Source organism: Brachypodium distachyon, chromosome 3, assembly GCF_000005505.3.
Source record: "Brachypodium distachyon strain Bd21 chromosome 3, Brachypodium_distachyon_v3.0, whole genome shotgun sequence".
Taxonomy (NCBI): Eukaryota; Viridiplantae; Streptophyta; class Magnoliopsida; order Poales; family Poaceae; genus Brachypodium; species Brachypodium distachyon.
Window position 1 is genome coordinate 34,421,580 of NC_016133.3, and position 136,019 is coordinate 34,557,598.

General features: G+C 48.9%; 19 protein-coding genes, 1 long non-coding RNA gene and 2 pseudogenes across 23 annotated transcripts; 12 read left to right on the forward strand and 10 right to left on the reverse strand.

The window, feature by feature from the left end:
• The first annotated feature begins 1,202 nt into the window (after positions 1-1,202).
• LOC100836970 (expansin-like A2) lies at positions 1,203-3,042 on the forward strand. The gene is made up of 2 exons (XM_003571976.4): positions 1,203-2,070; positions 2,189-3,042. The coding sequence occupies exons 1-2, from the start codon at positions 1,452-1,454 to the stop codon at positions 2,902-2,904; spliced, it is 1,335 nt and encodes a 444-aa protein (XP_003572024.2). The 5' UTR covers positions 1,203-1,451; the 3' UTR covers positions 2,905-3,042.
• Positions 3,043-11,017: 7,975 nt separating this feature from the next.
• Positions 11,018-12,685, forward strand: LOC100827696. The gene has a single exon (XM_003574222.4). It carries the CDS (start codon positions 11,502-11,504, stop codon positions 12,462-12,464), a length of 963 nt encoding a protein of 320 aa, XP_003574270.1. The 5' UTR covers positions 11,018-11,501; the 3' UTR covers positions 12,465-12,685.
• A 2,541-nt stretch (positions 12,686-15,226) lies between these two features.
• LOC100828005 (DNA-directed RNA polymerases I, II, and III subunit RPABC5) lies at positions 15,227-17,620 on the reverse strand. The gene is made up of 4 exons (XM_003574223.4): positions 17,461-17,620; positions 17,119-17,177; positions 15,621-15,715; positions 15,227-15,535 (listed from the first exon to the last, which is right to left on the reverse strand). The coding sequence occupies exons 1-4, from the start codon at positions 17,494-17,496 to the stop codon at positions 15,510-15,512; spliced, it is 216 nt and encodes a 71-aa protein (XP_003574271.1). The 5' UTR covers positions 17,497-17,620; the 3' UTR covers positions 15,227-15,509.
• A 4,236-nt stretch (positions 17,621-21,856) lies between these two features.
• LOC100828308 (serine/threonine-protein kinase BSK1-2) lies at positions 21,857-26,491 on the forward strand. Its single transcript, XM_003574224.4, has 9 exons — positions 21,857-22,343; positions 22,433-22,568; positions 23,072-23,205; positions 23,725-23,830; positions 24,082-24,167; positions 24,553-24,741; positions 25,406-25,585; positions 25,660-25,773; positions 25,867-26,491. The coding sequence occupies exons 1-9, from the start codon at positions 21,975-21,977 to the stop codon at positions 26,119-26,121; spliced, it is 1,569 nt and encodes a 522-aa protein (XP_003574272.1). The 5' UTR covers positions 21,857-21,974; the 3' UTR covers positions 26,122-26,491.
• Positions 26,492-29,096: 2,605 nt separating this feature from the next.
• On the forward strand, positions 29,097-30,548 carry LOC100829018 (chitinase 8). Its single transcript, XM_003574226.4, has 3 exons — positions 29,097-29,480; positions 29,576-29,687; positions 29,992-30,548. Exons 1-3 carry the CDS (start codon positions 29,207-29,209, stop codon positions 30,362-30,364), a joined length of 759 nt encoding a protein of 252 aa, XP_003574274.1. The 5' UTR covers positions 29,097-29,206; the 3' UTR covers positions 30,365-30,548.
• A 14,252-nt stretch (positions 30,549-44,800) lies between these two features.
• Positions 44,801-46,995, forward strand: LOC100829317 (protein STRICTOSIDINE SYNTHASE-LIKE 6). Its single transcript, XM_003574227.4, has 4 exons — positions 44,801-45,366; positions 45,944-46,251; positions 46,330-46,462; positions 46,556-46,995. Exons 1-4 carry the CDS (start codon positions 44,971-44,973, stop codon positions 46,829-46,831), a joined length of 1,113 nt encoding a protein of 370 aa, XP_003574275.1. The 5' UTR covers positions 44,801-44,970; the 3' UTR covers positions 46,832-46,995.
• Positions 46,996-48,979: 1,984 nt separating this feature from the next.
• Positions 48,980-58,129, forward strand: LOC100829619 (protein STRICTOSIDINE SYNTHASE-LIKE 5). The gene is made up of 4 exons (XM_003574228.4): positions 48,980-49,527; positions 57,075-57,382; positions 57,459-57,591; positions 57,687-58,129. The coding sequence occupies exons 1-4, from the start codon at positions 49,126-49,128 to the stop codon at positions 57,960-57,962; spliced, it is 1,119 nt and encodes a 372-aa protein (XP_003574276.2). The 5' UTR covers positions 48,980-49,125; the 3' UTR covers positions 57,963-58,129.
• A 3,840-nt stretch (positions 58,130-61,969) lies between these two features.
• Positions 61,970-63,102, reverse strand: LOC100837579 (glutathione S-transferase F10). Its single transcript, XM_003571978.4, has 2 exons — positions 62,786-63,102; positions 61,970-62,677 (listed from the first exon to the last, which is right to left on the reverse strand). The coding sequence occupies exons 1-2, from the start codon at positions 62,985-62,987 to the stop codon at positions 62,106-62,108; spliced, it is 774 nt and encodes a 257-aa protein (XP_003572026.1). The 5' UTR covers positions 62,988-63,102; the 3' UTR covers positions 61,970-62,105.
• Positions 63,103-64,347: 1,245 nt separating this feature from the next.
• LOC100837891 (glutathione S-transferase F8, chloroplastic) lies at positions 64,348-65,369 on the reverse strand. The gene is made up of 3 exons (XM_003571979.1): positions 65,202-65,369; positions 65,001-65,058; positions 64,348-64,889 (listed from the first exon to the last, which is right to left on the reverse strand). Exons 1-3 carry the CDS (start codon positions 65,367-65,369, stop codon positions 64,348-64,350), a joined length of 768 nt encoding a protein of 255 aa, XP_003572027.1.
• A 3,945-nt stretch (positions 65,370-69,314) lies between these two features.
• Positions 69,315-72,467, forward strand: LOC100829926 (DDB1- and CUL4-associated factor 8). The gene is made up of 5 exons (XM_014900017.2): positions 69,315-69,523; positions 70,094-70,345; positions 70,433-70,576; positions 70,691-71,422; positions 72,057-72,467. Exons 1-5 carry the CDS (start codon positions 69,383-69,385, stop codon positions 72,285-72,287), a joined length of 1,500 nt encoding a protein of 499 aa, XP_014755503.1. The 5' UTR covers positions 69,315-69,382; the 3' UTR covers positions 72,288-72,467.
• Positions 72,468-83,693: 11,226 nt separating this feature from the next.
• On the reverse strand, positions 83,694-88,834 carry LOC100830230 (hippocampus abundant transcript 1 protein). 2 transcript variants are annotated; one of them, XM_014901390.2, is made up of 14 exons: positions 88,628-88,834; positions 86,743-86,854; positions 86,533-86,645; positions 86,319-86,441; positions 86,015-86,223; positions 85,863-85,938; positions 85,441-85,527; positions 85,169-85,249; positions 85,035-85,067; positions 84,886-84,939; positions 84,738-84,779; positions 84,565-84,643; positions 84,387-84,457; positions 83,694-84,228 (listed from the first exon to the last, which is right to left on the reverse strand). In XM_014901390.2, exons 1-14 carry the CDS (start codon positions 88,796-88,798, stop codon positions 84,166-84,168), a joined length of 1,314 nt encoding a protein of 437 aa, XP_014756876.1. In that variant the 5' UTR covers positions 88,799-88,834; the 3' UTR covers positions 83,694-84,165. The 2 variants fall into 2 exon arrangements, with proteins under 2 accessions (XP_014756876.1, XP_014756877.1); XM_014901391.2 differs by lacking the exon at positions 84,387-84,457.
• LOC100838489 lies at positions 88,793-91,706 on the reverse strand. Of its 2 annotated transcripts, none has more exons than XM_010236655.3 (2): positions 90,453-91,706; positions 88,793-88,924 (listed from the first exon to the last, which is right to left on the reverse strand). In XM_010236655.3, the coding sequence occupies exons 1-2, from the start codon at positions 91,647-91,649 to the stop codon at positions 88,922-88,924; spliced, it is 1,200 nt and encodes a 399-aa protein (XP_010234957.1). In that variant the 5' UTR covers positions 91,650-91,706; the 3' UTR covers positions 88,793-88,921. The 2 variants fall into 2 exon arrangements, with proteins under 2 accessions (XP_010234957.1, XP_003572028.2); XM_003571980.3 differs by lacking the exon at positions 88,793-88,924 and adding an exon at positions 89,170-89,629.
• A 1,173-nt stretch (positions 91,707-92,879) lies between these two features.
• LOC112271827 lies at positions 92,880-100,353 on the reverse strand. Of its 2 annotated transcripts, none has more exons than XM_024462009.1 (3): positions 99,366-100,353; positions 98,798-98,878; positions 92,880-93,199 (listed from the first exon to the last, which is right to left on the reverse strand). In XM_024462009.1, the coding sequence occupies exons 1-3, from the start codon at positions 99,511-99,513 to the stop codon at positions 93,090-93,092; spliced, it is 339 nt and encodes a 112-aa protein (XP_024317777.1). In that variant the 5' UTR covers positions 99,514-100,353; the 3' UTR covers positions 92,880-93,089. The 2 variants fall into 2 exon arrangements, with proteins under 2 accessions (XP_024317777.1, XP_024317776.1); XM_024462008.1 differs by lacking the exon at positions 92,880-93,199 and adding an exon at positions 93,741-94,138.
• Positions 95,307-96,770, forward strand: LOC100830536. Its single transcript, XR_731606.2, has 2 exons — positions 95,307-95,927; positions 96,366-96,770. It is a non-coding gene; the product is annotated as an uncharacterized LOC100830536 (long non-coding RNA).
• Positions 100,354-102,998: 2,645 nt separating the features above from the next.
• On the reverse strand, positions 102,999-106,843 carry LOC100839105. Its single transcript, XM_003571981.4, has 2 exons — positions 105,596-106,843; positions 102,999-103,553 (listed from the first exon to the last, which is right to left on the reverse strand). Exons 1-2 carry the CDS (start codon positions 106,787-106,789, stop codon positions 103,536-103,538), a joined length of 1,212 nt encoding a protein of 403 aa, XP_003572029.2. The 5' UTR covers positions 106,790-106,843; the 3' UTR covers positions 102,999-103,535.
• Positions 106,844-107,410: 567 nt separating this feature from the next.
• On the reverse strand, positions 107,411-108,968 carry LOC100830846 (24-methylenesterol C-methyltransferase 2). Its single transcript, XM_003574232.4, has one exon. The coding sequence runs from the start codon at positions 108,753-108,755 to the stop codon at positions 107,640-107,642; it is 1,116 nt and encodes a 371-aa protein (XP_003574280.1). The 5' UTR covers positions 108,756-108,968; the 3' UTR covers positions 107,411-107,639.
• A 3,013-nt stretch (positions 108,969-111,981) lies between these two features.
• On the forward strand, positions 111,982-113,537 carry LOC100839413 (the record flags this gene model as incomplete). Its single annotated transcript, XM_010236656.2, has 1 exon — positions 111,982-113,537. A coding segment is annotated over one exon (1,272 nt), but the record flags the coding sequence as incomplete, so codon positions are not given.
• A 2,104-nt stretch (positions 113,538-115,641) lies between these two features.
• Positions 115,642-118,485, forward strand: LOC100839714. The gene has a single exon (XM_003571983.2). The coding sequence runs from the start codon at positions 116,868-116,870 to the stop codon at positions 118,215-118,217; it is 1,350 nt and encodes a 449-aa protein (XP_003572031.1). The 5' UTR covers positions 115,642-116,867; the 3' UTR covers positions 118,218-118,485.
• Positions 118,486-120,708: 2,223 nt separating this feature from the next.
• Positions 120,709-124,633, forward strand: LOC100840019 (annotated as a pseudogene).
• A 251-nt stretch (positions 124,634-124,884) lies between these two features.
• On the reverse strand, positions 124,885-126,693 carry LOC100840325 (F-box/LRR-repeat protein At2g43260-like). The gene has a single exon (XM_003571984.4). It carries the CDS (start codon positions 126,529-126,531, stop codon positions 125,353-125,355), a length of 1,179 nt encoding a protein of 392 aa, XP_003572032.1. The 5' UTR covers positions 126,532-126,693; the 3' UTR covers positions 124,885-125,352.
• A 2,038-nt stretch (positions 126,694-128,731) lies between these two features.
• LOC100840635 lies at positions 128,732-130,288 on the reverse strand (annotated as a pseudogene).
• A 164-nt stretch (positions 130,289-130,452) lies between these two features.
• Positions 130,453-132,016, forward strand: LOC112271679. The gene is made up of 3 exons (XM_024461428.1): positions 130,453-131,172; positions 131,289-131,487; positions 131,601-132,016. The coding sequence occupies exons 1-3, from the start codon at positions 130,453-130,455 to the stop codon at positions 131,882-131,884; spliced, it is 1,203 nt and encodes a 400-aa protein (XP_024317196.1). The 3' UTR covers positions 131,885-132,016.
• The last annotated feature ends 4,003 nt before the right edge of the window (positions 132,017-136,019 follow it).

Consider the following 136,019-nt stretch of genomic DNA (forward strand, 5'->3'; position numbering starts at 1 on the left):
CAGGATACCAGCGTCGCCACGCTGCAGTGCATGCAGCGGGCCAACGCGGCAGTCGAATTGGTACGTGTCCTGACTCTGCCTGCGTCTGGCCAGTCCACGGGAACGAACCCGGCCGGCCGAAACTACTTGGACAAGCAACTGCGGGAGAATGCTCGTGGTGCTGGCCTGCTGGGCGCCGGTGCCCGGTGGGCGCTGGCATGACACCAAGTAAATAAAGTTCCGCGGGCTAATCAAAGCGTTGGCGGGCGGCGGGAAACATCGGCTTTGCGAAGTCAGACTCGAGAGCATCTTGAATGCACGGGAGATTCAGGCAGGAGGCAGTGGTTTTGGCCTTGGTCTGTGTCCAGTGTCAACTGGGATTGTTTAAGGCTTGACTGACCGAGTCCGAGCACACAGTTGGTGACTCCTGTCATGATGGGACCATCTGCAGTGCAGGATTGTATGCGAGTCCAGAACCGAGCAGTGAGCACCGGTGCTGCTGATCTACTTGGAAAGGAACCGTTGGGATGCAGTAGTTGTTGGTTGGTTGGCTGGTTGACGCCGGCGGGATTTCATTCTCCGCCGTAATCAAACGTACAGTACGAGATCAAAACTCGGCAGTCATTCGGCTCCATATTCTTTTTGCGAGGGATTTAGCATCCGTTCATGCGTACTCCGTACATTATTTTGCACGGGAATAAAACACAAGGTGCTGCAAAATGCTTAATTAAGCCCCGTGACGTCTCAACGAGAGACGGGCGACAAATTAGTTTTCTCGGCTAGGATATACTCGTAGTAAGGACTGTTGGAGTTGGGTCGTTTTCACATCAACGAGGGGTCGTTTTCAGATCGTGATAAGTATATAATTCGGTCCCTGCACCAATCATGATGGGGATCAGTATGATTGGAAGAACACTAATCATGTCATCCACAAATGCATGAGAACCCAATGCAAGTGTAAACCACGGACCGTTAATTTGCACTGAAACGACTGCAGATGAAAGTTGACACTAATTTGGTACGCATATGCCTTTCGCAACGTGGCCTACCAAGAACTATTGAGATTGAGCTCAAGGCGATGCATCCGGGACACCGGTGGTTATCCAAAAGCGGATAGACCCGAGGTGCCTGCCGACGTGTCCGGATCAGGACCAACGTGAACCAAATAAAGAAATGAACTCCTACGGTGCACCTGGTTTAGCCAAACGAATTCGAGTTTCCTTTACGAGCAGTAGTACTATGTGATTCCAATTCAGCCGTGATCTCATCTCCGTCCACACACCACCCATAGATCTCATCGTTCTTATCCCCTCGTAATCGAATCCCAATCGTTTCCTCGTCACCTCCTTCAACGCCGCCGCCTCCTCCGGTCCTCCCGTCCTACACGAGGATTCTGTTCTGTGCTGTCTTTAGCCAGCAATTACTGGAGTAAACGGCAACCGCGTACGGTACAGCTTGTCAGCTGCCTCCGGATGGGGGCGTGGTTACCCGAGTTTATCCTAGTACTGGCTCGCGCGCCCACGTCGCCGGACGCGTGTCCAGCCAGGACGAGCCTTTGGTCGGTGGCCACCCAACCTCCATCGCTATATCCGCCCCAAGCCTGCGGCCACGTCTGGGTACGTCGCGCGCCATCCTCCCAATCTCAAGTCGGGCCCGAGTTACTAACTCCCAGCCGCGTCATCGCGCCCAAAACATTCTGCTCCGTCCCACGAGACCACGGCCGTCAGCCGGCAGCAAATACGATATCTAGCGCCGCAGCAGCAGCAACTGGCCAACGTGCCGCGTCGCGTATAAAGCTCAGCTCTAGCCTTTCTTCCTCGCAAGAATCCCCTGTTCTGTTCTGTTCGATCTCGCCCAAGAGAACTACTTCGTGTAACACGCGTCTTCAAGCTCGATCGATCGGTCGATTCGATCCATTCATGGCGGCCTCCTTGTCCCCCTGCCCCATGGAGAGCGCTGGCTCGCGCTTGCTCCTCCTCCTCGTCTTCCTCTTCATCGCCGTCGTCGGCTCGTCTCCGGCTTCGCGGTGCGGCAGCTGCGTGCGCCGGTCCAAGGCCGCGTACCGCGCCTCCTCCCCCGCCCTGGACAACGGTACGTGTCTACGGAGAATGATCAGCTTCCGCAGGCTTCAATTTGTTCGTGCCTTGCGCAATTGCCAATTGGTTGGTTGCTTAATTGATTTCGTTTGCTGAATTGTGCGTCCGTGCAGCCGGTTCGTGCGGATACGGCGCCCTGGCGACGACCCTGGACGCCGGCGGGCTCCTGGCCGCCGTGAGCCCCGCACTCTACAGGGACGGCGCCGGCTGCGGCGCGTGCTACCAGGTCCGATGCACGGACGCCGGCCTCTGCAGCACGTCCGGCGCCAGGGTAGTCGTCACGGACCAGGCGCGCGTCACGGACCGCGCCGACCTCGTGCTCACGGGCGCGGCGTACGCGGCCATGGCCAGCGGCGGCGCTGGAACGCCCGCCGCACGGAAGCTCAGGGAGCGGCGCGCCGTGAATGTAGAGTACAGGCGCGTGCCGTGCGAGCCCCACGGGCACCGCAACCTGTCGGTGCGCGTGGAGGAGGGCGCGCCGGAAGCAGAGCAGCTGGCGATCAGGTTCCTGTACCAGGGCGGGCAGACGGACATCGTGGCCGTGGACGTGGCGGCTGCCGGGTCGTCGTCGGGGTGGAGGCCCATGGCGCGAGAGCGCGGCGGGCCGGCGTGGAGGACGACGGGCCGGGGGGCGCCCGAGGGCCCGCTAAGGATGAGGATGGTGGTGACCGGAGGGTACGACGGGAAATGGGTGTGGGCCGACGGGGAGGTCATCCCGCGGCGGTGGAAGGCCGGACGGGTGTATGACACCGGGGTCCAGATCGCCGACGTGGCGCTGGACTGGTGCCATGGCCACCCCTGCCACGACGACAGCCGAGAGTGGAGGTGACACGGAGGAGCCGAGAGGAGCCCACTCACTGTGCAGTAGTCTTTCCGTTTCTTCTTGTTAATTTCTTCTCTTCTCGGGTGAACGAAACGAAAGGAATGGTTGGATCAATCGAGGAGTCAAACATGCCGTTGCAATTGAGGCCTAGGTCCGTGTGTGCGCGCGTGCGTGCACTCCACGATGTGTGGCGGGCGCGTCGTCGCTCATTGGTGCTTTAATTTGCCGACTTGGGTTGGTGCGTGCACGACGATCGCTGGCTTTGGTCGTCGTCGTCACGACGGCTGCCGTGCGTGTTCGCTTCTGCTGCGGTCGTGCTCCCTCGTAGCTGCATTTCGCGCTCGGCGATATATGGATTGGGGTCCGGTAGGAGAGGAACCCATAGCGCTGTACTCGGTGGTGGTGTACAAAAACATTCAAACGAGCACTTTGAATTTTCACTCTTAACTTTCCGGCAATCAGGCTGGTGATCTTTGAGCTAGAATTACAAACCAAATTACACAACATAATTTATAATGGGTGAACTTTCAGGCAATCAGGTCGGTGATCTTCAACTGGTACTGTCTTATGGGGTGACATAGTTTTGTAGGTTGGCGACTTCAGTTATCCAAACGAAGTGACAAATGTTTAGTCTATGGGTAACAACTTTAGTTTTGTAAAATAAAATCTGTAAAGATGGCAACTTCAGTGATGTGCTGATGAGTTACGGAACGGACGTTCCATTGCAATAAATAAATAAATAAACATTCCAAAGTTCAAAGTGCATGAAAAGTATACGGTACAATCAACATGGTGCTGCTAAGAATACGGTCGAGTAAAATTGTTCAGTATCAGTGTTTTCTTGGTTTTTAGTGACAGTACCAGTGTTTTTGTTTAAAGAAGATCCAGCAATTGTTTGCTTTCATATACTGGCAGAAGAGGTGTTTCTTTTTCGAGAGAGTAACCTGTAATTTTATTCAAATTCGAAAACCATTACAATTACAATGCATTGGATCATAGATCCTAGAAATTACAATGTAATCCCTGTAATTAAGAACTACAATGAAATCTCTTAAAAATATTTTTTCCGTGAAATACTGCCAAGGCTTTAACATGGAGACTGCAATCAGACTGAAGCGGCAACATAGCCACTTGTATCTCTGCACGAACTTGACCACCTTCAAAGGTTTCAGAAAGCCCCTTGAATTGCTCATCCAAAAAAATGAGAAGCCGTAAGCGTTGAACGTACTTGGGCTGGAGATGATCCCCTAAAGGTACATGTCGTCGAATTGCAAGATCTTCACCAGAACGCCAGAGAATGATTCCAAAATTACAAAAGATAAAACCAAGAAAAACATTATGACACACCGACAAAAACTCAACAGATACATATAAACGGATCTGCGAGTACACAACCCGAAATCTGTAAGATCGGGTACACTTAACCTTTGGTGACTAAAACTCACTGGCTCCTCGGCAAAGCCCGTTGAGGCACCCCCACGGCAGAAAAAGAACCAGACTACCTTTATTCCAGACGGCATCGCAACTTCCGCTCGCGTTGCCGATCAAAACCAAACAATTAATATGAACAAACAATTCAGGATACTCTTAGAAGGAATCAGGGTTCCCCCCACCTCGCAGCGCCAAGGTGGCGGCGGGAGGCGAGGGGAACAAATAATCTTCAGAGACGGCGGCTGGCGGCTGCTAGGTGTTCTTCACGTCAGAAGAGGTGTTTTCTTTCTCACCAGTGTTCATGCTCATGGCAGTGTCAGGCCGCAGGCGGGCCAAGAGCCTGCACAACGAAAATGGTTGAGGCCCATTGTGATTTGTGAACCCCTCGAAATCAGCATGTAGTTTAGGCATCAGATGCATTTGCAGGCCGATTTGCCACGACAGAGATGAGGGTGCTTGCACTTGGGCTTCGAAAGCCCATGCGACATTGATGTGGCCTGAGCTGGTGTTCTGTATCATTCTCTCCGTTTTCCTTTTAGTTCGAGACTGCTAGTAAAAGCCTCAACAGTGTGTCCGGCAAAATCATAAATCTCGTGAAGTCAACCCGTTTTCATTTTCGATTCAAACCAAACAAACATGACCATCTAGCTATTCACTGCTACCCCCTCCTCCGTTGCTTGAAAGATGACATATTAGCTTTCATTAAAACAATGTTTTGACTATAAATTATCATGTTAGGATGTGATTTATATATATGGCATGAAATCAGTACCGTTAGATTCGGTATCAAAAGAATTTTATAATACTTGGGTTTCATATATTACAAGCCACATATTAATAGAGTAATTTTTAATCAAAAATTTGAGCTAATATGCCCTCTTTCAAGGAACCGAGGGAGTACCATGCACAAGCCGGAAAACCGAGGTTGACCGTACTGGGTGCCTTTTTTTAGGCTGGAACTTGTGCTTATTTGGTTTCTAGGGACAACAAGCAAATAAGCCAAAACAAACAGTACACTTCCAGCTAGCTGCAACCAACAAGCTCCAGCCCCATTTGCACTACGAAGGACAAGCACCGATTGGGGTGCTTCTCGTTGTGGCTGGAGCTGGAACAAATTCCCACACCCCTTTACCCTTACCACTTAATCGTTATTTACCCCAAAACTGCCACTTGCTTCGAACCGTTTTTCTCTCTTCCCCTCCCTCCCCTCACCCTGAGCGCTGGACACAGAGGGATGAGCGTGTCGATCCAGATCCAGCCCTGGCCGGCGCGCCCCCGGCCTGCCCCTCACCGGATCCGCCTCGTCCCCCGTTCCCCTCCTTCTCCTCCGCAGGTCCGCCCCCACGAGCGACCCCATCCGCCGCCGCCGCGCCCTGCCTGAGCGCCGCCCGACCCCGACCTCCTCCCGTCTCCGCCCGACGCCTCCGCTGGTCCGCCCCCACCACCGACCCCCTCCGTCGCCGCCGCGACAGGCCTGACCGCCGCCCGACCCCGACCTCCTCCCGTCTCCGCCTGACGCCTCCGCCGGTCCCTCCTTCTTCTCCTCCTCCGCCGGTCTCTTCTCCTCTGTTCCACGTCCCAGCCAAATACCTCCTCCCCTCCCGCCCTCCCTGAGGCCTAATACCCCACATTGTGCTTCCAGATCTCGCCGATCAGGCTGGAGCCGGTGCCTGCCTCCACGTCCTCCACATCAGGACTAAATTTGTTTGTGGATGTCTTTGTATTGGTGAAATGATGAATTAGTTTAGGATTAGTTTATGTTGATACGAAGATCCGGTGATGTTTTATGCCTCCTGTGCATGGGGATGGGATTTGACGATTTGTTCAATTTGTGCAAAGTAGGTGCTTTATGTTTAGTGTACAACAGTTTTGACCTGTGAGCTATGATGATTTTTTGAGTGATGATATATGTAGGCATATACTCCTTGATCCTAAATTCTTGACTCAAAAGTTCTTAAATATGGATATATTTATTCTTAAAAAGCGTCTATATACATGTAATATTTCGACAACAATTTAGGATCGGAAGTAGTAGTAAATTTCATTGTTCCGTGTAGTATATGCCATTTCTCTATTATGGACGCCGACAATGACTTCATTAGAAGCTAATTGCATGCTAAATCTAGCTAAAACATACAGTTTCATGTGATAACATTATTATATTATGCTCAAAACAACTCTTAAACTTGTCAGTTTCGGGTTACATCGGCAAACTCAGCACTTAATCCAAATTTGCAGCAACCAGGGGCATTACAAACATTTCACTTCCATCCAGGTGCAGCCCCAGCTTCACTGCCAACCTAAACGAACAACAAGTCAGGTTCAGCTCCAGCTTTCCAACTCCAGCAGAAAATTAGCTTTTTTCAGTTCCAACTAGCTTGAGTTCTGCTCCAGCCTAAAAAAGGCAGCCTTAGTACCTTGTATTGTAGCGATACATAAACATCTCCCCCCGGCCGGATCCCGGAACTTTAATACGGTAATACTCCATAGTAATCTAATATCTAATTAAAGTAACAGAAATTCTACGGTCTAGATTTTACAAAAGTTATCGTACGGTCTAGATTTAATCATAGGGTCTATCAGCCAATCACAGTAGCTGCTACAGAATCAAATCAATCTCGCTCTAATCACGGTATTTGCTATGGAAACAAAATCAAACTCGCTATAGAATTCCAATCCGACTGCTGTCAAAACAAATCACGGGATCTGAACAAGGGCACTCAAGGCCAATCCAATAGGAAATCAATTTGGTAAGCGCAATAGTAAACTAAAACATGCAGTCGGTAAGGGCAGGACCAATCCAATTGAAAATCAATTCGGCAAGGACAATACGTACAACCAAATACAAGCAGATCCAATCAATAAGATCAGTATGAAATTTAATCCGAGCCAGACTAGGAAAGAGCAGCACGACCGAAAATAAAAAAAGTCAGACTAACAAATACTCCACCGCACGACCCAAAACTTGAAGAGCAACTCGCCGGATTCAATCCACGCTAAATTCCGGACACCTCGCTGGAATTCTCAACGGAATTCAATCCACAGCGTCGGGATTCTTAGCGGCTCGTAAGCGGCAGCAAGGGGACACGGGAGCCTGGAGGGTGCTGCTGGTCGGTGGCGAGGGGAGAACCGAGGAGACGCGCTGTGGCGGGCAGAGAGGCGGGAGAGGCCCAGTGGCACACGGTGGCGTCCGAATCGTGACGCCTGTCAGCCAGCAGCGAAGGGAATTGGGAGGCGGCAACAAAGCGTAGGAAGGCAGACGGCGAGCGGCGGAGAAAGCGCTGGCACGAGGCCGGCGCACGATGCTGCTCGAATCGCAATGGCAGACGTGGAGGCTGGCCCTGCAACGTCAGTGATTAGGAGGAGAATCACCAGGAGATTAACAGGTGATTGAATCCGTGAAAAATAAATAAATTTAAATACATCAAAGTGAGCAAATTTATGCCTAACTGGCATATTTAAATCTCTATACCAATTAAAAATCAATTATGTACATCAAAATTGCAAGTGATGCAAACTATAAGTTTGAAACCAGCAGAAAAGTCAGGCCATCAACAACGAGTACGTTTGATTTAAGCCCCAACTTGCCATGTCAAAATTTGTTTGACGTTTTATTTGACTATGTGTTAGCCAATGTTGAAAAAAAAATTATAGAAGGAGGTAGCGTGCCGAAATATTGGTAGCCGTCCAAGCAAATACCAAAAACTCGGACCTAACCCAAAAAATTGGTAAGATGCACTTTAGACACCATTCAAGGCTGATGTGGAGGTGTTCGTTGCATGGTTTCATGCTGCCAGCAAATAGGAATTCAATAACTCAAAGGAGAGGGCAGTTTTTTTAAAGTAAACTACATGGCTTACGGTATAGTAGGTGCTATGGCCGCGTTCTTTTCGGCTTCTAGCTAGGACCGGCTTCTCCTATGCCCTCCTAGCTTCCTGAAGAAACCGCATCTCAGATTTAGCTAGGTTTTCAAAGTAGTTTAGGCTAAACTAATTTGGTAGTCCATCTAATCAAATTTAGGTGACGGTTTCTCTAAAAAGCTGGGGGAAGACAGCTTCTCGGAGAAGCCGGTCCAAGAAGACAAAAAGAACTGGCCCTATGTGTCAGATAGAAAGACATGACTACCAACAACAATCAGCCTCCTTAGATGCGTAGTCACCGAACACATTCCTGCACCAACAATCGTCGGTTGGAAGCACCACACTCGCATTAAAATTTTAAAAACAAAAAGTTCATCTAAATAAAAAAGTACCCAATCAAATTTAAATGTGACAAAAGCATGCATATATTACCCGTAGAATCTCAACACTTCTTTTTATTGTACACGATGTTAATAAAATAAAACTCTCTTGCAAAACGTGTAATGACTACGTAATCTACAATGTATCGTGTTATGAATTTAAACTCATCTAGTCATTCATAACTATATATTTTGATAGGTAAAACATTAACAAATAAAATATTCTAAAAATTATTGAAGAATTCCAAATACAGTATATCTAAATGAAAAAACCATCTCACTGTGTTACAGAAAAAACACACACATCATTATACAAATCTAGCCGCGCAAGGCCAACCCGCTAGTTAATACAGTATAGTGCTGACTGTTGCCACACCTCTCAGTACGTGCGTTGACTACTCTTCGGTCAATTAGCTATCAGAATCCAGGAAGGCGAACGCAGCCTGCTTCTCGTTCTCGTAAAGCAGACCAGGACGTACAGGTTGACTTTTGGAGCTAGCACGCACAAGACCCTTTTTGCTCTCTCGGATATCGATCGATATGGTTGGGAGTTGGCACGGTACGAGCACGCCGTGCTTTCGCCTTTCGCCCGTGGGTTCGTGACACGTACGTACTGGGGGATGCACGGGGCCGTTTGCTCATGACGTGCTTGCTGATCTAATTAACTGGCTGCTGGCTGCGGGGTAAAAATTTGCCTGGGGTCACGCACGCACGTACATACGTCTGCTTTTAGTCCTTCTTTAACGATTTTTTTCGTGTCTGGATCTGATTGGAATATCATTAGACACCAACGAGCAGTTGATTAGAAAATTATAACAATTCGTGTATATATTAAGGACCGGGAGCTCGATGGAACCAGCCAGCCGTCGCACCGCACGTCATTGCAGACGATCGAGATCCCAAGACGCTGCTTCCGGCCACATACGCTGCTTGATTCGTACGGAGTACTAAACTGTCGGGGTCCATTGTCAAATGCTTAAACAAAGCTAGTTGTACAGTAGTACTCAGTAGCAGCAGGCAGTACTAATCAAAAGAGCAGCATGGTTGCGCATGCCAGCGTTCGAGCTGAATGCCAGTCAGTTTGGCACCAGAAGACCACTCACGTCTCGGCCGGTCAGTTTTTAGAACTGGGCCATCCCCCCATAACACTTTGCAGGAGGGGAAATAGAAGACAAGTTAATTGACACGCTAGCATTAAAGACGAAACGCATCTGCTTAATTCGAGTTTTAACATATTCAGTGACTCTAGCTCAACACACATTCACACACATGTTACATTCATGCACTCATGAATTGCACATTCATGCACCATGCATATGCATGCATGCACGGAGCCACAGTGCGGTTTCATGGATCCGTACAGTACGTGCGAGGCCCCGGGCGCGCGGCGGCATGTCCCAGGTCCCAGCAAGCACCCACCCACCCAGATCGATAGATACCCTCTGCCGCTGCCCGCAACAGAACAGATGGTTTACTCACCCAAAAAACGCATTAAAAACACGTGAACAGATGGCCGTACGTGGCCTGAGCGATCCATCCAAGCACTGGCGTCGCGATCGCAGATTCGCTCAGGAGTAAAGTGCCGATGGATGGATTTATTTATCCACCGGAGTAATATAAAGCGCAGGTTAAAGCAAGCTAAGTGCCCGTCGAGATGGATCGGGAAAGAGAGATCCATTCGGATGGATCGAGCAATCAATCATTCGTTGGGTGCACGTACTGCATCCGTCGCCCCCACCACGCACCGGAAAAGATCAGAGAACGACGGTCGGACGGGACGGGGCCGCCTCGCGCGCCGGACGACGTCGCGCCGCTCATGATCAATTCGCCTCGCGCGCCGGGGGTGCCATACCAATCAGGGCGGTGGGCGGGGACGGCATCGGCATTACAGCATCGGCATGCATGGGGTAGGCGGGTGCGCTGGGCGGGCGGGACCGGAGGAGCTAAGCCAAGCGCGTCTCCGAGGGCACGTGTCCGTCCCCGGATCTGGCCAGGTATTATTAGCGCCAGTGGCTAGATCTTGGCGTCTTGCATTGGGCATTAGTTTGTTGACAAATATATCCTCGTGAGGTATTACTGGAAAATGAATTATCCCTATGCCCACCAAGAAAACCTACCACCGCCAGATATTAAGAAAGACAATGCAAAAATTAGTTAATTGTTTGCCCGATCTAATCCCTTTCTATTGGTTAAAATAAATAAGGATGGAGCATAATCACTCCAAACCGACCAAGAGCTTTCCCTGCTTTGGGTATAGTACTACTATTACACGTACCCCTGTTAGTATAAACATTACTGTACTGCTAAAAAATAATTAGTGTTCATAACATGACTTTGCTTGGACCATCTGTTCATGTATAACTAGCTAGCTCCATTATTCTCTGCTCACGAGCGGATACGCAGCTGGAGTTCCCTGGAGCAACGGTCGCCCTAAACTAGTTAACTTGTCGTCGTGCTCCACAAGAAGTCACACGCTGTCCAGCCAAACAAAACACCTTCTCTGACGATGTCACAAGTCCGGAAACAACACTCGCGCCGCGCCAATCACAGTAACTTTAGATTGCTTAGTCTCAATAGTTTGCGTCTCCCTAGGCAAGGTGTGTTAGCTTCTCCCACAAGTTGGCTGGCTTTGCAAGCATCTTTCTTCGGCCTCAAGCCAACCACCTCCGTCCCGAGTCAAACGAGCTCCACATCAGTAGCTCTGGCCACCCGTGCGCGGGCTCCACTAGAATACTCCCTCCACGTCACATCACATCGCCATGCCATACCCTGGTTATAAAAGAGCACCTTACCCATCACCAGCAGCACCAAGACCAAGTCACCGCACCCACCGTATCAATCGACAGAGGCTCCGGCGAGCAGCCTAACAGGGGGGACGCACGAGTGCACACAACGCCTTCTCGATCGAGCTAGCCGAGAAAGCAAGGCAGCAATGGCGGTGGGGTTGCGTCGGACGATGAACGCGCTGGCGTCGTCGTCGCCAAAGGCAGTGACGCCGTCGTTCCTGCTGGACTGCGCGCGGCCGGCCAAGAAGAAGCTCTCCTACGCGCGCGTGCGCTCCATCAGCCTCCCCGTCCGCCTCCACCCGCTGGTGTCGTCGCTCCACGACGCGGCGCGGGCCCTGATGTCCTGGGCCGACGCGCCGGCCCAGACGGGGCCCGCGTGGGTCGCCGACGGGGCCGGCCGCGCCGGGCGCGTCCTCGCGGGCCTGGCCGGCCTGCTCCACTACCCGCAGGCCCGCGACGCGCTCCGCAGGCCCTGGACGGAGCAGCTCCTCGACGACCTCCTCCTCCTCGCCGACCTCCACGGCTGCTTCCGGGAGTCCCTCGTCGCGCTCCGCCAGCTCCTCGCCGAGACCCACGCCGCGCTGCGCCGCCGCGACGGGGTCCGCCTCGCCGCCGCGCTCCGTGCCCAGCGCAGGGCCGCGCGGGAGGTCTCCCGCCTCGCGTCCTCCGCGAGGGACCTCTCTCACCGCGCCGCCCCCGACGACGACCTCGACGAGGTCACCCTGGCCGACGCCTTCGCGCTCGCGACGGCGTCCGTGGCCGCCGCCTCCGCCGCGGTCTTCTCCGGGGTGTCCTCGGCCTCCGCGGAGTCCGCCGCGAGCGCCGCCCCGTCGCCGAGGACCCCGACGCCCTACTCCCCTGCTGGCCCGTCCCGCGCCCCGGCCAGCCCGATGTGGCTCGTGGCCGACCTGCTCCGGCGGAGGCGGACCGCGTCCTTCTCCTTCGAGGACTATTGCAACGAGGAAGAAGAGGAGCGGAAGGCCGCCATGGGCCGGGTGCGCGGGCTCGAGGAGTGCGTGGCCGCCGCCGAGACCAGCGGCGACGTCGTGTTCCGCGCACTCGTCAACGCCAGGGTGTCGCTGCTCAACCTGCTGACGCCCACGTTCTGATGAATCATTTTCGTGTCCTCTGCTTCGGAAGTTCAGAGAGAAAGACTGATGGTTTTTCTTTTTTTATTGTTCTCGAGCAAGGCTGCGTGTGATCGATCAGCCTGTGAGATTAATTAGTGCCAGCGATTCCATTTTGATTCGTTTGTTGACTGATGTGTGTACATGATGTAGATAATCTGGGTTGGTTTGCAATGAAAAAAAGTGTTCCGATTATAGCAGAAAACCTTCTGAATTTCGCACTTAATTTGTCAATTTCTCTCTCTGACGGTTCACAGTTCTCTGCATTTGAGTGCCCCCAATGGCCTTGGCTTTTCTTTCCTGATTCCTTCTGCTGTTGAGCAAGCGAACATTTTGCATGCGCCCTAATTGCATCCCATCAATTGGCGGCAATCAACGATGCCGGGGAGCTGCTCCTCGTCACATGCAAGCATGGAACATTGGCACGTTGCCATGCATGGATCCATGGAACATTCGCACGTTGCCGTCAGCTGCATGCATTGATTGCCCGCCAAGAAATCTTCAGTTGCTTGGGCGCTTTCGTTCGGCCTGGCAATGTACCTCGTGGTACGTACGTGTATCCCTGCAGTTAATGTGCCAAGCTGGAGTGGCCGATCAGTGACCAAACCCTTTTGCCCCAAAAGCTAGGACGCCGTCGATCGATTGCCAGCTTCTCCCTGCATGCTGAGGCTGACGTTTATCCAGACGCTTCCCTGCTCCCATTTAAAGCCTAACTAACTATCCTAGCTTAAACAAAGTTCGTCCCAGCGTGTCAATCACCGGAACCAAAATGCTCATGATGGAGCAATATACACTAGCAACTCTACCAGTTATATATATGGCAAAACATCTGCACGTTTTTGCAAAGACCGATCGACGAAAGCTGAAATTAACGATCGATCTTCAGTTAGCTCGAGCTTTGAGTACGTCAATCGTACGTACGTACGACCTAGCTAAAAGGCGATAGCAACCAGGCACCAGGCCTGATGGATCAATCGTCTGATGGAACGCCAACTTTGCAGGAAAAAAGCGGCGCTTCGCTTTTGGTGTAGCAGGGGCGTGTCCAGCCAACCCTAAACTAATCTGGTACAGTTAATTATTATTGATTCAGTGGCTCCTTCGATCGCGTCGGCGTACTGGCTTGGCTAGCTCGGTCACATGAGCGGCACCAATGTAAGCTCCGAATGATTGGAAGGTCGGTACTGCACCTAATTTGGACGCATCCATATCCATCCATGAACCTCCGGAGCTGTGGGCTAAGCAAGCTAGCTTCGTATGGCTCTCTGAATAAATAATCTGAACCCAAACGGAGCGCGTGTTGCTAACTGAATATATCTTCTAATCCGTTTCTACTCCTCTTACCTAATGTGTGTCATAATTTGGTGGTTGGATGGATCGATGATCATGCATGAATGGCTTGCCGTTTCGGCCGGCCATGTGGATGGATGCATGTGCCTCATCACGTGATTAGAGAAGAGGCCGGACTCGCATATGCCTCGCGCTCGTGCGGTAGTTGTATTTGCAGAAGAACTGAAAAGTGGAGGGAACACGCACGCGCATGAAGAAGGCACGCTTACAGACTGCTAGTAGTCTCGTAGGTCTGGGAAGGAAAGCAAATGCTGCGTCACCTGATTATTTGTATGCAGAACAGGATCAACGCGTGATTTGGTTTTGTCAGAACTCAGAATTGCCCTTGTCTCTTGCTGCAAAGTGAGTTTTCTGTTCCGATGTTTGAAGCCGGCCTCATTGAGGCGATTCAGACTTGTGCGGGTTTCTGGCCAAAGATTAAGACAGAAGACCTTGTTCTTTTCTGTCTGTTTTCTCCTTGCATAAGAAATTCACAATTGCATGAGTTTTTTTAGATTCCAGTCGACTATCGCAGACTTCAAGTTTCCTTTGAGTTTAGACAGAAGAGTCGTAACGTAGGGATTCTGAAAAGTGGTGAAAACTGACGACAATAGATATCTTTGGTAATAATGTCAGAACAGGAGCATGATAGAAATTAACAACACACGCTTCTAGTTAATCACTTGTCACAGGAACCATATATTGATAGGTGAGGAAAAAGGAAGCAGTACAGAAATTGAAGGGAAAAAAGAGACAGAAAAGAGTGTGGATTGAGAACCACTTATGCGTTGCGTAAAATTATTTGCAAACCAAAAGAACAACTTGTTTGTTTTTTCTGAGAGCCAAATGCCATGGGCAAAAGGCAGAAAAGAACCACTTGTGTGTACGAACCAATAATTCTCGCTTTCCCGGTTGCTTCGGGCCCTCGCCACCCCAACTGGCCTAGAAAGGGCGAAGTCTCTCTCTCGAGCTTTTCCGTGGTGACTTTTCATTCTCCATTCTCCAGCCCCTGCTTCGTGCGATCCACCACCAAGATTCGTCCAAGCCATCCATCCCACACGTGACAAACGGAACCACGTTGGCTTTACGCTCTCCGCTCTTCGTCAGGTGTCACTTGTCAGTTGTCAAACTCGACATCCATTGGCTAAAATAAACTTGATATGAAATGCCGGCGACCGGGACGGCCTCACGACTCAAGTTGCCCGCCGGCGTTCATTAACATCTGCAGGCTGCAGCATGACTTTGGTACTCGCTCTGACCAATATTATTTGTCCCGGATTTAGTATAAAGTGATACTAAGTCCGGCCGGAGGAGTTAGAAAAGCACGTGCAATTAATGAGCCATCACCAATGCACCCAGCACAAGTCACGAGGAAAAGGAATGACACTCTTCCACAATGATCACTCCTCACAAGCAGATGAATGGGTAAGAGTCCAGTTATTAATCTTCATTTAGACAAAGCAACGTCGTCGCAGGAGCAGAAAAAAGTTCAATGCATTTCTACTGCTACCAAGTAGTTTGAAACTGCAAACTGCATATATATCTGTTTGCATGATAGAAACACACCGCCACAGTAAACACTCCTTGGGCATTCTTCAACAAACCAACATCAGGACCTCGCACTTAGTCCCTCCCTAACTAGTGGTACATAAAAGCAGCATACCACTCATTTCAAAAAGTAACAAAGCAGGATGGCTTCAATTAACTCGACTCGGTCTTCTCCAGCGCTGGAAATGAACAACTGTCACTACCAGAAGAAATAGCAAAGACAGGAAACTGTAGCTTACAAAGTTACTAACACAATCAACTTACTGTTGTAGTTGAGCAACTTCTCGATGAGGTCAACATGGGTCATGAGCATACGCCGGCAGCAGTAGCGGACCAAGCCCAAGGTGTCTAGAGCAGCCCTAACAACATAAAGACGTCAGAAATAATATATACAAAACCAGATTTCAACATAAAAGTTTTAAACAGGATAAGCAACACTAACAATTATAGACGAAGCCATAAAGGGTGACATTTTCTTCTGCCATTACTCCTCTCCAGATAAGTAAAAATAGGAAGAGTAAAGACACTCTTCAAAGATTCTAAGAGCTCTCCAGATAAAGGTTTTTGCTTGGCTTGCTGCTAAGAATAAAATCTTGACCAGAGACAACCTAGTTAAAAGAGTCTGGGTAGGATCCGCTGGGTGTGAGTTCTGTGGATCGATGGAGACAGTAGATCATCTACTTTTTCAGTGTACTGTTGCTCATTTCTATTGGTCGGTGATTGGTTGTACCTTAGGCATCAACAAAGTTCCACAGAACAGGGAAGAGCTATGTAATGACTTTTTAGATCAATTTAAAGGTAGGAATAGAGGCTTGAGTGCTTGTGGTGCAGCTGCTCAGTGTTGGAGCATCTAAAAGTGTAGCAATGCATCTTATTTTCAAAAGATTCAACTTAAGAATCCTATTAACACTCTATTTGTCACCGGCTCACCTATTGGAATGGATTTAAAAAAGTGCCGACAAAGGCAAACTGAAGTTGGCGGCTCTCAAAATTTCCCTTGTTGCCCATGAAATCTTTAACGCTAGAAATGGGTGGAAGCCAATGACGAAATGATTGGAATCGGTTAAAGCTCTGAAGCATCTGCTGAAGATGGCTGCTTTAGTGGTTACTTGCTATAGATAGTTGAATTTTAAGATCATGTACATGTTTTGTATGATCAGATGTTGTTTACTTTTCAGCAGAACAGACTTTGTCCTTTAATTTTTTTTAACAGACTTATTTAATATTGGTTTCATTAATGAAATCAGGAGCATGCTCCTTTCATCTAACAAAACAATTCTAAGAGCTAGGTACATAAATAAGAACAAACTGGAATTGACATCTTAAAGCTTCAGTAGTCAGTTTCTAGGTCTTTGGCTTAGGGGAAAACATAGATACAGGTGTCTTAGTGTCAGCACCACATGGCAAGGACTCAAATATTCAGATTTCTGATTTCAAGTATCCCAATCATATTCAAGGGTGGCCATCAATATTTATGTAGTCTGGCTTATATCAAGACTGTTTTTTTATCCTTATAGCATCCATTTACTAGAAACACAAAAATACTACACAATACCCATTACCATCTTTAACAAATGCTGCAGACTACAAAGTACATATACATAATCTGATGAAAAACATTATCAAATGATGCATAAGGAAATAAAACAGCAACCAAACATTGTTAAGCTCCCTCAAACCCCACAACATGATTGAAGGCAGAACCACAACCATATGAACTACCAAACCGCGACACACGAAAGCAGGGTTCATAAATTTTTACCCCTCTGTGTAATCAGCCTGTAGAAGATCAAGGTAGTGGTCCCACTTGTTGCCAATCACCTGAAAAAACAAGCAAAGATAAAGTTCACCTTGCCCTAGAACAATTTAGGGTCCCAACAAGGCAACAATTTATTTGCCACAATACTACAAGTTTGATGTGTCCTAAGCCACAGGGTACGTCCATAGGGGGAGGGAGGTTGAGCAAGACCCGGTGAGCGGCGAATCAACGATCCCAAATGAAACGGAGCCGAATCGGCGATGCGAGACCTAGACGATGCCCGGAAAGGAGGCGGAGGAACGGTATATGAGGGCCAGGGCAGGGGCTGGATGATGGAGTGTTTACCTTGCCGCAGGTGAAGTAGTGGACCGGGATGATCATCTTCGATGTTGCGCGTCTACCGCCGCTGCCGGACAATAAGGGGGAAGAAAAGTTTTCGGGGGAAGGCAGAGTGAGAAGAAAAACAACGTTGCAAAACGATTTTGCTAGCGCACAAACTTAAATAACAGCCGATTTCTGAACCGTTCGATTACGTGCAAACGGCCCGCAGCCACCGGCAACAAGGAGCCTACACGGCGACACCTACCTCAGTACTGTACCTCACGCACTAAAAAACAGATTTGGGCACGAAGGGTAACCTAAAAACGGATTTTGGCACGAAGGTTCTGTTTCAGTGGATGCAGGTTCATGTTGCTTGCACTGGTTGCAAAATTGCCAGCATTTCGTTCTTGAATTATCATAAATGTATCCCCACGAAAAAAAGGAATCATCATAAATATAAACACGATCTTGCTTTCTATGAAACTAGCGGGGGGTGACCCGCACAGAATGTGCGGCTAGACTTATATAAAGAAAAATATGAATGTATTTTTGTCTTTCTAATAGATTTTTGTATACAATTGGAATATATTCTATCTCTATGCGTTTTAGACTTATGTGATGTTTTAAAATACTAGTAAGGTGTCCGTGCGAACCACATAAATAGTAGTCAAGTATTGTTTAAAAAACCTTTTTTTTTCCTTGTGTGTCGCTATGGAATCACAACATTCGCTCGATTGTCCTTTAGACTGTTGACATGTTCTGAGATGTGATTTTTTGACCACCAATATGTTTAAAAATACATTGATTGAAACAAACTATAAGGCATCAGGTTGATGTTGTCAGTGTTCATAATTGATAACAAGACTTTTTTAATTGATAGTAGAACATAAAATGTTTGAGGCAACACAGATTTTGAAATGACAAGTATTTCGGGATGGTGATTGTAATAAAATAAGTCGGTGACTTGAAACATGTTGGATATTTCTGGTAATCATTGAATTGTTATCACAAAAGTATGAAGCCTTGAAATATCTTAAAGAAAACTGGTAACTTTAAATTTGGGAGTGTTGAAAGACTCCAGGTTTACTGTTTATACAAATCTTTCACTTGCACATAAAACGAAATCCGAGTGAAGGAAAATCTTCATTCCTTAAAGAACAATGATCTAACATTAGAGCTGCACTATCATGAAAATAGGTGGCATCAATTTTAAAAGGGAAAATTGGCTACAGGACATCGTTAATTTATGGCATTTGCCAAAACACACTGCCCGATTGAGTCTTTGTCTAGTACCATTACAATTCCGTGGTCATTTGCCACAACACACTGCTGGCTCCGAAACGAAATTTTGACTTTCTCTATACTCCATCTGAGAAAGGTTGTGTATACAACTTAAAAAAAATTCAAAAGAAGTATGTACTACGTACTATATAGTAATTTTCAGACTTGCAACTTCTTGACATATTATATTGGGACCTTATATCTTTTAATTACGGGCAACAAATGCTTCTATCGGAAGCAGTATATACTACTTTGGTTGGTTGGTTGGTGATACACACTTCTCCGTTGATATACTTCTTTGATTGACTGAAAAGTATATACAGTTTGTGTCCCAAAACAATATGTCAAGTTGCGCGGCTGAAAAGTAGTACTATATGGTACTTGGTATATACTGGTTACATATTTCTCTTCTTGAATAGTTTTTTCTGGAGTTGTATACACCACTTTTCTCAGATAGAGTATATAATACACCAAAAAATAGTATAATTCATTCCAATGAGGAGTACAGACTTTCCTGTGTATGAATGTCATGTCGTGTTAGTAGAGTAACATGGTAATTTCATCTGAAAAAAATCAAATTTTCCGTTCAATGTGTTGTGACAAATGACCACAGAATTATAATAATACCGGGAAAGACGCAATCGGACAAATGCCGACGGTATCCTGTAGCCAATTTCCCCATTTTAAAACTACTGCAATGTAATACCTTAATACCTCGCCATGAAGCACCATGGCAACCAATACACAGGACCTCAGTCACCTAACTTCAATATGCACAATCGAAGTATATGTGCAGAGTAAAATCTGACAGCAGGGAGCCCGGGCTTAATCCGTCAGCGCCCACCTCCCAGCAACTCGTTGGTGCAGTCCGGGTCTGACCCATCCAAGTCCACCGCCCAGCAACTCGCCGCCGCCGTCGGGACCTGACCCGTCCACCGCCCGGCAACTCGCCGCTGCCACCGACCTCTCTTGCCCCTTTCTCCCTTCCCCCGCTCGCTACTCTTTGCTCGCGATTCCGGCTGCTGGAGCGCCTACACGATCCGCGACGGCCGCGTCCTCCTCGACGGCAACGCCCAGACTTCCTCCCGGGTGAGAGTAGCAAAGGGCAGGGGGCCTGCCCTGTGGCGGTGTCGCTTTCTACGAATGAGATAGGGGCCAGAGTGTTGAGAGGAACAGCGAGCGATGGCCGACGAATCCGCAGAGGCAAGAGCGAAAAGAACTGGATCGATTTCTCTTTCTGACTCTGATTTGGTTGCCATCGGGCGTGGGAAGTGGAAGAGGAAGGGATTGGAAAGTTGGCCCCACATGTAAGAGAGGGAATGTGGTGACCCATCACCACCATTAGGTTTTTTTATACTCTCTCCTCCCAAGATAAGGGAGTAGAGTTAAGATCCGATTTTTTATACTCCATCCATTGTAGTGACTCAAATTTGTCTAAATATGAATGTATCTATATCCACAAAGCGTTTAGATACATGTAATATGGGACGGGGAGTATATTTTTACCTAACCAAAATACATAGTTGTTTTGTTCCGAGTGATAATAGCGAATGTTTTGAATGATTAGATTAGTTTAAATTTATATCACATATTTTTTTACTGATATAGCACTTTTGTTGATATAGACTTTTTTTTGTTGCGTTTGAATTTATGTGGCAATTTATTTTAGATAATTTAAAAAGCTCTTTAACATAGATCATGATCGTTTTAATCTCAATTATTATTTCTGCACGAATGATGCAATAAGAATTTCTTTTTATCCATCCAAATTTCCTGTACAACTTTTCGAAGTTTTTAGCCGACATTTTTCACGAAATCTCCGTTGTTTTGTCATGTTGGTTATGTGTTATTACTGCTTCTGGTGGCCGCCTGTCAGAGCTGTTCGACTTTAACTGTCCGGTTGCGGTTGCGGTCATGGATTTGGATGCCTTGGGTGCGCCTATGGTAGATTGGATTCCGCCTCATATTTTTATGTGAGGGTTTCTACTACCGGCCGGCCTGGTTGTTGGCATGGGCATGGTTTCGGCAACGATTGTCTCTTCATCCCATACACATGGCATATATCTTGCAAGCCACATTGCTTCTTTTTTCTCTGTCTTTTCTAAGAAATGGATCTCCTTTTGGCTTGATATGCCATTTGCCCTACCTCCATTGATCAGCATTAGATCATTTAATGAACATCTCATATCAATTGTGGATGTGGCATGGGATGACGTCAGCGGCTATTGGAGTAGCCGGTTCCGGTATATATGCCTAAAGGTTTCAAACATACAATTCGCATCATCTAAAAAAAAATCCTATTTTTCTTCGTAGTTGATGTATGCAATTTTTCCTAATTAGTTCATAGATTCAAAATATGTCAAAAAATTAAAAGAACCAATTTATAGTGTCAAACCAATATGATATGAAAAATATATTTCACAATAAATCTAATGGTCTTTGTTATACGCCCTACACTATGGCGGATTCAATTTTCATACTTCTCGTACCGATCAGTACATCAGAAACAGCTTTTTTGTGTTGTTGTTTGCGGGTAGATCAGAAACATCTAACTTGGGCGAATCGAAAAACTGCTATCTTCTGTTTAGCAAATCCGGTGTTTAATTAGCATCTCCGAATACCGCTCCACACGCATGTACTCAATCGAGTGCTTCATTAGCATGTCTAGAGCAACAAACTTTTGAAAGTTTGATTCGACTTAGCAAAATATATGAACGTACTATACTGTAGCAAATGAACTCTAGAGCATCAGCTCGTTTCGTGAAAACTATAACTTGTAACTGACTACACACGCATGGGATCAACCTCTTGGTAGGCTGTAGAGTCGTAAGACAAGATTTAAAATCATGGTGCCCACGTCTGCACGCCCAAGAGAGCGTTCTAACAAAGATTCAGCGAAATTCAGATGCATATTTCGTCAATTATGGCGTGTGTCATAAAGAGTAAGAGACACGCTTGGGTGGACGTGTGTACGCATGAGCAAACATCTTGTGGGGGAAGAAAAAATAGCACAGCTTATCCTAGTCTCGAAAAAGTCTGCGTGTTCCAAAACCATGGTAGTTGCATCACAAAGAGCACGCGAGGAAATTCGAAGCGAAACGAACCCAAACAAGCCCAGAGCACGCGGAGCAAGTCATCAAAAAAACCGTCTCCTTCTCCGTCTCCGTCTCCTACCCCACACGACACGAGCGCAAAGCCGCGCACGGCGAGGCAAAGCGAGCGCAGGCAGACAAATTTTACTTTCCTCTTCACGCTCCATGGGTTGCTGCGGTTCCTCGCTGCGGGAGTGGGCCCACGCGGAGGTTAAGCCGCCCCGGCCGCGGCGGCCGCCGCCTCCCCCTCCGCCGCACCGGCCGTCCTTCTCCCTCAGCGCGCACCAGGCCGCGCAGCCGCCGCCGGGGGCGCGGGCAGGGGATGTCCCGTCGTTCGCGGAGTTCTCGCTGGCGGACCTCCGCGCGGCGACTGGCGGCTTCGCGGCGGAGAACATCGTCTCAGAGAGCGGCGAGAAGGCGCCCAACCTCGTCTACAGGGGCCGACTACAGGGCGCCTCCGGAGGCGCCGCCAGGCGTGCTATCGCCGTGAAGAAGTTCGCCAAGCTGGCCTGGCCCGACCCCAAGCAGTTCGCGGTAGGGAGGCAGGGGAAGACGCGAAGCGCTCGCGGCTTGGTTGTATGGCAGAATTGGGTGTTTTGACGAATTGTTGATTTCGTTTGCAGGAGGAGGCCAGGGGGGTGGGCAAGCTGCGGCACCGGAGGCTGGCAAACCTGATCGGCTACTGCTGCGACGGCGACGAGCGGCTGCTTGTTGCCGAGTTCATGCCCAACGATACCCTCGCCAAACACCTGTTCCACTGTGAGTTCCCCAAGTTATTTCGTTCAGTTTATCTCTGAATTGTCAAGTTACCCGTGCCACTTCATGACTCTGCAAAAAGTTACAAACCTTTTGCCTTAGTGTATGTAGCTGAATTGTGGGTGCGGTGAGCAAGTGCTTAATTTGGCCAAGTTGGTCTGCTCTGCACAAAGCTGCTACTCTCAGTGCATTTCGAGTTGAGCTTAGTCGAGCTTAAGCTGTTGGTAGTTTGAGAAATGGCATTCCCCTATGTGCCCAGCTTCCATGTTCCCCTGTAATTTTGATTATGACCTTGGATACATGGGATGATGTTTCAGTTTTGTATACCACAAATGTTGTAGTTCATATGTACTACATGTGTTACTGCTTGTGGTGTCCGGTTTTGTCAATCTGGAGTATGGTATGTATAAGTATGGTCTTGCATTTATCTGTCTGTGGCACACATAAGTCTTGGAAAGAACAACCAAATTTGTTTTGCTCATTGCCATGCTTTTGCTCTTCTGAAGGGGAAAACCAGACTATTGAATGGGCTATGCGTCTGCGAGTTGCATACTACATCGCTGAAGCATTGGGATATTGTAGCAATGAGGAACGGTCTTTATATCATGACCTAAATGCATACAGGGTCCTCTTTGACGAAGTAAGTATAAAGGATACAAAGTATGTTTTAATTTGTAAAACTAGAAATAGTGCATCAAACAAATGATTACTGACTCATGCTGGTCATGAAGAGGACGTTTACCAGGGTTTCCAGTTTATATTTTTTTTCCTGTTAATAAAGCGAAAACAAAGATGTAGGGGGTTAATCTCCACCTGTTTGGCCTTTTCCATCCTCAAATGTGGGCATTATGGACAAGAAATGGAAATGTTAGCATTTAGCTGCCGTTTTTATGTACTGTTTATGGCACATATAAACTCCAACAGAGAATTCTGTTACTAACGTTTTTTTAAGAACTACTTTTCTACTACCACTAGGCAAAGTGTTTTAACAGAACGTATATTGGCCTTTGCAAGATGCCATGCATTCAAAATATTTTGCTTTCTGAAATTTTCATCAAGTAAGCTTATAAGCTGTAGTAGCATCTAACATTTGAACATGTCATTTTATAGCAATTAGCATGCCTGCAAACAAAGCGTCTAATAGCCCTTCTGGTTGCAGAATGGTGATCCTTGTCTCTCATGCTTTGGTCTGATGAAAAACAGCAGGGATGGGAAAAGTTATAGCACGAATCTAGCATATACACCTCCAGAATATCTGAGAAATGGTACCTGACTATTTGCTATCTTATGTTCACATATTTTGTAATAACTCATTTACCTTGTCGGAGTCAAGTAACAATGGAAATGCCAGGGGCTGAAAGCTTTATCTTGCTGTTAAAGTAACACTACTTCTCAAAGTGGAAAGATAAATGTAGTGCCCATGTTATGTTTTCGCTACCAGTGTTAGTGATTCTTTTCTGTTTTAGTGATGATGCATTAGTGTTAGGGATTCTATTGAGGTATTTTGCTCTTTCAGGCAGGGTCACACAAGAAAGCGTCATATTCAGTTTTGGCACAGTACTCCTCGACCTTCTAAGTGGAAAGCGCATACCTCCTTCCCATGTAAGTTTCTTGTTAAGCATGTTTTCTTAACTTCCATTAGATTCATCTATAATGTCTGTTAAAGAAATCCAGATATGTAATGCCAAAGAGATATGTCGAACACCCACGCATCCAGATTCAATTATTATGAAAACTGTCCTTATGTTGAATTTCTAATACATCTTTAGTTGTTCAAGTGAACATTGCTAGAATTTTTTGCTTCTAATACATTTTTTGTTGTTCAAGTTGAACATTGCTAGAATTTCTTGTGGATCCAGTGCAATTCTTGCGTGTGGAAACTACATCCTGTGATTTTTTTTTATCAAAGCCTATGAGACCTGTTATTAAGACAGATATATTAGTATGCACACTGGTAATGATTGTTATATGCATTCATTACATTCAGGCACTTGATATGATAAGAAGCAGAAACATGCAAGCACTAATGGATTCACATTTGGAGGGCAACTACTCAACAGAGGAGGCTACTACTTTGGTGGATCTTGTTTCACAATGTTTACAGTATGAACCAAGAGACCGACCTGATATAAAAAAGTTGGTTTCAATTCTTGAGCCTTTGCAAACCAAGTCAGAGGTAACCTGAAAAACATCTATTCTTATATATTTTTCTCTTAGTCTTTCGTTATAAATGAAGATGTGCTAGTGGTGTATCAGTGCAGAACCCTTTTCTCCTTGTAGTTCTGCAAATGACTGAACAGTGTAACTTCCACATTTACATGCTGTTTCTTGGCATTCAAGTTGTTTACTTGAGAGTTTCTCGTATATGTTGTTTTGCAAGTTTTCCTATCTACATTCCAACTTCCTCAGTTCCATGTGGATATAAAGGAACTGGGACCCTGGGGCCCTTTCAGGTCCTTTGACCAAACGTAAAGTAGTTTTGTAGTATTGTTGTAGAATTGTATTCTTAGCCCTCCAATACAGTAACTTCCTAGTGATGAATGATTTATTGGTGATGACTGACTGATGACTTGATGAAACGAGGGTATTCTAGAACAGTACTCTACGTATGGCCACTCTGGCAGAGAGTACATAATACAGGCTCTCCTGCACTGTGCAAAATTGTATACTTGAGTTGTGTTCATTGTTCAATCTGTTACGTTTGTAAAATATTTAGGTTGACTTTTGTTACCCTTTGTTTTGTTACTTGAGTTGCTAGAATTAGCATAATTTTTTTACACATGTATCACAAAATATATTTCTGATGTTCACCACTATTTCCATTCCAAAATACAAAGCAGGTGCCATCCTATGTGATGCTTGGAATTCTGAAGCCTGAGGAGCCATCGAAGGCACCTCCTAGTCCTACTCCACAACACCCTCTTTCTCCCATGGGAGAAGCTTGTTCCAGAATGGACCTGACTGCCATCCATCAGATTCTAGTCTCGATGCATTACCGAGATGATGAAGGGAGTAATGAGGTAAACAGCAGTGCATTCTGTTTCCACCCTGCATTTTCCGTGCGGCTGTGTGTTAATTAGTCTCCATGCTGCAGCTATCGTTCCAAGAATGGACACAACAGATGAGGGATATGTTGGACGCACGGAAACAGGGTGACTTTGCTTTTCGAGACAAGGATTTTAAAGCAGCCATCGATTGTTATACTCAGGTTTTTTTTTTACTTTTTATCCAGAGCTATAGGATGTTCTCACAACTTACTGTAGTATTGCTGATCCATCCTTTGCTTGTGATTGTTTTGCAGTTTGTTGATGTCGGGACAATGGTGTCGCCGACAGTTTATGCCAGACGAAGCTTGTGCCACCTCATGTGTGACCAACCTGACGCAGCCCTCCGGGATGCGATGCAAGCACAGTGTGTCTATCCTGATTGGCCCACAGCTTTCTACATGCAGGCAGTCGCCCTGTCCAAGTTAGACATGCGGAGCGACTCCACTGACATGCTGAGTGAAGCATCGCAGCTGGAAGAGAAGAGGCAAAAGAGCATAAGAGGCCCATGAAGAACATCTTGAACTCGGAGAAGTGGGATCCGGAGCATTAGAGGACCTATCTGTTCACTCAAGAGCATTAGAGGACCTATCTGGAGAAGATGTTCACTCAAGAGTGTCGTGTGATTAAACAAAAGAAGGAACTCATTAATCATCTGGTTTGGCATTCCTGTCATAGGCGGTTCTTTTTTTTTTGTCTATGTATATAATAACATCAGCTGAGCACGCAGGAAGCATGGAGGGTTCATTTGTGATTGTTACAAGTTGAAACCGAGTGTTGCTGGGTGTTCAGAAGGGTTGTTGTAGGTAAAGCTAATAAACTTATAAACATGTATTGTATTGTATGTATCTATGTATAGAAAATTATTATTTGGAGGTATTCCATAATGCAGATTTCTGTACCTAGTACTAGTATACGACCTAATATATGGCCCAGTGGATCTAGTTTTAGTACCTTGCTGAACTGTGATATATGCACCCAACAGTATGAAAAAACAAAACAATTGTCAATCTTGACACCATCCTAATTCAGACTTCTGCGGGCAAAGCAACTTATGTTCTTTCGACTCTCGGTTGTCTCCAAGATACTCCTTGGATGCATAAAAAATGTCGCTCACTTTTTATTTTATTAATTTTGTACTAAGTGGGGGAGTAGCTTGTTTCTTCCTAGATGCCAAATTCTTACCCCTTACTATGAACAATTAGACCCTCACGCGTGTCTACCTGGCTCATCAACAGAAGCGCCACCCCAATTTTTTTTATATCAATACGAATTCACTAAAGTATAATTTTTTTCATCTCCGTTAAGTATTACAATATTATTTTATAATGCTTTTCATAAACACATCATTATTTAATTGCTATACCACTGAAATTTTCATTAACACATTATTATTTTATTATTATACCATTGATATTTCTTCACGTATTCGTTGACAAAATTGCATAATATCATGTATACGAAGAAATCCACACTTCCGCAGTAGTTGAGGAACGAAAAATACTCGAGAGATTTAATATATATTATAGTACATTCATATGTATATGAAGATTTTTAACACTTTTCAGTACGGTTTTTGAAATTTTAATATATTTTTTAGTTAACCGGAGCTCTAAAAGCAATTCGCCAATTCACGCACAAGCCAGCCACGGGACAGTCGGACACACAATTCTCTGCCCTTCCTGCCTTCCTGGCCCATCTTAAACACCAGAAATACCCAAATTTTTTTGGTAGCTACCCATATTTTGCCCCTATTTGGGTATTGAGAGCTCGAATATGGGTAGCTACCCCAAAAAACGCAAACAAAGGGGCGGGAAGCCCAACTGCCTCGTTCCAGCCACTTCAGCACCCACCCCGAGCCCAACCCTCCGTCGCCGGCTCCGATTCCGGCGGCCGGACCGCGCCGCTGTTGGCCCCCACGGTCCTCCCCGGCCCCGCTCACCTCCCCGCCCGGACGAGCAGCAGCGGGTGCTCCCCGAGCTCCGCCTGCCGCCCCGCCCCGACCTGCCCCGTCGCCGTGCTCGAAGAAGGAGACGGCTGGCACACGCTCCGCCCGAAAAGGCTTCCCGCCGGCCGCCCCCCCAGGCTCCCCCCCTCCGACCTCCACGAAGATGGCCGCCGCGGCGCCGCCCCTTCCGTTCTCCACGAAGATGGCCACCGCCGTTGCCGTACTCCGAGCGCCCCGCACCGTCGTCTTCACCGCCCGTGTCCCGCACCCCACCGCCACCGTCCGCGCCCGCGTCCTTGAGTGCCGCCTGCCCCAACATCCAGCGCCTCGCCACTGCTCCCCGCCCGACCTGCGTGGCCGCCCAGATCGAAGAAGCAGACGGCCGGCTAGGGCTCGCTGCACCGCCGGCCTCTGCTGCTCTCCCGAGTTCTCCCCGGCCGTGCAGCGGCGACGGGGCGGCGGCTCCGGCCGTGCAGCGGTGGCGGCGCTGCGAATCCGGCCTCGTTGGGTCCGATTTGGGTCCAATTTGGGTTCACGACGGGAATTGGATTTGGGGAAGACGAGCAGCTTGTGGGAAAAAGATAAAAGAAATAAAAAAAAAGATATGGGTAGTCGTTTTGGGTACGCTGCAAAAGATGGGCAAGTTTGGATAAGTTTTGAGGACCCAAATTTTCTCTCTCTTCTGTCCATAATGATTTTGGGTATCTAAATTATGGGTATGGTGTTGGAGATGTTCTAACCAAGCTAGTCAATCAGATTGGGACGGGGACTTACCAAAAAAAAAAAGATTGGGCTGGGACAGTAGTACAATACGTAGTACTCCGTATGTACTTTGGTTAATCAATCAAAAGTTGCTTCATGGCGTTAGACGGGATTACGTTGAGATTACACAAAAGTAGCTTCACGGCGTTAGACGGGATTTCGTTGAGATTATGCTGCATCAATTCATTATGGTTTTGATCGAGTTGAAATTGCCTCTGGTTTCTGAACCGGGAGGTGTCCTCTCTTCCCCGCCTAATTCTCCGGGCTGAACCAGGTCGCAGGCTGAGCTCTTCCACGCCGGCGGGCCATTGTGATATACTGATATTTGATGGCTCGAGATGTTGACCCGGATTGGGCAGAAGCTTCTCAGTCCTATCCATGCGCTGTGCAAGGCTGACCAAAATGGGACACGTACCCCATCACCATAAAAATTAAACAAAGTACGTACAATCGCAGCAAGTTTAGCACTGCTGCTAGCTAGCTGCAGCCAGCATGTGCACACCAGCTATCCCCAGAAGTCCGCGCGTATCGCCAACGCCGAAAAGAACTTGTTTCTCCGGACGCGTGGAATTCCATACATACGTACGCAGTAGGGAGTAAGATGTGTACAGGGAATCAGGGCGCCGACGCCGCCGGCGTGCATGCATCCAGACCGTCCGTCCTATCACCCTCGCGATCGGGGAAGCGAGTGACCGTGGAAAATTGAACAATTCCTCGTTGCATACTTAGCATCGTCACCAACGTACATTGCCCCTGCACTACGTACACAGGAGCGGCTATAAATACCGACGCAAGCCGAGCAGCTGAATCACACAGCTAGCCTTTCTCTCCTCCCAGAGTTGCTACACATACAGACGGGAAAAGGGGATTCGTATAAGCGGATTAGCATGGCGGCGAGGTTTGCATTGGTGGCCGTGTGCGCGGCGGCGCTGCTGCTGTCCGTGGCGCAGGGCGACGTGGGGTCGGTGATCACGCGGTCGGTGTACGACAGCATGCTGCCCAACCGCGACAACTCCCTCTGCCCGGCCAGGGGCTTCTACACGTACGATGCCTTCATCGCCGCCGCCAACACCTTCCCGGCGTTCGGCACCACCGGCAGTGCCGAAGACGTCAAGCGCGAGCTCGCCGCCTTCTTCGGCCAGACCTCCCACGAGACCACCGGTACGTCGCCACGTCAGTGCTGATACCGATTCGTGTATGCATTCTAGATTAATTCTGAAATGTTGCGTGTTTGTGTGGGTGTAAAATTCGTGCAGGAGGGACGAGAGGCGCTGCGGACCAGTTCCAGTGGGGCTACTGCTTCAAGGAGGAGATAAACAAGGCCACGTCTCCGCCATACTACGGACGTGGACCCATCCAATTGACAGGGTAAGCGAAATGACAAACCAATCAAGGCCAAGGGGTCGTAGTTTTTCTCAAGCATCATGCGAAACAAACATAATGGTCAACGCGAATATCACATCGTAGACTGGAAAAATCTGCCCCAAAAATCTCCTTGAAAAGTACAGCAGTGTTGACATTTAGCTAGCCAGCCACCAATCCCGACCTCATCCAAACAAGCTTTCGTTTTCGCGTCTAATTAGAAGTGACCAAGCGACCGGCCGGGTCATGAACAAAATTAACTCTATTCCGATGCATGAACAATTCTTAATCTGTCCAATATGATGTGCAGGCAGTCCAACTACCAGCTGGCCGGGAACGCGATTGGCAAGGACCTGGTGGGCAACCCGGACCTGGTGTCGACGGACGCGGTGGTGTCGTTCCGGACGGCCATGTGGTTCTGGATGACGGCGCAGGGCAACAAGCCTTCGTCCCACAACGTGGCCTTGGGCCGGTGGACGCCGTCGGCCGCCGACACCGCCGCGGGCCGGGTGCCCGGCTACGGCGTGATCACCAACATCATCAACGGCGGGCTCGAGTGCGGCATGGGCCGCAACGACGCCAACGTCGACCGCATCGGCTACTACACGCGCTACTGCGGCATGCTCGGCGTCTCCACGGGGGCTAACCTCGACTGCTACACCCAGCGGAACTTCGCTAGCTAAGTACATATATAGTTGACTGGTAATCTGCACGCCAGGAGACCAGTACGAACTACAGTGCGTGCAGCAGCTGTATTTGTATGATGTTTTATTATGAATAAGGGGCATACGCCCCCATCGTGGAATAAAGAAACTAAGAATATATATTTGCTCCGGCTAATTATGCAATACACCGTATATATATCGACATCAACAGGAGATGGAATAATTGGTTGAACTGTTGACTGTTGTTGGCTTTCTTGCTGCACATGAGAAGATCTAAAGACCAGAAAAGCTGAACCATTTCCTCAAAAAAAAAGAGAGGAAGAGAAGTTACAAAGAATGGCATATCTTTAGTCCTGTGAATCAACCACTTGGTGGTGATAGTCTGTTTGCCATGGTCCCATACTAACTACCCTTCGATTCCGCTATTGTTGATATTGACATGAGATTGCTCACCACATCCACATGTTATTTTTTTAATACAACAATCTTCCATGAATTTTGGGATTGTAGCAAGCAACACCTCACCAAATCGGCATGTCTTTTTTAAATACTCCAATCTCCACAAGGTTTGTCGGGGTTTGGGCCGGGATATCAGCCCGTCCGGGAATAACTGGATACACAATTTTAGGTGAGCCGGGAAAGATTTTTTGGCTAGACTGATACTCGTGGATCGGGCCTCAAAATCCCACCGGGCTGAGCACAACTGAACAAGGCCTAGAGATCTATTTTTTAGTAGCCTGAGTTGAGGACGATCGAGTTGGGCCACGTGCATTCTATAACTTCCACATGCGAGGAACGAAAGCTACCAATGGGCTCTTTATACACTCATGGGTCCAGAATAGAAAAAGAGAAGTGTCGCGAAATGCCGCGTGGTACCCCCCGTGCACGTATAGCGTGTGACTGTGTGAGTATCGCCAGAAAATCCAGTCGTCGCCAACCATACGGTTTTGCTATTTATAAGTTGCATGTTTTTAGTTAGAGATCAATTGACATGTTAGCCATCGGATATTAATCCAACGATAGTAAGTGAGAGATGAGATAACGGAGATGACTCTCAGATCTTAATTTAACGGTTCTAAAACGTCGACTGATATTTAAACTTTATTTATGAAAAAATAGGCGACTTGAAAATAACCACACGCTGTATATTATGTGTTGTTGTTCTATAAAACAACAGGAGTACGGGGTGCCAATGCACGAAGGCACAAATGCTAGAATAATGTGTCGGGGGTGTACGTCGGTCTTATAGCGAAGGTCGCCGTACACTTGGGACAAGTTGACATGTCGATATTTTTTGAACAGGTTCAGTCGACCTTGCGGGTACAACTTAGTCCTGTGTTAGGAGAGGCTTCGAGGGGGTCGTTAGCCAAATGCTTGGACCGAATTCGTCTTCCCAAGTCACCTATGGCGAGAGATCTCTAGGGTTCGCCTCGGACTTGGGCCGAACTTGTCTTCCCAAATAGCGAGGTTAGGATACCCTCGAGACTCTAACCCGATCCCTCTACTTCGAGTCGAGGTCGTACTAGACGGCCTGGAACCTCGAAACTAGACTTCCCAAGTCGCGTCCCCGAGGTCGAGTCGAGACTAGGCTCGACCCAAGCACTCGAGAGCGGGCTCCTTGGGTTGCTCTAGCCCTCTCCCCTTTGATTTTATTCCAATGGAGAGTGAATGATACATGCCCCCATGGGGAGAAGGAAAGTGAGGGTAGAGTGGTAAATTCATACCTAGAGCTTTCTTGCCCTTACTCTAGCTCCTTTGACCATGGTATGGGGGGCTTGACCCTTTGACTCCTTTGACCGGCGCTTAGTTGGCATGGTGATTTGACCGGTCTTTGAGATTTGTTGACTTGGTTGCCGTCACATAGGATTACGGCCCGGCACATGTAAGGATTTCATTATATTACAACAGTAGCCCCCTTGAGCCGGAGGTATTGGGAATGCCTTCGGGTCAACTCCAACGTTGATGGCTCGTCGAGGTTCTTCTTCCGATACCTGGAGCGTAACTCTCCTCGGGGCGAGCCACCGGCTAGGTAGGTTTCACGAGAAAACCCGGCCTAGGTGGGCTTGTTGCACAAAACTTGTGGTTTTGTGAGCTTTCGGTGTATCCAAAGGCCCCTAGGAATTTTCCCGCGGGAAATGAGGGCTTTAGAATCTTTGGTGCGGAGAACCACCGGCTAGGTTAGTTTCTCGATGAAAAACCAAGCCCAGGTGGGTTCCTTCGTGAGGTTTTGCTGGTCGTGGGGCCTATTTTCGAAGAAATAGACACTTTCGGGGTCTTCCTTGCGAGAAATCATGGCCACGAAGGTCTTTTTTGTGAAATTCTGGACTTGGAGGTTCTCCCGCGGGTTTTCGGGAAGTTTGGAGGGTCTTGACGTTAATCTTCAGAGCCGCAGGGACCCGGCCCAAAATTCCCTTGCCCTGGAGGGGCTTTTTCGCAAAAAATTTGCGTCCCGGGCCTCCTTCGTGTGCAGAGGTTTGCTCATGGGCCGCCGTGGGCTTCGGCGGCAGGCGGGCCGTGCCTATTTGGGCCAAGGTACTTCTCCGCGGCTTCCCCTCCTTTTTTTTTACTTCGCGCGTTGTTGGGCCGTGGCCTGCCTGGCCCAACTAGGCTGGCGTAACGGTTCGCGGGCCAGTAGCCAAATCGGACGGCCGCAAATCACCTGGTGCCCTAGATCGGACGGTTGCTGGCCATCTTCTTCCTTCGTACGGGAGGAAAAGGGCTTCGTCCTCCTTTCCTCTTTCGGTGGGGAGCACCGTCACCATGGGTGACGCCGGCGGTCGCAGGGCCCAGCGCGGACCGGTCCCGGGCGTTCCAACGGCTATCCTTTGTCCCCTCCCCTTGCTTCTTTTTCGCTTTTCCCCTTGGTTCTTGTCTTGGTGTTCGAACAATGGCTGCCCCACAGCCGGCGACGTGTCGACCCGCGGGTGGTTGGACCCGGATGTCGAGGGGGACGTTGGCCTATAAAAACAGAACCCAGGGGTGGAGGCGAGGCTCATGCCCACTCTTGCTTCCTTCCCTTCCAGCGCCGAAGACGAGTTCGGCGGCGCTCGAAGGACGGGGCAAGACCGGTGGCCGTTAGGGGCTCTTTTGGGGCAATTAGCCAGCTCTCGGTGTTCGTCCGTCTCCCAGGATACGTTGAAGATCATCGAGCCTTCGTGGGGGTTGAACTTCCGACGACGACGTGGCTTCAAGAGGTGCCGATGTTGCTTGCAATTCGAGCCGAGGAGGGGCAGCACTCAGAAGCTTCGTTGTCCCCGCCGAGGTGAGCATAGCACGTGCAATCGTCCCCGTCCTGGCTGGCGTGACATTGGGCACTTCGGGCTACGTAGAATGGGGCGGCAGTGGCCATGGGCGTTTCCTCGAGCGGCTTGCGGCTTGGGGACGCGCGTCCGGTACGGCGTAGGCGTGGCCGACGAGGTGTCGAGACGTTTATGCCGACGCGCGGCACCCTTGCGCGTGAGGCGTCAGCGTTTGCTTGGTGGGGAGCGCCCTTGGAGCGTGCGCGTGGCGCGGCCGCGTGCCGTCGGCGGGGGACGCCGGAGTTGGTTATGGCACGGCGCAAGCTCGCGCACCGCGCGTCGTGGCTGCGCTCGGCACCATGCGCGGGCGAGCGTTCCGTCGCAGGCGGCTTAGGCATAGCGGGGTGCGGGCGCGCACACGAGGGCTCAGCGAGGGCGCGCCAGGGACGTCGGCCATTCGACCGAGCACCCTGCGTGCTTCTGCCTTGGCCTCCTGCGTTCTTCCTTCTTTCTTTTTTTTGGGCTGGATTGTAGCCGGGCCGTGGGCCTCGAACGGGTTCCGGGGGAGCCGGACCCCCTTTCTTCTTTACGCATCTTGGGCCGGTTGGACGCGCGCGAGGCCTAGGGCCCATTCCCCTACACACTGGGGTGTTCCGAAGTTCAGCGGGCCGTGGGCTTCGTGGGAGCTGGGCTCCCTTTGTTCTCTTGCCGCCGGTCTGGATCGGGCCGGAGAGGCTGTTGGGGGGATCCGGCTATTTCCGAGGGTTTTTTCCCCGCTTTTTTTTTCATTTTTGCTGGCGGTCGTGTACGGTCTTGCGACATGGATTTTCCCTAGTTGCTTCCTTAGGATTTTCTTTTTGCAACTTGTACTAATCCCTTGGCTCCTTCTTGTAGGTGAGATGGCGGGATCCAACGTGGAGTGTCGTGACGGCGCCGGCGGGAGCGTCGAGAGGGAGGCCTCTCACGGGAACGGTGCCGAGGCACGAGCATCGGGGGGCAAGCCACGATCGAAGAAGGTCACACGCCCGAAGATAGGACCTCGGCCAGAGCCGTATCCGGCCGCGCCGGGACGGGTTCCCGACATCCTTCCGGCGTCGGTGACGACCGAGAAGGACTTGTCAGACCTTGTGGAGGCAGGCTACTTCCGCAAGGGCCTCGCCTCGCTTCCTGACGAGGGTGAGCTTCGGCTGGAGCTGCAGAGGCGTCGAGGCCACATCGTCGTGTTCACCAGCTGGTTTCATGCCGGACTGTGCCTGCCCGTACACCCGTTCCTGCTAGAGTTCCTGGATACCTATGGTATCGAGTTGGCGCAGCTGCTTCCTTCAGCGATCTTGCGTCTGAACGTGTTCAGGTGGCTTTGCGAGACCGCTTTGAGGGAGCCTCCGACCATGAGGTTATTCTTGTTGCTGTTCACCGTCCACGTGGAGGAGCGTCGCACCCCCGACGAGAGCACTTGGAGTGCTTTTTGGTCGGTCGCCGTGAGGCTCCGTCCTGGCTTCCACGACAAGTTTCCCCTGATGCCGGCGAAGAGCGCGGTGCACCTGTTCGACGGGTGGGACTCGCAGTGGTTCTTCGTCGACGTTTCGGAGACGAGCTTGCGTCACTCTGGCAGACTCCCTCGACACTCTGGGCCTGGGGTGCTTCGGGATGTCGTCCGTCCCATGGGCACGTCCTTGGTCGAGGAGTGGGAGCTTGCCGGGATCAAGTCGGCTCGTTCGGAGCGTAGCTTCCGTGACCTTCTCGAGGAGATGGTGATGGCGGGCCGCTTCATGATGAGGGCGCGACCACAGGCGGAGCTGGGGATCCTCTTGGCCTTCCGTCACCCACGACGCGCGACTAAGCGTGAGTTTTTCAATACTTGAGTCGTTACTTCAAGTATTCTTGTTTGCTTGACACTAACCCTGGCTAGTGCTTGTGCTTGTTTTTCAGCGGCTTTTTCTCGAGAGAAGGCGACCGAGTGGGCTTCCCAGATGGTCGGGCCGTACAACTCGGTGGAGCATCGGGCTTACGTCGATACCATCAGCGAGGGAGGATGCCACAACGTTGTGGCGGCGTGCTTCGACGACTCGGTACCGATATGCCCGGATTCCAAGTTCGGGAAGCTCATCAAGGCCGGCGAGCGGTACTCTTGTCTTGCGACTCCGTCGATGATCGCCGTCTGTTCTCACCTCAGAGATACTTGTGGGAAGGTGAAGCCTCAGGTCGTGCTTGGGTTGGGTGTGCTAGTGGCCCCAATGCCCAAGATCCCTCATCCTCCGAGTTCACGCAAGAGGAAGGCTCCTTCTCCTGACCTAGCCGATGTGGCTGAGTCGAGGTCTCCCTTGAGAGAGTCCATGGACATGCACCTAGCCGGGAAGATCGACATTGAGAAGATCCTTCCTCCGTCGCCTCACGAGCGTGCGGTTTTCACCCAAAGGACCGGGCTTTAGCTTGTGGTGGATACCTCCTCGGAAGCCAGCGACGCGGGTGTTCTGGTGTTCTCTTTGGCTCGTGGGCCTGTGGAGGAGGAGCTTCCCGTCACTGGTGAGTGCACGCGTGTTGAGCGTTTTAATTCCCTTTCGGGAATGTTCTCACAGGGTTTTCTTGTCTTGTTTCAGGTACGGAGCCTTCGGCGCCTGATGCTCCCGGGGCCGAGCCCCCAATTCCGGAGGAGGGAGAGGCGCTTCCGAGGACCGAGGGAGGAGTGAGAGATCCGCTCGAGGCGTTGGAGCTTGTGAGTCCGCTTCTCGTCTCCCTTCTTGCTAGGTCCATTTTGCCGGCTAGCGCTCACGATTTTTCTTCCTTTGCCAGGTGAGAGGCTTGGTCGAGGCCGTGGGCACCCTTCCCGCTCTCAAGGCTCAGGTTGGGGTGCTTTCGGTGGCCTTGGATGCCGAGACCTCGAAGGCCACCCTTGCCCGTCGAGACCGAGCTTTCTCGGGTGTCGGCGGAGCTTGCGTCCATGGAGGCGAGGGACCGCCTTGCCGAGGAGGGCCAGAAGGATGCGATCGCGAAGACCCGTCGTGCCGAGGAGGACTTGGTGGTGGCCAGCCTCAACGTGGAGCTCACTCAAGCGGAGGTCGCCTCCCTCAAGGCGGAGTCGGAGGATGCCGGGTTCGGACCGGTGTTCACCCCTCATGCTCGCGCCCCCTCGAATAGCCGTCCGGAGGTGGTCTTGCTCCTGCTTGCCCAGGTTTCGAAGATTCAAGAGATGATACTCTGTTTGAAGGGCTCCCCTCAGCCGGATCTTCCCCCGTGTCGTACGACGGATGAGGCTAGTAGGGTGCTTACTTCACAGATGGAGCTCCTTGAGCCCGTCGTGAAGAGGTGCCTCCTGAGTATGGGTGCTCGACTTGTTTCATCTGCAGTCGCGGCTGTCCTGGACGACGTTGTCGAGACGAGTGGACTTGAGGGTGAGATGACTAACGGTGCGAAAAAGTTTCTGGCGGACCAGGGAGCTTCTCTTCGCGCTCTGGCTCGACGCTTCGTGCGTTGCCTTGAGCCCGCTCTTCAGGAGAGTGACGGTGGGGCTTGAGTCTTGTTGCCTTTCGAGGCGACAAGGTACCCCAGTTGCTTACTTATGTGATGTTGCATATCCACTCATGACATGGCCTCATGACTTGCATGTTCTAGGCTTAGACATATAGGTTGTAAGGCAGCTTTGTTGATGTGTTTCATGCTTTGCTATGTAGTCAACATTGTCGGAAATGTCAACCTAGCTCGGCATGTATTTTCTTATGTTTTCACCATGTAGTCAACATTATCGGAAATGTTAACCTGGCTCAACATGTGTTCTTTGGAGTACTATATTTCCTTCTTGGCGAAGTACTATATTTCCTCAGTTTATACAGACGCGATTGTTCGCTATGATCACACTTTTGCGTAATGAATTGCTATCGCCATTGGGATACGACTTGGCTTCGGTGCCTTAAGCCATGGTTACGAGCCACGGATCCTAGTAACCTTGTGGGGGTCGCTATCGATACGCCGGTAGTGATCCGGACATTTCGACCTGCCGTTCGGGAAAATTCATGCGGAATTTCCCCTCTTCGGACTTCAGGAAGCTATGCTTTCCCGTGATTATTATGTAGCCTTAACTCGGTTACTATCATGCAGGCCCATGCGCGATGTCTCGCACGCGGGTAGCATGGTTCTCTGAGATAAGTAAGCTCAATGCATAACTCGCTTATTTACGGTTCTCCTTAAATGTGTTTTAAGGAGCTTACGACCCTCGGGGGACTTGGTTCTACTTGGCGGATGGCCTCGAGGCACGCTAGGATCCACCAAGGTACCGGTCGCTGGTGGCGACTTATGTCCGAAGACATTTTTAGGTGATGCCTGAGCCAACGTAGGCCTTTCGGTGTCCCTTGGTGAGCGGCACAAGGGCAGCGACTCGGTTTTGGGGATCGTCCCTTCCTGACATTGCTGCTCGACGGGGTTCCCTTTACGACGGTGGGTCGTATGAGTGTCTCGTGTCACTCTTTATCAATGACTCATTTTTATTGATCCCTCGCTTGCATGTTCTCTTCCATGTTCTCGAGGTGGTATGCACCATTGCCCAACACCGCGGTGATGCGGTATGGTCCTTCCCATTTAGGGTCGAGTTTGCGCTGGAGTTTTGGGTCGACGTTCTTTTTCAGCACGAGGTCTCCTTGGGAGAAAGCTCGTTTTCGCACGCTCTGCTCGTAGATGGCGTGCCTCATGAGGGCTTTGTCACGAGCTTCTTTCACAAGATCGACGGCCGTCTTGTGATGCTCTTCATTTTCGATGAAGGCGAGTGGAGTAGCTTCTTGGAGTCTTTCGACCCGAGATGAGCGGAACTCTACCTCGGCGGGAAGAACTGCTTCGGTGCCATACACCAAAAAGAATGGTGTTCGGCCCGTGGAACGGCTTACGGAGGTGCGTATGCCCCAAACCACGCTAGCGAGTTCGTCCCCCCATGCTCCTCTTGCCTTGCTGGCCGTGTGTTCTACCCTTTGGCGGAGTCCTTGGAGGATTAGTCCATGGCCTCTCTCGCACGCCGTTGCTTTTGGGGTAGGCCACGGATGCGAAGTGCAGCTTGATCTCGAGGCATTCGCAAAATTTAATGAATTCCGCACAGTCGAACTATTTGCCGTTGTCCACGGTTAGCTCTCGCGGGACACCATATCGACATATGATGTTTTCCCAGAAAAAATTCTGCATGGCCTGTGACGTGATCTTGCCGAGTGGCGCAGCTTCTATCCAGTTGGAGAAGTAATCAATCGTCACCACGAGGTATTTGCAGCCCCCGATGCATGCGGGGAAAGTCCCGAGAAGGTCCATTCCCCAGCGTGCAAATGGCCAAGTTATTGGGATATTCTTCAGGGTCGTCACCGGCGCGTGGATTGACTTAGCCATTTTTTGGCAAGTTTCGCATCTTCGCAGTATTGCGATTGCGTCTTGCACCATGGTGGGCCAATAGAATCCCTGTCGTAAAGCCTTCACCGCGGTAGCTCTTGGCGCAAGATGATGGCCGCATACTCCGGAGTGGATCTCCTGGATGAACTCAGCCCCCCTGTCGGGGGTTATGCACTTGAGTAGCGTGGCCGCACCCTTCTTGTAAAGGGTGCCGTCGAGGCGGACGTACATCTTTGCTTTTGCAAGCAAAGTTTTGGCGCTTGGGCCTTCCGCCTCCTCATCCACCTCTCCTTTCAAAGCGCGGATGATTGGAGTCATCCAAGAGGGTGGATTATCGATGACCATGCTGGTCTTTGAAGTTTCGTCGGAGTCATCGGCTTCTTCTCCTATGGATGGGACACGGATCATCTCGAAGAATGCGCTGAGTGGCAGAGGCTCCTTGGAATCGGTCGTTCGGGCCAATCTTTCGGCGAGGTGATTTTCTCCTCGTGGGATGCGTCGCGCCTCCATGCCCAGGAAGTACCGTTCCATCTTGCGAACTTCTTCAATATACTTCTTCATCCTCTCATCAAGGCATTGATATGACTTGTCCATTTGGTTTGTCACCAGCTGGGAGTCACCTTGGATGAGAAGGCGTCGAACACCCATGGCCTTAGCCAACCGGAGTCTGAGAAGGAGTGCTTCGTATTCCGCCATGTTTTTAGTTGCGTTAAAGTCGAGGTGGGCGGCGTACTCTAAGATCTTCCCTTCGGGGCTGGCGAGTACGACTCCAGCCCCGGCACCGTTGAGGCGCTTGGAGCCGTCAAACCTCATTATCCAATGTGGTTCGGGGGGCCCAGCCTTGGGCGACGTCTCTTCGGGCGGGGCTTGCGGCGCATGCCACTCGGCCACGAATTCGCTGAGGACCTGGGATTTCATAGCCGTTCTCACAATAAGCTCCAGCGAGAAGGGAGCCAGTTCCGTTGCGCATTTGGCGATTCTCCCGGTGGCTTCGTTGTTGCCAAAGACTTTTTTGAGGGGGAACGTCGTCGGCACCATGATGGTGTGGCCCATGAAGTAATGACAGAGCTTTTGAGAGGCCATGAGGAGGGCGTACGTGATCTTTTCGATCTAGATGTATCGACCCTTTGCTCCTCCCAAAGCTTCGCTCACGTAATACACCGGGCGTTGCGACCCATCTTCTTCCTTCATGAGGGCTGCACTCACGGCGACCAGAGTCGCGGCGAGGTACAGGAGCAAAGGTTCTCCCTGCTTCGGGCTTGTGAGGAGTGGAGGAGTCGACAAATAGGTCTTGAGTTCCTCGAAAGCCCTTTGAGCTTCGTCGGTCCACTCAAAGTTGTTGGGGTGGTGTTGGGGTGAAGGTTCCAACGACGTTGACTTCGCGCGCATACTCCTTGCGTTGCCTCTTCGACCCTCGGCCTGTGGCAGAGCCCCCGAGTATCACCCCGACATGGTGAGCGGGTTCTTGAAACGGGAGGTTCTCTTCCTTGGGCGCAGGGTCAGCAAGGATGACGTTGGCGGGGCGCGGGGCCTCGGGCGCCTTCTCGTCCCTGCGTCGGGCCTGCATTCATGCTTGGAACTCTTCACGAGTTGCGATGAGGGTATTGCACTCTTCGGTGCTGTGGCTCGCCGAGTTGTGGATGAGGCATCTTCCGGCGCCTCCCTCGGCGGGGCGATGAGGCTTCTTGCGCTGCCAAGTCTTTTGGGATGAGTTTTACCCTTTTACGGCGAAGATCTTTCGAGCTTGATCGCCGGGCGCCTTCTTCCCTCGCCTCCTCTTCCTCTTGGAAGATGGTGCAGATGCCTAGGGCTGATCCGATGCAGGAGTCCCTTCTGGCGTGCCGCGTGCTGCGTCCTTCTTGGCGATGTCTCCGTTTTCGCCCCGTGCGTATTCTTGCAGGATCCGGTAGAGCTCTTCAGTCATCTTTGGCGGGTTTCGACTTAGAGCGCGATTCACTTCTCCTTGGAGAAGGCCTTCCATGCAAGCGTCGATCACGGTCGTCGATGGTGGGTTTGCGATTTGGCTTCGGACCTTTGCAAAGCGATGGAAGAAGCTCCGGAGGGACTCTCCCGGCCTTTGTTTCACGGCGTAAAGCTCGTAAGCTTGCACGGGTTCTTTGAAATTTCCCTAGAAGTTGGCGATGAAGACCTCCTGGATGCGCTCCCATGAATGCACGGAATTTTTCCGCGGGTTATAAAACCAAGTTTGCGCCATCTCGGTGAGCGCGAGAGGGAAGAGGTTGCACATCTCGGTGGGGCCTCCACCCGTCGCTCGTATGGTGGTGGAGTAAACGTCCAGGAATTGAAAAGGGTTGGACTCTCCGTCGTATGGCCGTATCGTCGGCAGCTTGAACCTTGGCGGGAAAGCCGCGTCTTGGATCTCCCGCGTGAGCGGGTTACAAGATGGTAGGCCCTTCCGGTTTTTCTGGCGACGCGATCCTCCTTCGTCGGGGTCGCTCTCGTTGCTAGATGGGTCACTTGGAGAGGGATCTCGGCGTCTTCTCGGAGGGTCGGAGCGTCGGTGAGGATTTCTTTCACCGCGGGCGAGGGCTCCGGACTCCGCTACTTGCTCGTTTCCGTGTATGCTGGGATCTCGTTCTCCGCGGGGCATACCTTGAGGCGGAGCTTGGTCGCCCCCTTGTTCGGCCCCGGCGGGGGGAGCAAGGGCGCTTGCGGGGCGCTCGCAAAGCGAGGTTGGTTTGGAGCGTGTGCGACTTGGAGAGCACCATGCGGCGGAAGTCCCCAATATGGGTGGTACCAAGGAGCTCCATGGGCGATCGCGACGAGCGCTAATGGAGGTAGTCCCGGGTTGGAGGGGTCGTAAGCCGGGACTCCTTGGTTTTCCGGCGCGGATCCTCTTGACGCCACGTTGTTTCCCCTTGTAGGCTCCGAGGGCAAGGTTACTACCGGCTGCAGGGGAGGTGGCGCGAAGCCCATTGAACGAGGCATACTGAGTTCCGCGTCCCTTGCGGGAGCGGTAACCGCAGGTAGCTCGCCGATCCTTGCCACCACGTTGGTGAGGACCGAAGGACCGCCTACAACGGTTCCGAGTGCTTCGGCTTCTTCGGGGACGGCCGGGAGCGGGGGTGCGGCCACGACCTCCGTCGTAGCACCCATGCTTATGGCGACGTCCGGATTGGTGAGAATTTCTCCTTCCTCGGAAGCCCCCGAGACGCTTGCTTTCTTCGTTTGTAACCGTGTAGATTTCGCGGCAAGTTGGACACCTGATGAAGTAGGCTTCGTCGGTGCCATTAAATCTTCAATTGCGGCGAGAGTTCCTCACGGTCGGCGCCACTGTTGTTGTTCTAGAAAACAACATGAGTACGGGGTGCCAATGCACGATGGCACAAATGCGAGAATAATATGTAGGGGGTGTACGCCGGTCTTATAGCGAAGGTCGTCGTACACTTGGGAAAAGTTGACACGTCGATATTTTTTGAACAGGTTCAGTCGACCCTGCGGGTACAACTTAGTCCTGTGTTAGGAGAGGCTTCGAGGGGGTCGTTAGCCAAGTGATTGGGCCGAACTCGTCTTCCCAAGTCACCTATGGCGAGAGATCTCTAGGGGCCGCATCGGACTTGGGCCGAACTTGTCTTCCCAAGTAGCGAGGTTGAAATACCCTCGAGACTCTAACCCGATCCCTCTACTTCGAGTCGAGGTCGTACTAGACGGCCCGGAACCTCGAAACTAGACTTCCCAAGTTGCGTCCCGAGGTCAAGTCGAGACTAGCCTCGACCCAAACACTCGAGAGCGGACTCCTTGGGTTGCTCTAGCCCTCTCCCCTTTGATTTTATTCTAATGGAGAGTGAATGATACATGCTCCATGAGAGGTATTTATAACCTAGGAGTCCATGACAAAAAACCATGGCTACCCTTGAGGGAGATGAAAATTGAGGGTAGAGTGATAAATTTATCACTAGAGTTTTCTTGGCCCTTACTCTAATTCTTTTGACCATGGCATGGCAGACTTGACCCATTGAGTCCTTTGACCGGCGCTTAGTTGGCATGGCTATATCTTGTTAGCGATTTGATCGGTCTTTGGAATTTGTTGACTTGGTCGCCACCACGTAGAATTACGGCCCGGTCATGTAAGAATTTTATTATATTACAACATTACATTATGCATAATGGAATTCTCTGAGCATACGTGTCGCCAACGCCGTGAAGAAGAAAAAATGGTAGCTCATCTGTGCACACGACACATAGGCGATAACGACATTTGCCCTAGTCGCCCCGTTTCGTTGAACCGTTGATCGCCGTGAGATTTCTCCTGCCGCGCGCATGGTCGGCCTAAAAAACGCGTTGATCTCCGTCTCATATTAAGTGACTCAAATTTGTTCAAATATGAATGTATCTATGTCTGAAAAACATTTAGATGCATGTAATATAAAGTCACTTAATACGAATACGAGACAGTAGTATGCGCAACAAGATTAATCGTGTCCTCGTATATACGAACTGATAATCTGACATTATATATTACCACTACACTCTGCAGGCTGCAGCACCCGAGACTCCGATCGAGTGACTCGTAGGACGGACACTCGCTACGGAACTGAGTCAAGTGACCAATCATACCCCGCGGGATGACGTGGCAGTGTAGCACTCACTAAATGAACTTCTTGTCGTCTTGATCCATATTAATTATTTTAAATTTGAATAAATATAAATGTATCTATGTCTAAAAAACATCTGATACATGTAATTTTTCGACAGTTAATATGGATCGGAGCACGTGTACTTATTCATCTCCTCAGTAGCTACCTCGATCGCGTGCCATTAACATATACCACTTCTTTCAAAAGGAAGAAACAAACATCAATGTCGATGCCATGATGTCTTGGAGATGATCGCTTGCGAAGAGGAATATATTAATGTATTGATCCGAGGATCTATAAAATGCAGCGTGGACTTCTTAGCCGGCATCGAAGATCGGCAACAAGGTTACTTGCACTAATTAACTCAGCACCGGATCGAGATAGGTAAGGCGCTAAACAAAATAGGAGTACATTTAACAGTTCTTTAAAAAAAGTTATAGTAGTAGTACTAGCTCTTTTTTAGCTAGCCCAACAGGAGAAGGGATGGAGATCAATCGAGAAAATGTGTGTGGTGCCAAACGATTGGGAGAAAACGGACGTATCGAACTTCGTTTCTCTGCCGACGATCTGATCTGATTCTTGATCAAATGCGACCCAGTCAGAAGAGGGCAGAACATAGGCTCCGCAACCTCGCCATGAACTCTGCAAATCTTGTCGATCCTTTCCACGACTCATCCACGTCCGTCTCCGGGAAGAGCTCGATTTATGAACAAACGCAATCCTCGTTGCTACGGACGTGGTTTCGACTGTTAGAGTATGTTTGGATGGTGGTCAAACCCTGTCCTACTAAAATTTTGGTCATTGACTAAAATTTGATTTTTGTTTGGATCAAAACCAATTTTTTGGCAAGCCAATTTGCCACTACCAATTCTAGTTTATTTTTTTTTGTAAAGTTGCTCAAATCATGAGTAAGTAAAATCTCAACCAATATTTTAACAACCAAATATTTGACAAGGCAACAGCCCCTTGATGTTTTCAGTGGACTGTCTCCACAAGTAGTACCACTTTTTTTCCGAACAAGGAAATTTTTTGTTTAATCTGCATCGAAGTTGTGTGTGATTATATACGAGTACATCCGTTTTCGAATCAATTTTCACGGTCAGAAAGAAAAATAAATAAATAAACATTGGAACAAACTAATTGCAACACGCTTTTTAAAAATCATATTGCATCACACTTGAGTACTAGTTATATAATTAGGGATATAATTATCCGGAAACAGGTAACAATCAAAAGGTTATAAAAGTACACAGAGAACGTTTCGTGACAAAGACATACACCTTACACGTACGCCTGCTCACTGCTCAGCTCACACAGGAAGAAGCAGCTAGCTAGCCTGCTTCCATACGTGCAAGGGTCTCTCGATTCTCTCCCTGCTTCGATCGGCAGGGCACGTACTGCACGGCTCCCCGGGCAACAACCAGTCTTCGCCATGGCGACGGGGTTAGGAGTCCTCACGAAGTCCGTGCTGCTGGTGCTGGCGCCGGTGCTCATCTCCGTGGTGCTGTACAGCCCCAAAGACTTCTCGCCTGCGGCGATGCCGCCCGAGTACAGTTTCGGCGCCGACGACGTGTCCGTGCCCGCGTCGCGGCACGACGCGCGCGCTCTGGACACGAGCGAGCGGGTCGGCGAAGGGCTGCTCCCGGGCCCCGAGGACCTGGCGTACGACGCCGCCGGCGGGTGGCTCTACACGGGGTGCGCCGACGGGTGGGTCCGGCGGGTCAGCATGCCCGGCGGGGCCGTGGAGGACTGGGCGTACACCGGGGGCCGCCCGCTTGGCGTCGTACTCGCCGGCGACGGCGGCCTCATCGTGGCGGACGCGGACAAGGTGAGTTATAGTCAACTGCTCGTTCATTGATTTCTTCCCCACTACTGGTCTACTAGTGTTTTTATTACTGATCATTTCCTTCCAAAAAAAACTTTAGTACTAACTTGTTCGTTGAATTCTTCTTCGAGACAGATTAAACGAGTCGTCTTTCTTTTTCAATTCTCTCGGTGGTTATTTGCCTTGGATATAGCATGAACTATGTGTGTGATCATCTTGATTAAATTCTAAACGAACGCTAGATGGTTAATTGTCGGGGCTTTGCGTTGGTTAGCAATTCTTTTCTTCTTTTTGACAGTGCTTAGCAATTCTCTTTATTTAGAGATGGTCTTGTCATGATCCATTCTAGTGACCCTTGGAAAAATCTTTGTGTAAATAACATCGTCGTTCGTTATGATCGACGACACGGCCGATCGAATTGCACGAACCAACCAAATCCTGTCGATCTCAATCTCGACCAATTAAGTTGCATCGTGGAGTACATTTCGACCGCGACAATCCAAAAGATGAGCAACAAACACGAGTTGACTTCCACTATTATTGTTCAGCCGTGACAGACCGTGGAATGGTTAATTGGCAGGGGTTGTTGAAGGTGAGCCCGGATAGGGAGGTGGAGCTACTCACGGACGCAGCCGAGGGCTTCCGGTTTGCGCTGACCGACGGCGTGGACGTGGCTGCCGACGGCATCATCTACTTCACCGACGCGTCCTACAAGCACAGCCTCGCAGAGTTCATGCTGGACATCCTCGAGGCACGCCCCCACGGTCGGCTCATGAAATTCGACCCCTCCACGCGTCAGACCACCGTGTTGGCGCGCGATTTCTATTTTTCCAATGGCGTCGCCCTTGCGCCCGATCAGAGCTCCCTCATCTTCTGCGAGACTGTCATGTAAGCAAAGCGCGCGCGCACACAAGGGTTGATTGTGTTGCGGCATGCCTGGAGTTGACGTTATTGAGTGTATTGCAGGAGGAGGTGCTCGAGGTACCACATAAGGGGCGACAAGGCCGGCACGGTGGAGAGGTTCATCGATCGTTTGCCTGGGTTTCCCGACAACGTCCGCTACGACGGCGACGGCCGCTACTGGATCGCGCTCTCCGCGGTACGCAACGCAACCATAAATAATTCTTGTCCATATCGCTGCAAAGTTCAGTTCATTCTTGAAATTTCTGCACCGTAAATTCGGTTTTTACAGGGGAGAACACTGCAATGGGACGTGATGATGGGGTCGCCGCTACTGCGGAAGCTGGTGTACTTGGTGGACAAGTATGTGGTGATGGTGCCAAAGAGCCTGGAACGTGCGGGGACAATAAGCGTGACGCTAGACGGGACCCCGGTAACCATGTATTCCGACCCCGGTCTCGCGCTCTCCACCGTCTGGCTCAAGGTCGGAGATTACCTCTACTATGGATCGCTCCACAGCTCCTACATCAGCAGGATTGACCTCACAAAGTCATCCATTGAGGCCTAGGTGTGCTCGGTTGTTTCTTCCGGATATGATAGCGAACTTTGTGTGTGATTTCTTTGCAAGCAAAATAGGCGCAGTTTTTTGTACTATACAACACAACACGCATTATGAAAGTGTGGATCACTTTTCACCATTTGAGGTTATAGAAACTCTTTGACGACGCAAAAGTATTTGCCATTTTTTATTAAATAAGAAGGTTTAGAAGGAAAAGGCTCTGACATGATCAGGAGCGCAAAAAGCAACATGCCTAATCTCCAAGAACAACCTACTCAAGTGCCTTGCGCCCGCCAATCTCACGAAATGGCTTCCGATTTGATTTGAGCCGATAATAATCATTTGTAAGGTGCTAATGGAGCGGAAGACACTAGCATTTGCCAGCAGCGTTATAGCTGGCAGGTAAAACTTTGCCGGCAGTTTATTTGCCGTGTAAAGTGAATTATGCCGGCAGTTTATTTGCCCCCATTTGGTCCATCGTGTAGCACAGCTGCTGCATCCAGAGCTGGAGGGGCTGTTTGGTTCCTGACTATTTGTGTCCATCAATTTTTGCCAACTATTGGGTAAGGATTTGTTGGTCCATGATTTGCCAAAAAGTTTGCAATTTTTGTGAAGAGAGATATAAAGAAGTTGGCAAGATTCCTTTGGCAACCAAATTGTTGGCTACAAACAAAGAAATGTCTAAATAGTATAGGTTGCTAATTTTTTGGTAGGGCAAATTTTGAAAAGAACCAAACTGCCCGATGCGACTTTGACCAAAAGGGCTCAGCCCAACCAAACACCCCATGTCCCCGCTATGCACGTAATTTCTCTTCAAGCAAGGGATATTTTCTCTTCAAAGCAGGAACATGAAAACAGAAAGTAAAACTCCCAACGCATAACAGCCACACAGGGAAAAGGTGTCCAAACACTACAGCGGTGCTGCCAAGTTTCCACAAAGATAAAACCAATGACCATTTTGGCATTTTTAAGCAAAGTCTACAGAGAGCAAAGATTAGCGCAACAGGGTCATTAGGACATTATTGGTTGAAGCAAACTGCATTTTTTTTTCTTTCTAGATTGTCTAAACTACAGCTCCACCTCCAGAAGAAAAACATTGCTTTGCCGGCAAAGATGCAGTACATCCCCCAAACAGGTCATCGACATCAGTGGGGGCTCTAGAAAGATCAAAAAGATACCGAAAGATACAGACAACAGTCTGCCACACAACTTTGCTAATGAGCACCCAAAGAGAGGTGATCGACATTTTTTTTGCTACATAGGAATGACACTGATAATTCCCCGTCCACCCTATCCTAGTCAAGTTATTGTTAGTTACTACTATGCTACTCCACATATATCTTTAAGGGCAGTATTTGTTAAGTACACCACCCGAAAAATCTTTTTCTTCAACGGCAGTTTCAGCTTCAACAGATATCTTTATCCAACCATCTCAGTTGATCTGAGATTCTGAGCTGCAGCCTGCAGTTATAAAAATCTCACCGAGAAAGAATCCGATTGTCCAATCTCCTATCTAATCAATTCTGTCAGTGTCAGGGCTTCCAAGTAGTAGTACCAACCATTTCGCATGTATCTATTACTATCTATTAAATTAGAGTTGGTGGTGATGATACCGTCGCGGTCGCCGTAGGTTAATTTCGTTAAAATTACAACCAATATGCCACTACTCGTTATTTTCTTTTCCTCCAGTTAAAATTACAACCAATATGCCACTGCCCGTTATTTTCTTTTCCTCCAGTTTTTTTCACGATTTTTTCTACTCCATCTTACAACCGACGCCACCACACCCGCATGCCGACCTCGACAGCGCCATGAGTTGCCTACACAGAAAATGAAAATAAACATTTTATGATTTTATTGACCCGTAGCAACGGCACAGTAATTAATATCCCTTGGGATCTCGCCGGCGCCCGGTGCCGTTCTTGGTCGCCTCCACCAGCTCGTGCGCATCGGCGTCGTCCATGTGAGGAAGGCAGCTGCGGACCCGCGGATCCGTCGCGGGCCTTGACCGCCACCTCCACCGGCTCGTGCACGCCGGTGATTCCACACGGGACTTGGACGGCGATGGGATGAACCTGAGGCAATTAATTTGACGTTCTGATACAATTTTCTGTTGTTCCGTAGCAACGCACGGGTCTACGTAACATAGTACGCGGAGAAGCTTTCGTGCCAAAGGCCTACACGTACGCCGCCTGCTCACAGGAAGAAGCAGCTAGCCTTGTTCAGTGCTTCCATACGTGCAAAGGTCTCCCTGCTTCAATCGGCACGGACTGCGTGTCCCGACTCGAGCAACCAGCTTCGCGATGCCCATGGCGCCGGGGCTAGGATTCCTCACGAAGGCCGTGCTGCTGGTGCTAGCGCCCGTGTTCATCTCCGTGGCGCTGTACAGCCCCAAGGACTTCTCGCCGGCGGCGATGCCGCCGGAGTACAGCTTCGGCGCCGACGACGTGTCCGTGCCCGCGTCGCGGCACGACGCGCGCGCTCTGGACGCGAGCGAGCGGGTCGGCGAGGGGCGGCTCCCGGGCCCCGAGGACCTGGCGTACGACGCCGCCGGCGGGTGGCTCTACACGGGATGCGCCGACGGCTGGGTCCGGCGTGTCAGCGTGCCCAGCGGGGCCGTGAAGAACTGGGCATACACCGGGGGGCGTCCGCTCGGCGTCGCGCTCACCGGCGACGGCGGCATCATCGTGGCGGACGCGGATAAGGTGAGCGCGCGCTCCTCGTCCTTTTTCTTTCTCCCAATTCTAATCTACTCCTCTTTGTTTTTTTAGCGGATACTGCTCCTATTTGCTTATTTGATTTGCTCATTCGATTCTTGTTCAAGACTTAACTAAAAGAGTTGTCTTGTTTTCAATCTCTCTTGATTGTTTATTTGTTTGTGTTGGTTATGAGCATGAACTGTTATGTTTCTTGATAACCTTGCTCTTAACTGAAAAGTAGCTCCATGAATTGACGAATGGCAGGTCAGGAAATGCTTAATTAGCAAAATATTTTCGTCGGAGGCTATCCTTGTAAAAAAAAACATCGCATATATTACTCCCTCCGTCCCATATTAAATAACGAAATATTATATATATTTAGACGATTTTTGAATATAGATATATCCATAGTTAGACAAATTTGAATCACTTAATATGGACAGACGGAGTACTCCCTTGGATCCATAATAAGTGTCGGAGTTTTAGTATGAAGTTTGTAGAGGTTCCAAGAGTACAAATAAAGAGGCAACCGTGGTCGAATAGTACGGTATATTTTTGCTGAGTTGGAGGTGAGAGAAGAGGAGAGAAGTGGTCAGTTAAATAATTGACAGCCGGTTTCATCACGTGTTTCTTATGTAAAAAACACTAGATGGAATTTTAGGATTAATTGTCGTGCCTCTCCTGAGCACCGGCCTCATGCATTTATATGCCAAAGACAATTATAACAACCTAACCAATCACGTTTACAACAGACTACGGATTAGCATGATTTCTGTTAAGATGTGCTATCTAGTTAGAACTAGAGGTTCAAACGACAAACGTCAGACAACAGCCTGTCTAACACTCCCCCTCAATCACAATTCCGCAAGTTGAGATTGTGCTTGATAAGCTGAAGTTGTCTGGCGTTGAGTGGCTTGGTAAAACCATCAGCAAGCTGGTCATGCGAAGATACAAAGCGAATCTCCAGTGCCCTTCGTGCCACTCGTTCTCTGACAAAATGGAAGTCATTCTCGATATGTTTCGTGCGAGCATAGAAGACTGGGTTGGCCGAAAGATATGTCGCACCGAGATTGTCACACCAGAGAATTGGAGCTTGACTCTGCGAGATGCCCAGCTCGCCAAGAACTGACTGAATCCAGACCAGCTCTGCCGTGGCATTGGCCATTGCCTTGTACTCGGCTTCTATGCTAGATCGCGAGACCGTCTGCTGCTTTCGTGCACTCCATGACACAAGGTTCTTTCCCAGAAAAATGGCAAATCCACTCGTAGACCTCCTGTCATCGACTGATCTAGCCCAATCAGCATTAGAGTATGCAGTGACAGTCATGGAAGCTGAGCGAGAAATGTGCAGGCCATCTTCAGATGTATGTTTGAGGTACCGAAGTATTCTCTTTACTGCAGTCCAATGATCATTAGTAGGGGATTGCAAGAACTGACAAACCTTATTGACAGCAAAGGATATATCCAGTCTTGTGAGTGTCAGGTACTGTAGAGCTCCCACAATACTCCTGTACTTTGTTGCTTCATCACTTGTGAGAGGATTCCCGATTGCTTTGGACAATTTCTCGGTCGTGGCCATTGGAGAAGTTACTGGCTTGCATTGGAGCATACCAACGCGCTGCAGCATATCGGCCACATAATTGGACTGAGAAAGAACAACACCATCGCCTTGCTTATGCGGTTTAACCTGAATTCCCAAAAAGTAATGCAGGGCGCCAAGGTCTTTGAGGGCAAACTCTCGATGAAGATCAGTAACCAGCTCGTCAACGGCACGATCAGAAGAGCTCGTCACAATTATATCATCAACGTAGAGAGATAGATGCATACTCCCCCTTGATCGTAGACGAAGAGAGAGATATCAGCACGAGACGGGATGAAGCCAAAATCCTGAAGCTTGACACTGAGCCGTGAGTACCATGCCCGAGGGGACTGCTTGAGACCATATAGGGCCTTGTCCAATTTGCAGACGTAATGCGGAAGCTGTGAGTTAACAAAGTCAGGGGGCTGTTTCATGAACACATCCTCTTCTAAAATGTTGGGGAACGCGGTATGCTACGCTAGCACAAAATAAAATTTTCTACCGCTTCCGCCCGGATCAATGCTGTAGATAATGGATCACGAGATTACCACTAGACGCGCAGACCCGTAGCGGAAGTAGAGTCGATGTAGCGCGTCGATGCCGAGTAGTCGAACAGCCTGCTCCTCCTCGCCGATCCCACGAACAGTTCGTCCAAGCGCCGCAGGTGCAGCGCCTCCGAGGTATCCACACGTACAGGGAGGAACTCCGTGCGGCGGACTGCTAGATCCGATCGCAAGGCTTTGGGCGTGGAGGTGCGACGGCCGAGTCTAACTCGCGTCTGAACTGGGGTTCCCCCTAGACGGGTTGGTCTCCTCCACTTATATAGACGTCCCTAGTGGGCTCAACACTTGAGGCCCATTAGGAGTCCAAGCCCGATACGAGTTGGATCCGATCCAACTCGGTTCCCACCCCTTAAGCGTGTGACCCTTCAGGTTCGCGGTCAGTCGGCCACGACTACGAGCTCGGACTGCGGGCCCGAGTAACACCTTACTCGTCCACTGGCACCGACTCAAGTCGATAGTTGGTAGCGGCGCCTAGCAGCACGTGCCAACTCCCGAGTAACCACAAGGTATATTGACGAACCATACAATGTGTCATATGCAACATTCCTTTTGCCTCGCGATATGTGTGTCGAGCTCAAGGCGAGTGCGTGTCATCCTTGTGGATAGCTCGAGTCTCTTCTTGTTCCTGTGATACAGATTCCCGAACAGGTTAACACTTAACCCAAGTCGCATGGCCATGCTTTCCGAATCTGATCACTCGAGAGGGCCCAGAGATATCTCTCCGAACAGGAGGGGCAAATCCCATCTTGATCAACCATGACTCGCAGCATGCTTCTCAGCAAACCCGAAAGCTACCTTTATAACCACCCAGTTATGGAGTAGCGTTTGGCAACCCCTAAGTAGGCCGATTCACATCCCAAGCTCATACGATGACCTCAGGTCTAGGACTGGCATATACATCGTACTTGAGACTAACAAATGACAATCATCTCGTTGTGTCTCAGTGCGGGTCTGTCCGACTCAACAATCTCATTGTCGAGTCCATGCTATCAGTCGGCAACACCTTGCCCTATGACTTGTGAAACATAGTCATCATACTGATTCACATTGCTAGTCTAAATTATGTGTCCGCATAACCTCAATGACTAGGGACCATTAGAACAACATCATAGAATACATAGTCTCACAAACAAATCACGTATTTATTGATACATATCAGTGATGATGTTCAAGGACAATAACAATAACTCATGAATACATAGGAAATAACATCATCACATGATTGCCTCTAGGGCATATCTCCAACATAAAACGCCATGAAGAAACGCATTTTGAACATCCAACTGACGCAAATTCCAACCACGAGAGACTGCAATGGACAGGACAAGCCGAATCGTAGTAGACTTCACCACTGGGCTGAAAGTATCCTCGTAATCGATGCCGTAACGCTGCTTAAATCCCTTTGCAACCAAGCGCACTTTGTGGCGATCAATAGAGCCATCGGCTTTACGCTTGAGTTTGAAAACCCAGCGACAGTCGATCAGGTTCTGTCGACGATTAGGGGGAACAAGATGCCATGTATTGTTCCAAAGCAGAGCTTGATACTCAGTGTCCATGGCCTGCTTCCAGGAGGGATCACCAAGTGCCTCCAAGTGCGTCGCTAGTTCAACAGTGGCAAGATGTGCACGGCGGTGACGGACGGGATCATATGGAACAGTCCCGTCAGTGCGTTTCCGAACCAGCCGGGTGTTGTCACGATTGCGTGTGACCATGTGATGAGGCAGAGGCGCCGGTCGCCGCGATGGAGCAGGCGGTGGAACCGGCATTGGAGACGGCATGAAGACCGGAGTCGAGGGAGCCGGCAAGTCATATGGAGACGGCGGTGCAGGTGGCGTGCCAGTAGCAGCAGGCAACGACGGAGATGCTTCGTCTGCCGCAGCAGAGAGGTCATCTGGTTCGGCATCGGACGCGGCAGAAACGCTGGCTGCCGCGACAGGATTTGCAGTCGTGGACGAAGGCGCAGCAGGAGAGGCTACCGTGGCAGGAGCAGATGGCGCGGCAAGAGAGGCTGCCGCGGCAGGAGCCGAATATGTCGCCATGGCTGGGGGAACCTGCACATCAGAAACAACATCAGGCTTGGCCGGAGGATCAGTATGTCCATCAGATAGAAGACTCGGATGACTCATACACACATTGTCAGTTCGATGATCCACACAATCGGGGCCATAAAAGATATGTGGGGTGGTGGGAACAGGAAGAAGAAGATCCTCCTCACTTGGGGGGCGATCGGATGAGGGCTTGGTTTCAGAAAACGGAAAGGTATGTTCGTCAAACACGACATCACGAGATACATATATCCGGCCAGAGGAGACATGAAGACACTTGTATCCCTTGTGAAAGCTACTGTACCCCAAGGAAACACAACGTTTAGAACGAAACTGAAGCTTGCGATCATTGTAAGGACGAAGGCATGGCCAGCACGCACAGCCGAAAGTGCGGAGGAAGGTGTAGTCAGGCTTGACATTCAGTAGGCGTTCTAAAGGAGTGGAATTGAGAATTGTCTTACTTGGGAGGCGATTGATAAGGAAGCAGGCAGTCTGGAAAGCCTCATCCCAAAAACGCAAAGGCATGGAGGCTTGAGCAAGAAGTGTGAGTCCGACTTCAACTAGATGCCGGTGTTTACGTTCCGCAGAGCCGTTTTGCTGGTGTGCGTGTGGACAGGAGACATGGTGGACAATGCCAATCTTGTTAAAAAAGGTATGGAGCTTGTGATACTTGCCTCCCCAATCGGTTTGCATACAGAGGATTTTCCTATTAAGAAGACGTTCAACTCTAGCTTGGAACCGGAGAAAAACTTGCTCAACGTCAGATTTGTGTTTAAGGCAATAGATCCATGTGAATTTACTGAAATCATCTATAAAACTCACATAAAATTTTGATCCACCACTAGATGGGCACGCAGGCCCCCACACATCGGAAAAAAATAAGCTTTAAAGGAGCTGAAGACACACGATTAGACCTAGGATAGGGAAGCTGATGGCTTTTACCCTGATGACACGCATCACACACACTAGTTTTATCGGGTTTGCTATCACACCGAAGACCTGACTTGGTGACCACTTGATCGACGACAGGAGACGAGGGATGACCGAGCCGGCAATGCCACCGTTCTCGACTAAGCCTAGTGGAAGATAGAGCCTGTCGAGAGGAAGAGCCGCCGGAGATCGGATAGAGACCACCCTCACTGGGTCCTTGGAACAGAACCCTCCTCGTAGCCAGATCCTTGATAACAAAAGAGTTAGGAAAATATTCCACAGAAACATTATTATTTGTAGTAAGCCGACCAACAACACAGAGATTTTTGGTTGTGTGTGGAACATGTAGGACTTCCTTGAGTTGAAAAGATCCAGAAGGTGTGCGAATTACCGAATTGCCAACGTGTGTAATTTTCATACCTGAGCCGCTGGCTGTGTGGACTTGATCCTTGCCGGAGTACTGCTCACGGACGTTCAGCTTGTCGAGCTCCCCGGTGATATGATCGGTCGCACCAGAGTCAGTGTACCATGCAGGGTCGAAGTTGCTTGCACCGGAGGAGACATTGCTGATCGTCGGGCTGGAAGTTGTGGTTGAACCGGTTGTGGCACTTGAAATCCTCATGCCCAAACTTTTTGCAAAGTTGGCACTGGACTCTGGGCTTCTTGTTGTTGCCACCAGAGGTGCCGACATTGGTGCCGGACTGCTGATCGCGGTTGGCATTGCCGCGGCTCTGGCCGCGTCCACCACGACCACCTCCTGCGTTGTTCCGGCCACCGTTGCCTCATCCTGCCGTGTTGGCGGAGATCTGATGGTACGAGGAGATCTCCTGGCGCACCTCGTGATCCAGCATGAGGGAGTAGAAGTGGTCCAGCGAGATCGGTTCCGTCTTCACCATGACCGACAACGAAGTCACCAGCGCGTCGTACGTGTTGTCGAGGCCAGTGAGAAAGTAGGTCATGATGTCGTCGTCGGAGATTGGATTCTCGGTGGAGGCGAGCTGGTCAGCCATCCCCTTGACACGAGCAAAGTAGTCGGTCATGGAGGAATCCTTCTTCTGGACCATGGAGAGCTGCTTGCGAAATTGAACAACACGTGCCCTAGAGTTGGAGGAAAACATCATCTCCAGTGCTGACCACACTGCTTTGGATGAAGTGTGTAGCATGACGCGGGCAAGAACTTCCGACGAAAGGGTTGACAATAGGCCGGAGAGGAGCAGCTGGTCCCGAGTATGCCTGTTGGTGAAGCTGGGGTTTACAACCTGAGGAGCATCGTCGGCATTGGACGCCGGAACGAGACGGGGTGGTGCGACGATGGATCCGTCGACAAAGCCGAGCAGCTGGTACGCACGGAGGATGGGAACCACCTGTGCCTTCCAGAGGAGATATGTGTCACGGGCGAGCTTGACGGTGACGAGCTGCCCAATGTTGGGCATGGAGATCCCACCCGAGAGCATGGAACCAGCCGACAACGATGCGCTCGCCATGGCGAGCGTGCTAGGATTGCTGATGATGGACGGCGAAGTGGCAGCAATCGTGCAGGCGTGTTGACGGCGCGAGGGCAGCAGTGGTGCTGGCAGAGGTTGAAGGAGAGGTTGACATGGTCGATTTGCACAGATTGGATCTTAGAAGAGAGCCTCTGATACCATGTAAAAAACACTAGATGGAAGTTTAGGATTAATTGCCATGCCTCTCCTGAGCACCGGCCTCATGTATTTATATGCCAAAGACAATTACAACAACCTAACCAATCACGTTTACAACAGACCACGGATTGGCATGATTTCTGTTAAGATGTGCTATCTAGTTAGAACTAGAGGTTCAAACGACAAACGTCAGACAACAGCCTGTCTAACATCTTGTTCTACGTAAAGGAATGTAGTACAAATACTACTCCCTCCGTCCAACAAAGGATGTCTCAACTTTGACTAAATTTGAATGCATCTATACACTAAGTCATGTCTAGATATTTAAATTTTGACAAACATGAGACATCTTTTGTTGGACGGAGAGAGTAATATAATATAAATCTTTATAACCAACTATTGCATATGGTAGCTATTGTATCATGTTTACTATGCATGACATGCCATGAGCTTAATACCCACAGCACGTTGTCTTATTGTCCTTGCTCTAAGGTCCCATCGCTATAGTCTTCAAGTAGTTGCATCCAGAAGTTAATAATCTCGTTTCGCTGCACGCAGCAATAGACACCTTCTACTCTTCGACTAGGTAGCATCAATCTCAATCTCCCGATCAAGTTGCATCTCGGTTTACATTTCGATGGCGACGATTCAGACGACGAGCATTAAACACAAGTCGACTTCCAAAGTTACGGAGCCAGCCAGTAGCACTTTAGTATACTAATATGATTCTTTGTCAATAGAAAAACTAGTATCATTCAGGACAGATCGTCGTTGCAAATGGCTAATTTGGCAGGGGTTGCTGAGGGTGGGCCTGGATAAGTCGGTGGAGCTGCTGACTGACGCCGCGGAGGGCCTTCGATTTGCGCTGACCGACGGCGTGGATGTGGCCACCGACGGCACCATCTACTTCACCGACGCGTCCCACAAGCACAGCCTTAGGAACTTCATTCTGGATGTGCTTGAGGCACGGCCTCACGGCCGGCTCATGAGCTTCGACCCCTCTACGCGTCGAACCACCGTGCTGGCGCGTGACCTTTACTTCCCCAACGGCGTCGCCCTCGCGCCCGACCAAGGTTCCCTCATTTTCTGCGAGACCATCATGTAAGAAAACATACATAAACACGAGAACGTTGATTGCGTTGTGACTTTCCTGACACAATGACGCCATTCATTGCAGGAGGATGTGCTCGAGGTACCACATCAAGGGCGACAAGGAAGGCATGGTGGAGAGGTTCATCGACCGCCTGCCTGGGTTACCTGACAACGTTCGCTACGATGGCGACGGCCGCTACTGGATCGCGCTTTCTGCGGTACGCAATGCAACCATAAATTTTTTATCTCCCGTATCACTGCAGAACTCGATTCATTCTTGAAATCTCTACATCATGAACTGGGTCTGATACAGGGGAGGACGCTGTTGTGGGACATGCTGATGGGATCGCCGCTGCTGCGGAAGCTGGTGTACTTGGTGAACAGGTACGTAGCGGCGGTGCCGAAGAGCACCGGGGGTGCTGGGACGTTGAGTGTGGGGCTGGACGGGACCCCTGTGACCATGTACTCTGACCCCCGGCTTGTGCTCGCCACCGGCTGGTTCAAGGTCGGGGACTACCTTTACTATGGGTCGCTCCAGAACTCCTACATCAGTAGGATTGACCTCACGAAGTCATTCATCGAAGCCTAGGTAGGTTGGATGTGACGTTGAATTCTGTGTATGTTGTCTTTGTAAACAAAACAAGTCCTTGCAAGTACAATGTAACACGCGTGATACACTGTGTGTCACTTCTCTCTTTTTTATGTAATGGAAACTTTACTTAACCTCTGCATAAATGAAATGGGAACTTTACTTTATCTCTGCATCAATGAAATGGAAACTTTACTTAACCTCTACATCGATGAAAGATTCATTAAGCGCATGTATAAAACGGGTTGATATCAACCTTTGTTTTACCAAATACTTCCTCCGATTTATAATAAATATCACTCATTTAGTACAAAAGTTAATGTGAAAAGAGATGTCAGTCCTTATTTTAGATGATCTCGTAGTGGTCAAAATAAGACGTTTTTTTCCTTCCAAATGCTAGCTCAGAAGATGCAATGTTGTGGCTTTTGGCTTTTTTTCTCGATTTAGAAAAGTTGGCACAAATGGCAGATGCCACGACCTCTCTCTCTCTTTTTTGAGGGGGGCAGTTTTCTTTTTTTTTTTAGCAAAAGGGGGGCAGATGCCACGACCTGGGAATCCTTCCGGACCCGACAAAGCAACCAAATCAGGCCTCAAAGTAACTCGTTACTAGCTACTGCTCTCGGCCCACTGGAGTCAAGAGCAACAGCGTGCCGGCCAGCCTACGTAACCACGGCCCGTTACAAACCGTAACCCGAACGGGAATCAAAGACCCAGCCACGCCAGCCCAGTAGACGGCTAGGGGCCCTTCTCCTTCTCGGAGTCAGCCTCGTTACCGGCCGGCAACCCGGCCCGCCGTGCATATTAAGGGCTCCGCACCGCACCGTCGCCCCTCCCCAACGAGTTTCCCTGTTCGAGCCCAGCAAGTTTCTATTCTCCTCGCCAAAAAAAAGAAACGAGTTTCCCTGTTCGTGCCCAGCAAGTTTCTATTCTCCGCGTGCGCAAGCAGATGTTCCGAAGCATGGAACCCGCCGACGAGAAGCACCGGCCATGGAAGACGCTGGAGAACACGGTGCGCGCCATCATCGACCACACGTTCGACACCGCGCTCTGTATCGTCAAGATGACGACGCACTCGCAGAGAGGAAGCAGCCGGCCCGACGTCGTTGACCTCGAGCAATTCATCGACCCGGCCGACAAGGACTCGCCGGTGCTGACCGTCCACGCCGAGGCCACGAGCTGCTGCTTCGCCTTCAACAACTCGCGCCGCGACGCGGCGGCGTACGCCAGGTACACCTCCAAGTCCGGGAAGAGCGCGCCGACGCACCGCTTCCGTGACGCCGCCATCACCATCTCCCCCGGGACTCTCCACCTGGCCCACGCCGGCGTAGTAGGCCGGACTAGTGCGGCGGCCGGCTACTCCGGCGTCAGTCCGGACGTCGGGAGCAGCAGCAGCAGCCGGCCGCTGGGGGATGTACTGGCGATGCTGGACGCCGTCGTGCAGCGCCTTGACGAGGAGATCTGGAAGAAGGAGGCGGTGCGCTGGAAGGCGAAGGCTCTGCCCTGGTGCGGCTACAGGCCCAGTTTCCCTGCCGAGATCGAACAGGTGTTGAAGGTGCTGCGGGAGATGAGGAGCGAGATGGACATTGAGGCCGTCATGCGCAGGAGGTTGCAGAAGCGGCGGCGCTGCGTCGTCCAGGAGATCGGGCCGGTGGATGCCGTGGATCGGGGTCGTGCCGACATGACGGCGGAGGAGCTGGCCAAGAGGTTGAAGAGGATGGAAATCGGCTCAAGCTCTAGCCTCTAGGTGACTAGATCGCACGTGGAGCAGTAGGTGATTGAAAAAAATTGCACGCGTGGGTCAATTTAAGTCAATATATGTCACCCATGACCCCAGGATACGGCATAGTTATTCTGATGAGGAGAAGATCTTCTCCGCTCTCTGCATATCCATGCACGCCATTCAATTCACTCATGAGCTAATGACAATATGAGCCGCGAAGGGCACAATGGCACAGAGAGGATGGTTCGGTCGACATCCGGCGATTGTCGTCGAGCAAGGAGTTATGTCAAGAGATCAACGGTTATAAGCGGCTCGTTACATATGATGGAGAAGCTGAAACAGTAAAGCCTTGCGAACAAGTACCAAGCGAATTTGATGTAAACGGTTAACACTGTACTTTACAGAATTGTACGTTGATAGGAAATTGTCCCAACATGGTTGATGATTTAGGCCGGTCGGTTAAGCACTAGGGACATCAAATGTATCAAATACTCTCTCGGTTCTAAAATATAGTGTGTATAACTTTTGTTGTCTATCATAGTATTTTTTAAACTTTGACCAATAGTGTCAAATGACTATCATTAGATACATTGTGAAATACTCTCTTCATTTCAAAATGTAGGACGTATAATTTTTGTTCACCGTCAAACCTTTTAAGGTTTGATCAAGCTTAAAAATATCAGTATTTATAGTGTCAAAAACAAGATATTATGAAAATATTTTTCATAACAAATCTAATAATCCTAATTTGGCACCGTAGACGTTGATATTTTTTATTAGCAAAAGTTATGTGCTCTACATTTCGGAACATAAGGAGTATATTTTCACATTATGTTGGTACGGCATTGTATATACTACCGATATCTTTTGCTATAAACTTAGACACCCTATGGAAAAGATATACTGATATCTTTTGCTATAAGCAGAGTGAGTATCTTCTTTGTTGGTGAAGCGGTTCTCGAGGGAGGTTGAAACCCTCCAACCTGTATATGAAAACGTATTTTTCAATATATTTGAACAACCGAGCATATTATTTTTCTGAGCGGGGGCAGCCTCTGTATTCGTGTTGGCCTACAATTTTGCTTAATTCTGCATCGATCGATACGGAGGCAGTGAGTATTCTCTCCTTTTCGGAACAAAAATGTATCAATAATAAAATTGTAGGCTTGTTAGCAAATTAAAGGCTTCTTAAGTTTAAGGATTAGCCTTTTCTTTCACTCACATTTATTTTGAAACTTTTTCTTTCACTCACGTTTAACAGGATCACGTCCGGAAAGAGAGATCCATCAGGTGGTTGTTCTATGCCTGGTTAAGTCCGATCCATAAGAAGTGTCCCAAATTTATACTACAAAGTTATTAGAGGGAGTACGTTTTGTCTCCCGCTAAACATAGTGTAGAGATTTCGAGGTGGACCTAACACACTACGAGAGGGCCTATTCACCTATACCAACTACTTTGGTGTAGTTGATTAGTCCTTTTTTATTTCTACTTATTTAGTGCAAGTTTCCGAGCGGCAGAGCCACTCACATTAAAGCAAATCTTGAATCCGGGCGGCTATGCCACTCACGTTGAAACAAGACCGTTGTGATTCCGGGCGAATCCGCTCACGTTAAATCACAACTTATATGCACTAAGTACTTAAAAATAACAAGGCCTAACCGGGAGACTTATATGAACAAAGTAGTACTATATTGCTTTAGGAATATTAGTACAAGAGAGAGCATACACACCTTACACTTGCTCACACCTTGTTCTCCACCTTCTTCACTTCCTTATTCTCTACTACTCAAGGTATGAGGCAAGGGCCTCTATCTATAGGACTACATGGTTATTGGATCTTTGACATGTGTCAAGATCTTAGCCATTGATACAAAATATCTAAAGCGTTCCACACACTTCTACACAAATATCTAGGTACTAGAAGGTTTCGTATTTATTTATTTTAAACTGCTATTCTAGAGTATTCCAAAGCTTCTACATAATTCTTCGTGTATGTCTAAACAGTAGAAGGTTCCCTTTTTTATTTATTTTATATTTTAAAGTATTCCATAATAATGTCTTCTTCTTTGTAATATTGAGAACACTGTAGAAGCTTGCATTGTATTCTCTGACACATAGGATCAAATTTGAGATCTAAGCACAGGCACAACCCCAAAAACAAAACGACAAGGAAGGGGAAACAACTTTATCGTGAATTTAGATGATATATAGTTGGTCGATCGCAACAGCGCGGTGAAGAACACACGACATAGACGAATTTATTCAGAACGACGGGAATGTGTTACATTACATAGTATATAAATCAAGCCGGATGTGGAGCACATGAATGGAATTAACAGAAGAACTGGCGGGCGCATGCATGAAACGTAGTATGATGCATGGGGCAAGCAAGTGAACAACCCCCTCGATCCCGCGAGGAGAGATCAGAAGAGCGGCTCGGAGGCGGAGGGCGGGCGCTGGAGGCTCTTGACGTAGAGCCATGACTCGCGGGCGGAGATGTCGTCCCACCAGCGGCTGACGTTCCTGCGCGAGCGGATGAGGCGGAGGGAGCGCGGGTCGGCGGCAAGGCGGTCGGCGTTGGGCATGTGGGAGAGGTCGGCGAGCGTGAACTTGTCCCCGGCCAGGTACTCGGCCTCCTCCAGCCGCTGGTCGTAGATGTCCAGCACCTTGCCCAGCTCCCTCCCGCTCTTCTCGTACAGCTGCCGCATCTCCTCCACCTTCTCCGCGTGCGCCGGGCTCATCATCATCATCGCCTCCTGCCGCTGCTGCCTTGCGTTGCTGGCCCTGCTGGCGTCGAGGGGCGCGGCGGTGGGGGTGGTGAGCGGGAGGAAGCCGAGGCTGTACACGAGGTCGGCGCTGGGCATGTCGAAGCTCTGCGCCTCCGTCTGCAGCCACTGCTCGATGGACGACCGCTCCAGCGCCCCCGTCCCGATCAGGTCCGGGTTCCCCTGCATCTTGTACTTGTCCGCCACGTGCCTCAGAATCTTCCTCGACTCTGCACGCAAGCAACGCAACGCACACATCCATCCATCAATTAATCAGTTCTGGAAGCAGAGATTTAAAAGAAGCGTCAGCGCGTTGTTGTTGTTGCATTATTGCTTACCGACGAGGGTGACGTTGGCGTCCTCGAAGGTGAGCGCCTCGCCGTGGGGCTGGAGCTTGAGGTACTGGGGCATACGCCGGGGGCCGCGGAACGAGTCGACCCGGATGAGCTGGAACTCCACATCCTTCTCGAACAGGCACGCCAGGACCCGGGCCACCTCCGACGACGTCGGCGAACCGAACACCTTCACGGCTCCCGGCATCGTCGCTTACGTACTTACTTACTTGGAGAGATTGCGATTTGAGAACTTGAGATTAACTTGCCGACGATTGTGTGCAGACCGGCCGATGTGGTTCTGATCAGGGTCGTTCCCCTGACTACCATATATACACGCATGTGAAAGGTGTATAGGGGAAGCTGGGAATACCTTGCTTCGCGACAGGTTCATGCAAAAGCCAAAGGAAAGAACTAAAGCGTTCAAAGTGTGAGTCTCATACTATCATATCGCCCATCAGATCAGGAGAAGCTACGTACTGTAGCAGAAATTAAAGCTCTCTCGTCCTTGTAAAACGTGCACTAAAAATTGGTAAACTAAACAGTAAGCGTATATCATACCTTTGCCCTTTGGCAGTGCGATCGAGATCTGAAACATGAGACGATTGATGGAGGTAACAAGAGACAGTAGACAAGTGTTTCTTTCTTTTCACTATCACATCAATGAAAGTACCGTTTGTTGTTGATTGCTTATCTATTCTCACGGCTATTATCTCGACAAGTTCGCCAGTACATGCATTCACCCTGTTAATCTACTGCTCCACAGCTCCAGTATAGACAAGCTATTGTGTAGCAATCCTCTTGGAAGTCCTGAATATGTTCTTTTCCTCCCCTTGCAATCGCACTATGCACGCAGACTACTTCAGTATCGGATGCAATCGCGTTCACAAGGTAAAGCATCGTCCTCTCTTTGTCATGAGAATCTCGCAAAAAAATCATTTTTAAAAAACATTACTGCTGTAATATGCATCTCCAGCCTGGCGAAATGGCGAGCCTGAAGCGCATACTGGAGTCGCTGCTAGCACAACTGTTTGGGCTCCGCCTGTCTCTTCTCGGACGCGGCTCGCGTCAGCTCAAAAAGATCACAGCTTGTGTGGGCCCTATCTGGTATTCGCATTCAGGGGATAGCCCACCAAATGCCTTGCGAATGGGGACATAGGCCACACTGGTGCCCAATTGCTTCGCCATGGCATTGGGCCTGCCGGCATTCAAATTTAGAATGTTCTATTTTTCTGGTGAGATAGATGTTCTGAAAATTCTCAATAAAAAAAAAGATAGATGTTCTGAAAAATGTTCTGGAAAAAAGAAGAAGATGCTCCTTCAGTTTGACAGTTTCACAAAGTTGTGTGGACCACGAAGGTAAAACAGGTCCGATAATATTGGCATTCGTCAGTTAGTACATTGATGAAACGTTCAAATTAACACGTACGATGAAGTGGTACTGGATGACAACAAAGGTGTACAACACACGAAGTCCGCCGGGACTCCGGTCTCCGGGTCTGCATCTACATGCATGCATGAGCACGCTTATTCTGACGACGAAGGCGACGTTTCACGATCAAACAGGCTTAATTAGTTGGGGTCCTCAACTCCTCATGGCATCTACGCGCCGGCACTAGCGGCGGCATGAGGTCGCGCGCGGCGCTCTGCACCGCGACGACCCGGCGCCACGCGGGGCGCGCCGAGACGTCGTGGTACCACCGCGAGACATGCTCCAGGGACCCCAGTAGCCTCCGCTTCCCCCTCTCGCCGCCGGCCACGGCGAGGAGGCGGTGCGCGCCCGGGAGGTGGCACAGGTCGGCCAGCGAGAACTCGTCGACGGCGAGGTACCTGGTCCTGGCCAGCGCGCCGTCGTACACGCCCATCACCGCCCGCACCCGCCGCTCCCCCTCCGCCACTGCCTCGTCGTCCGGCGTCAGCGCGAGGTGTTGCTGCTGGTAGTTGGACGCCAGCTCCGAGCTCGGCGGGTTGAAGCAGCGGGCCTCCGCGCGGAGCCACTTCTCGATGGACGCGCGCTCCAGCGACCCCGCGCCGTACAGTGCCTGGGCTTCCCTGGCGGCGCGTCCGCGCGGGAGCTCCGTGCACACGTACCGGCATATGTCCCTCGAATCTGAGAGGATCAGCGGATATTACCACATCACTTGCATGCAGCTTTAATTTTACTAAAATTGACACATCTTCAGAGCTCGGATGCACGAAAATGCAATCAATTGATGCTCACCGGTGAGATACGTGTCTCCGTGCTTGAGCGTCACGTGGCCGCCGCCTGGACAACAGTACTGCAAGCGTGCAAAAGAGACGGAGAAAAACAGAATGATCGTTAATTAAGTCGACGTGTACGTAGAAACTCTAGCTCGTACAGGGAAATAATGCATATCCATGAACGACTAATTAAAGCAGTAAGGGATCGACGACGACGTGCCCTCGTGTCGACGAAGCAGCTGGCGGCGAGGTTGAGCCCGCGCTTAGTGATGGCGTCGGTGCGGACGAGCTCGAAGTGAAGGTCCCGCTCGAAGAGGCAGGCCATGACCCGCGCCACGTCGGTGGACGTCGGCTGGCCGAACACCTGCAGCACCGGCGCCGGAGCCATCGGTTGATTCCTCAATGCCCTTCCTCCGCAGCGCACGCGCGAGAGATACGTATAACGTACTTGCGTATACTGATCACGGGAATACGATCGAGAGGGTATTTAAAGGGAGCACCGGACCGGAAGAATATATATCTTCACGACATGGCTAGGTCGTAGGTGACACGGGCCTAGCCGCTAGCTACACCAGGCCAAAGTTAGTACGGAGTATCTCTACAGGAGGAGTTAGATCATGCGTGTTGATATTCCTTCCTTGCGTGAGAGAGCATGCATGGGTCGTCATGTAGTGTGCCCATCACGGATTCAGTTCGATCGTTTTTCTTGTGTGTGACTGCGTGTACATGTTTAGTTAATGTATTGACACATGCATCTACCCGCAAAAAAAATGTATTGACACATGCATGAACGAATAATTAACGAGATCGATCACGATTCATGCATACACATGAAGAAAAGCTGGCTGGCTACCAGCGGCGGAGCTACGAAGGAATTCAGGACGGGCCAGGCTAAAGAAGAACACGAAAATTTTCTTTTCAAGCAAGGGCAAAAGAATCAGTTGTTGCTTTCATAGGATCTTCTTCAACTCTACAATCAAAATTGACAAATTGCAAACTACAGATTCGGGGAAAGAAAAAACATACTTCAATAGAGAAATTGGAGAAGAAGAGAGAAGGCAGTGGCAGCCTGCGGCGCGGTAGCGTGCGGGGCGAGCGCGACGGAGAACCAGCAGCCACGGGACGGCAGGTGCATGGCTGCGGGCGCGGCGAGCTGGCGGAGGGCAGTGGAGCGAGCAGCGGCGGCGTGCGGGGCATGCGTGCAGCAGCGGTAGCAGGGCTGCAGGCACATCAAGGCGGCGCAGGGCAGCGGGCACGGTGAACTGGCGCAGATCAGTGGGGCGAGCATCGACGGCGCGCAGGGCGGCCCTGCCGGCCGGCTTCCGTCCGTTGTCCTCGAGGGCCAAGGCGCCCTGGCTACCGGCCATGTGCAGACGACCCAAGCAGGCAGCTGCCTAAAGGGGAGCACCGGAACAGGCCGGGTAATGGGCATCTGCTGGGCTGGGCCTCTGATTAGTAGTATAGACTTCATTTTTGCAAAAAACCTCGGCGGACGATGGTCCGGTTAGGCCTGTACATAGCTCTCCCGGTGCTGGCTACCGTGGGTTACAGCACACGGGAAATATACAAACAAGTTAACCCGAGGCGGCAGTGCTGGCTGTTGGGGAGTTCTAAATCGGAGGATCCAAGGAATACTTCGGTCATACACAAACTTAATAAGTAGTCCCACAACTGTCTCATCCACGCCAAGGCCAACCGTTCTAATTGTATCGTGAGTTTATGATTCGTCCACCGCCACCATCTAGGTTTCAAACGCTCGCTAGCATATTTGATATTCGCATATTAGTATAAAATTCTCGCATTCCAGTTTCGATATGTGCGCTGAGAGCATTTACAAAAGTGATTCCTAGTTGGAAATTGTTGATGCAAATTGTAAACAACGGAGAATAAGTGTCTCTCCTAAGAGTCAACCCAAAGTCTGCCTCGTTACCTTTGCATACAATTGAATTTGCTTAATACTCCGTATAATATATGTTACACTAATTATTTGCTACTAACTCTAAAAGGTGAAGCGACAACGGTGAATATATTATATATTACTACTCTTTAAGCCACAGTTGGCGTAAGTCCGTGCCTCGTATGTCCACTCACCTAAATTACATCGATGCCACCGCCCCAGATGCTCTCCTTTTTCCTGAACGAAAAAACATCCCGATCTTTCCTTTCCCGCGCTCGCCCCCGCCTCATAGGGTTCGCCGCCGCCTCCCTTGCACTCCGCCGCCACGCGCCGCTCCCGTCCACAGCCCCTGGAAACACCGCCACACGGTCTCCTAGGGTTTGCTCCTCCGCTGCCGCCCTGGCCCGTCTCGCGCTGGCCCTCCATCCCGCCTCCCGCAGCCCCACGGCCGAGCCCCTCCCAACCCGCTGCTCGCCCCCAAGTGAAGGCCGCCGCCACCGCAGTCCGATCTTCCCCCGTCGTCATCACCGCTGGATCCGGCCGTCCCCGGCCTCCATCTCCCCTTCTCCACCCGTGGGTCTCCGGCCCTGCGCATCGCCCAGAGGTTTCCCGCTCTCACCTGAGGAGTTCGCCGCTGACGGCCTCCACAAGGACCTGATAGTCGTCCTGTCAACTTGTCCCTTTGGAGGTATTTTCTGGGTTTGTCATTGCCAACTTTGCATATCGCTTTTCATGCTTTCAACGGCTATGTATGGTCTCATGAAACCAACTAGGTTGCAGGGAGTGTTAGATAATATACATCTGGAAGGTTGGACTGGTATGCATTGTGTATTAGGAAATTTGGACACATATTATGAGCTTAATTTATACGGGTTCTATTTTTTATGAGGAAATTTGGACAGATATTATGAGCTTAATTTATACATCTGGAAGGTTGGACTGGTATGCATTGTGCATTAGGAAATTACAGACACATATATGTACTCTCTCAGTCCCATATTAAGTCCTCATTGAGCATGCAAAGAGTATATATAGTTTCTTGATTTTTCCCTTGATTATAAACGTCTAAAGGACATCATAACAACAGATCCTTAACTAAGCTACCAAGTTCATCTCTCAATTTTTTTCCCTAATTACCTTCTTTACAGATGGCCACATCTGACCCTAAAACTGAATTGTGTTACTGCTCCTTGTGCTGCTACAGCATGTTCCTAAAACAAATGGAGATATTCCTTCTCTTGATGAAGCCTTTTCAGATCATCAAAGACACCTTTACATGTAAATAACCCAGTAGTACATTTGTTTGGTCGCCAAGCCATAGTAAATCAGGATTCTCAAAACTATGATTAATACAACCTGAAGCTTATGGCAGGGGAGGAGGTGATGCAATTTTGTTAATGCCCTGTAGTACCCTGTAGCCATAGTAAATTAGTAAATAAGGATTCTCAAAACTATGATAAATAACCCTGTAGTACCTGTAGTACAATTTTTTTGTTAATGCTTGATTTTCTCTCTCTCGAAAATGTGATGCAATTTTGGGTGTTTTTTTTCCTCGATTGGTTGCAGGGGAGGATGAAGCTATTGTGGTCGTTTATATGCTATTGCAGTTGATGAAGTTATAATCCTCCACGATCTCCAGAACTAAAAGGAAGTATGTGAGAAAAGGAAGAGTCATGGCAACACCTTGTCTTAATTATGTTTGTCTTCCCGTTGCAACGCACGGACACCTAACAAGTATTATACTAGGTGATTCAAAAAAATTCTATATGTACATCTGAATATGATTTTACAAACAAATGATAATAATATGATTTAATGTAAAATAAATATGAATATCGTATCACAAAACGATTTTATCATTCATAACACCCATCCAACAAAACAGTAGGTGTAATTTTGATGTGAATGAACATTAACAATTTCGAAAAAAATCGAAAAATGAAGTTTCGTCAACCTGAATATTTGTAGATCTTAGAAAATTGAGACACATATCATGACAACATGTGTGTTTGGTAAAATATTTATATGCAACGTGAAGGAAGATGAAAAATCTTAGGTATCAAAATATTAAATTCGAATATACCAACATGGATTTCTTGTGTACAACAACACATGATGTGAATGGTGATATGAAGTCTTTAAATGCCCACGGTTTGCATGATGTGGATGCTGATGTTAACACCTTGTATGTCAAGATTGTAAGTTAATAGAGATCAATGTTATAGGTTATATAGACGGCGGTGACCAAGCTTACACAACACGCACCGAACATTGCTAAAAACACACACACTGAACACGCGGCATACGAATAGCATGCTGCCGCCGTGGCCCCTGATACCATCGGACACGTTTGCCCAGGTTTCGCTGACACGCGTGCGCGCCCCAGGCAAATTGCAGCGGTTAACCTTGCGCGACCAATCTGTTCACCGGCGAATCCTCTTTCTTGTCACAGGCTCGTGCTCCCTCACGTTCGACCAACAGCACTTTTTACGCCAGCTCGCGCCATGCGCCGCCCGTGGAAGCACCCCACCCCGGCGTACGGCGCCGCCGCCGCCGCTGCGCGCCACGGCTCCGCCGACCTGTGCCTCCGCGAGGTCGGGGGGCTCCTCCCCCGCCGCTTCGCCCGCCGCGCCGCCGCCTCCGAGGTCTCCCTCTCCCGTCCCCGCGCCCTCCTCTCTGCTTATCTCTAGCGATTACGCTTCGATCGGTTTATCACGGGAGCGGATCGGCGTAGGCAGCGGTCGGGACGCCGGTTTGTGGCATCGGCGTTGCCTCCAGCTGTGGATCGTGCTGCGTAATGTTCTGGTCGGGGTCTTCTGTCGATTTAGCTGAGATTTAGTTTTGGGTGGGTTTGGACCTTCACTGATGCCACTCAGTCGCGGAGCTTGACAAGAATGTTTTGGGGAGGGGGGGAGGGGGGGGGGGGGGGGGAGAGATGCCAGGCGATGCACAGTCATGTATGTTTTGGTCATTTTAGTGGTTCCTGTAGATGCTACTCGATAACATATGGTTGCAGATAATGAGCTGTGGTGATTCGGGGGATGAGTATGAATGATACTTGTGAAGCTAAGTTTGTTTTTCAAAAAGGAGGGTGATCTCTGGCCTCTGCATCATATGATGCACACATCTTGTTCCTTATCAAGTAATGCGCAGAATGAAATAGTGGTTGCATTTGTTGTATGTTGCTACTTGCTAATATAAGTGCTGTTGTACAGGACCTCATAATGCGCCTCCAGATTCACAAGAAGCTCAACAGGCACACAGGATGTGTGAACACAGTGGGCTTCAATGCAGATGGTGACACCCTCATATCGGGGTCCGATGATCAGCTGGTAATGTTGTGGGACTGGGACACTGGTGCAGTTAAATTGCAGTTTCATTCAGGCCATGCCGATAATGTGTTCCAAGCACGGTTCATGCCTTACACGGATGATCGCACCATTGTCACTTGCGCAGCTGATGGCGAGGTAGATGTGTTAACTTCTGTTTGATAATATTACATATTTTAGATGGTGATAGTAAGTTCAGAGGTTACGATGTGTTAATGCAATCAGGTAAGAATTGCCAAGATCCAGGATGGTGGAGATGTGCCTACTTCATTGCTTGGTGAACATGATGGAAGGGCTCACAAGTTGGCAATAGAGCCTGGAAGCCCTTACATTTTCTATAGCTGTGGCGAAGACGGCCTTGTTCAACATGTAAGGACCCCAACTACCCCCTCTCGATCTCCTGTGCACACATACAGCATTTGACATTTGTATAAATCAAGTTCTGCCTGATTATAATTAGCCTTTTTTTTTGTTCTTGTGCAGTTTGATTTAAGGACAGATACAGCCACCAAACTATTTATTTGCAGAAACTCTTTTACAAAACCAGGATACTCCTCTCATATCCATCTTAATGCGATTGCAATGGATCCACGGAATCCGAATCTTCTTGGAGTTGGAGGAAGCAATTCTTTTGCTCGTGTCTATGATATTCGTAAATACAAGTGGGATGGGTCATCTGATTTCGGTCACCCTTCTGACTGCTATTGTCCACCACATCTTATTAACACTAGGAGTCCGGGTGTTGGAATAACAGGGTTAGCATTTTCTCACCAGAGTGAGTTGCTTGTATCTTACAATGATGAGAATATTTACCTTTTCCCCAAAAATGGAGGGCTGGGACCCGACCCAAAATCGTCTGTCAAGATTGAAGGCAATCAAGGGTCCAAATCAACAATGGCTGCATTTGACGAAGATACTGTTCGACCTGCGCCTCAGGTATATGTTGGGCATCGTAATTGTGAGACTGTGAAGGGCGTGACTTTCATTGGGCCAAATCATGAATATGTTGCTAGTGGGTCAGACTGTGGTCGGTTATTTATTTGGAGAAAGAGAGATGGAAATTTTTTACGGGCGATGGAGGGTGATGAATGCATTGTCAATTGTATTGAGCCCCATCCTCATGCCATGACGATTGCAAGCAGTGGAATTGATAATGATGTGAAGCTATGGACTCCCTCTGCTATGGAGCGAGCACGAGTGCTAAATGTCGAGGAGGTAAACCTCCTGGCCTTCTATACGTCCTTATCATCTCAACTTCCACTGGATTTTATTTTCTATCCTCCATGTAATATTTACTCCGTACTTTGCCAGTGAAGAACCTTACCTGCCATACCATATTGAAGGGCTGACTAATGATCACTGATCAGTTGTTTACCAGGAAAATCCTCATTTTGGTTTATCTATATGAAGCATTTTCATGAGTATAGTTTGTTAGATACTCCCTCCGTCCCATATTAATTGTCTCAAAATTTGTCCAAATATGGATGTATCTATGCCTAAAAAGCATGTAATATCTTGACAATTAATATGGGACGGAGGGAGTATGTCTTATAGCTGTTTCAGGTATCCTTATGCAATAACTCTACATGTACGATATATTGGCCTTTCGCCCCATGAATATACAAGGTTACTATTCCTAAAATTGTATCTGAGACAAGGTTGTAGGTATCTCTATTGACAATTTGGCATCCTTCTTTAAGCTTTGAAGTGTGCATTATATGCATTTACCAGCATTCTTATTTGTCTTAATTAGGATAGGAAGACATGAAACCTTTAATGTTTTACTGTCGATTTTAAGTTCGGAGCTTTTATCTCTGTTTCTCATTTGTTCTCCATTCTTCTCTTCCAGTTGAAGCCCCGAAAGAGAAAAGCAAAGCTCTGGCACTTTGCCTTACCGGAGCAATTGGTCTGGCACGTGCTGACTTCACGTCGTAGGCAGCAAGGAGCGGGAGAAGATTCATCTGAGGATCTTGAAGACAACACAGAATTGCTTAATCTTGTACTGCAAGCTGCAGACAGAGATAACTCGTCTGATGACAGTGATGAGGATAAAGAAATCTCTGATGGTTCTGAAGACTAGAGCCAAATGATCTATTGTCCTCTGGGAATCTTGCAAAGCAAGTTTGTATATATACAATGATAATTTTATTCCATTTTCATGGATAATAATAGCATAAATGTGCTTATGTAGCTCGTGACTATCATTGCTGCTATACATCTGTGTTCCTAGAGCGTATTATTGAGAATTTCCAGGCGTAAACTTGGTATGCCGTCTCTTCAGAAAATCTGCAGTTGAGCCGCTTTGGCAACACTCATTAATTTTGTTGAAGAAAGATGCAAATTTTTACTATTCCTTAATTTGCAGTTGGCTCGTACGTCGTCCGCTCCCTACCGATTCCGCGCTCGCCAACAAAATTACATCGATGCCGCCCAACTGCCCCGCGATCCTGCATCCACCCGATCGCTCGAGTATCTCGCCTCCCATCTCACCCCACACGATGAAGCCGCCGCCACCCATCCACCCATCCAAACGCCGGTGCGCCTCCGCCATCCCTTCCTCTGCCGTCGGGCTCTGTTGTGGTCCCACACAGGATGACGCCACCGCCCCTTCCAAATCCGGCGTAGGCGGTGGTGGCCCGCATCGCCGAGCCTCCCATCTCAAGAAAGGACTCCCTCAAGAAACCCTCGACGGGATCTGGAAGTAGGCTTCCCTCCTCCCCGCCAGGAGGAGCTCAAGCAGGTGTGTCGGGGGGATGACCCCGGGTAGGGTCATGGCGACACAACTCTAATAGAGATGACAGAAAGCCGGCATAGTTATATATGCCGGCATCGTAAGGTGAAAACTAACACTAAGCCGGCATCCCGGGCGTATGCCGGCATGACTATTTTGTCTTATGAGTTTGCAGGATAAGAACGAGCACCCGCCGAGATCTCTCAACGGTCTTATCCTGACCACGTGGTGCAAAATAAAACAGATCCATCATCATCTCAGAAAAGCAGTCAGCACCTGCGTACCGGCGTGAGGCGACTGCAGAGAGGAAGCACCGAAAGAGAATCTCTGACGGAAGCCGGCAGAGGATAGCGATACTTTCTGCAGGGGGACAGAGAAAAGTAAAGTTGTCTTGTCCCTGCGGTGCTACCGGGAGGGAACCAAGCCGCGTGCCCGGTGGGGCCCAAGGAAGATGACGTTAGACTCGGCTCACATGTCAGTGTGACATGGGCGGCCTATAAATAAAACCTTACCCCTCTGTAGGAAGGGGGAGTGTGCACTTAGACAACTAGGGTTTCCCCTTCTTCTTCTTCTTCTTCTTCTTCTTCTTCTTCTTCTTTCTTTCTCAAGAATACAGCTTAAGGAGCGTCATTGTTGAGGTTGCTTATCTCGGCTAATACAACAAAGCAGGAATAGGAGTCTGACCTCTGCAAGAGGGCTCCGAACCTGGGTAGATCCGTGTGTGCTGTGATTTGTGTGTGTTTTCTTTCACGTCCTCCCTCCCCCTGTTTCTCTTTCATTTATCGGTCCCAAGTTAAGTCATCCTATGACATCTGTCGTGACACCACCACGATGCGCCTCGTCGGCGGAGCGGCCTGTGAGATTCGCCCGCCCCAGATGCTTCCGCTGGCCAGCGGGAAGGACAAACGACGTCTGCTGCCACCGCCGTGCGCTTGCCGCCCGCTCCTCGTCCTCCGCTGCAGCCGTCTTCGAGCGCGGGGTGCCGCCCCATTCCCATGTCTCGGTGCCGACCTCGTTAGGTCCTCCGGCCACCACCGCCCGGCGCACCCTGTTCTTCCAAATCCTGCTTCTTGGCGACATGACGGCTCCGGAATCACTGAAATCGGGCGCATCTATCTCATCCCGATTCTCCTCCTTCCCGATCTACCACTCCCTCTCCCGATTGACCGCGCCGTCGGCGGCTTTCCTGCTGCAGGCGGCGAAGGGGGAGACTAGAAACTGCTGCTGCGGCGGCTTCTAGGTACGTGGGCATCGGCGAAGGCTAGGGAGCGAAGGAGGAGGTGTCTGGGAACTGAGAGCTGAAGATTGTACTCTGCTTTGCTCGTTTTCTTCTTGAAATGTGTTGTGCTCGTTTTCTGCATGGAAGGCTGGCGATTGTGCTGTTCTTCGTCTTGAAAGGTGAAGGTATAATACTTGTATCCAATTGTCTTGGTTGCAGCTCTAATTCTTGAATCAAAATTGAGGGCATGTGGAATTTCCGCTTGAATCAAAATTCAGTTTGTAGCCAACTGTCATGTTGTCGTGTCGATCTCCTTAGAAGAAGTTAGACTAGATTTAGAAACAGCGTTAAACATCAGAAAATTGAATTCCAATGTTACAATCATATTGGGTACTCCTTTGTTCCATCAGTGTGTATGTTGTCGCAGTGAACAAACAAGTGCAAAAGTTACTTCTCACGGTGCTGCAGAAACTGTCAGGTGTAGGCTATTAACCAAGCTGAACATTGCGGCACTGCTGAAATCTTTTTTATTTCACTCCATCTTTTCATCTCAGAGATAATCAGGCTTTGCTTTGCATTTGAGTTAAATACCTGAATGCACCACTGAACATATTGCCCTTTCCAGTTTGGTGTTCAGACAAATTGATGCATTCTTAGAACACCAAATTGATGCATTCTTATTTTGTTTAGAAGAAAATGGTTTTTTGTACTGTCCATTTGAATTTATCTGTGATTGTGCTTTAATAGGAACAAGGATTCTATGAGTTCTTCATCGATAGTCCATCATATTGCTGACGCTCTTGAGTTTACATGCTTTATGATGATACATCTATTTTGCTTCCGTGAAACCGGCGTTAGATGCAAGCTTTCGTAAAGAAAATATGAAACATATTTTGCTTCCGTGAAACTGGCGTTAGGTACAACACATACATTGGTTCCCTAAGTTTAATGATGTTTCGAGCCGGCGGTAGAAGTGTCGATCTTTCCATTTCATTCTTATGTTTTGTTGCGTCCGATCCAACCATGTTTTTTTTTCTTTTGTACGTTCCAATTAATATAAATTTATGCTAGATTTTAAGTTCTGTTTCTACATGTTTATGGCTTATCACTTGAGATGCAAGATTAGGTGCTTGACGAGCTGTGAGTGACGATAGATATTATGTAAATGCAGAGGATGCTAAATTGTTGAATCATGTAAGTAAATAGTGAGATGATAGTTAACTAATCATCGGTTCATCACTGATCACTTGACAAGCTTTATCCATCCAGATAGTCGTTTGTGAACTATAATAATTTTTATTAGTATTTACATGTCTAATTTTGTTTTACCGTTGCGACGCACGTTCATTCTGCCAGTACTTAACATTTCCTGGGGAGATTTTCACCTACGATCGCATATACAGTACTCCCTCCGTTGTATCTAGACACTTTTTAAAAATAGATACATCCATTTTTGAGCAAATTTGAGACAAGAATTATGGAACGGAGTGAATACATGAGAGGAACCTTGTTTGGTTTGTTTCATGGATTGCCCACATGAGCAGGTGAGAGATGAGCTGTTGCTGGGCATTAATGGGTTGGAAGGTACAACAGGTATAGTCGCTCCTGACTTTGGTTTTCACTTCCACTGTGGTGAATTGCTGCGGAACAATTGTTGTTTTTCTCTCGTTTTAAATCAGCAGTCTTTGACGGTAGCACAAAATAATTACTGGTTTCGTATGTTGTTGAACTACTAGTCTTTGATGGTAGTAAAAAATAAGTATGAATAATGGGCAAGAAATATTTTTTTCTAGAATACATCCAAACAGATGTATCATCCATTAAAGAAGAAGACTGCGACGTAGTTACAACCCTTTTGGGCTTAGGTTCCTATTACAACCTAGCCAATGTCTCTCCACGGAAATCCACTCAACGGAAATAAACTAAAACTAACACCTATCAACCCCGCATTCTTCCAACTCAACCCCTCAACCCAAATGTCGCGTAAGATCGAGTCCATGCAGGGTCACACTCCGTCGAAAACAATCCGGTTCCTATGCTTCCAGATCGACCAGAACACTAGAGTCGAGCTCGTCGCCAGGTCCTTCCTCGGTTGGCCTCGAACCTGAATCTCCAACCATCATGAGGCCAACCCTGAATCCTCATCAGGCATCCACTGAACCGCACCCCAACCACAGAGCACCTTCCACCAAATCTCCCTTGCCATGACACAACCCAAAAGGAGATGGTTGATCGTCTCCGGCTCTTGGTCGCAAAGAGGACAACGAGGCGGGTGATTGAGTCCCCTCCTCTCCAACCTGTCAGACGTCCAACAGCGATCACGACATGCGAGCCACAGGAAGAATTTACACGGTGCCTTGGATTTCCAAACAGATCAGCACACATCCACTGCTCGCGGCCCTCAAACAGGCCGTGGTAGGCCGAGCGAGCCGTGTAACTGCCGGATTCCGACCAAGCCCAACGAGTCAAATCCTCCTCCTCGCGCAGTTCAACCTGCCCAACGCAATCCCAAAGCGCCAAGAACTCTTGAAGGCCCATTTGGTTCAAGTTTGGGCCGAAGGACCTGGCCCACGCATTGTTAGTTAGGCCCGCATCCACCATCAGGTCCCTCCTTCTACAGGCCGCGAAGACAGTTGATGCCAGGTCACACGGTCGCGAACCCTAGAGCCAAGGGTCAGTCCAGAAGAACGTCCTCTCGCCGTTCCCCAGCACCATTTTGCAAGCCGCCTCAAAAATATCATCTGACTGCCGCGGGACCGAGATTTGCAGATCCTTCCAAGGTCGTTCAGGCTCAGAACGCGCCAGCCAGCACCATCTAGTCTGAAGAGCAACATTGAGCAGCCGCAGGTTTGGGATACCTAGGCCACCCCACCTCATAGGCGCGCACACTTGATCCCACGCCACCTTGCAGTGGCCGCTCTTCGCCTCCCTCTGTCCCTTCCACAAGAAGCCTCTGCAAATCTTGTTAATACAGTTGATTGTCTTCATAGGAAGGTCCAGGGAAATCATGGCATAGACCGGCAAGGCACACAGGGTGGATTTAACCAGCGTCAATCTCCCCCCAGGAGACAGGAGCGAGGCACGCCAACCCTGCAGCCTGTCCGCCACTTTGTCCACCTGGCCTTGCAACTGAGCCGCAGTGACCTTCCGTATACCCAGCGGCAGCCCCAGGTAGCCACAAGGAAACCCATCCACCTGGCAACAAAGCTCGTCGGCTATCACAATCCGCTGAGCGTCCAAATAGCGAATAGGATGAGCAGAGCTCTTCGACAAATTAGCCCGGAGTCCCAATGCCTCGCCAAAGTCCTCCAGCAGCAAGGAGCAAGCCCTGAGCTCCTCCCTTGCCAGGCTAAGGAAGATCACCACATCATCCGCGAAAAGAGAGACCCGGCTCCTCAAACCGCAGTCTGAAAGAAGTCCCTCCTCCGTTGCCTTCTCCAACAAGCTATGCAATACATCCATTGCCACCATAAAGAGCATAGGGGACAATGGGTCCCCCTGTCTCAAGCCACGCCCATTCCAAATTAACCTGCCCGGGACCCCGTTTGTCAGCACCATCGTCGAAGCCGAGCCCAACCAGCCACACAGCCAAGCCATCCATCTAGGCCCAAAGCCCCGCTTAGCCAGAACCTCTAGGAGAAAAGCCCAGCTTAGCGAGTCAAAAGCCTTCCTGATGTCCAACTTGAGAAGGACCGAAGATCGCTTGGCTATATGCAACTTCCTGGCCGCCCCATGCACCATCATGAAATTGTCGTGGAGACATCGCCCTTTCACAAATGCACTCTGATGCGAAGCCACCAGCCTAGGGAGCATTGGTGCCAGCCGAGAGGCTCGCACCTTCGCGAACCACTTCCCAAAACCATGGATGAGGCTCACAGGCCGAAAAATCACTCAACTCCATGGCGTCCTGTTTCTTAGGAAGGAGACAAATGAGAGCTTTATTCACCGCCCCTAGACCTCGCACGTCCAAAGCAGACAAGGACCAAAAGTAGTCCATCACGCCTGCCTTGATAATCTGCCAACAGACGACGTAGAACCTGCCCGTGAAGCCGTTCGGGCCCGGACACTTGTCTCTAGGCATATATTTGATCGCGCTCCACACCTCGTCCTCTATGAACGGGCCCTCAAGATCCCCGAGATCCAACCCTTCCAACTGAAGAAAGTCAAGGTCCAGGCCAAACTGTCTAGCTGAAGACGAACCCAAGAGCTGATCGAAAAAATCATCAGCCGCCCTTGCCTTGTCATCATGCTCAGTCAACACCGAGCCATCCACTCTAATCTTGGAGATGAAATTCGTCCTCTTCCTATGGCTAGCACAGATATGGAAGAATTTTGTGTTCGCATCTCCCTCCCTCAGCCATAGCAACCGCGAGCGTTGCCTTGCAATCGTCCTCTCAAGCGACGATAAGCCAAGGAATTTGCATTTCAACATTTTTCGCAACGCCCTCTCCCCCTCGGAAAGCCGACGAGACTCCATCGCCACGTCCAGCCGAAGGATCACCTCCGACGCAACCAAGAGTTGAAGCTTAATGTTGCCAATCATCTTATCGCTCCAACTCTGTAATCCTTTCGCACAACGCTTGAGACGTGCCGCCAGTCTGGTGAAAGGGTTCTTGATACCCTGCATCGAGGCCCACGCCAATTCCACCGTATCAAAGAAACCCGGCGCCTTAACCTAGTGGGCCTCAAAATGAAAACGTCGGCCCATGCAAAAAGTCGGCCTCAAGCTCCAAAAGCAGAGGAGCGTGGTCAGACGTCGCCGTGCTCAGAGCAGACAAATAGGCGTTCGGCCAAGCCGCATCCCACTCAATCGAACCGAAAACTCGATCCAATCTCTCCAATGTCGGCCTCTCCCTTTCATCAGACCACGTAAAGCGCCTCCTCGCTAGATACAACTCCTTCAAGTCAAATCCGTAAGGACCCTTCTAAAGCGGGCCATCATAGAACGATGAAGCCGACCATTGCTCTTGTCCTCCGGGTTTACAATCAAATTAAAATCACCAGCCACAACCCACGGGCCCGGATGTAGGTCCCGTATATCCCACAGCTCCTGCAAGAAGTCAAGTTTGTCCGCATCACGATGCAGACCATAGACTCCGATGATCCACCATTGCCCCTCCGGGGCAACCACCCGAGCCGTAACCGCATTGGCAGTCAGGTGTGGATTCGAAATCGACACCACACTAGACTTCCAAGCCAAGAGAATACCACCTCGCGTACCCACAGCCGACAAGTAAAGAAAACCATCAAAGTTTATTCCCAGGCATTGAGAAACAACGGTACAATCAACATGTTGTAGCTTCGTCTCCTGGAGACAAACCACCGAGGCACCTGATCCCTCAACAACCTAAAAAATAGCCGGGCGATTCGCCCGGGAATTCAACCCACGCACATTCCAAACTAACAACTTTAGGTTCACAGTCATCTAGATGTTCCACGCACCACCGGACACACCTAACGCACCTAGGAAGAGGCCGTCGTGAGCTCATCCGCCATTAGAGGCAGAGCTCCTCGATCCCAACCAAATAAGGCTAGAATCGCCCCGATGTGACTTTGCTGAAGTGGCTTCTCAAACAGCTTCAGGTAAGCCTGCATCGCCTCGCCCTCCCGGCGATCCCCAGTTTTGAGATCAGCAAACGTTGCTGCCTCTTGATCGAGGACCCAGTCCTGAAGCGCTGCGCCAACCGCTTACTTCGCCTAACCGGACTTCCATGCCTCGCCGACCTCCTCCTCTTTGGCAGCGGAAGCATAGCGGGGGTAGACCGCTGAATCCGCTCGCGAAACGAGCCAAGGTCCCCCTGGCCAGTCGGAGTGGACACCAACCTCGCCGGGGTAAACGGGATGGTCACCCTGAAGGTGACCATGATGGGCTCCGAAGGCCGCCTAGGGGAAGAAGCGAAGGATGGGTCGTCCGAAGGAGGCTGCCACGAGGGAAGCAGCCCCGCTGAAGCCAATTGGGCCCCCGGCCCAACAGAGCCCACCACCGAGTCCACGTCCGCCAGGTTCATTGAATCACCCCAAGTCTTGTACACGCTGGGCGCAAGTGGTCCCACGAACCTCGCCTCTTCCACCATCAGATCCACCCGAACGGGCGGTCCAGTCAAAAGATCAACAGGCCCCACCCGACCCCAAAGCGCCAGGGAATCGTCGCCTTTCATCGTCATCAAACCACTTTTGTCAGGTACCCTGTCGGCTCCAATTTGAATCGTAGCCGACGAGCGAGTCGTCTAGCCTTGCGCCGGCCGCCCCAACACAGCGGCGGCGCCGCTCGACCGACCCACAGGCGCAACTGAGTCTCCGTCCACCACTCCCCGTCGACAAAGGAATTCCGCCCGGCCATGACCACGGGAGGGACCTCCAAACTGTCCCTCCCACAAGCCAGCACCCTCCTCACCAGAGAGAACATCCCTGTCTACCGACGAGCCCGTGAAGGGATCCGTCCGATCCTCCACGCTCGGCAGATGGATGATGACAGGGTAGTCAAGCACAGCCACTGACAACGGAATGATGTCCTCCGGTGACAAACAGAGATCATAATCCCCAACCATCAGGTCCGTCGGCGGCGGATCCGGAATGCCCAACGTCATCTCACGAGCAATGCCACTGGGGTCGGCCGTCCAGGCGAACACCGAGAACCTTCCCATGTCCTCGCACAGCCTCTATGCCGTCCCCACCCTCTCCACCCAACACGCCGGCCAAAGAATGGCTGACGCCGTGTTGGTATTCCAGGCGTGCGCCGGGATCCCCTCCAATTCAAGCACCACCCTGTACCACAACGAACGCAAGGAAGCTTGAAGCTGCCTGTTCCACGGACTGAACCTCAGCGAAAAGCCTGAACCTTCTGCCGGGCCGGCGGCCAAGAGCGCATAGTGGCTGCCCCTCGAATCGAACACACACAGGAAATCAGCTGGCCAGAATTTGTGTAGAGAAAAGTGACCCGCCACCGTCGGGCAAGCCCGGCAGATCACCCCTCTAGCCTCGGACAACGCCACCCGTCTTCGGCCACCGTTGATGGAGCCGACCAGACCCCAGGCCAACTCGTCCTCCGCCGCCTGAATCTCAGCAGAGCGAGGCACCACACAGTACTCCCGCCTGGGACGGGAGTCCGGTGCCCCAGGAGCCCCCGAGCAGACGGCGCCGTCGGAAGATCTGCCACCACCGCGAGCGGACGGGCAACCGCAGCCGGGCGAGCCACGGCCACCGCCGGTGCCGCCCTCGCTTGACGAGCCACCGCAGCCGGACGAGCAACCCCCGCCTGGTGCTCCGCAGGAGGGGACGCCGACGAACGCGGGCTGGGAACCCGGGGGAAAGGGCAACGCTTGGCCAAGTGACCGCTCTCAAAGCATCGCCGGCACCGGCACTCTTTCCGACACGCCGCCGCCACATGGTCCGGTGCGAGGCAGTTGAAACAGCGCCCAGCCAGTTCCTTTGGCAGCTCCTTTCGAATCTTCCGAGCCGGGATCACCGGGTCCCTCGGACCCAAGCGCTGCCACGGCCGTTTCTTCCCACGCGCACCCAGCCCTCCTCGGCTGGTTCCACCCGCAGAGCCAGGAGGAGCGCCACCGCACCACGCCCAGCCGCCGGTACTGTCGTAGGAGCCACCACGATAGAAGCCACCCGCGGTCCGGGACCCCCCACCGGTGCTGGAGAGGAATCAGCACCCAGGGTCACCTCCGCATATGACCTCCTGTCCGAACTAGCAGAGCCCGGACTCAGATCTAGACCCTCCAGCGAGGAGCAGCGCGAGAGGGAGTCAGCCATGGAGATGGTGTCTGTCAGCTCCGAAGCGGAGGGAGACAGGAGGTGGCCGCCGGCGCTCATAGGGAGAGGAGAGCGATGGACCTTTGATGACTTCTGGGAGGGCCCAGAGAGATTTGTGATGCAGTCTTACCAATTCGCAGTTGCTTGCTTGCTAATTTCCCATTCTTTCTCTCATGGGCAAGAAATATTGGTATGAGATTTAACCAGATATTGAGCACACTATTTTCTGCATGGTTCCCCGGCTTATTTGGTTAATTGTGAATAACTGCTGATGAAGAGGATGCTGAGAATCTAGACCGATAACTTTATCAGTGTTATTTGGTCAATTTTGAATAATTGCAAGATGTATTAATTTGAAGTTGTTTACCATTTTTACTTATTTAATAATTCGATGTGTAGTGTATCAACTTGGAATGACACCAGGACAAACGAACAAGATTTACAAAAGAGTAAAATCCTTCGGAGGTCCTAATTCTTTCGTAAAGGTCCCAGGTTAGTCCTAATTTTTTGAAACTGCACGTTTTAGTCCAATTTGTTTCATAAGTGACTCATCTCAGGTCCTATAGTGGTTCGGGAGCATGCCTGGTGGCTACGTGGCTCTTTGGGCCCACTTGTAGACAAGTTTTTGCAAATAACCCCCTGCATCCTTCTTGCTCTTCCCCGTGCCCCCTCTCCTCCTTCTGTGCTCTCCTCCTCGCGAAGGGATGGCGACGCCTCCCAGCAGATGGAGTGCCGGCACTAGCGATTCCCTCGGCTGGCGTGCCATGGAACGGGGTCGTCTAGAACAGGAACGGGGTCGTCTAGAACAGGAACGGGCACTGGTCAATGCCAACGGAGCAAGCCATCCTGGGACACCAGCGAAAGATGGCGCGCCTTGTGTTGGCATTTCGTCGAGCATGTGGTGGGCATGCACCTCATGGAGATCCCCCCGAGACCTCCGCTGCTGCTGGATCTAACGGCGCCTCCCGCTCTCATCCCCCCTCCTCCTGCACCACATAGAGGTCCCCATCCGATGTAGACGCAGATGCCCTACGGCGACGGCGACTGCACCCTCCGCGCACTGTCTGCCCGCGCCGAGGGCTTCGGCCGCCACGCCATCGAAGGCCTCCACGGCACCCTTTACCACGTCAAATCCCTACAATCTAGGTTTTCACCTTCCAATCGACCCTCGACCCGGACTCGGAGCAGCAACGGCACGACGAGGACCCGCAGAAGCCCGGTGGCGTTGTGGACAACACGCGTGGCTAGCTGGTCTGCTGCCGCTGGGATGCTGAGCTCGTCATGGAGCTCGCAGCGCGCGACCTGTGCTCTTCTATGCCAACAAGTGGGTGACCGGGTGCTCTCCAGGAAGACCCACAAGTTCTGGGCGAGCAGCGCTGACAACGACGAGGCTGGCGGCGGCGAGAACGACGCCAACAGGAGGGCCTCGGAGATCCTGCAGGACGTTGTCGACCTGCTCCCGCCGGAGGAGACCGGCGCCATCCTCCCACGGCGTTCTATTTCGCATTGCTTGCGCCGTTGCTAGCGCTCGAGCTGAAGGAGAGAGAGGAGAAGAGCAGAGAATGAACTGGGGCCACTGGGGGCTCACGGGGGAGAAGACAGAAGAAGACGGGGGGTTATTTGCAAAAACAGGTCCATATTGGGACAAGTAGGCTCAAAGAGCCACGTAGGCACCAGGCACACGCCAGAGCCACCATAAGACCTGAGATGAACCACTTATGATACAATTGGGACTAAAACGTGCAGTTTCAAAAAATTAGAACTAATTTGGGACCTTTACGAAAGAACTACGACCTCTGATGCATTTTACTCTTTACAAAAGTGGATGTGAATAAGCAATTCAGTTGTGAAAAAAAAAGTAGAAAAAGAAAACCTCATCGCTAACAGGCCAGTAACCCACGTAGTTTTTCTTTTCTTCTTCCGTGTTTCTCTCGGCGTCGTATCAGGTGAAAACCTCTTCCATTCCAGCCATTAGATCTCAAATATACGGCTTAGATGAAAAGTGGAACCTATAATCACTTAAAGATAATTTTATGAAAAAAAAAACGAAGACTGTAGATCTGCTTCTACTTTTGATACTTCACACCACTATTTTGCTGTTCCTATTAATCCACTATCAATGATGGAACAGCTGCCCAAGTTGAACCGTAACTATTGACATTAAGCAAGAAAGAAGAAAAAATATCAGCATTATATACATCTAAAATCTATATATGGACATGTATTCACTTGTTCTTGTAGTGCCTTCTATTTGGTATCTGGCTGAACTTCTGCGGGCCTCATATTAATGCTCAGTGTTAGTGCTACCAACTGCAAGATGTACAGTAGAAATAAACGTCAATATCAAGTACGTAGAAGTTGATATGAAGGGATATCTACAAAACAAAAAGTGGAAGGCGAGGTTTAAATTGCATTAACAAATTAGTTTAACCATATTGCTAGCATGCATGTTCAGTTAGGGAGCCTACTGTTGCAAATCCAGCGCAGGCAAGGCTGAAACCTTTGAAATTGAAAGGTGCATTTTCTGACAGGAACCAGGCTGTCAAACCAATGGCAGAAGAGTTATCTCTAGAGGCATATTTGGCTAAGCTCGTGGGCAGACATAATTTGTTCTGCTAATTAAGATAGTGACAGATGCTTGCTTACCTGTGAGGGGAGTAAAAACTAGAGGAGATATCACACTAGCAGTTGAGCTGATTCCAGTGATACACCCTTGAACCATTCCCTTCAATAAAAATTATTGCAGAGATCTAGTATGTTATGGAAAATAAGCAACTTCATTTGGTTCATGGATAAAATTACATGGTGTGGATTGGTACCTGCTCAGAAGGTCCTACTTTTTTAGATACAATGCTCCTTATCTATTAAGAAATATATTTCAATAGACAAATCTTAGTTCTGTCATGGCTCAAATGAATCGAAGATCAAATAGTAAAGATGGAGCACTGAAAGTTCACTACTACTTACACAAGGGCCGACCAAGATACTCAGGATCACACAGCTTGCAGCAAGATAAGGGACCTTCAAGAACCACCAAATTAACATGACATTTAGCACAACGAAGCCAAACAATTCCCTATGAGCTAAAATACTGCCAATCTATCTCAGTTGCATACCCAGAATGACCATGCGATGCTGTATAGGAATCCCTGTGGCATCCACGTCAGATCAAATCAAATCAAATAATTGTTTCAGAGAACTAATTAACCAAAAATAAATAAGCTGAACTATACAATAGCAATGCCCTTACGTGCACGCAGCTCCCTAGAAGTGCCACAATCAATAGCCTCTGCTCACCCAACTTCGGCGCTAGGAGAGGCATCACGGTCAGCTGCATCATAAATCACGAACTGCTTTAGGCGCACGAAAAGTAAAATCTTAGCACAAAAATGGGCGTCTTTTTAGAACAATCGGGATATCACTCTCCAAGTCTCTGTATCATGCGTTGCACACAGTTGAAGAGACGGTCACAGGTTAAGCCGCCATAGGGGAAAAAACATTGCAAAATTTAGAGTATTGCACCTGTGAGAAGCTGCCTGTGACGCCAATAATAAGCAGCAAATTGGCATACTGGTTCTTGGTATAATGGAATTGCGCCTTCAGGAAATACTGCATTTGTGACCCAAAGACAGAACAGTTAGAAGAACCATTTCAGAGGTCGGTCAAGCACACTTGAACTTGACGGACATGAAAATCATTAGATTGTTTCATGACCCCCCCTTACTGCTACCTTTAAAGTGGAACCTCTGCATATACAGTATTTACATGTATGTCTCTACTTTGTTTGTTTGTGTCATCCAGTCTTCCTATACTGTACTCCCTCGTTTCATAATTCTTGTCTCAAATTTGTCCAAAAATGAATGTATCTATTCTTAAAAAATATCTAGATACATGTAAGATTTCGACAAAAATTATGGAACGGAGGGAGTAGAAAAAAAGATTACCAGCAGTGCAGTTTGCAGGCCTGTTTCACCAAGGGCGTGGAAGAATGTGACGACCGCTGCTCTCTTGAAAGTGGAGCTGCAAAGTGGATCGCAGGCATTCAGCAGGTAATCCGAGGTAGAATTAAGCTCCAGGTTCAGGACATAGACGTGACCTGCTAGTAAGAAGCGCGGCCATCTCTGGCAGCGACGGCGCCTTCCGGAGCGGCGGGAGCCTCGGCGACGCCTCGTCGGCGCTGGAGGAGGGGGCGCATAGCAGACGGCGGGAGGCCTCCTCGTCGCGCAGCAGCGACGCGCCGCCAACCGTCTCCCGGACGAAGGCCCTCATGTACACCGCCGCAGCGACCGCCGCCAACGTCGCCACCTGGAATGAAGAGCACAAGGTCGCAAATCAAGAAACGACGCAGCAGCCGGATGTGATAGCCACTTAGCCAGCGGGAAGCACAAGTATGATGATACCTGGAATGTGGAGGAGACGGAGAGGAAGCGGGCGGCGATGGTGCCGGCGACGAAGCCGGCGGTGCAGACGCCGGAGAACACCCCAAATGCCGCCCCCCGCCCCGCCTCGGGCACCTTATCAGCCTGCACGTCCGTCCTCCAAAGGAGATGAGATCGGTGTTGACAAGACAGAGAGCCAGAGAGGCGATTGAGCTGTGGGCTGTGGCAAGTTTACCACGTAAGCGAGCGAGAGGCACATCATGGTGCCCTCGGAGACCATGGACGTGAGCATCTTGGCGACGTAGTACGCGTAAAAGTAGGCCTTGGCCTGGTTAAACGCCAGGATCGCTAGCCAAAAGAAAAGAGAAACGACGTGAGCTCTCCACTGAATATTCTCCTGTGGCCTGCCTGCCTGTGGGAGATCAAAAGTCAAAAGAGTGTTTACCCAGTGGAACGATGGAGACGGTTGCGGGGAGCGCGAGCAGCGCCTTGCGGCCGTATCTGTCGGACAGGTTGCCCACCACCGGCGTCACCACGAGCGCACCCAGCGCAGTCACCTGCAGTAGAGATCCAAAGACGAGCACTGCCATCAGTGTCTATCATGCACCGTACTCAATTCCACCGCTGGTTTATGTTTCATGATATTGCACGCTTCTGCTCGTCCTGTGGCGCTCGCCGTCAAGGATTGTGCTAGTGCGAGCTGCTAGCCCATGATGCGGACCCGAAAGGACCGGAAGGCTTCGCTTTACGCTGCATCGATCGTCATATCGGTGCGTGCGTGTCAACGTCGTTTTGTTACTGTGCTTCCATCTCGATCTCTTATTAGCAATTTTTACTGCACACCACAGTATTTTTGCCTAACAAGCGACGCCCATTTTCAGTATATATCGTGATACCCACATATATAGCTTTGCCTCGTTAATTCTTTTTTACGAAAAGTTTACCTACCAGGGACGTAAGCACTCTCTCTGATGCAAGTGCAAGTAGTTGCAGTTCGACCCAGCCCGGTGCCCCGCCTTACCCTGTTACTACTCGCTCCGTTTCATATTTAGTGACTCAAATTTACCAAATATGAATGTATCTACGCCTAAAAAAAGTTTAAATACATGTACTAATAGAAATTCATTTAATATGGGACGGAGGGAGTAGTACTTTCTATCTTCTATCTTGCCGTTTTGTTTTCTCTAACATGGAAAACTCCTCTGCAGGTTAAAGAAACTCCTTTAAAGCTAAAGAATAAGCTGATCTGCTTTTGGTTATTTTCTTGTCGACTTTTCTTATGTCCCGCGAGGTGAGACTAGCTTACCAACGACTTTTCTTATGTCTCTAGCCCATACTGTACATGGGAAGCAAAGCCGCTCCTAGCTTTTGACACCGCCAGAGAGCTGTAAATGCATGGTCGGTGCGACATTCACAAAGGGCTGCATGCTTTGCCTCCTTGCTTACGATGTGTCGACAAAAACGAGATCTCGCGCCTGCGTAGTCGTATCATCCTTGTGACGCAACGTCGACCAGGCACCTTATAGCACAACACATACTAGAGCTATAGCTCAAACCGACCGGCAGATACGGCGTAATTCGGCGAAAGAGTCTCGTCAACTCACTATTCGACGTGTTACCGCCTACGTACATGTATCCTGTCTCCTTGGGTTGTACTCATCTTAATTTAGGACGCAGAGATCACGGAGGATTAGTAATTGTTCTTACTGATAAATATTTCTTCACTCTCGAGAGATGGAATCAAAACCCAAAGTTTGCAAAATTATTACGTAGCTCGATAATTCTTACGGAACCCAACTCAATTTTTGTGGGAAACCGGCCGGCCGGGGAGAATTTTGCATGCTCCAAACCGTGGCTACGCAACTAGCTAGTGACTTGGACATATGGAGCAGTGGATGGCTAACTGATCTGATGGGGGAACTGCATAAGTGAAAAGGCAGGCGTGCATAGTGGGGATTCCACTCCCTCTGTGCTGTCCCTTCATGGTTCATGCCATCTTCGTGTTCCTACAACCCCACCGGCCTCGCAAATTAAAACGCTCAAGCGAAAGCAAAGAAGAAATTAAGTTTTATCAATAGCAACTATACAGCAACATTGATCTCGAGTCTCGACACCCGTCTCCTAATTAATTATGATAATTTCAAGTATATCTTGAGATCTTACTTAATCGCAGGCATGCAACTTGGCATGCATGCAGAAATTGAAAATCAAGCTAGATCATCACCTGAACTCAAATGAAGCCCAGCTGACTATTCTTTTTCGTGCGTATAGATGAACCAAGAAATGGATGGATGGATAGCCAGAGATTTGCATGGGAGAGTAGTACGTACGGCTTGCTGGAGGCCGGTGAGGTAGATGGCGAGGGAGCACTGGTCTTGGCCGGGGCAGAGCGCCGCCATCGTCACGTCGGTGATCACTGGCGCCGCCATGAAGGCTCCGACGCAGAAGAGGAAGGCGAACACAAGCAGGTGCCCCAGCTCCGCCGCTGCCAGCTCCTTCATCTTCAGTGCCCTTGAACGAGATACTGATATCCCCTCTCCGTCTCTTTTTTCTAATTTTGCCTGTCCTGCGTGACTGCCTTTCTCCCAACTCCACCTCTTGTCTCTCTTTATAAGTTTTCTTCATTACTGCTATGACATGACATGCACAGAGGACAGTGAATTAATTATAATTAAGCGCTAGTGACATCTCAAATCTTACGGAAATGGAGATCGATACGGTTAGACCGACAAGGCAGGGAAAGAAGCAAAGTAAATACTAAAGGTAAAGCATATTGGAATATAATTTCCTTGAAGATTAGTCTGGAAAAAATAATAGTGACAAAGTGGAGAAAGTAAAAAGGCTTGTTCGAAATAAGAAAAACACGGGCCGCTTGGTTGGCTGTTAAGGAAAGAAATAATATGTCTGGTGCCTCCGCTTTCGCTTTCATACAAAGTTCATCAGAAGACTTGCAGTACCATTCTTTCATACAGAGACCACCCTTTTCTTTACATGACCTCCCAACGCATCATATCTCTATTTCTCTAGCGGACAAAAAAGGCACAATAGCATTCCAATTCTCACAAAAGTGAGACCATTCATACAGTTCATCTCAGATATTTGGAAGTTCAAAAAGAACAAAAGTTCTAAGAGAAGATAGTAAACATGTCCCTGCTTGCAATTTTGTGATCAGCCTTCTGCCCCAGCCAAGCTCTGTAGCAGAAAAAACTTGAAAATATGTCTCTTCCTATGCACCTCATTCCTCAGGAAACATGTGTGATGCAGCTCACTTTGCACATATCACTTCAGTAAATTCTAGTAGCTACGCTCAGATATTAAGTGGAGCTGATGGGCTGAAAACATAGTATCAAGCAATCAGACACCCTGAATAAGCTTGTTTTTACAAAATTAGAAAAACTAGCACAACATAGAATTAACTTTCTTCTGAAAATGCATATCCATTAATTCTCAATTTCTTGCTCTGACTGCTTCATCATCACATGTCCAAATCCAGAATAGGTTCAGAGATTGTTGTGCCAAAATTTTTGCAGTGTACTTATCAGTTCCGAGCTTCTAACAGCCCCATTGCACATCAAATGGATTCCTAACTACGCGAAATTGAGAAATAATACAGGCAAACATCTAGCTAATTAAGTAACTTCATCTATATACCTCAACTGCCAACTAAATCCTTACGGATACAGTGGAGATTACAGATATATTGTTAGGGTCAACATGTTCACTTAACACTTGCACTAGAAACCATTTTCTACATAGGGCAGAGCAAAGAACAAAACTTAATAAGGGCTAATCAGATATGAAATAGATTTCATAACGGACGTAAATGAGAAACAAGTGAGTTCATGCTTGACAATTTATGAATGTTGACAATAACCACTGAATACTTCAACGCATGTAAGGTCATAACTCATACGGGCTAATCAGATATGAAATAGATTTTCTAACGGAAGTAAATGAGAAACAAGTGAGTTCATGCTTGACAATTTACGAATGTTTACAGTCACCGGTAAATACTTCAACACATGTAAGTAAGGTCAACTTCATTCATAATTTTCATAAATACTATCAGGTCAAGTTTCCATGATATATAACAGGGCAATAAAATATATTCCTACTGAAAACTACCATTGAAGCACCTCCACGTCAAGGGTTTACCTTGTTGAGTACCAAAGAAGGAGGCCACGCCATCATATAAGGATACAAATCGTCAAAGTGAAGTATAGGACAGAGCTTATCCAGCTTTTCTGTTTCCAGGCAGAACGATAGGAAGGAGCCAGGTGAATTAGGATCATCCTCATAGTAAGTACACAAGTACACAAAGCCATCAACAATCGCCAAAATTTTCAGTACATCATGGTCCACTGGATGGCAAGCGAGCACAGCAATCAACTGTGACAAGGGAAATGTGTTGTCCAGCATCCATCTCTCGACACCGTCATCATCGGCTCTCCGCAGCCAGACAATAAGGGTGTGCTGTACAGCGCAAACGATACATAGCTCCCCATCTTTAGTCTCACCAGGTGTTAGTACTCCTTGCCCTTCGATGTGCGGAGGCAAATCGATTAGCGAGAATTGCAGTGTCGTGGTGTTCAGCACACGGGCGTTGGCTCGGCTTGCTTTTGTCCAGTAGATGTGCCCATTGACCAGTGTTCCATCGTGAGGTGAGTACCCGGCATTCCCATCCTGCAGGCTTGCAGCCTCTGTAAATGGGAAAATCTGCCACTCCCTGGTGTCCGATGAGATGACAGCGGCTTGCGCCCCCCACTTTTCGTGACAGACACAGACAACGCGGAACGACTTAGGGTCTTCTTCAGAGGAGAGGACATGGTACTCGACGTGCATATCTTCGCAGATCTCTTCTGGCGGAATGGGGAAGAGATGCATGGCCAGTGTGAGGGGATTGTAGACGGCCATCTGATCGGTGTTCCAGTTGACGAGAACGACGTACCCATCGCGGCAGTCGCGCATTGACCAGTAAGGGTCGTCGTCGTCGGGGAGACGGGTGAGGTGGAAATCGGCGCCGCTTACGGCGGCGGCGTCGCCGGCGTGGTCCGGGTCGGAGCGGCGACGGACGGGCGCAAAAGGGGGCGTTTCCGGGTGGTATATGTCGAGGAAGAGGCCGAGAAGTGGCGGCGGGTGGAGCTCACGGAAGCGGCGGCGGAAGACGCGGGACGAGCGGACGGCGTGGAGGGCGGCGCGGCAGGTGAAGGCCGCGCGGACGAGGCTTGGGAGGGAGGGGAGGCGGAGGAAGATCTCGAGCAGGAGGTCGTCGCCGAGGGAGCTTATGGTGGTGGGAGCGACTGGTGGGGTTTGCTTCTTCGGCGGCGGCGGCTCCTCCTGTTCGGAGGCCATGGCGCGACAACGGAAACGGGGAAAGGTCAAAAGGATGAGAGGATTCTGGAGCCTGTAGCCAATTTCCGGTGTGAGCAAGCTAGAAGAGGAAGGGACAAGAGAGGCCGTGAGCCCAAGAAAGCACGCCCAAAAGCAAGCAACTGCCCTAACCGGCCCATGGTCCCAGGCTCCCAGCAGGCCAGCATGCTACAAGTATTGGACTTTGAGAACTTGATTCTCTATCTGGAAAAAAAATCAGAGAGAGTTGACAACTTGATTCCCCTCAGAGCTCGTTTGCACCTATCATTTGGGAATAGAATTCAGGAATTCATTTTGAATTCAACCCAACTTGTTTGGGTTGCACGAAATTGACCACAAGAAACACATAATAACTAACCCCAACTTTTCTCAAAAAGCCATCATTTACGTGGAATTGTCTCTCATCCTGCAATTTCATATGATAGACAAAAGTGATTTTTGAACCCGAAATTCAAATTCAACCAAATGAATTTCTATTAAAAATTAGATTTCATTTCATTTCTACTAAATGAAATGAATTCTTGGTTACCAAACGGGCTGTGAATGAACGGAGAAAGAATAAAAGAACTTGACATACATGTGGGATATGCTACTCCTATTTTGCAGTGCATTTTAAATCCAATCATTTCAGAACTCATCATCCAGTTCGAAAACCAGATTTAGTTCGATCGTAGTCACTGGTGGACTCAATCATGCGCTAGAATACTAAGTATGCAGCAAATACACAGGAATAGCGTCCCAATATTTGCGTAACAAATTATCATCTACTTTTTTTTTTGCCGGTAAAATTCTACTGGTCTCCACACTTCTTTTAGAAAGTTATGCAACAAGTGGACAATTGTAGAGTACAAGTTGTACAACAATGGATGGAATCACGGGGCTTCGGTGTGATGGTAGAGTACATGCTCTAAGGCCCTAACTAGGTATCTGCCGGCCTGGCCACTTGCCAGCATATTAGGAAGTTCTACCAAAAAACATTACTTTTTTAAAAACGAATTCATTTGATTGAACTAAGTAAGTTCCGCACGTACCCTAACGACGACCCATTTACATCTCTAATTTGCAGTGACATCATATTCAAACATTGGACTTCCGTCCAGTTTGAGAACCAGGTTTATTTTTAATCCAACTCAAAGTGCTCGTCTGTCTGCTAAGCAAAAGATGCAACAAACATAAACACACGGTTATGTCTCAAAATATTGCATGATTTCATTGAGAGGCATTCAATTCAACTCTTCAAAACAAAGACCACTCTTGTTTCACATGACATTCCGGCATGATAGATTAGAGAAAAGCTGAGCACCGTTACACACTAAGACAGTTATAAATCAGCTGGAGAGTGGTAGAGTGCATCAATGGATGGAAGTATGCAGCTTTGGTGTAATCATCCGTCATTTCATCCCCAAACTTGCCACCTGGTAGTTATAAGGAAGTTCCACCAAGAGATAAAAGGCTATAACTGAATGAAGCCTTGCCCTTCATGGTTCCATCTCTGCCTGGACCTCGCGCGGACTTTAACTGGAGCTGCTGGGCTGAAAAATAGATACCAAAAACTCAGCCACCCTGGATAAGCTGACTTTCATTGGAGCTGCTGGGCACAGAAGATGGATTCCTAACTGTGATAAAGAAAAGTAACGCCAAACTAATCGAGTAATTTCATCTATATCAGCAGATATCGTAGGTTGTACCTTTTCCTAACTTCGGTAGCACAAATTCTAGTGTCGAATACTTCTTTGCCACATGGAAGTAAGTTTCTTGTGTCGAATACTTCTTTGCCACATGGAAGTATCAAGGAATACGTCTTTGACACATAGAAGTAAGTTTCCAGTGTCCTACGTATAGTATCAAGGAATACTTTGACGCATTGTCATAAGTTTCAAATGCCCTATGTATAATGTCACGGAATACTTCTTTGACACATGGAAATAAGTTCAACCTAATTTCAGGTTTCATAAATACTACTCACTCCGTCTCATATTAAGTGACTCAGATGTGCCAAATTTAGATGTATCTATACCTAAAAAGCGTCTAGATACATGTAATATTTCAGCACTTAATATGGGACGGAGGGAGTACTATCAATCAGCTTTCCATGATATATAAATAGAGGCCACGCCATGATGTAGGGATATAAATTGTCAAAGTGAAGGACACAACCGAGCTTATTCAGATTTGATGTTTCTAGGCAGAAGGATAGGAACCAGCCAGATAAATTAGGATCCGACTCATAGTAAGCAGAAAAGTACACAAGGCCATCAAGAATCACCAAAATCTTCAGCGCAATATGCTCCACCGAACGAGTGAGCACATCAATCACCTGCAACAAATGAAATGTCTTCTCTAGCATCCATCTCTCGACACCGGCATCATCAGCTCTCCAGGACCAAATAACAAGCGTGAGTCCAACAGCACAAACGATACATAGCTTTCCATCCTTCGTCTCACCAGGCGTAAGTGCTCCATGCTCGTCCCTGTGCGGAGGCAGATTGATTAGAGAGAATTGCAGTGTTGTGATGTTCAGCACACGGGCATTGCCTCGGCTCGCCTGTGTCCAATAGATGAACCCATTCACCAATATTCCATTGTGAGTTGAGTATTCGTCATCCCCAGGCTGCAGGCTTGTAGCATCCACCCACGGGGAAATCTGCCACTCCCTGGTTCCTGATGAGAAGACGGCGGCTCGCGCCCCACGTTTCGTGACAGACGCAGATAACACGGAAAGACCTGTGGTCTTCTTCGGAGGAAAGGACATGAAACTCAACATACATTTCTTCGCAGATCTCGCCAGGCGGCTTGGGGAAGAGATCAAGGGCCAGTGTGAGTGGATTGTAGACGGCCCTGTGCCTGGTGTTGTAGCTGACGAGAACGACATAGCCATCATGGCAATCCCGAATTGCCCACTTGGGAGCGACGCCCTCGTCGTCGTCAGGGAGGCGGGTGAGTAAAAAATCACCGCGGCCGGCGGCAGCGAGGTCCGGATCAGAGCACCGACGGAGGGGGCGGAAGGTAGGGGTATCAGAGTCGTAGATATCAAGGAAAAGGTCGAGGAGCGGGGGCGGGTGGAGCTCGAGGAAGCGGCGGCGGAATGCGGGGGAGGAGCGGATGATGCGGAGGAAACCGCGGCAGGTGATGGCGGCGCGGACAAGGCTTGGGAGGGAGGGGAGGCGGAGGAAGACTTCCCGCAGGAGGTCATCGCCGAGGGAGCTTATGGTGGTGGTAGCGGGTTGGGGGATTTCCTCTTCTTCGTCAGCGGTGGCAGCGGCAGTTGCTCGAAGGCCATGGTGCGGCTCTCCACTGGAAAAACGAGGAAAGGGTTCAGGAGAGGGGTTCAGGAGAGCAAAGGGAAAAGAGCCGTTCTCGACTATATTTGGGCATGGGTGGCCCGGCCCGGCAGGCCCGGTCCGAAGCCCAACGTCCCGGGCCGGGCTCGGGCCTCGCTTTCCAGTCCCAAGCCCGGCCCGAAAGCCCAAAAAACCCAAAATAACTAAAAATGGATTTTTTTAGGAAAAATAGGTATAAAAATCATTTATTTATTCCAAAAATAATTATTTTAACAATTTATCTGTTTGGAGAACGTTCCGTACTTATTTTGCTACCGCACGTTCTGTCTTTTCCTTCTCCCGCTTGGGCCTAGGCCTTGTTAGCAGCCCACCCGTGTGCTCCTCCTTCTCTCGCATCGTCTTCATCCTCTGCTCGACCAGGCATGCACGCACGGTTCCCCATCCCCAAATCCCTGATCCCATCCTCATTTCCCTCTCCTCTTCTTCCTCGCGCCTCACCTCCCCACCATGGCCACCTTCGTCTGCTCCTCGTCCTCCACTGCCGCCGCCTCTATGCCGTGCAGGCGCAGCCTTGACCGGACCCGCTCGCAATTCCTGTACGCACGACGGCGAAGGCCTCCCCACCACCATCGATCTTGAGATCAGGGAGGATATTGAGGGCTCGCGGCGGTGACCGGCGATGGAAAGGGCTCGGATCAGGCCACCGTCGTCGGGTACGTGGATCCGGTGGAGCACGTGGGCACAACCCTAGCCCACGGGCAAGACCGGCGTCTACTCCTTCAGTGTCCTCCTCATCGAGATCATGGCTATTGGCGCATACAATTTGGATGCTTATCTTGATATGGAGGATGAGACACGGTGGTGGCCATGGCCAGAGGATGAGGATTTGCCCGACATGGATGGCAGAGATGGAGAGGATGTTGGTGCCTGCGAAGCGGTGCATGACAGGGTGAAGAGGGAGCGGTGCGTGACAGGGCATGTAAGTATGTGTGTTGATGGAGATTTAGTGTACAACTTTTGTGTATGCATGTCCAGATTTTTGGTAGATTTGATGCCCAGCGGTGTCTACATGTATGCATGTGTGCCAATGCATTAGTAGAGATTGATGAGTTTATATATGATTCTTGTTTTTGAATTCAGACAATTATATAGGTTCATATATAATTCTCCACTCCAAGCACTGGGTACAGATCAATGTATGCTGATTCTTGTTTTTGAATTCAGACAATTAGGTTCATAATTGTCCACTCCAAGCATGTGGTAATTAGCTCCTTTTTGCATTGGTAGCTTTGTTGTGTCCTACTGCTTGAGTTCTACTTGTTACTACTACTTTCCCTCTAATTGGCATTCAATTTTTTTATCGGTTTTGTTTGAACTAACAGGGATCTAACTAGTTGAACTTTGATTTATTGTACAGTGCTTGATGTTGAAGAAAAGGGAGGCCATGGTTGATATAGATAGGGATGATGGGGTTAAGAATATGTTCTTTGTTGCTTGTTAACTTTGTCCTCTGTCTGTTGTTGACTTTGTACCATGCAGGGTGATCACTCTTTATAATGTAGAATGGATGGTGACTTAATGCACGACATGGTGATAACTTTGTCCTTTGTGTCTTGGCAACTTTGTCTCATTTAGAGTGGTGACTTTTTATACTTTACAGTGGGTGGTACCTTAATAGAAAACACGGTGGTAACTTTCAGGTCCATGTATTGGTAACTTTGTGCCATTTAGGGTGGAGACTTTTTTATACTATAGAGTGGGTGGTAACTCAGTAGATAGCAGGGTGGTAACTTAATAGATAGAAGATGGTAACATTATTTTCTTTGTCTTGGTAACTTTGTGCCATTTAGGGCCGGTGGTATCATTTTATACTATAGAGTGGGTGGTAAATTGATAGACAACATGGTGATAACTTGATAGACAAAAAGGTGGTAACTTTGTCTTTTGTGTCTTGGTAACTTTGTGCCATTTAGGGTGGTGACTTTTTACACTGCAGAGTGGGTGGTTTGTGGCACAGGAGCATGAGCATTTGAGCATGACTAAGGAACCGATGCTTTCTTAATGTTCATCATTAGTGAGACGCACGTTGCCCATGCAAGATTACTAGTACATAGAAGGGTGGTAACTTTGTCCGATGTGACTTGGTAACTTTGTGACATTTTACGCAAGGGATTCTTGATACGTTCTGTAAGACCCCGGGACCGGAATTATGCAATTTAGCACCAAATTGCTAACATTTGCATAATTCAAGCCTCAGGTTCTTAACCTATGATAAACAGCTCAATACATACACGCATTAATGTGCTCATCGCAGGATTTTGCAACATGAATATCATTACCAAAACTCTACAGAAGAGAGTAATTACAAAGCTCATACAAGGAGCAGAATAACAAATATTATAAAGAGAGGACACATGTCCCAACATTACATCATTACATCAGCGGAAGTCGAACTATGCCCGAGTACGGACAAGAATACAACATGGCCTGAAGAAGCTGAAAGCTGGAAGGAAACCCACACGAGTCTTAGAACCCTGATCTGGATCTCCTGGCTAAACATCGAATCCAACGTCGTGCTCCACGAAGAAGCTAGCGGCTCACCTGCTCTGCTGGAACTTCTGAAGAAAACAACGTTGCAAAGCAACTGAGTACAAAGTACTCGCAAGACTTACGAGGAGAACTAAACTAATTATGCAACAAGTCTCAAAGGAGGGAATATGGTGGGGTTATGCAGCAGCAACAATATATGGAGATACACTCTATTAACAACGTCTAAGTAGAGAATGAGAAGCGTCTACTAAGTGAGGTGATTAACCTATTTACTAAACACCAAACATTACAATCCTCATATCACCCCCTCAACACCCTGTGAGGAAGCAATCCAAAGGACACTCACACTTAAGCAGTTTTGAGCATATCCATGAATAAACTCTAATTACTAGTCAAGTTGTTGAGATTAAGTTGATTAAGTTCTCTATGATCAAGTAACGACCAACCAAGTCGTCCATAACCGCGGACACGGATTTCCGAAAGATTTATCCCTGCAGGGTGCCCCAATTTACCCGTACACGTTCTACCAACCCACGAATACCAAGCGTGCTCACACTCAAATGTGTGCTGGCTGGATTGAGCGACACGACGTTTCCAAGTTCCACAACTAATCCAGGGGGAACACCAAACTGAGTCTATCCGAAACAAGGGCCCGGCCGAAGCGTCGTACGGACTCAAGAGTTGCGAGGACAGCTGGCAGTGGTTCAGGGCCCCCAGGATGACCACTCCAGACTACTGCCGCAATCATGTATGAATGCAAAGTCACCAACAAGTCTCCACAAATCTCTGTGTGCATGCAATGCAAATGCCAAATGGAACGCCCGAACTATGTGGCCCCTGGAAGAGCTAAGGATTAAGTACTAAGTCGAGGGCTTCACCCACGAACAGTTAGCGCGATGTTTCTTGGATCAGCGAAAACGAGAACTCAGTCCTTAGGTCGGCGCAAATGGAACAAATCACCAGTGCGTTAGAGCACGGTCTCCCATCGTTGCCTTGTTACAGTTTAATATCATACCACAGTTTTAAGAATTGCAATTAAACATAAAGTAGCATGTGGATGTAGCAATTGTAGAATCCCAAGTAAGAACACTAGACTAGCAATCTAAGCAAGACTTCTAATGACCAAAAACATATGTGACATGGTATTAGGACAAGTAACAAGACATAGGGCAATAAGTAGAGCTGACTAATAAGCTATGCAACCTAGAGGCATCGTGACAAGACTGAGATCGTAACTTAATGCAAGATTGAGGGAGAAGCAATAGGTAGAATCAACATGGTCAAGGAAGGGTTGCTTGCCTGGAGTACTCAATTGCCCGGAATTGAGCAAGAATCCTGAAAGAAGAACACAAGTGTAGTCGTCGTCGTAGGAACCGGAGACTAACGAAGAAGAAGCAAATACACAACATGGAAGGAGAGTATAAGCATACAAGATACACAAGTTAATTGATATGCGCAATCAAACAGTGATGCGTGGCATATAGGAATGATGCATGACATATTAAGGATTTCAAAAGTAAATCCGATATACAATTATCAAGTTAAATGGAGTCCGAAAAATCTATCTATAGCATCTATACAACTCCATATGCAAGTAATATAGTTAATGTATTAACTACACTCAACATTATAGTTGTATTATCATGCATGAGAATGACATGGATAGGTGCAACACATGATTTAACAAGAATAGCACAAAGATCCGACTAGGTCGGCGTTGCACACACCAATGGAAACAAGTTACCTGCAACTATCGACACTATCGATACAACCACGGCCATCTCATACAACACACGCATTTCAAATATCGCAATCTACGAGTCTACGCCACGGGACGGTCGGCTCACGAAACGGTCGCTCGTTATACCTTGGACTCGTTGCGGCGTCACGATGTAGAGGAAGTAGCCGACGTAGCCAAAGTAGTCACACACGATGTAGCCGTCGTAGGCGAAGTAGTCGTTCAATCGTCGTGGTTGTAGTCGTTCGTGGCTCTGGCTCCGTGGTTCGTCGGTCATCGCGGCGCGCAACAAGGTCTTGGGCAGCGGCGCAACGAAGCACTCGCGGAGCAGCGGCAAACGGCACAGCAGCGGACAAAAGCAATAGCAGCGAGCACACGGAGGCGCTGACCAACAGGGCCCACACGTCAGGCAACAACTTCAGGAAAAAGAAAAGGAGCAAGGGCTATGAGCTTAGCTTCTGATGGACTTGGGCTTGCGGGCTGAGTCCGGGCCTTGCTGGGCTGGGTGTCGGCCGATTTGGGCCTGGGGCTGGAGGAGCAGTCCGGCGGGGGAGAGCAACGGCGACGGCGACGGCGACGGAGTTGGGGAAGACGACGGGCGCGCGGGATCTCCGATGGTTGAGGTGGCACTCCGAGAGGCTATCCACGTGCGTGCCAGCACGGGGAGTCGATTGGCGGCGGCGGGTCGAATCCTGCGCTGGAGACACCCAACAACGGCGAGGCGGCGGTGGTTGGAGACGAGGTCGATGCGGAAGCGCTCCGAGACGCGGGGCTTCGGGCGAGGGCAGCAGGGGCTTCATGAGGTCGGCGCGGTGCTAACGGACATGCCGACGAGGCGCGGGAGGGCGTGGTCGCGCGGATCGGCGATGGGCGGCGCACGGCCGGAGTCATGGAAGACCACCGCAGGCGGGGCGGTTCGGGCTGCGGGAGGGTGCTGAGGGGGTTCCTGGAGGTGGATCTCGAGCGAGGGAGGCGACAGCGCTAGCTTGGCGAGCTCGCCGGAGCGAGAGCAGAAGGAGGTGGCTTCGGGTGGAAGGGCAAAGAACAGACAGGGAGGAAGCAGTGGGAGCTCGTGGGAGAGGAAGAAGGGTGGCGGCGGCCAGGAAAGAAAAGAGGGAGAAAGAAAAAGAGAGAAGGAAAAGGGGATTAAATAGGTAGGGTTAGGGTTTGGCTTAGTGGGCTTTTGGGCCAACAAAAGTCTCAAACAAAAAAATACAGGTTTGCAATTTAGATTTTCGAAATAAGTTAAGAGACGAGTGGCTAGGTCTAACTAAATCCGAAAATAATTTGTCAAACTCAAATTAGGATTTTTATAAAAATAATTTCAGGCTTTTACAAACACAACAAAAGACAAGCACATGGAACGGCAGCTTTATGCAAAAGAATTTGATTTCAATGGGACATGATGCTAATGACATGGCAAGAAGTTAATGATGACATGAGCATGACATGATGATGAAGACAATTAAATTACAAAACAGTCCAAAAGGGATTAAAAGGAAAAGGGTTGCTCTCGGGCCGTTACACACTCCTCCTCCTTTTTTTCACAATGCTTTGGGGTTTTGTGTGTCTTCTTTCTGGTTGTAAGGTTTGCCTCCTTTACAATAGCCATCCTAAGGTAACCATCTTTTGTCTTTCTTGAGTACTGTACTCTTATCCCAAAACCATTTCTTAGAGCATAACCCATATAGTGCTCATAGGCTGATTCAGAACTCTCAAACCTCATGCTTCAGCTAGGCTGATGTGGGGTGGAATGTCCTTGGGTTACCACCGTATTCCTAATGTAGTTACCCATATGTGGTGTCAGAGTGACCATCCTGATGCTATTATAGTTACCCAATTGTCTGGGTTGGAAGAGTAACCATCGCACACTAACAAAGTTATCCATTTAAATTGTGTGTGTTAGAGTTACCACCATATCCCCAAAGTAGTTACCAAGTCTTTTGTCTTAGAGTGACCAACCTTATGTTGTTATAGTTACCCAAATGTCTGGGTTAGAAGCTTGGATTAGAGTAACCACCATATCCCTTATATAGTTACCCCACTGTTTGGGTTAGAATAACCAATATGATGATGTTATAGTTACCCAGTTATCAGTGCTAGAAGAGTAACCACCAAAAGCGTTCCGAAATGAGATCTAGTAGTGTAGCCGGTAACTGTTTGTGAACGGGTTGATAACTCACATATCACGGGTTTGTAAGTTTTGAGCCGATAAAAAAAGTTACCGGTACATACCCAAGTGAGATCTAGTTCTGTAGCTCTCGTCTTAACGAATCTAGCGCTGAAAACAAATCGTAAATCGGGCATGGCGTTAAAAAGTTAAAACATTTCAAAGCTCGAAGAAGGGGAGAATATTTGCTAACATCAGCAATTTTGATTTACATGCATGCATGCATGCAATGCAATCGTTCGTTCCTATGGCCACTTCTAGCGATGCGATCGGACAGCCTGTAGATTGTTAAAACGCGTATCGAGCCAGTCTCACGCTCACGCGCTTAGCGCCCCTCGGCTCGTGGGCAGATCGTTCCGTACCTACCTTAAGTGCATAACGGTTGCAAATAGTCAAGTCCTTTAATGCTTAAATGGCATATTTTCGGGGTTTGAGGTTTCGAGCTGGGCCGGGCTCGGGCTTCAGGTTTGACCGTCGGGCTTTTATGAAGCCCGGCCAAACCCGGCCCGGCCCGGGGTTTGCCCACGTATAATCTCGACTCCGTGAGGCGTGAGGACCGAGGCCCCAAAACTCAGAAACCTATCTAATAGCAGGCAAGTTTGCTACTCCACATGTAAAGGTAGATCCAGGTTCCAGGATCAGGTGAAAAGTGTGTTCCGAATTTCACAAAATTTTGGAAAAATTTGTACATGTACCTTTCTTATAATTTTTCATTTCATGAAAAAAGAAGAAGATCAGTTATACACCCTGTGTAGCAAACAATTCAGTGGTTATAATGTTTATTTACAAATCTGGATTTATTTTTTGTAAAGGGCATAAAATTTTCATTTTCTCAAGGAACAAATATGTGCGTTACTTTTTTTGGCATTTCAAAGTTTTATTTTGCCAACTACTGTTCATCTAGTGGGCACTTCAGTTCAAACAGTAGAACTTCTGTCCAGTTCAAAAACAAGGTTCAATTTTCGATCCAACTAACTGTAGACTCAAGCGTCTGGTTGGTGAGGAAAACATAGAACATACACGGATCCTCTGAATATTTGCATACAAATTTTCATCGAGGTATTCTATACTTCTAAATAAACATCAATAATTCTCGCATGCATGACAATCTCCACTGAAAAAACTGAGCAATTTTCAAACTTCTTAGATACCACAACTGAAAAATGGTTGAGTGTGACAATACATGTAAGCATGGAAGCCTCAGTGTGATCATCCATCTCTTCGCCCCCCCCCCCCCATCCCCCCTAACTAGATTTTTGCTTGCTAACTGACAGTTCTAAGGAAGTTCTTACAATTTATAACTGAAGAAGCTAGATCCTTCGTGTGGAATCAACGAGACCAGCATATTTATTGTAGCCCGTAACACCTGCCTGCAAATTTGCATTTCTTGATTATGTCCACTGAAGCTTTGTACTCCCTCCGTCCCGAATTAACTGTCGTGGATTTACATAAGAATCTATGCAAATCCACGACAGTTAATTCGGGACAGAGGGAGTAGTATGGAAGAACTTTTGCAATTTGTATTGAATGGAACATATGATTCTCCTTCTGGGCCTTAGGAGCCCTATGATAGAGTTTACCGAGCAGATCACTTTTTTTCCGACCTGGGCTATGCCATTTTCCATTGCAAATCAACAGAAACAACATTGTTCGGGACATTACATTACAATAGCAGAGGGAAGGGAAGCTAGATCTAACACTGGCAGGAAACCCACTCGCAATAGCCGGCTCGGCTATCTTGCCATGGGGCATGGGACATAAACCTGCCGCTACAGTCAACAAAATAGACTCCATAACCAACATCCAAAGTCGAAGCATGTGCACACGCCCTCAGAGCATTTCATTACAGACCCAGCGATGAGGACAAAAACGATGCAACCAAAGTCATCAGCAACCACGGCCTAGCAGCAACACACCTTGCGCTTGAACAAAAGTGCAGCAACATCAGGCAGTAATCCACAGCTCAGTCTCCCCAGCCGATCGCTGCGCCCCTTGAGACCTTCGAAGCAGCGTAACATTCTCCAGCAGTAGTCCACGCGCCCCATCCTTCATCTGTAGTCGCCGAGGCTCCTTTTGCAATCGAGCAGAGCACATATCACCTCAATACTTTTGCGCAGCTCACACGGACTTTAACTAGATAAGCTTGGCTGCAAAACAGATATTGATGCAATCAGCCACCATTGGTTTAAAATTAGGAAAAATAAAATCTTAGCATGGGGTTTTACTTCTTGCATGCATATACTCCCTCCGTCCCATATCAAGTGACTTTCTATTACATATATCTATACGTATTTTAGTATATAACGTCCATATTTAGACAAATTTGAGTCACTTAATATGGGACGGAGGGAGTACTATAAGATAAGAGCATTAGTTCTCAGCTTCACACTGTGCCTGCTTCATCACCACAACTCTCGGCATCAATCTGGAATTACTCCAGATTGGCAGGTCGATACGTGTAAACTATAAGAGAAATTATATGCAAAACAAAATATACCTGATTCCATCTATTCCAACTGTAAACTTATCTTGTAATTTGTACCCTTTTCCTAACTTTAATAATACAATGGAGATTACAGATATGTCGTTAGGATCAACATGCATCTTTACCTTCACAGCGCAAACCATTTTGTACATATGACAGAAGGCTATTCGATGATATTTGTTCATATATATATGCAAACAGGAGAACTTCCGAAAACTTGGCAGTTTAGAAATCACATTGATCGCCAAAGAATACTTTTCGGGAGCATCGAAGCAACGTTCAGCCTTTTTTGAGTTTTCATATACACCTATCTTGTCGGCAATTCGTCATATATACCATGGCAATAAAAATAGAGATGCTTGTGCAGGCATTGAGTTCAGCAGAACTTTGGAGCCATCTGACCTTTAGGCTTGGTATGAGTCGTAGAATAAAGTAATACTTCTCCCCTAGATAGCAGACACACTATCGGGTACCATCTGTTCCAAGTTTCGCCAAATGCGGTGTATGTGGAAGTATCGGACTAGGTTAGCTCACAAGATATGCTTTTCTTGTGGTTATTTATGCTAGCATTTCATCTGGAGTTAATCTGAAGAGAAGAAAACAGCCAACAGATGAACACTGCATTGTTTTTAGTGCTGAAGAAATGATTGACCTTATCGTATGTTTTACAGTTTCTAAATCCTTTTTGCATCAATTCGATCAAGAGGAGCAAGATGGCTAAAAACACCACATCTGGCCTTACAACTACAGTATGGTCAATTTAGAATTAATGCTATACTATAGCTCACTCACAAGATTGATCCTCGAAATAGTCTCTGGTGCAAAGCTGTGGAACAAGCTGACAATAAAAGAAGCCAGCGGACAGGATGGGGTTATTCTAATTATCACATGATCTGGAGAATGTAATTTTGATTCGATTGCTTTCAGAAACTAGCATGATGCTCATGCGTTCCTATGGGACCAAAAAAAAAAGCTGAGAGAATAATTTGCCAATGGAGTGCAGTTGTTTTAGATTTATCAGCAATTGTGCAACAAACAATTCAACGTCTCATATGACAACCACATCGTAGCTAAAAACAAAACTGGTCGAGTGAAATTGGAATAAGTTAAACTGTTTGCTCCTCTATGTTAGGGCATATGCCAAGGAAAATAAGGATTTGAGTTTGGAGTCTCCCCTTCAGTCCCTAGCTCAGTCATCACATGGCACCACATGTCAGTACAAGTGGAGGGGAGGAGTAAGCTCACCGCCAACTAGAAACTTTGTAAGTAGTATAGAAAATATGAACCACGGGCCTAGTGGTCTTTGGTCTAGAAATGCAGTATATTTCTCCTTCTTCTTTTTTGAATTTAAATTGTAAGAGATGCGAGATTGCATTCCAACAGTATATAGATACATATATTAATTTTAGCAAGGCGAGACACCAGAATGCGATGCGACCTTCGGGGTCAAACCACGGTGGGCAGCCAGCATACCTCGCTGGGCCGTTTATTTCTTTTGTCCTCTGCTGAGAATTTGCTAGTATCGTACAATACATGAAAGCACACAGGTAGCATGCAATTTCTATAAATGACTAAATGAGTAAATCTAACCAGAATTACATCTACAGAATTTAGCAAAATATCAGTAAAATACTTGAATAAAGAGTAAAAATTTGCGCGTTAAGTTCTTTGTCCTAGTCATGCACCTTAGAGTCAAGGGTTCACCTTATTGAGTAGCAATGAAGCAGGCCACGACATGACGTAGGGATATGAAGCGTCGTCATGAAGGATAGGGCAGAGCTTTTTCAGTTCTGCTGTTTCTAGGCAGAAGGACAGGAACCAGCCAGGTACACTATGATCTAAGTAAGTAGACATGTACACAAAGCCATCAACAATCGACACAATCTTCAGTGCATAATGAGGCGCTGATGCTACTGCTGAACGCCGAGCAGTCTCAGTAATTGCCTGTGACAACAGAAATGTCTTGTCCAACATCCATCTCTCGACACCATCATCACCAGCTCTCCAAATCCAGAGAACCAGCGTGAGTTGAATAGCACACATGATACAGAGCTTCCCATCCTTGGTCTCACCAGCCATACATTTTCCTTGCCCTTCCATGTGCAGCGGCAACTCAATTCGAGAGAATTGCATTGTCGCGGTGTTCAACACACGCCCATTGACGCGGTTCAGTTGTGTCCAGTAGATGGACCCATTCAGCAGCGTTCCGTCGTGAGTCGAGTACTCATCATTCCCAGTTTTTGTATCAACCCATGGGAAAATCTCCCACTGCCTATTGTCCGATGAGAGGACAGCGACTTGCGCCCCCCACTCTTCGTGACAGACGCAGAGAACGCGGAACAACCTGGGGTCCTCGTCGGATGTGACGATATGGAACTCGACGTACATGTCTTCGCAGATCTCACCGGGCGGCTGGGGCAAGAGATCCAGGGCCCGTGTGAGGGGGTTGTAGACGGCCATCTGGTTGGAATTAAAGCTAATAAGGACGACATATCCATCGCGGCACTCTCTGATTGCCCACTCGGAGGCGGCGTCCTCTCCGTCGGGGAGGCAGGTGAGGAAGAAATCCGCCCCACGGATGGCGGCGGCGAGGTCTGGATCGAAGTGGCCGCGGAGGGGGGCGAACACCGGGATGGCGGGGCCGTATATGTCGAGGAAGATACCGAGCAGAGGGGGAGGGTGGAGCTCGCCGAAGCGACGGCGGAAGGCGGGGGACGAGCGGACGGCGCGGAGGAAAGCGCGGCAGCTTAGGGCGGCTCGGACGAGACTCGGGAGAGAGGGGAGGCGGAGGAATACCTCGCGCAGGAGGTCGTCGCTGAGGGCGCTTATTGTGGTGGAACCCTGTGGTGGGGATTGTTTCTTCTGCGAAGGCGGCGGCCGCGCTTCTCGAGAGGCCATGGCTCGAGCGCTCGACAGAGGAAACGAGAAAACGAGGCTGCAGTTTCGTTTAGCCGAAGGCCATCAACCGGGCTAGCATGCAACAGATTACAGAAGAGAAATGGGCGGGACAAGCGGGCCTCCGGCCCAGGAACTAGGTCTTTTTAGCCGAAGGCCCAGGAAATCAATGGCCTTATTTGATTCAGAACTTGTCTGTGCACCTTTTAGAGTGAGGCTGTGAGGGCTCAGTTTGGCCTAGTAGAACTTCGGGACTTGTCAATTGAAAAAATAATACTCCTACACTCAATAGTCAAAAGGATGGTTAGGAAAACACAAAAATAGTCAAAATTCTGTTGGAAAAGCTGGATTATCATAATCCAAATCAATGTCAGACTCATCCTTAAAGAAAAATGATTTTCCACTTGGATTAGTACAGGAATTAGATTAACGGAACAAGACCTTAAAAATCCAGATTCCCACTGAACCAGTTCTCCTTGGTCCGGCGGATCTCCCAGGCATCCAGATCCCAGATTCCTCCTGCACGCAGAACCCAATATACTACTACTCCGTACTACTAGCAACAGAGTGCAGATCCGATCTCAGACGAATCGCTGCAGTAAACGCAGCAAAGACAGATTGAACTAGGCGGTGAGATGCTTCGCTTCATGTTACACGACACATGACAGGATGAACATATCGAATAATAATCAATTCACACATTAAAAAGGGGAAAACAATGGGGAATTTGTGGTGATCCAGCCGCTACTGATCAAAGAACACGAAGAATCGATCAAACCATGCGTTTCGTCATCTGATTTTGCTCCTAGCTACTACCAAGGACTTGCTGCTGCATAATGTGTCGCTCGGCTGTCTATTTGGTCTCCGCTCCAGCGGCGGCTGGGGTCGACTCCGGCTTGCGGAGCAGCACCATGTGCATGGGGGTGAAGATGCCGGTCTCGCCACCGCGGGTGAGGTGCTGCGCCGTCTCGTACAGCATCTCGTGCACCTCGGAGACGCCCTTGGGAGCCACGCGCAGCAGGGTGAGCGCCCGGATCACCAGCGAGTTGCGCCAGTAGGAGAGGCGCCCCATCTTGAGCCGCGTCCACCAGGGGAGCGCCGGCGGCAGCGCCAGGTCCAGCTCCTGGAGCACGTCGAAGCCGACCTCCCTAGCGATGGCCGCGATCTCGTCCTGCCGGCGCAGGCCCGGGAGCGCGTCGCCGCGCTCGATGCCGTGGATGGCCTCGACATGGCTCGGGTCGTCGGCGCGGTACAGCGGCGTGGTGACCCACTCGTAGGAGGCGTAGAGTCCCCCCGGCTTGAGCACGCGGAACACCTCGCCGTAGACGTCCTGCAGCCTGGGCGCGTGGCAGGTGGCCTCGATGGAGTAAGCGCCGTCGAAGGACGCGTCCGGGAACGGCATGGCCATGAAGTTGCCGCAGACCACCTCGCAGCGAGGCGCGTCGAGGCCGGCCTTGCGGTTGTGCGCGCGGGCGCGGTTCACCTGGTACTCGTTGATGGTGATCCCGACCACGTCGGCGCCGGAGTGCGCCGCGATGGCGCGCATGGGCCCGCCGACGCCGCACCCGACGTCAAGCAGCCGCTTCCCTGGCCGTGCCTCGAGCAGGTCGGCCACGCGCTCCTCGTGCACCCGCGTGGCCTCCCGGTGCGACCTCCCGGGGAGGGAGGGGGAGAAGTGGAACGACTGGCCCCAGCCCCACTCGTAGATGTCGGTGACGAGGTTGTAGAAGGTGTCGACGAACGCCGGAACCTTGTCGGCAGTGGCCGCGGCGGCCGTCTCCTTGGGGCTGCGGAAGAAGGACCAGTACTGGGAGTACCTGTCTCCGACCTTGTCGTCGGCGATGGATCCCATCTGGAGGTCCACGGCGCGCTTGCCCTGCACCTCCGCGGCGCCCATCACCCACACGAACCAGTACACCAGCGCGAACCCCGCCGCCGCCAGCGTCCACGCCATCGTCGCCGGCTCCATCTCCCCTGATCTAGGGGGAAGAGGAGGAGAGTTTGACTCGCGAGGAGAAAGCGGGCCGAGATGAGATTGGGGGAGGAGGAGATTGCGATCTGGGTCTGAGTCTGAGGTGGTAAATGGGAGAGAGATTTATGCCGAGCTGGATTCGAAACGGGGGAGGAGAATGAGGAGACCGTTGCAGTTTTCAGATCTGGATTCTGCTCGACTCGGGCGGGCCGTGTTACTTTCTTATTTAGCGCTCGGTCGTTCGCGGCTGTCGAGGAAGACACGGCTTTCCGCTGGTGTAGACTTGGGCCGGAAGGTCGATGATTATCAATGGCTCTGACGCTCTGTGCCTCTATGCTCTCATCAGTATTCAGTAACAAAAGATTTCAATTTCTGTTCTTTTTTTGCGAGGAGATTTCGATTTTTGTAAATAAGAGAGTATCACTGCTTGCAAATACAAGGAGTTTAGTATCACTGTTTTCAAATATTCCGTGCAAATACACGCCATTTATTTCAGAACGGGAGTAGTATAAGGAGTTTAGTATCATTGTTTTCAAATACAAGAAGTTTTGGCAGCCTTACCCGCGAGTTTTGTGGGTAACAACACATTTTTATTTTGCTAGGCTAAATGCCCGTGCGTTGGAAAAATAAAATGATACACTCGAAAACATATGTAATTTATACTCCCTCCGTGGATTTGTATAGCTTCTAATACAAATCAACGTCATTTGTTTCCGGACGGGCAGACGGAGGGAGTATACGTGAAACATTAGCAGAGCACTGCATACATGCTTAAGATAAACTCAATTAAATTGGTGACCAACTCAATTAAATTGGTGACCAACAATACTATCAAAGAGTGCAGTGGATTACTCAACATTGGTACTAAATCCGTAACATACTGGAAGCAACCTGGGGGGACCTTCTTGCAGACATTTGCAATAGCTGAGAACCTGAGCACTCATCCAATTAGCAATGTAGCCAACTCTAAGCGCAAAAGTTAGGCATGCTGCAATTCTAACCTGAATATTTGCAGAGAAGAAGTCATGCAAGGTCTGCCAGCAAGACAGTAATCATGCCTATTTGCAAGTTCAAACGCCTGCAAGCACTGCTCATCCACAAGCATGATTACATAAAGCATGTACACAACTTTTCGGACCCGGGGTGAGAGCCTCAGTTTCTTCTCCCGTCTTCCCGAAGACTCCTGAGCCCCGTTCCCCTTCGTCTCCCTTCGCCGGAAGCCCTCCCCTCCTCCTCCAGCGGCTTCGCCGGCCGGAGCAGCGGGGGAGGGAGGCCCGGCGCCCCCCCCCTTATTTATGTATATTACTTCGTTCTTTCATTGCCTCACCATGACGTACTTCCGATGCCGGGTCTTGCATGGTTGCCATGGCTGCCGGCTGGAGGTGGCTTGCCATCCTGCTCCCGTCGCCATGGAAGCTCCTGCAGCTGGTATCGGTGTCCCTTTCTCCTTAGTTTCCCTAAATAAAATCCGCCCTCAGATCTGGATCTGAGCAAGCTTCACCATGGCTGCTTATTGGGGCTTTTCCCGATGTGGTGGTCATTCGTGAGGCTTTCTCACGCGGATTCCCCTCCTCTCTTCTCCTTGTCGACTATCGGCGGCGAGGTGCTGCAGATATTTGATTGGGGCTCTTTGTTTGGAGATGGCTGCTGCCGATTTTGGGCGAATACTTGGGCAAACCTTCATGGTGAAGTTGTTCTCCTGTGGTGTTCTGTTGTCAGCTCTACTCTTCTCCATTTGCGTTTGTGCAGGGCTGTCGATGCTACATCTTTGCATGCTTTATCTTCATACAGTGCTATCAATGAAGCATGGAGAAGATGCGTCAGTCGTATTGCTGGCTTTGTTCGAGTTGTGCACCAAAGACAGATGAGTGAGTTTTTGCTGTTGCACCTCAGATATGACAAAGCTGGCGATTCAGGGTGGGGTTCGGTGACGCTCATTCGATATCTACAACCCTACCATCTACCTCGAGTGCACAAGCCAGAGCGATCGCCGGGAGAGCCGCCGGAGAGGCATCAACTGGCAAGCACGATTTGAGGCCCTTGAAGGTATCAGCTGCTGCTTCACTTCAGACTACTCATTTGAACAAGCTCCTGGCACCTGCCGATGCCTTCTGACACTGATGTTTCAGTTTTACTCTTCATGTGTATCTTTTTCTGTATGGGTGTGCTTTGCCTTGTTTAGCTCTGTTCTTCGGAGCTCCGTTGCTTGTAGCCTGGATCCTTGACTTAATATATTTGGCTGCTTTTACAAAAAAAAGTTCACATAAAGCACGTCAGCTTAATGTGATCGTCTGATTCGGACCCGTTTCTGCTGTCCCATCCATTTGAACCCGCACCATTCGAACCCGCATGCGAACCCGCACCGAAAAACGGTACGAACCCGCACCATTACCAGGCCTAGTCTGATTCGGGGTCATCACTCATTAGAGCTGTCAGTTTACCTGCTCAGCTATGTCAAGGTACTCATTTTATTGTGACAGTCATCATAAAATCATTTTAGTCATTAATGTTTTTTGCGAGGGAATTATATCTTCAATTTGGTACAACTTCATGTTTCTCCGATATGTATCTTCTGGGCAAAAATTGTGGTACAACAATATGTTTTGTTTTTCCTTGGATTTAAGTCATTGTTCACCGTCAGCTTTACACACAACTATGTGCGCCTTTTCTAGGAGATACTCCCTCCGTCTCACAAACATTGGCACATATCTGAACTCTTTGTGGGACGGAGGGAGTATCTATTAGCATTGTGGTGCGCCGACAAAGTTTTGATTTTGTGTTATTTTTACATGTTCTTCGTGGCAAGAGAAATAGTTTTTTTTTCTGATAGAAAGCAAGAGATTTTTTTTTTAGGGCAACAAGAGAAATAGATAAGATAGAACATTTGTCTGTTGCTTATCATCTACGCGTCAGCCCGAAAAAACTGAAAAACGTCCAAAACCCCGTAGTATCTCACGATCGTTGTGATTCAGGCGTGGTAGATAACGCCCCATGTTGCGCTCTGGAGCCACCGGCAGAACAGCCCACCTGAGGCTCCCATGAATCATGATCCAGCCCGAGCCGCAATTGTTCTTGTTCATTCTGCCCTCACTGGTACCTCCGCCGCTTTGCCCTAAAAAGAAAAGAATTCTACCTTCCTCTAAAAAAAAGGAAAAGAATTCTACCTCCGCCGCCGCCGAAAACCCTAAACTGCCTACTCCATCACCATGAGCGCCCGCTCTGAGAACCCGCCGCCGCCGCCGCCGAAGAAGAAGAAGAACAAGAATCCCAAGTACCTGCTCTCACCACCATAAGCGCCCTCGGCGACGAGCTCATCCGCGAGATCTTCCTCCGCCTCCCCTCCCTCCCGACCCTCGTTCGCGCCGCCCTCACCTGCCGCGGCTTACTCCGCGCGGTCCGTTCGAGCCCCGCCTTCCGCCGCCGCTTCCGTGAGCTCCACCCGCCTCCAATACTCGGCGTCTTCCTCGACATCTACGATGATGATGAGGTCCTGCCTGCCTTCGCGCCCGTTCGCCGCCGCTCCGATCCGGACCACGCAGCCGCCGTCCGCGGCATCGATGTCTTTCTTACCCGTCTGCCCGACGACGGCGAAAGAAATTACGACGACGACGACTACTACGACTATGACTACGAGGAAGACAACGACGGCGATGAACCCGGATGGTCAATGTCAGAGTGCCGCGATGGGTACGCCGTTCTCATCAACTGGAACACCAAGCAGCTGGCCGTCTACGATCCTCTCACAGGAGCCCTGCATCTCTTGCCCGTGCCGCCCGATGAGATATATAAACGGAGGCAAGTTGAGTTCCACGTCTTCTCTTTCGAAGAGGACCATGGGTCGTTCCGCGTAGTCTGCGTTTCCAGCGATGGTCTGGCGGCGGCCGTCCTCTCATCGGATACCAGCAAGTGGCAGATTTTCCCGTTGAATGAGGATGTAGGCTTGCAAGCTGAAGGCGGCCATTACTGGCCTCACACAGGCACGTTGGTGAATGGGTCTGTTTATAGGACATTTGCAAACGGAACCAATGTATTTGTGCTGAACATCACAACGCTTCAATGCTCTCAAATCGATCTGCCGCTTTGTGTGTCAGGGACAGACAGTTTCAAGATTGGTGAGACCAAGGATGGGAAGCTCTGTTTGGTTTATGCATCTGAACTCACGCTTGTTGTTTGGGTCTGGAGATCTGGTGACGATGGTATCAACAGATGGATGCGCGTAAAGAGATTTCGGCTGCATAATGCGATTTCTGAGATCCCCCAACATTGTTCAGATGAGTGTCTTACACTGAAGGTTGTGGGGATTATCGGTGGCATTGTGTATCTGTCTACTGACAGTTCTGATCCTCGATGCTGGTTCTTATCCTTCTGTCTGGAAAATGAGGAGCTGAATAAGCTCTGCTGTGTCACTCAATCTGTTCATTACTATCCCTACATCATGGCGTGGCCTAATTCTTTCGTGCACAATAAGGTGAATCCTCTACTCGAGGAGGCTTGACTAGGAGGGATAAGAAAACTAGAGCCACAGATTTATACTTGAACTCTGTATCTTACTTTATTTACTGAGGGCTTGCAAGTTGTTATGGTTCTATAGATGATGTCTTAGTTAGATTTCATCAGAATGAATCAAGATGTCCAGGTATTATTGTAACTTGGAAGTGTCAAGTCACATGTATAGCCTTGTTATATATCATCAAGCTGGCAGGTTATATGACCTGAGAATGCTCGGACTGTCGGACAAGGCTTTGTTTTGTTGTCCTTAATAGTGTTTTTCTGTAACTATAAAATGGCTGAATTTTTTCAAATTGCCAAAAAAGGAATCTTGCATGTATATGCATGAACAAGTATTTTTGGTTAGTCAGTCCTATGTAGATAATGTTAAACATGTTGGCCTCACTATGCAATTGTGACCTACTAACCTTCACTGTATTAGTCAAGTCATAAAATGGTACAACTTGCAAGTTTAGTTGAAATGAACATAGGTGAAGTTAGCTGGATTTTGTTTTGCATTACTTTTCTCAAGTATGCATAGTTTGGATTCCCATCTATGCTGCTGTGCAACTGGCTTTTGGATGTTTCATGTTGGCCTACGGCCTACCAATCTGGAGAGTCTGGATTTGGAGCTAACCTTAGAGACATGAAGCAGATCAGGATTTTTTTTTTTTTTGCGAAGGAAGCAGATCAGGATTTGGAGCAGACCAGAATGTTTCATGTTGCTCTTCTATAAAATGCCTCCTACGAGCATCTCTAGTTTGCTCCACTTGCTGTCTTGCGGTCTTGCCGTTCTTTATCTTCTACGCGTCAGCCCGAAAAAACTGAAAAACGTCCAAAATCCGGCAGACTGTCACGGAAATTTTTGCTGCTTTGGCCTCATGCCCAACAAAATTGTCAAAACTAGTCCCTTTTCAAATGAATTAACAAATCTAGCCTGGCGGAATGTCTACCAACTGGCATATGGGTCTTTCCGCCAACGCAAAAGGCGTACCATGCCTTCCGCCAACTGCGTGGCCAGAAGGCCAGATTGCCACTGAGAAAGCGGAACATCAGCAGATTTCCACCATTACCGAAGCAATCATCTACTCCAACGTCCCATGCGAGCAGCAGCTCAAGCCATCGGGCTCGGCATGGAGCTCTGTGTTCGCGTTTGGTGACCGCACGTCGGTGAGCATGTCAAAGGTGCGTGAACACAAGCGAACTCACGCCGACGATGGCCGTGGCCGTACCTCCTACAGGGACGCCGGAAGAGGGCGCGCAGCGAAGCAGCGTTCAGCGTGGACGATCGAAGAGGATGCACGGCATCCACCATGGACGCTGGAAGAGAGCGTGCGGCGTTTGGAGCTCGTCGGTCGCGGCCGTGCAGCCGTCGCGGATGCCGGAGGCCGCGGTTCGTCTGAGTTCACTGCCATGCATACCTAGTGAGACAGGAACGCTAGCTGAGGTTCAACGGTGTGATTCAATTCCTTTGATTTACCTTTTGCATATCACCTGTGGAGGAATACACGGGAGGAAGAAGGCTCGCATGCATCGAGAGGAGCTTGCGGCAGTTACGGAGTGGAGGATTTAATTCCTAAATACTAGGGAAACTAACAACCGCAACCAGGACGTTATTAGGGATATTTAATTCTTAATTCCCCTTCCGCTTTCCATGTTGGCGTGAAGATCTTTCCGCCAGCCCATTTTTAGCATTCAGTTTTTCAGGAGGCCAATCTTGTCAATTGGATTGAGGAGGGGGCTAGAGCAGCAAAAAACTCACTGTCACGATTGTTTTGTTTTTTCATAATTTTTTTAGAGGAACGACCGAAGCTTTATTAGATCAAAATGTTAACAGGGATACGAATATTTTCTGGCGGATCATCCAGCCAAATGTACCGACCAGCTCTAAGAGAAGAAGCCAGCCGCGCAAGTCTATGCACTTCCCCATTTGCTTCGTGTCGCTCGTGACCAAATACGGTCTCTTGCAGCTGCAAACGCCTTGTTGAGATACCTCGAAGGACCATACCATACGGGCTAAGAGCGTTTCCACCATTGATCCCCTCGACCACGGTGAGGCAATCAGAAGCGACCATAATACGCTGGGCATTGACATCAGCTGCAAGTGCTAAAGCCTCATCACACGCACGTGCTTCTAGAGTTGCAGGATCAGACAGGCCATCGACAACCACTGCACTAGTGCCCAAGAACTTTCCTTGCGGATCACGGCAGACAGCTGCAAAAGCTCCCTTCAACGCCCCCTTAGAGACAGCAGCATCAATGTTTATTTTTATCAGCCCCGCTGGCGGAGGGATCCACTTCGGCATAGCCAGCCTCGAGCCCCCCAGCGTCACCTGCTTCTTGCCGCAACTGAAGCCCAGCTCCGATAAATACCTGGTAATGAACATGTGAGTCGACAGCGGGCTCTGAAACTCACCCTCATGAATAGCTTTCCTTCTCTCCCACCAAATAGCCCACAAAGTAACCAACACTTCAATGAAATCCTGCTGATTAAGAGTCTTGCACAGTGATAAGAGCCAAAGCTTCGGATCAAGAGTTTCATCACCAAATAAAGGAAGAGCCACATCATCCTCACGGAGAGCCCAAACACTTTTCGCCATATTGCAATCAAGAAGTGAATGTCTCTAAGAATCGAAGGAAGCATTACAGATGGTGCAAACTGGAGTTGTTGCCATTTTTCTTCGTGCTCTTTCTTGACCCGTTGGTAGAGAAGATCTCGCCAACCTCCAAGCAAAAACCTCGAGTTACCTTCCAGAGCTTCTTCGACTCCCGTTCATGCTCCTCCCCATGCGAACCTTCCGAAGATCCTTCAAGCTAGTCAACCCGGCGCCTCTTAGTCTCAACCATCATCTTGTATGCCGAACGGACAGTGAACACCCCTCTTTCTCTCATAATGCCAAGCCCAACAATCTAGCTGCCTGATTTGACTAATAGGAATTTGACAAACAGCTTCAACATCCATTGGCAGTAGGTGTGCCTTCAGCGCACTAATGTTCCAGGATCTCGTAGCTGAGTAGATCAACTCAGAAACCAATTGCGGAGGATGTGGCGAGATAGAACACGTCGGCCTCAGCTTGAAATCCCGTGGTAACCAATTGTCCTGCCAGATATTAGTTGATGAACCATCTCCGATCCTGCGGATAAGCCCAAGCTTGAGCATCTCCTTACCATCACACAGCGCACGCCAAACCCGTGAAGGTTTGTTACCAACTTCCGCCTCCAGCAGCGACCCATCAAGGAAATAGTGTGCCTTCAAGATTCTTGCACTTAGCGAAGATCCATCCTGCATAAGGCATCACACTTGTCTTGCGAGTAGAGCTAGGTTGAAAATCTCAATGTCCTGAAAACCTAGACCACTTTGGCATCGTCATTGCATCCCACGCAACCCAGGCTGTCTTGCGTTCGCCATTTTTGCTCCCCCACCAAATCTTCGTGATCAGAGAAGTGATATGCTGACACAGCCCACGCGGCAATCTGAAGACAACGATTGCTGTGACTGATTTGGGTCTGGTAGACAACGCCCATGTTGGGCTCTGGAGCCAAGGCACAACGGCCCACCTGAGGCTCCCAGGATCCATCCCGAGCAGCACCTATTCATTCTGGCCTCACTGCTCCGTCACCATGAACGCCCGCTCTGAGCAGCCGTCGCCGCCGCCGCCGAAGAAGGAATCCCAACTACCCGCTCCCACCACTATAAGCGCCCTCGACGACGAGCTCATCCGTGAGATCTTCCTCCGCCTCCCATCCCTCCCAACCCTCGTTCGCGCCGCCTTCACCTGCCAAGGCTTCCTCGGCGCGGTCCATTCGTGCCCCGCCTTCCGCCGCCGCTTTCGTGAGCTCAACCCGCCCCCAATACTCGGCGTCTTCATCGGCATCGGCGATGATTACGTACTGGGAGACGTCGCGCCCACCTTCACGCCCGTTCGCCGCCGCTCCGATCCGGACCACGCCGCCGCCATCCGCGGCGTCGATGTCCTTCTTACCGGTCTCCCCGACAGCGGCGTAAACAACGACGAAGATGACTACAAGGAAGACGATGACGATGACGGCTACAAGGAAGACGACGACGAAGACGACTACACGGAAGAAGACAACTACAAGGAACACAACGACGGCGATAGGCCCGAGTGGTGCATGTTAGAGTGCCGCGATGGGTACGCCCTTCTCATCAACGGGCACACCGAGGAGGTGGCCGTCTACGATCCTCTCACAGGGGCCCTGCATCTCTTCCCCGTGCCGTCCTATGAGGTATATGACGAGGGGCAAGTTGATTTCCACGTATTCTCCTTCGAAGAGGACCACGAGTCGTTCCGCGTAGTCTGCGTTTCCAGCGATGTTGAGAGTGCAGCCGTCCTCTCACGGGATGACCGTGAGTGGGAGATTTTCCCATTGGATGAGGATGAAGGCGGCCATTACTGGCCTCACGAAGGCACGCCGGTGAATGGGTCTGTTTATAGGGCATTTGCAGACGGATACCATGTATGTGTGCTGAACATCACAACGCCTCAATTCTTTCGAATCTATCTGCCGCCAGATATCGCAGGGACAGACAATTTCAAGGTTGGTGAGACCAAGGATGGGAACCTCTGTTTGGTTTCTGCATCTAAACTCAGGCTTGTTGTTTGGGTCTGGAGAGCTGGTGACGATGGTATTAATAGATGGATGCTGGAAAACACATACCGGCTGCGGAGTGCGCATAAGATCCCACAACATTCTTCGGAGGATTATCTTGTTGGAAAATTTGCAACATATCTTAAACTGAAGGTTGTGGGGATTATCGGTGGCATTGTGTATCTGTCTGGGTACTCATGTGCTGATTCTGGATACTGGTTCTTATCCTTCTGCCTGGAAAAAGAGGAGCTGAATAAGCTCTGCCGTATCACCAAATCCATCTTTTCCTATCCCTACATCATGGCGTGGCCTAATTCTTTGGTGCACAATAAGGTGAATCTTCAACTCGAGGGAGCTTGACTAAGAGGGATAAGAAAACTAGAGCCAGAAATTAGAGCCAGAGATTTATATTTGAACTCTGTATCTTACTTTATTTACTGATGTCTTGCAAGTTGCTATGGTTCTATAGATGATGTCTTGGTTAGATGTCATCAGAGTAAATCAAGATGTCCATGTATAGCCTTGTTATATATCATTATGCTGGCAGGTTATATGCAATATGACCTCAGAACGCTCAGACAAGGCTTTGTTTTGTTGTCCTTAATAGTGTTTCTCCGTAACTATAATGGCTGAATTTTACTTTTGTGCTTAAAATAGTATCTTCGATCTAGGGGTTATCGATCTTTCCAAATTGCCAAATGGGAACTCACTTGCCTCTCATTTCTAACATTTTAAAGTTATTTTGCATGTATATACATGAACAAGTATCTTCAGTTTTGTCAGTCCTATGCAGATAATGTTAAACAACATGTTGACTTCACTATGCATTTGCAACCTTCACTGTATTAGTCAGGTCATAAAATACTTACTAGTACTGTACAAGTTTAGTTGAGAATGGACATAGATGAAGTTGGCTAGATTTTGTTTTGTTTATTGAACAGGGAGTAGTACTTTTCTCAAGTATGCATAGTTAGGATTCCATCTGTGCAACAGGGCTTTTGGATTTTCATGTTGGCCTACGAATCTGGAGAGTCCAGATTTGGAGCTGAGATGATGAAGCAATCAGGATGATAAACATATTGCTCTTCTGTAGATGCCATGTTCTATGAGAAATGATACTGCAGCTAGTATTTGCTGTCTCTCGTAAGGAGGACTCGGCCGCCTGCCTCCCTGTTCGACGAGATTTTGTAAAAGAAAAAAGACCCCATTAACTGATCATGTTCTTAGAAGGGGAACGAATCAGGTGTTTTCGTAGGAAGAAGGCAACACACTTAGCCTTAGGTATGTGTATACATGCACGCCACGGTATGTACATGCTTTTCAGTGCTTGATTGAGCATGGTGTATTCGTGCATGCACATGAGCTAAGTTGATCGCGTACTACGGCTATAAGAGATCTCTACTAGATTCCGTATATCACGTATATGATTTGAATTGGCAAATACTCCCCCAGTCTCATATTAAGTGATTCAAATTTGTCTAAATATGGATTGATTTATATCTAAAAAACGTTTAGATACATGTAACAGACAGTTTACAGCTTTGGGTGAAAATAAAACAACCCGAACATATACCTTATATTTTCAAAATCCTTATATTTTCGGAATCCGCAAAAAAAAGTTTGGTATATGTTCGAAAATATAAAGCGATGAAGCGACGATGTTAAGCAAAGACAACAAGTTAGTTGGAGGTTTCTCGTGAACCGAGCCCGTGGGAGTTAGTATTAAGCAGGAATCTTCCGAAGCGCCATGAACGAGAATACCACAATCGCCACTGCCAATTTGGCCACGCAATGAAGCCACAAAGCGGATGAAGAGTTGTATTTTATTATCTCAAACGGATTAATAAAATGTAATTCATTTCATTTTTGCTTACAAAGTATAGTTGCATGTTCGTAATTTTTCTTCAACTTAGCTTCCCTGTGCGACTGGATTATGGTTTTTCCTTCGCGGAGAATATTATGATAACGGAATTTCCAGCCGCAGCACTGAGAATATATATAATCCCCTAAATAAAAGAATTACAAAGTGTGTATATTTTTTTTTAACATAGCGTGTATAATTCATATCAGGGGAACATGCCCCCAAGTCACGATTACGATTATTTGGGCAAGACAACGTCAATGGTTGTTTTTTTAGATAAGCTTTATTGATTCAATAAACAAAGTACAAGTGATCGAAATTGAAACAAAAACCAACAACACAAAACCCTAATGAAACTAAAAGTTACATCAAAATTCTTTGAAGTAAACAACTCTTGATTTGTCATCCATGTCTTGGAAATTCTCCATCTCTTCGGTGATGAAATTGCAGAAGACCAAAGCTGCACAAACTGGACTAACCTTATAGGTTTTGAATAGCCGCATGAGTCGCTCACCGCAACCGATGAGAACCTAATATTGACGAAAAAACATTCTGGTCAGGGACACCACCCTTGCAAGGCAGGTTGTCGATCTGCTGATTCGTCGCCGAACTGACAAGAAAGAAGACCAAAATAACGAAAAAACAAACCGCAAGATCCCCTAGCTCCATGGAGTAGATCGTGTTGATTACGCCAGGAAGGGATGGAACCGGAAGACTATTATTCTATATGCCGTCGCCTCCTCCACCAAGACGCCATGGCGAGGACACAAAACCTCAAAAAAAGATAGACAAACTGCAGCCAGACGTTGATCTATGGTCCCCTCGTCACCCGATGCCAGATCAGCGGTTGGAGACGTGGGGAACCGGAAGAAAAACGCTGATCACCGCGGCCAGGGTTCCGCCTGGCTCCTGGCGGCTCAATGGTTTGTTTTTTGTTTGTATGCATGTTCGGTTCCTACAGTACTGGATCATTCTCTGATGGTCACCACCCTCTCAGAACACCTGCCGAAGATGAAGAAGAAATCCCCACCAGCCGCTCCCACTACCATAAGCGACCTCAGCGACGACCTCGTGCGCAAGGTCTTCCTCCGCCTCCCCTCTTTACCGAGCCTCGTTCGCGCCGCCCTCACCTGCCGCGGCTTCCTCCGCGCGGTCCGTTCGTCCCCCGCCTTCCGTCGCGGCTTCCGCGAGCTCCACCCGCCCTCACTCCTTGGCGTCTTCCTTGACATCTACGACGACGCCATGCCCGCCTTCGCGCCCGTCCGCTGCTCCGACCCGGACCACGCCGCTGCCGTCCGCGGAGCCGATGTCTTCCTTACCCGTCTCCCCTACGACAACGACAACGACCCTGGCTGGTCAATGTCTGAGTGCCGCGATGGGTATGTCGTTCTCGTCAACTGGATCGCCAAGCAGGTGGCCGTCTACAAACAACCCTCTCACACGGGCCCTGCATCTCTTCCCCGTGCCACCCGATGAGATCATTGAAGACATGCAAGCTGAGTTCCACGTGCTCTCCTCCGAAGAGGACCACGGGTCTTTCCGCGTTGTCATCGTCTGCCACGTAAATTGGGGAGCGCAAGCTGCTGTCTTCTCACCGGAGACCAGGGAGTGGCAGATTTTCCCATTCGATGAGGATGCAGCCACGCGACCCGCAGGCTATTGTCTTACTGACGAAGGCACTCTGGTGAATGGGTTTGTTTATTGGCCATTTGCAAAGAATGCTAATGTGCGTGTGCTGAACACCGCAACGTTTCAATTCTCCCGAATCGATCTGCCACATATGGAAGGGCATGAGGCAATCAAGATAGGTGAGACCAAGGATGGAAAGCTCTGTTTGGTTAGTGCTGCTAAACTCACGCTCATTGTTTGGGTCTGGAGAGCCGATGGCGACGGTGTCAATAGATGGATGCTGGACAAGACATTCCCGCTGCAGGATGCGATTGAGACCCCAGAATGCTGTCCAGATGGTCATTTTACACTGAAGATTATGTCAGTTATCGGTGGCATTGTGCATTTGTCTACTGTCTGTGAGACACATCCTGATTCTGATTGCTGGTTCTTATCCTTATGCATGGAAACAGAGAAGCTGAATCGGCTCTGCCCTATCAATTACTCAGTTTTTTCCTATCCATACATTATGGCCTGGCCTCCTTCTTTGGAACACAGTAAGGTGAACTAAGGAAACTAGAACCAGAAAAATGTACTTGAACTTTGTATTTTATACTTTATGAACCTCTGTCTTGCTTTGATTCAACAGGTGTAGTCTTTGGTTAGATTCACTCGGTATGGAACAAATCTAGATGTCGAGCTGTTGTCGGGAATTGCAAAAATATATGTGTAGCCTTGCTTTATATATCACTAATGGCTGTCAAGTCGTGATAGTGTTGCCTTTAACCAGAAAATGGCTGAATTTTTCTTCTGTGCTTCGAAAAAATATTTTCTGGGGATTAGCAGTATTTCTAAATTGCCAATGGGACCATACTTGTCTCTCATTTTCTCTCTTGGCAATATTACTTAAGTTCTCTTGCACGCATATACATGAACAGTTATCTTTAAGTTGTTCTCAGCTCTATGTAGAATGTGGTTCGTAGTGTAAATGTTAAGGAATATGTTGACCTAACTACGCCTTTGTAACATTCACCGTAATTAAGTAAAGTTTGAAAATGGTAAATCAACACTAGTTGAGAACTTACATAGATAAATTAGCCAGATTTTTTTTGTTGTTTTTCACAATTATGAATGTTAGGAACTCATTGGTGCGACTGTGCTTTTGGAAGTTGCATGTTGGCCTAAAGCATCTCCAGATTTGGATTTCTGATGATGAAACAGGCCGGGTGGGACTGAGAACCTGATGCTCTTTATATGCTCTATAGGGAATGAAATTGCAACTTGAAACACACATTCTGAAATTTGTTTCAGCTGATGCAGCGTCTTCACCGCAGAACTTTCACCGCCTTCCGCCTGAAGACTCTGCTGCCTCCTATTGAGTTATGCTGCATGGATTGAGTTCATGAAGAATGTTATAACAACCATGTTTCCAATTCCAGCGCTAACGACCAATAGGCAGTATCGTGTAAGAAGAATCAGACGGTGCATATAGTTCATACCACCGCCAACCGCCAACAACGATAGTTCGAATCCCCTCGCCAACCTGACTGGAACCTTGCTGCGGCCTCCACGGACCACGGTGCCGATTTCTTACTCGCCTCCTCTGATTATTCGAGTGGGCAATCAGAGAGTCTCAGAGATTCAGAGACTGACGCATGTTGCCAGGTCCATGAGCTAATTGGTTTCGCTGTTCTCACTGGTGCGATGGAACGCTGCTGAAAGGGTCCATCTATCGCACAAAAATGAACCGCGCCAATGTCCGTTTGCTGAACACCGCGACAATGCAATTCTCTCCTGCTGCACATGCAAGGGCAAGGGGATGCGATGGTATATTGATAACTAAGCATGTGGGCGCCGGCGACGGCAATGCAAGCAAATCAAATCATTGGACGCGCAAGAACGGCGCCAACTCCCCCGCGGCCGCGCACGTAGAGCCGATCATTGAACGAACTGTGGGGAATCCGAAAGACAGTTTACACAATTACACGTAGAGTCGGCGGCATTGACTTGTTGTACCCGTCCAACTAATCCCCCCTAGCAATGTCAACTCAACAAACTAATCAAGCGGCCGGACCAAGAGCGTCCGGCCATTAAAAAAAGATTCTGATTACTCGGCTGATGTATATATACACGTCTAATCAGGTGCGCCATGAAGAACAGAGACTGGAGATCAGGGGACTGGGAGAGCGCTGATCGAGTACAAGCCGTTGATAGATCAATCCGTGGCAACTAATCCATGCAAGGCTGCTTCCGTCTCTCGAGCCCTCGGAGCCAAGCGCCTCATCACGGCGGCGACGGCGGTGTGGTCGTCGTGTCCCGCGGCGAGGGCGGCGGCGACGGCGGCGTGAGTAAGATCGTTGTCAGCAGGGGCGAGCTGGACCGCATCGTCGCCGGCGTCACCCTGAGGCAGCACGTGGGGCGCCGCGCCGGCTCGCCGGTACCGGCGGCACGCTCGGGCGTCTCGGGAGGAGGAGGAGCAGAAGCGGCCGGCGCGCGCTAGTAGCGCGAGGAGGAGCGTGATCCGCTGCTGAAGAGGACCACTTTCCGAATTTTCTATCGCGCGGTCGTTCGGACCGACGTCTTACGGCGGGACGCGCACTGGCCCTCCGATCGATTTCAGCTCCTGAAACTGAAAGCAGGATGTTTTTATGATAAGGTTTCTGCCGGGCTTTACTTTTAACTTTTCAAGTTTGAGTTGTGTGGCATCATTCCCTCAAAAAAACAGTTGTGTGGTATCATCCTTGTATCAAAATTCAAAGCAGAATAAAACAGCGCATGGTTTTGCCTATTTGATGCTAATTTTGGTTGCCATTTGATGGTAACCGAATTTCAAAATAAACATAATTAGTCTAACCGATCTTCTGGTTTATACCAAATGCCCAACCCTAGTTCCCTCTGACTCCCATTGCAAATAGTCCTATTATTCCCTTAATTTAAAAAGTCCTTAAAAAATATGCTCTACTGTATTGAGTAAAGCATCAGCATTTCACACGTTACATTACAACATGGGCTGGATAAATAATGTACTGGTTGAAGATCTTCAGAGATTCTGAACATAAAAAAATATGTTCAATCAAGGAATGAAATTGTTGATAGTACCACATTTTCTGGTAACTGCAGGTGAACCTCCTGAAGACGCCTTCAACTACAAGAAGGAACATGACCTCAAAGCAGCACTAGAATCTACAAGAGGTTGGCTTGCTAGCCTTTCTCCGACAAAATTTCAAGTTACAAACATGACAGCTAACCAAATATTTCCCTCTGCCGCGACGCTTGCTCTCTCGGCCTCTCAGGTGCTTCCCACAGGGCATTGACATCTAGGGAGGAGAACCATGAGAATTGAGGAGAATGTAGGTGTGGCCGTGTGGGTGGACTGAACCGAGAGGATTATTAGTCTGAAGCTCAAGGTTGGAAATAGGGCAAAGATTATCGACCACACCACCCAAGCTACATATACAATACTAACGCACAACCTCCGCTAAAAAATTAAATGCTAACAGGCAACCTGATGGAGAGGATGCTATAGAATTTTCGAACTTCATAGCAATACTTGTGATATCATCAAAAGACTTAGTACTTACAAAAACTGATTGGAGGTTGGCTCCATTACTATGTCATCATGCAGCCAGAGAAATTATTGACATGATTTTTGGACGGGAAAGAAAGGAGCTCTGTCATTGCATCAAAGGGGGGGGGCGGGGGGTAACAATCCAAATACAACGGCCTAAGCCAAAGAAAAAACGAAAAACTCGATATCACAAAGAGCAGTGACTCTCGGCTATACACACAGCAAGCTATCTTCCAAACGCCCTATTAAACTCATCATTATCCTCCTCGATCAAACATCATAGATTGAGTGGAGTCTGACTCTTGTTTTCAAAAATTCTTCGATTTCTCTCTTTCCAAATGTTCCATGAGACATAAGTAGCCAGAGTAATATCTATTTGCGCCGTCAAATTGTTCTTCGGAACCTGAGATAATTTATTCCACCAAGCCTTGACTATTGACTAATAACAAAGGACATAACTATATGTTTACCAGCATGCTGCCAGCAGCACAGAAACTTGTGAATAGATGGATGGTGGAAGTCGAACAGTCGGCGAAAGGATTGCTTTCAAAAAATTTCTTCAACTGCATTGACTCAAGATGAACCACGAAGACGCCTGAATTTGTTGACACAAATATCACATTGTCCTCCCCAGCAACCCCCAGTACCGTTTGGAGATTTGTCCACTCCCTTGGTCTCAGCGGAAGAAGCTTGCCCAATTCAATTGTTTGTGCCGGTATCCATCCGGCAACACCATCAAAATCAGTCATCCTCACCCATAGCTGAGCAACGTAGTCGTCCGAGACAACGATGAAGCCAAGCCCACCACCCAGCTTACTCAAGTAGATGCCATGATGCCCGACATGGGCATCCGGTGGCACCTTTATCACAGCGAGCCTCTGTGTATCCAAATCAAGCTCGAGGATTGCAATCTTACAACCAAAAATAATCCAGTAAAGTGAATTCCCTAAAAGGATGCTTCGACTGCCAATGCCAACACACGACAGTGGGCTATATGGAATCGCTGTCGAGATTATTTCGCCCCAGGTTCCAGTCTCCGATGAGTACACGCAGGCTCGCGCGACGCTCCTGTCGCCGCACACCAACACCACCTTGAAGGGGCTCGAATGGCAGGCGCCGTGCACGTGATCCTTGTCGCCCGCGACGCAGAGCACCTCCGCTTGCACATGGGACGTGCTCCAGTCGTGATCCAGCTGCGGCGGCGGGCTGCCTATGCGGCTGCGGTCGCCTGTGACGGGATCCCACACCAGGACCTGGCGGCAGCCGGTGCCGAGGTGGTCCCCGCTGGTGAAGACCACGCGGCCGTGGCGGCAGCGGCGGAAGGACCAGACGCCGCCGTCCTCGATGCCGTCGGTCAGCTGCACGGAGAATTTCTCCGGTGGGATGGAGTCCGGCGGATCCAGAACCGACCTGAAGGAGAGATCCCCGCGGTAGAAGTTGAGGAACACTCCGATGGCGGGGGGCTCCCTGTGATGGGCGCAGAAGCGGCGGAGGAATTGGGGATCAGTGACGAGGCGGCGCCAGAGCTTGCAGACGAGGGAGGCGCGGGTGAGGGAGGAAGGCCGCGCGGGGAGGCGGAGGAGTATCTCGGTCAGAAGGTCCTCGTCGTCTATCGGGGACGCTAGCGACGGCTTCATCTCGATTCTCGTCGTCGTCCCCTGAGAGGACTCTCGTGCCGATGCGGCGGCGTGTCTGAATTACTAGTATTTGTTTCTCTTTCCGGCAGGAAAAAAAAACTTATACGACCCTCCTACGGGGATACGACACTCTGCCAACTGAAAACGAATACAACAGGGACTCCGATGCAGAACCTAAGCAGGCGACATATGTGGTACGGAGTAAGAGCATGTTCACTCGGCTTTCCTAAAGCCCTCCTAAATAGGTTAGGAGATGTCGGCGTCAAAATAACAAATTTAAGCACATCAATTCATCCGGCGCTCTCAGGCCATACCCAACTCACAGGGACTAGTGGGGGCGCCGGATGATGCCGAAAGTAGAGCGGGCCATCCTTGTCGGTGAGACAAACATCAATTTGAGGGCTGACGTTTGGGGTGGGGCTGGGAGCCAGCTCCCCCCAAAACGATTTGCTTGCGCCGGCACTCTCCCATATGGCAAAGCGCCGGATGTCGTATGGTGGAGCTAAGTGGAGATGCTCTAACTTGTGACGATGATGGGATTAAGGAGGAGAGGATCGGATTCGGACGGAGAATATTTGTACCATATACGTATCAGAATATTTTTATCAGATCTAGAAGCCATTTGGGTGCAGATTCGGATGCGAAAACAAATACATAATGTACCAAAATTTGTCGGAAACAATATAAAACGGTAATGGATCGGTACCGGACTGGAAACGAATAATGATGGTCGGATGATGCGCGAATAGAAGTAATTTCACAAAACTATTACAATTGGTGCTAGGGTTTCAGTTAGGCACAACTTAAGTTACTCTTGGGTAATTATGTTCACATAACTCTAATATTCCGGATTAGAGCTTTTTGACAGAAAAACCGACGAGGCTAGCCCACATGTAAGGTCCACTTTATTTGTCACCCAACCCCCTCTCCTTTCTCTATATTTTGTCTTTTGTTTTTTCTCCTCTTTTTCTTCCCCACCCCACAACGCCGTCTGCCTGCCTGCACCGCCTCGTCGCCCGTGGGCCCACGCAGCGCCACCCCGCTGCGCCGACCCCCTGCCCGCCCGTGTCATCCGCGCCGCGCTGTCCGTCCGCCCCAATAGTAGTAGTTTTGTGAAATTTTCTCTCCTAAAATTGAAAAGAGTGATATGTGCGATGTAGTATATGGGACTTATCCATCACGTGACCAGATACATGATAAGTTGCAAGCTTATCTTGCACATTAATTGTTTGGTTTTCGAGAGACAGCTACTAGTACTTCACAAACAAATTAATCTCAATCTGGTTTTCAATTCAGGTTGTTTGCTCAAGTCACCTTTTGGTATTGATTAGGATTAATTTTGAACACACATGGCAATTTATATGTTGTACTTACACAGTATTTTATTTTGAGGAACTTCAAAAGGGCAAGAATACTGCAACTCTATTAAGATAATTGACCTTGTTCACCACAAAATCAAGCCAAAAGCATTTACAAAGAGTGAAACGGCGCCCGAGAGTGTTGCCTGCAATTCATATTCAGCCATGTAATTGCAGTGCATTATTTGTAATAATCTGTTGTTCTGTATTCAGGCTAAGAGAGCATTTTGTTCTGATCGTCTTGTTCCACTAATTGCTGCTATGAGCAGGATTATTGGATAATGCAACACCTGTGGTGTGTATGTGTGGAATTTTGGCTGACAAATATTGTTTGATACCTCCGTTTTGAATGCAGACCCCATTTGTAATAACTTAGATAGTTAAAAATCTGCAGTTTCGTATTCAGGCTAAGAGAGCCTTTCGTTCCACTAATTGCTGCCAAGAGCTGGGTTAGTGAACAATTCAAAACTTGTCGCGTTTGTGTGATTGTTAGCTGATAAATATTTATAGAACAGACGACCTACATTATACACGATTTAGATGGTTAGGAGTGCCCATTTGGGTTCCAGTGTCTTCATGTTGAGATCTGAGACTTTTGAGAGAGTCGCAATGCAGGTCTTATGTTATCTTGTTCAGTTACAACATCATACATTTTCAACCAATAAAGATTAGCTGCTTACATAGTTCATACCACTTTCCAAATGCATGCCGAAATGATCTGTACCAGTACTACACCTACGCAAATATTAATTCTACATAAAAATAGACAAGCAAGTGAGCAACATTATGATTGAGTTGTGTTATTCTGAAGAATACAGAAGTAGTATTTGATCAAGCAGCCAAAGAAAAAACTAACATGATGGTATTTAAATTGCTAGTCCAAGCAACACTCCGGAAAACAAATTATCAAAAACAACTCCTACCTCCGATCCAAAATAAGATGCAAAATTGCAGTCTTGAACTAGGCTTAGTTCAAACTGACACGCTTATTTTGGATCGGAGGGAGTAAGATTTAGTTTTAACTGCAGATGCTATTACCTGCAGCACAGAAACTTGTAAATGGATATGTATAAATAGTGGGCGGCAAATCAGGGAAAGTGTTGCTTTCAAAGATCTTCTCAAACTGTAGTGACTCGAGATGGACCATGAAGACGCCGATTCTTGTTGACACAACCATCACATTAACATCCGCAGCAATCCCCATTACTCTTTTGATCCATTCCCCTGATTTCAGTGCGAGAAGCTCGTACGGATCAATTGTATGTCCCGGCATCCATCCAGCAACACCATCAGAATCAGTCATCCTCACCCATAGTTGTAGATCGTCCCCCAACACAGTGATGAAGCCAAGCCCGCCACCCAGCGTACTCAAGAGAAGGTCGCCCTGGAGGGCATCGGCATCCGGTGGCATGTCGATCACGGCTAGGTTCTGGCTATCCAAATCAAGCTCAAGGATGCCAATCCGAGCACCAAAAAGAAACCAATAGAGGATATTCCCAACCAGGATGCTGCGACTTCCAACAAGATGAGATGGTGTGTCCTAATGAACTGTTGTCGAGATGAGATTGCCCCATGAGCCAGTCTCCGACGAGTAAACGCAGGCTCGCGCGACGCCCTTGTCGGCGCACGCCAAGACCACCTTGAAGGGGCTCCAATGGCAGGCACCGTGCACGTGGCCCTTGTCGCGGGCAACGCAGTGCACCTCCGCTTGCACGTGTGACTTGCTCCAGTCGTGGCCCGGATGACACGGAAGGCCTAAGCAGCGGCGGTCGCCTGTGACGGGGTCCCACACCAGGACCTCGCGGACGCCATAGCCGATGCGTTCGTGGTTGGTGAAGACGACGCGGCCGTGGCGGCAGCCGCGGAAGGACCAGACGCCGCCTTGGATGCCGTCGACCCGCAGGGAGAAGCGCTCAGGCGGGATCACGTCGGGCCGTTCCCAAATCGACATGAAGGTGAACTCGTCGAGATTTTGCTGGACGAAGAGGCCGACGATGGGGGCCTCCCTGTGCTTGGCCCAGAAGCGGCGGACGAATTGGGGGTCGGTGACGAGGCGGCGCCACGACTTGCAGACGAGGGACGCGCGGGGGAGAGAGGAAGGCCGTGCCGGGAGCCGGAGGAGTATCTCGGTGAGGAGGTCTTCGTCTTCTGTCGGGGACGCCGGCGCGGCGCGGCAGGAGTTCATCTCCTCTTCCTCTCTCGTGTCTGCCCCTTTTTTTTTCGTTCCGGATGATATACAGGAGAATATCGTCGTTCCCCTCAAAAGTTCAATTCACCCTGGTGTCGTGCCGATCGGTCTTTCATCCCCACCTTCCAGCATGCTGCCAGATTCCGAGGCGGCGGATCGCCATGTGAGGGAGTTGGCCAAGAAATACGGAGTGACCCCCGGGCGCATCGACTTCGTGAACCTCGGCCCGGTCTGCGGCGAGCCCAGCCGCGCCGTCCAGGTTCCCCCGGTTCCTGCCACCTGTCAGGCGGACAGCATCGCCGGGGGCCGCCCAGCCCGCTTGAGGCGGCGCTGCTGGACACCGTCCACCGGCACCACCTCCAGGCGCTCACCATGATGGGCCGCGAGGCTGTCGGCTTGCACGCGCGGGGCACGGTGCTCAAGAGCTACGCCTACGGCCTGCACGGCCCCGTCTGCAACATCGTTCTCAACTCGCTCTGGTACGAATCTACGTTTCCGGCCGCTTCCCCGAGTGATGTTCTCGAGCCCATGATGCTGAGTTGCAATGCCATATTCCGCATGGCTCGCCGGTCGCTCGACGCTCTCGTCGCCTTCATAAGGGCGTACGCCCCTGCCTTGTCCGCCCAAGATGCGATGTTTTATCTGCATCGAAGCCATGGAAATCTTCACCGTGCCGCTGTGCTAATTGACACGGAAGGTGTTGACCACAAAAACGGCATGGAGGACGCCTTGAGGGCTGCGATTCTGGCGGCGCATCTCCCTGGCGATGTGGCTCGCCAGGCAAATTTCTCGTTTGTTGTTAACTCTGCTCCTATTGACGCTTTTCTTGCTCGTCATGGAATTTCAGGCCACTCGTTGGCTTTTGGATTATATGACCTGAGCTCCCGAAACAATGCATCAGTTATAGTGGATGGATTTGTCAAGTCGGTCATGTCCAGATTAGTTTGCACGGTATCCTCGCCGCCAAGCTCGTCCATTCTAAGGCAAGGAGCACATAGAGCTTCAAGAATCAAGAGACACTATTTCAAGAGGGATCAAGAGTTTTGCCTCAATATAGTGAACATGGCACTTGACAAACTTGCGTTCCAGTTTGGGGTAATATTTCTTATACCTTTCTTATACTATTTCTTATTTTACGTCTAGTTTATATCTTGGTTTTCCTTCTATCTAATGATGAATATGCTAACACAATTTTAATTTGCATTCCTCAGAAACGTTATCGTATCCATCTACTATGTGGCAAAAGTTTGGTTACTTTGCTTCCCAATAGCTATTATCACGTCAACTTCATGGCATCTCTCGAGGATGAGCCTACTCAGCCTAAGTTGTTCTTCGCTGAAGTTTGTGCTTCACATAAAGATGTGAATCACGTGACCTTGTGTTGCCCCGTGACATTGTCGGCAACAACTGGTATGCTAAGTTTTCCTCTTTTTTATTGGTTTATGCTAACTTCTTCTTTTTTGGTAAATGCATTCTCGTGTTGCGATTGAAGCTAATTCTTTTGTTGACTATTGGGTGATCAGGTGGATGCTCTGCTTGTGAGTTTACAGGGATGAAACTCATCCACCCAATTGATGAGGAATTTAATGGACAGCATGACTTCACTAAGGGTTTCGATCCTCACATGGTTGAGCGTTTCAGGAAAGACCCTAACTCAGAATTTGGTGTTCCGCTGATTGAAGAATACATCTTCTTTGAACCTGATCAACACCCTGAGGTTAGAACTTTCTTGGAGACCACCTACGCTGATATGAGTGATGATCAAGTTGACCTGAGTCTTTTGTGGTTTGGAAATTGTCTACCTTAGGTTCTGTTAGTGGTATGTATACAATGTTTGTCTTTTGTATGTATTGTCCTTTTTTTACCCAAATTGATGTATTTCTAAAGATTTGCTACTTGGATTTTTTTTTACTTCCCTTCTTTGTGTGCACCAACTTGGCATTTCAATTTGCACCAGCCATCCATTACTAGGATAGACTTGAATTAAAGTAGGTATAATATATGATTGACATTGAAGGGTAGTGCAAATGACTCACCAAGGTAATAATACTTGTTACTACTTGTGTGAAGTCACTGATTCTTTGCATTTGTTTGGTTTGTATGTATAGGTAAACCAGGTTTTGTTAAAGTTGTTTTAGAACCTATCTTCCTAAAGCATATTTGTTAGTTCAAAATAACAGAAGCACTTCTCCTAAAGTCGAATAATGAGTTATGCATGTGACCAGTGGATAGAGAATACTTGGGCCGTAATCATGTTTTGTTGCTCCGATATCGCGCACCCTTTCTTGATGTATTTTGAGCCTTGATGTTGTGGGGACGATCATATATGTCTCAAGCTTGGCCTACATAATGTTTGTAAAAGTAACATACATATAACTAGAAGCATGGACTACCCCACGTCAGGTGTATACTGAAGCAAGTGTGGAACGGTCATTCGTAATCACCAAGCAACAAACCTCAATGATGGGTCCCCAATGATAGGCGGACATTCAACTCACACTTCATACCGCATCACTGCAGCACTAAACCACATGTAGCGCCTAGCATCGCTGCAGCACTAAACCACACGAAGTCATGTCTAGATGCATTCAAATTTTGACAAACTTAAGACATCATTTGTTGGACGGAGGGAGTAACCAACATTCAATCGATCACAGAATTCTCATACAATCAGTAAGGTAACCAAACTGCAACAAACACTGAAGTATTTTGTTGTTTAAGCGTATTTGGGAATACTTTGACTGGGGTATCTCAAAGTCTGGCAGCTCCTCTTGCATCGATTCATAAAGCATTCGTCTCTTTATTTTTTGCGAAATTTTCATAAAGCACTCCAGAAGCATGTGTGTTGATTCTAGAAGTATGAACTACCTGAACTTGCATGTTTTAATTTGTGTCGTAACGTGAACCATCTGATAAACTTCTACGAACCTACGTCTGAGTACAGAAAAACACTAGTGCTTCTAAACGTTTGTTGGTTCTGACCTGGCAAGACATTGTGGTTTTGCACATATACACAAAAATCATAAACTGGTTGTGATGTGGTTTGAAATACATTGTGCATTGCATATACACAAAGTTCAGATGGTCAGATGGATTGAGCATCTGAACTACTCCCTCAGTTCTAAATTACTACAAATCCACGTCAGTAAATTTGGGGCAGAAAGAACACTTCAAATGAACACAACAACCTAGACGCCGGTGATTAGAACAAGCCGCCGTTGACGAAGATAAGCTGTCGCTATGGGCTATGGCCAAAGCCCTGACTGTTCCCTTTATTTTTTTATTGCGCTAAGTTAAATAGGTGTTGGGTTTTTGAAAACTGAAAGCCTGCAAGGCAAAATAGATACGTAGACTAACTTGGCCAGATCTAACATCTAACTATGTACTGAATCAAGACATTTATTATGGATCGGAGTGAGTAGGAGTAAGCAGATCCTAAGAGAAATATGTACCAGGAAGCAAAAATTTCCGGCCCAAGGCCATGCCATATTGCCCGGAGCCCAGCTTTGCCCTTGCAGCTGACAGGAACATCTGAAAACTATATACAAATTAAACACCTCATTTTTGTGGCAATTAAGAACAATCGACCATACTAGTGCTTTTGGGTGGAAGGATATTTGAGAATTGAGAGTATTATGTGAGCACCTAATCCACTCAAATACACAATTCGCTTGGGCTAAAAACACACTCCTGCTAAAAAAGGTCTGAGAAGTATTTTCTTTTTCCTAGCCGACAAAACAGGCCTCTGCAGTCAAAGATTTACCCAGCAAAACTACCATCTTGAAGACATGGAGAACTTCTCTGAAAAGCCAAAACAAAGTGCAAACTGGAAACATGCTCCTCCCATTTTATTAAAGCTTAGTAAGTAACCAGTACAACAAGATTATGGTAGCTTCGAGATCATGCATGTACTGGACTAGAACTACTACTCTCAGGAGGAGAACCGATCGAGATTCGAGCAACATGTCACGCCTTGCCGGTGATCGCCACAGGGGGCTTGGCGTCATTGGCGACGCAACACGCGGGGTTGAGGATGCAGCAGATGGCCGGCGGCGAGTCGTCCTCGCCGGGATTGGGTCTCGCTTGCACCATCGAAGTCGACGACATCATCGCCAGCAGAAGGCAGACCTGCAAAGCGAGGAGAACGAGGAAAACACGGAGGCTCTGAGTCGCCGCCATCGCTGGCTTGATAGAAATCGGTGGGCTGGACTAGTCCTTGATTCAACGGGGGTATGTTTATCTGGTCATACCAATATACCATGTCTTACGATGTCGCTATATATAGAGCGAGAGAGAGAGATGGCTGCATGAGGTAGGCAGAAGATATGAAGATAAATGGCGAGCGCATCATCTCGTAGCTTAGTATATATTGTTTTTTCTTGGCGGCATTTATTGGTAGCATCATCGAGCGGTGGAGATAGCGTGCGTGACGTGTTTACAGGGAGTGGCGGACGCATGATAAATGTTGAGGTGCGACAGAGTTTACAAAAAAATCATCTAGTACAATGCAATGCAAGTATGCAAATTCTTGCTAGAATACTAGATACAGTATATACTACTCTCTCCGTTTCATAATTCTCGTCTCAAATTTGACCAAAATGAATGTATCTATTCCTAAAACATGTCTAGATATATGTAATATTTCGACAAGAATTACTGAACGGAGCAAGTATTACTTTGTGTTCAAAAAATATGATAAAAATACAAAAGTAATGTAATGGCGCTCAAACTACCTCAACAGATGAAAATAACATGGACGACCAATCACCAATTTATAATCTACATTTGCAAAACATAGAAATGATATGCTCAAATTTACTTCGATGTCGGGCTATGGGCTGGGCACTATCGATGTTGGCGACTTGGTGTGGCGGCGTGCCGCCCTCTCTTTTTTGCAGCAGTGGAAGACTATATAGTGGAGATGGGAAATCACAGATCCTGCAATATAGTGGAGATGGGAAATCACAGATCCTGCAATATAGTGGAGATGGGAAATCACAGATCCTGCAATATAGTGGAGATGGGAAATCACAGATCCTGCAACCCTCTTTTTTTGTGGTGGTGGAAAACTGCAGTGTAGAGATAGGAAGTCACGATGCATGTTGGCTGCTGCATAGGAATCGAGAACACCCCGACAGTGACCAGTTACGTGAGATCGAGGGGGTACGAACGGGACTTGGGAGTCAAGAGACGAACATTTGGACAACTAGGCAGGCTCAATAGGCTAGTTAGGTAGGCTGTATATTGAACTTTTGCACTAAAATTCAGGTATGGCGGCGGCTGCACCTTGCCATACCGGTACGTCCGCACCTGTTTCCAGGTTTTGTGTGCCTTGATTAATGGCTTTTTCCCTTTTACATATTAATTATTTTACGGGACGCTTGTGATTTTGCCAAGGAGAAGGGTTTTGCAATGGTCATCCTTGAAACTGACTGTGCTTCTGCGGCTCTGGGCAGAGAGGGGGGGAGCATCGAGCAGTTATTGCTCCTATCTTGTGTGAAACTGAGGAATTGAGTCAGCCTTTTACTAGTTTTGAGATTTATTTTGTTAGGCATGAGGCGAATTCGCCACCACATGAGTGTGCTAGGTTTGGGGCCTTGAACGGCGCTGCAGTAGATTGGGCTTGTGTTGCCCTTAGTTTTCTTTATCACAGCCTGAGAACTGATTGTAAGCAAGTGTTAGCAAGTTAATAAAGTCAGCTGCTTGACCTTAAAAAAATTAATTATTATACCAATGTTTTATACACTCAAAGGTTGTACTCACATCATCAATTATCATTTTCTTTTACTTGTGGGGACTCTTCGGATCAAACTAATCCTAAAACACAAGGTTCAGAAAAGTACAGAAATATGATGTAGTGAGGTAGTGAACCGTTCAGGAATTAAAAACATTGAAATTAGTAGTACAGGTTGTTTGGTTGCACCATAGAAAAAATGCAGGTT

What these genes read in the sequence shown, in the direction of transcription:
- LOC100828308 (XM_003574224.4), top strand. Translation starts at nt 21,975, where the DNA reads ATGGGTTGCTGCGGTTCCTCGCTGCGGGAGTGGGCCCACGCGGAGGTT. An exon ending in TCCAGAATATCTGAGAAATG is followed by an intron (nt 23,831 to 24,081) that starts GTACCTGACTAT and finishes TTGCTCTTTCAG; the next exon opens with GCAGGGTCACACAAGAAAGC. An exon ending in AGCGCATACCTCCTTCCCAT is followed by an intron (nt 24,168 to 24,552) that starts GTAAGTTTCTTG and finishes CATTACATTCAG; the next exon opens with GCACTTGATATGATAAGAAG.
- LOC100836970 (XM_003571976.4), top strand. Translation starts at nt 1,452, where the DNA reads ATGGGGGCGTGGTTACCCGAGTTTATCCTAGTACTGGCTCGCGCGCCC. An exon ending in CTCCCCCGCCCTGGACAACG is followed by an intron (nt 2,071 to 2,188) that starts GTACGTGTCTAC and finishes GCGTCCGTGCAG; the next exon opens with CCGGTTCGTGCGGATACGGC.
- LOC100829619 (XM_003574228.4), top strand. Translation starts at nt 49,126, where the DNA reads ATGCCCATGGCGCCGGGGCTAGGATTCCTCACGAAGGCCGTGCTGCTG. An exon ending in ATTTTCTGCGAGACCATCAT is followed by an intron (nt 57,383 to 57,458) that starts GTAAGAAAACAT and finishes CATTCATTGCAG; the next exon opens with GAGGATGTGCTCGAGGTACC. An exon ending in ACTGGATCGCGCTTTCTGCG is followed by an intron (nt 57,592 to 57,686) that starts GTACGCAATGCA and finishes GGTCTGATACAG; the next exon opens with GGGAGGACGCTGTTGTGGGA.
- LOC100837891 (XM_003571979.1), bottom strand. Translation starts at nt 65,369, where the DNA reads ATGGCTCCGGCGCCGGTGCTGCAGGTGTTCGGCCAGCCGACGTCCACC. An exon ending in GCTGCTTCGTCGACACGAGG is followed by an intron (nt 65,059 to 65,201) that starts GCACGTCGTCGT and finishes GCACGCTTGCAG; the next exon opens with TACTGTTGTCCAGGCGGCGG. An exon ending in CGGAGACACGTATCTCACCG is followed by an intron (nt 64,890 to 65,000) that starts GTGAGCATCAAT and finishes TGATCCTCTCAG; the next exon opens with ATTCGAGGGACATATGCCGG.
- LOC100829317 (XM_003574227.4), top strand. Translation starts at nt 44,971, where the DNA reads ATGGCGACGGGGTTAGGAGTCCTCACGAAGTCCGTGCTGCTGGTGCTG. An exon ending in TCGTGGCGGACGCGGACAAG is followed by an intron (nt 45,367 to 45,943) that starts GTGAGTTATAGT and finishes GTTAATTGGCAG; the next exon opens with GGGTTGTTGAAGGTGAGCCC. An exon ending in ATCTTCTGCGAGACTGTCAT is followed by an intron (nt 46,252 to 46,329) that starts GTAAGCAAAGCG and finishes AGTGTATTGCAG; the next exon opens with GAGGAGGTGCTCGAGGTACC.
- LOC100828005 (XM_003574223.4), bottom strand. Translation starts at nt 17,496, where the DNA reads ATGATCATCCCGGTCCACTACTTCACCTGCGGCAAG. An exon ending in CAGGCTGATTACACAGAGGG is followed by an intron (nt 15,716 to 17,118) that starts GTAAAAATTTAT and finishes TTATGTTGTTAG; the next exon opens with GGCTGCTCTAGACACCTTGG. An exon ending in GAAGTTGCTCAACTACAACA is followed by an intron (nt 15,536 to 15,620) that starts GTAAGTTGATTG and finishes GTTCATTTCCAG; the next exon opens with CGCTGGAGAAGACCGAGTCG.
- LOC100830846 (XM_003574232.4), bottom strand. Translation starts at nt 108,755, where the DNA reads ATGGAGCCGGCGACGATGGCGTGGACGCTGGCGGCGGCGGGGTTCGCG.
- LOC100829926 (XM_014900017.2), top strand. Translation starts at nt 69,383, where the DNA reads ATGCGCCGCCCGTGGAAGCACCCCACCCCGGCGTACGGCGCCGCCGCC. An exon ending in GCCGCGCCGCCGCCTCCGAG is followed by an intron (nt 69,524 to 70,093) that starts GTCTCCCTCTCC and finishes GCTGTTGTACAG; the next exon opens with GACCTCATAATGCGCCTCCA. An exon ending in CTTGCGCAGCTGATGGCGAG is followed by an intron (nt 70,346 to 70,432) that starts GTAGATGTGTTA and finishes TAATGCAATCAG; the next exon opens with GTAAGAATTGCCAAGATCCA.
- LOC100838489 (XM_003571980.3), bottom strand. Translation starts at nt 91,649, where the DNA reads ATGGCCTCCGAACAGGAGGAGCCGCCGCCGCCGAAGAAGCAAACCCCA.
- LOC100839714 (XM_003571983.2), top strand. Translation starts at nt 116,868, where the DNA reads ATGAACGCCCGCTCTGAGCAGCCGTCGCCGCCGCCGCCGAAGAAGGAA.
- LOC100840325 (XM_003571984.4), bottom strand. Translation starts at nt 126,531, where the DNA reads ATGAAGCCGTCGCTAGCGTCCCCGATAGACGACGAGGACCTTCTGACC.
- LOC100839105 (XM_003571981.4), bottom strand. Translation starts at nt 106,789, where the DNA reads ATGGCCTCTCGAGAAGCGCGGCCGCCGCCTTCGCAGAAGAAACAATCC.
- LOC100827696 (XM_003574222.4), top strand. Translation starts at nt 11,502, where the DNA reads ATGGCGGTGGGGTTGCGTCGGACGATGAACGCGCTGGCGTCGTCGTCG.
- LOC100829018 (XM_003574226.4), top strand. Translation starts at nt 29,207, where the DNA reads ATGGCGGCGAGGTTTGCATTGGTGGCCGTGTGCGCGGCGGCGCTGCTG. An exon ending in GACCTCCCACGAGACCACCG is followed by an intron (nt 29,481 to 29,575) that starts GTACGTCGCCAC and finishes AAATTCGTGCAG; the next exon opens with GAGGGACGAGAGGCGCTGCG. An exon ending in GGACCCATCCAATTGACAGG is followed by an intron (nt 29,688 to 29,991) that starts GTAAGCGAAATG and finishes TATGATGTGCAG; the next exon opens with GCAGTCCAACTACCAGCTGG.
- LOC100837579 (XM_003571978.4), bottom strand. Translation starts at nt 62,987, where the DNA reads ATGCCGGGAGCCGTGAAGGTGTTCGGTTCGCCGACGTCGTCGGAGGTG. An exon ending in CGCCAACGTCACCCTCGTCG is followed by an intron (nt 62,678 to 62,785) that starts GTAAGCAATAAT and finishes GCTTGCGTGCAG; the next exon opens with AGTCGAGGAAGATTCTGAGG.
- LOC100830230 (XM_014901390.2), bottom strand. Translation starts at nt 88,798, where the DNA reads ATGAAGGAGCTGGCAGCGGCGGAGCTGGGGCACCTGCTTGTGTTCGCC. An exon ending in CCGTCTCCTCCACATTCCAG is followed by an intron (nt 86,224 to 86,318) that starts GTATCATCATAC and finishes TCTTCATTCCAG; the next exon opens with GTGGCGACGTTGGCGGCGGT. An exon ending in GCCGCGCTTCTTACTAGCAG is followed by an intron (nt 85,939 to 86,014) that starts GTCACGTCTATG and finishes TCCACTTTGCAG; the next exon opens with CTCCACTTTCAAGAGAGCAG.
- LOC112271827 (XM_024462008.1), bottom strand. Translation starts at nt 99,513, where the DNA reads ATGACCGACGAACCACGGAGCCAGAGCCACGAACGACTACAACCACGA. An exon ending in GACGCCGCAACGAGTCCAAG is followed by an intron (nt 98,879 to 99,365) that starts GTATAACGAGCG and finishes CTTCTTCGTTAG; the next exon opens with TCTCCGGTTCCTACGACGAC. An exon ending in CGGGCAATTGAGTACTCCAG is followed by an intron (nt 94,139 to 98,797) that starts GCAAGCAACCCT and finishes GCCTCCGCACAG; the next exon opens with GGACGAGCATGGAGCACTTA.
- LOC112271679 (XM_024461428.1), top strand. Translation starts at nt 130,453, where the DNA reads ATGGGCCGCGAGGCTGTCGGCTTGCACGCGCGGGGCACGGTGCTCAAG. An exon ending in AACTTGCGTTCCAGTTTGGG is followed by an intron (nt 131,173 to 131,288) that starts GTAATATTTCTT and finishes TGCATTCCTCAG; the next exon opens with AAACGTTATCGTATCCATCT. An exon ending in GACATTGTCGGCAACAACTG is followed by an intron (nt 131,488 to 131,600) that starts GTATGCTAAGTT and finishes TTGGGTGATCAG; the next exon opens with GTGGATGCTCTGCTTGTGAG.